Raw genomic sequence first — 144,179 nt, forward strand, 5'->3', positions numbered from 1 at the left:
ACAGAAGCTGCCTATTCTCTATAAGCTAGTCTGAGAAGTCACACAGTGTGACCGCCACCATACTCTGTTGGTCAAAGCAGTCATGAACCCATCCAAATTCAAGAGGCTGGTACTTGGATCCTACCTATCAATGAGGAAAGGGAATGTTAAAGAATTTGTGGACTTTTAAAAAAAATTCCACACCTAGAATGTACAGAAAAGGGAGACAGGACTGAGCATTGGAGGATTCCAATATTTAGAATATTCAAAGAAGCAGCCATCAACGATAACTACATGCATACATATGTACCCAAACACATAGAAAAAATATTCAAAACACACAGTAGTAAAGTCTGAGGATAGATACAATTGAGGAAAAAGGTAAAGGGGAATATTTCACTTATGGTTTTGATAACTTCTGTAGAGCTTGAAGCATTTTGAAAAAAAATGTACTAAGATTTTACTTGAATATTGTTTTTCAAATAAGCGCTCAATAAATTATAAGATCATCATAACATGTTTGTTAACTTAAATATATTTGTTCCTTATTCTGTCACTTGAAGTATGCAATTTTTAAAAACACGGATGTCAACAGTTACAGATAAAATTCAGAATATTTTGCAAGAAAGCTGAATGTTTAGGATTTTTACTGTAAAAAAATAAATTTCAAATATTCTCCACAATTCTGATCCCCAGCATAGGGTGTTCAGACTCAGTGGAGAAGAAAAAGGAGAACAGACAGAGATTACATCACAGTTTTCCCTTTCCATTATCAGCTAAGGTCCGATAATTATATGTACACTCCATTCCTAAAATGAAGAATAGGAAAAATTAAACAATATTTTAAAGGAGTATGAAGAGGGTTATAATTGTAATCTTAGCAAATAAAAATCTTGATATTTTATGGCTTTCCAGCTTTATTTGACTCTTAAAAGAGAATTCTTATTCCCAGATAGATAGAGAGATTTATAGCACTTTGTTCTAAAGAATTGCATTCACCCCAAAGCAAACTGGAATAGGAAACATATGTTTGCTCATAAAACCTATAGCAGCCACTAAAATGTAATCAATGTTTCTCAAAAGGACTGAATATTCATTCACAGTTCACCAAGCCTCTCCCAGGGTAAAGCAGTCAAATTGATCTGTTCCTAAGACCTTTACCACAGGTAGTTTTATCTGAGAAAAAAAAGGAGGAAAAACATTTCTTCACTCCAATTGTCCATTCTTGGGCAATACTTAGCACCAGACTGCTCTGTCTTCTTCCTCAACCATTGACAAATGGTTTGAAAAAGTATTACTGTAATCTGTGAAATCAGAAGACAACAGACCAATGATGCCCTTCCATACAACACCTCTTGAAATTTCTAATCAAAATTTCATATCTGGAGCAGCTTGGATCTGACAAAGAGCCCCAACATGAAATGCCAATGTTTATTCATTCACACCCTCCTAACTTTCAAGGAAGACACTGGCTTTGTCCTCATGCAGTGAAGAGTGTGCTCTTACATTTTCAGTCTTTAACAAAGTTCCACATCAGAGATTAAGGTCCTGGTAGAGAGATTGAGGTCTACAAAAGGAGGAAAACAGAACAGACATAAATGTACATAAAATGGATTGAATGTTGGCTAAAGGGCAGATGAGGGTATGGTCATAAATAAAAACTTTTCATGGTGGCAAAAGGTAACTGGAGAGATATTATTGGATCAGTGTGATAATTCCACTTATTTATTAACTGCTAAGGTGAATTTGGCAATCGAATAGAAAGTAAAATATCTGTTTCTCTAAATATAATTATATTGAAAGAATGGAGAATAAAATTGAAATTCTATTCCCTAAAGAAGAAAACAACATTGAATTGTGTGATAGATATCTTATAAATAAATACAAATTAGCAGGCCTTCATGTTGAAGTGTTAATCTATATGGGTTTTTTAAAATATATTGTACCTCCTCACTATTATAAAGAGGAGCAAGTAGGTAAACTGAAAAGGGAAGGGAAAGTAAAAGTGGAGAGTCCATGAAGTGAAAATGGAAAGAAGAATCTTTTTCCACGAAAACCAGGAAATTATGGATTCAGCACTTAGCTGTCATTGCTTGTGGCCCCCTTGCTCCTCTGACATATCACCCATAGTTGGGTTGTCAGATAAAATACAGGTTACCAGTTACACTTGAATTTCAGGTAAATGAATAATAAAAGTTAGTATAAGTATGTCCCATGCAATATTTCTAGACTATAGTTATACTAACATTTATTTGTTATTTACCTGAAATTCAACTTTAATTGGGTTTCCTTGTTGTTGTTGTTTTCTGGATCCTGCAACACTAACCTATAGACAAGCCTATAGAGATAGGCTTTGGTGAGGATCTTTTCAGTTGTGCATTAGCTTACTGAGGATTTGCCCTTTCTGATACAATCTTTCCATAGAGGTTATCCTGTTGCCAGAAGTTGACAATAAACCATTCAGGGAATGTTTTATTAAAATCTATCACTTTAAGTATAGTCTCTAGGAACTGCATTAGCAGGCCCTTAATATCTTGATAAAAACACAACTGCAATGGGAAGTGTCTAAAATACCTCTTTGGAAAGCAAAAGCTTGAGTGGTATATTGTTAGGCCAAATTTAAATTTTCTGTATCTGAGATATCTTCCAAACAGCATTAGTGTTTATCTTCCCTTTGTGTGATCCAAAATTATCTGGGAGCAATCTAAAAAGAATTCTAAAATGGTAAATAAATGTGTTCTTTGAAGATAAACACTTTTTTAGACATGACCAGTTGCTTAAACACACTATTTATCATTATAATGAAAATCCTAGTCTTTTCCTAACACACAAAGCATAATTGTTTTGGCTTATGAATTTGGCTGTTACAGAGCCCTCCCCCTATCATTTTATACGGTCTTTGAACATTATCCCCCTAAACTTTCATGTATATAGACTAATTAAAATAATATTACATTTCATTTTCCTATTTTTATCAAAAGTGATTATCTTTAACGAACTCTTTAAATTGTTCTGCTTTTGTATCAGTGATTAATGTATTGTGCCCGATTCTTCTTGCCTGTTAATTGTTTTATACAAGTGGATGCTAATATAAGCAATACGGTTTTATTAATGTCCCAATCAAATATATTGAAGCATATATGTGTTAAATACACGAGTGCTAAATAGGTGATCTTTCTTAAAAGAACATTAGGTTTTGAACATTGATCCATATTTATTAATTAATGTCTCTTTCAAAGCTTTTCTGCAGGATGATTAAAAATTGTTTATATTTTATCATATAAAATGGTATATCTATTAAGAGCTAGATTTATTCAAAAAGTATAAGTGAGACTCCACCCCTTGAAAATATAAGCTTGAATATAGAGAAATTTATAATTCAATCCATATTTATTTAAATATATCCACTTTTAATAAGTACTTTACAATAAAGTCTTTCTCTGCCAAGCTATAAAAATAAATTACCTAGAATTAAATAACACAAATTTTTTTTTTTTTTTGAAACATACAAAAAAGAGAAAAAATGCTTGTTAATTGTGATACTTTGGTGCTATCAAGGTGTAGTTTCCATTACCAAGAAATATCTCAAAATTAGATTTGGTTCAAGCATTTGAAACTCAGAGATACCACAACAACTTTTTTAAATTTTTGAAAAAAAGGATTAGCAGAGACAGAGTAAAATGTTGACATCAACATAAATGTGATCATATCAAATAATGTTCAACTCTTTCTTTCCTCAATTTTCTAATATCTGTTACACTGTAATCTTACCATAATGTTTTGCCTGCTTAATCTTCAAGTTGAGTTGTCTGTCATCCATGAGTAAATTAGAACTGACTTTAGACAATCTCTGAAAATGCAGTTATTTGGTTCATTTTTACTCATTTTTATTTAAATATGATATTTTTAACTTGAAAAAATAGGATATGAGGATAGATGGCAGCCTGGTCAAACAATTTTCAATAATCATATGGTACAAATGGTTCATAGCCATAATAAACAAAGAGTAAAAATCAACAGGAAAAAGACAAATCATCTGTGGTAGTTTTAAAACACTGGGTTTAAATACTTTGTTTAAAAGTCTCTCCCATTACTGCCAGTGAGAGATCAGGTATATATACCTTCCCCTAGAATTTGGGCAGCTTTTTGACAGCTTAATCGATAGAGTATGGCAGAGTAATGCTGTGCAAATTCCAAGGCTGCATCATAAAATATAATGCAGCTTCACCAGAACACTGGCTCTTAGCGCTCTGACCCTCTGTGTAACTGTCCACCTGTTCTGAGGACACTCTGCTATGAGGAAGCCAGGTTACAGGGAGAGAACATAAGTAGGTGTTCTGAACATAAGTCAGCAGTTCTAGTCTTTGAGTCATCCCAAACCAGGTGCCAGACATGAGTGAATGAGTTTGTGCGTGTATTAGTATTAATTGTGTGCATTAACACAAGTGTGTTTTAGCTTCTATAACAAATTACCACAAACTTAGTAGCCCCTTCCAAGGGAGCTACTTAATCAGGACCACCAGGATGTAGACAAGATAAAGCTATAATTTTGAAAACATATGCAATTGATTTTAATGGGATTAAAAGCCACTGACCTAATGACGCAAAGTAATTCCTACTTGACAACATTGCTTTTTCCTCATATATACCTAAACTGAACTATTTACTCATATTCATCACAATCTTATACTCATGTAATCAATTACAAGGTTCAGTCAGTATAATCATATCCTGGGATATAATTTCATCTTTACTCTACCTGAAAACTCCACCCCTTTCCATTCTCATTGCCTTCATTCCAGGGCCCCACCCAATATTTTTAGACTATTGTAATAGCCATCTAATCATCTCTAGTTCTCATTTCCTTCTATCCAGACTTCACCAATCACTCAGAGGGATCTTTTTAAAAAACTGAATATCTCTTGTTACTTTTCTGATTAAATCATTTCAGTAGCTTTCCATAAAGTAAATGCCCGTAAACACCAATTCCTTCAGAACCTCTATAGGACACGCCCATCCGATTCATCCTAACCCCACGTTCTCACCCTTCATTTACCTAATTCATCATTCAGGTCTTAACTTAAATGTTACATCCTTTCCTTAACACTCCCCCACACATGCACACATGCCCCTAAATCAGGCCTTCCTGTTATCGTTCATCAGAATCATTGCTCATCCTTTTCATAGCCATCATCACATCTCCAATTATGTGCTTTCTCACATATACTATAAAATCCTAAAGAGCTGGGACCATACCTGCCTTCAGTGTACATGATAAGAATTCAGTATTTCATGAATAAATAAGTGAATAAATTAAAAAATTGATGAGAGGTATTTATTTCCAGTTACCAGATGTTTTGTTTTGTTTTGTTTAAAAACAACTTAAAAATTACAGAATGCCAAGCTAAATATTTTGATTTTACTTTTTAACAAAAAGTATCTCGTGTTCTCTCTGCAGATGCTTAGAAGCTTCAGATGAAAATGTTAATTATTATAAAACATATTTTTATACTGGAATAAAACCACAGTCATACACTCATGGATAGTGTGTTAGTCATGGAGTGGGCAGGAAACAGATGGCACATCCCAGAGGAAAGTTCAATAAAGGGATCTTTACCAAGGTGTGAGTGGGTGTAGGGCAGCGGTCCCCAACCTTTTTGGCACCAGGGACCGGTTTTGTGAAAGACAATTTTTCCACAGACGGAGGGGGGGTTGGGGATCATTCAGGTGGTAATGCAAGTGATGCGGAGTGTCAGATGAAGCTTCCCTCACCTGCCATTCACCTTCTGCTGTGCGGCCCAGTATCGGTCCCTGGCCTGAGAGTTGGGGACCTCTGGTGTAGGGCAACCTCGATGCAGTTATGACTAGTTAACATTAAGCTCACCACCATCACTCTTCCCTCTTTCTCAAATCTCCTACTGGGTTTCAATCAGTGGAATCCTACTGGAAGCCAAAAAGCAAGGAGTTTTGTATCTTAGGTCAATCTCCCAGGACACAGAAGAGGGTGGAGAGAGTGGACGGTGTGTCTCCAGGGGAAATCAAGAATATGCGGCTCAGGGGAAAAAAAGGGCATGCCTCCATGCATAACTCAGGCTTTTTATCAGCTTCAGGTCTTTACCAGAACTATTAGCAAGCATTAGAACACTGGTAAAAAGAGGCTAACACATTTTTTTTCCCCAAATACAACAATAACATAAAGTACTAACTGTAGTAATTCTCAAGGATGGCAATTTCTCTCTGTTAGGCAGACAGCAAAGATGGAAACAGGCATAGGGCAACCATAAATACAAATTTTTATAGGATGGTCTCAATATAAGCCTGTTGTCCCATCTCTATTAATAGTACCTTCTTTAACTCTGAAGTGTCCTAGTCTGAATATCAAATTATACTACTATACTATTACTATCAAAATATATAAAGCAGAAGTCTTAGAAATAAAAATAGGAATGGGCAGAAACAAAATTACAGTAGTAATCTTTGATCGACGTTGTGAACTATCTAAATTAAAACCTAGAGTGTTTAAAAAATGTGAATTAAAAAGGTAAATTCTGATTTGGAACCAAGATGGCGGAGTAGAAGGACGTGCTCTCACTCCCTCTTGCAAGAACACCAGAATCACAACTAGCTGCTGGACAGTCATCGACAGGAAGACACTGGAACTCACCAAAAAAGATACCCCACATCCAAACACAAAGGAGAAGCCACAGTGAGACGGTAGGAGGGGTGCAATCACAGTAATATCAAATCCCATAACTGCTGGGTGGGTGACTCACAGACTGGAGAACACTTATACCACAGAAGTCCACCCACTGGAGTGAAGGTGCTGAGCCCCATGTCAGGCTTCCCAACCTGGGGGTCCGGCAACGGGAGGAGGAATTCCTAGAGAATCAGACTTTGAAGGCTACTGGGATTTGATTGCAGGACTTCAACAGAACTGGGGGAAACAGAGACTCCACTCTTAGAGGGCACACACAAAGTAGTGTGTGCATCGGGACCCAGGGGAAGGAGCAGTGACCTCAGTGAAGCCTGAACCAGACCTACCTGCCACTGTTGGAGGGTCTCCTGCAAAGGTGGGGGGTGGCTGTGGCTCACCATGGGGACAAGGACACTGGCAGCAGAAGTTCTGGGACGTACTCCTTGGCTTGAGCCCTCCTAGAGTCTGCCATTAGCCACACAAAAGAGCCCAGGTAGGCTCCGGTGTTGGGTTGCCTCAGGCGAAACAACCAACAAAGAGGGAACACAGCCCCACCCATCAGCAGTCAAGGGGATTAAAGTTTTACTGAGCCCCGCCCACCAGAGCAACAGTCAGCTCTACCCACCACCAGTCCCTCCTGTCAGGAAACTTGCATAAGCCTCTTAGATAGCCTCATCCACCAGAGGGCAGACAGCAGAAGCAAGAAGAACTACAATCCTGCAGCCTGTGGAACAAAAACCACATTCACAGAAAGACAGACAAGATGAAAAGGCAGACAGCTATGCACCAGACAATGGTAATAGGAACATACATATGGATAATTACCTTAAACAGGAATGGATTAAATGCTCCAACCAAAAGACACAGGCTTGCTGAATGGATACAAAAACAAGACCCATATATATGCTGTCTACAAGAGACCCACTTCAGACCTAGGGACACATTCAGACTGAAAGTGAGGGGATGGAAAAAGATATTCCATGCAAATGGAAATCAAAAGAAAGCTGGAGTAGCAATACACATAACAGATAAAATAGACTTTAAAATAAAGAATGTTACAAGAGACAAGAAAGGACACTACATAATGATCAGGGGATCAATCCAAGAAGAAGATATAACAATTATAAATATATATGCACCCAACATAGGAGCACCACAATACATAAGGCAACTGCTAACAGCTATAAAAGAGGAAATTGACAGTAACACAGTAATAGTGGGGGACTTTAACACCTCACTTACACCAATGGACAGATCATCCAAAATGAAAATAAATAAGGAAACAGAAGCTTTAAATGACACAATAGACCAGAGAGATTTAACTGATATTTATAGGACATTCCATCCAAAAACAGCAGATTACACTTTCTTCTCAAGTGCGCACGGAACATTCTCCAAGACAGATCACATCTTGGGTCACAAATGAAGCCTCAATAAATTTAAGAAAATTGAAATCATATCAAGCATCTTTTCTGACCACAACGATATGAGATTAGAAATCAATTACAGGGAAAAAAATGCAAAAAACACAAACACATGGAGGATAAACAATACGTTACTAAATAACCAAGAGATCACTGAAGAAATCAAAGAGGAAATCAAAAAATACCTAGAGAAAAATGACAATGAAAACACAATGATCCAAAACCTATGGGAAGCAGCAAAAGCAGGTCTAAGAGGGAAGTTTATAGCTATACAAGCCTACCTCAAGAAATAAGAAAAATCTCAAATAAACAATCTAACCTTACACCTGAAGGAACTAGAGAAAGAAGAACAAACAAAACCCAAAGTTATCAGAAGGAAAGAAATCATAAAGATCAGAGCAGAAAAAAATGAAATAGAAACAAAGAAAACAATAGCAAAGATCAATAAAAGTAAAAGCTCGTTCTTTGAGAAGATAAACAAAATTGATAAACTATTACCCAGACTCATCAAGAAAAAGAGGGAGAGGACTCAAATCAATAAAATTAGAAATGAAAAAGGAGGAATAACAGCTGGCACTGCAGAAATACAAAGGATCATGAGAGATTGCTACAAGCAACTATATGCCAATAAAATGGACAACCTCGAAGAAATGGACAAATTCTTAGAAAAGCACAACCTTCTGAGACAGAACCAGGAAGAAATAGAAAATATGAACAGACCAATCACAAGCAGTGAAATTGAAACTGTGATTAAAAATCTTCCAACAAACAGAAGTCCAGGACCAGATGGCTTCACAGGCGAATTCTATCAAACATTTAGAGAAGAGCTAACACCCATGCTTCTCAAACTCTTCCAAAAAATTGTGGAGGAAGGATCACTCCCAAACTCATTCTACGAGGTCACCATCACCCTGATACCAAAACCAGACAAAGATACTACAAAAAAAGAAAATTACAGACCAATATCACTGATGAACATAGATGCAAAAATCCTCAACAAAATACTAGCAAACAGAATCCAACAACACATTAAAAGGATCATGCACCATGATCAAGTGGGATTTATCCCAGGGATGCAAGGATTCTTCAATATATGCAAATCAATCAATGTGATAAACCATATTAACAAATTGAAGAATAAAAACCATATGATCATCTCAATAGATGCAGAAAAAGCTTTTGACAAAATTCAACACCCATTTATGATAAAAACTCTCCAGAAAGTGGGCATAGAGGGAACCTACCTCAACATAATAAAGGCCATATATGACAAACCCACAGCAAACATCATTCTCAATGGTGAAAAACTGAAAGTATTTCCTCTAAGATCAGGAACAAGACAAGGATGTCCACGCTCGCCACTATTATTCAACATAGCTTTGGAAGTCCTAGCCACGGCAATCAGAGAAGAAAAAGAAATAAAAGGAATCCAAATTGGAAAAGAAGAAGTAAAACTGTCACTGTTTGCAGATGACATGATACTATACATAGAGAATCCTAAAGATGCCACCAGAAAACTACGAGAGCTAACCAATGAATTTGGTAAAGTTGCAGGATACAAAATTAATGCACAGAAATCTCTTGCATTCCTATACACTAATGATGATAAATCTGAAAGAGAAATTAAGGAAACACTCCCATTTACCATTGCAACAAAACGAATAAAATACCTAGGAATAAACCTACCAGGGAGACAAAAGACCTGCATGCAGAAAACTGTAAGTCACTGATGAAAGAAATTAAAGATGATACAAACAGATGGAGAGATATACCATGTTCTTGGATTGGAAGAATCAATATTGTGAAAATGACTATACTACCCAAAGCAATCTACAGATTCAGTGCAATCCCTATCAAATTACCAATGGCATTTTTTACGGAACTAGAACAAAAAATCTTAAAATTTGTATGGAGACACAAAAGACCCTGAATAGCCAAAGCAGTCTTGAGAGAAAAAAACGGAGCTGGAGGAATCAGACTCCCTGACTTCAGACTATACTATAAAGCTACAGTAATCAAGACGATATGGTACTGGCACAAAAACAGAAACATAGATCAATGGAACAAGATAGAAAGCCCAGAGATAAACCCACTCACCTATGGTCAACTAATCATGACAAAGGAGGCAAGGATATACAATGGAGAAAAGACAGTCTCTTCAATAAGTGGTGCTGGGAAAACTGGACAGCTACATGTAAAAGAATGAAATTAGAACACTCCCCAACACCATACACAAAATTAAACTCAAAATGGTTTAGAGACCTAAATGTAAGACCAGACACTATAAAACTCTTAGAGGAAAACACAGGAGGAACACTCTTTGACATAAATCACAGCAAGACCTTTTCTGATCCACCTCCTAGAGTAATGGAAATAAAAACAAAAATAAACAAATGGGACCTAATGAAACTTCAAAGCTTTTGTACAGCAAAGGAAACCATAAACAAGATGAAAAGACAACCCTCAGAATGGGAGAAAATCTTTGCAAGCAAAGCAACTGACAAAGGATTAATCTCCAAAATATATAAACAACTCATGCAGCTCAATATTAAAAAAACAAACAACCCAATCCAAAAATGGGCAGAAGACCTAAATAGACATTTCTCCAAAGAAGACATACAGATGGGCAAGAAGCACATGAAAAGCTGCTCAACATCACTAATTATTAGAGAAATGCACATCAAAACTACAATGAGGTATCACCTCACACCAGTTAGAATGGGCGTCATCAGAAAATCTACAAACAACAAGTGCTGGAGAGGGTGTGGAGAAAAGGGAACCCTCTTGCACTGCTGATGGGAATGTAAATTGATACAACCACTATGGAGAACAGTATGGAGGTTCCTTAAAAAAACTAAAAATAGAATTGCCATAGGATCCAGCAATCCCACTACTGGGCATATACCCAGAGAAAACCATAATTCAAAAAGACACATGCACCCCAATGTTCACTGCAGCACTATTTACAATAGCCAGGTCATGGAAGCAACCTAAATGACCATCGACAGATGAATGGATAAAGAAGATGTGGTACATATATACAATGGAATAGTACTCAGCCATTAAAAGGAATGAAATTGGGTCATTTGTTGAGACATGGATAGATCTAGAGACTGTCATACAGAGTGAAGTTAAGTCAGAAAGAGAAAAACAAATATCGTATATTAACACATATATGTGGAACCTAGAAAAGTGGTATAGATGAACCAGTTTGCAGGGCAGAAACTGAGACACAGATGAAGAGAACAAACGGATGGACGCCAAGCGGGGAAAGTGGCAGGGGGGGTGGGGGTGGTGGTGGGATGAATTGGGCGATTGGGATTGACATGTATACACTGATGTGTATAAAATTGATGACTAATAAGAACCTGCTGTATAAAAAAATAAAGTAAAATTCAAAAATTAAATAAATAAATAAATAAAATAAATTTCTCTCAGTAATAAAAAAAAAAGGTAAATTCTTGTTTTAAGTAAATTGCTCTCTATAGAGTTTACCTTCTTATGAGGATCAAAAATAAATCTTATAAAAAGCTACACAAAAGAAACTCAGTATATTGACAACTCAAAACATAAAGAGAATTCAGACTCTGTTCTCTTACCCACAGTGCCATAAACTAGAAACAAATAATAAAACTTAAAATAATAACAATAATAATATTCTCCAAAACTTGGAAATAAGATTATAGTGTCAAAGAAGAAATGAAAATTACAGTTAACTGATCTAAAAACTAACAAAAATAAAAATCCACACAACTTGGCCTATGGAATAAAGTCAAAATAATGTTCAATGGTAAATTTGCTGCTATATAATGTTTTTATTTCCAAAAATAGAATTAAAAAATAAATTAAAATGTAGCTCTAGAAGGTAGAAAAAAGGCAACATTAGCCCAAGGAATGCAAAGGAAAATAAAAAAGTCAAAAATTAGTGAATTTACAAAAAATAATTTATTCAACACATCCAATTCCTGATTCTAATGAAATAAACATGTTGTTGAAAATACACCAATAACAGAAAGAAAATAATGTAAAGAGTTTATTTCAAAATTATAAAAATTGGGCTTCCCTGGTGGCGCAGTGGTTAGGAGTCTGCCTGTCAGTGCAGGGGACACGGGTTCGAGCCCTGGTCTGGGAGGATCCCACATGCCGCGGAGCAGCTGGGTCCGTGAGCCACAACTACTGAGCCTGCGCGTCTGGAGCCTGTGCTCCGCAACAAGAGAGGCCGTGATGGTGAGAGGCCCGCGCACCGCAATGAGGAGTGGTCCCCACTTGCCGCAACTAGAGAAAGCCCTCGCACAGAAACGAAGACCCAACACAGCAATCAATCAATAAATAAATCTTTAAAAAAAAAATTATAAAAATTTTTATTGTTTTAAAATTTATTAAAATATGAAATATAAAAACACATTTGTGGAGCTATGGGTGGATTTTGGGTTTGTTTGCTTGTTTTACTTTTTTGCTTTATATTTTTTGCTTTCACCAAAATAACCTCATTTTACTAGTGGGTTCTTTCAGTTTTTTAGGAAATAGATCTTTCATTGCTTTCTCCTATCTAAGATGAGCTTTTATTAAGTTAGCAAATCTTCCATTCCAAAACATTAAAATCTTACAAAAACAGGAAATATAAGATGCTTTTACTTATAAACACAGATAAGTAATGCTAAATAAAATAAGGGCAACCTAATTTAAACAGTATTATAAGTATTCACCACAATTAAATAGTATTTATGTATAATTATTATTTAATATTAAGTAATAAATTAACATATTATACAAATTTTCAAAAAAACATAATTGTTTGAATAAATATTAATAAGGAGTTTAGTAGAATATAATACCAATTCCTGATTTAAACTACAAATAAAATCTAGGTGAACCAGGGACAGTTCTCACCTATATGATAAACCATTTAATATATTAAGAAATATTATTGGTAAAGAGGAGATAATGTTATCTGCAGATAGTATGACTGTCTTTTGACAAACCTCAAGATAATTTTTGACAAAAACAAAATTTTGTTTTTATGAAAAACAAAGTACATGAAGATGGCTAGTTACAACAATGAATGCTATCCTTCTGTGTGTCTCTTTACAAGTTGTTAGTTAAATAAGCTATGGATTTAATGTTCAGTTTCACCATTCAAGCAAAACACATTACTTGCACAAGGGCAAGCCAAATGTTCCCATTATGCCTTTCATCAATTTAAAGCTTGCTCTCATCTACTGTATTTACATCAAAAGAAGGGTTCTATCTTTCATAATAGTTACCTTTGTTTGGTGCAGAAATGGCTCTCAAATTACTAAGAAAATGACAAACACCAATGATTCTTTAGGAATTGTATATATTTTATTAATTTAGCCCCAATGTCACCTCTCCTCTTAAATTAGATAGAACTGACAAAGCCCCATCAATTCAGGGAGAAATCCAGTGCTCTCCCCAGATGTCAGCAGATGCCCAGGTAATTATCCTTGTCTCTTCTGCCTTGCTCTTCGTTCCTTGCTCTTCTCTCTTCTTTCTTATTACTATCAATAAAAGCATATTTGGCTTTCCCCATCCCCAAATTTCTGTTCATTTCTGATGGTGGAGGATGCAGAAATTCTCCTACAGTCTCTTGCTTCCTCCAGCTTTCTAAATATAACCAAAAAGCGTAACTCTGTTTCTCTAAACAAACAAGCAAAGTTCCTTCCTAAGGAGAATTCTGATGTCTCTTGTTAAGTCAGTTTACCTCATTATAGTGTGTAATTACATATGCATATTTATCAACACCACCAGCTAGTAAGAGGATTTTGCACAGAGGTTAAAAACATGTCAAATTGCTTTGGCCTGAATCCAGAATTCCCCTCTTACCAGCTGTATGACCACAAAGGAACACCTTAAGCTTCAATTTCCTCATCTAGAAATAGAGACCACAGAAGCACCAACTTCACAGGTTATTGTGAAGACTAAATGAGATCGTTATTAGAAAAATTTACTAAAATGCCCCATAGTAAGGCCCAACTTAACATTTTATTAATATTATTTTTACTATTTTGCTGCTTGAGCTTAGTTTTCAGTTAATGGAAACACTATAGTTTTTATAATAATGCCTAATACTGACAAGCGCCTAAGTGTACTTTAAAAATTGATATTTTTTTCTTTTATGATATCAAAAACCAATTGTAAATAATGGAATAAAATACCCCACTCACAATAGCAACAAAAATATTGACTAAGGGTAATTCTAGCAACGAAAGTGAAGGGTCCATGAAGGAAGACTAGATAGGTAAAGAACCAACCTGCCATATTTCTCTATAAGAAGACATTGACTGATGACCAATCATCTAGGTTTTCAAAGTAATTCTGATAAAAATCCAATGTTTCTTTTACTTTTTTAACTTCAGAAAATTATTCTAAATTCCATCTAGAAGAATAAACAGGCTAGTATAGCTAAAAACCCAACAGTATTATCTCTCTATTATCTCTCAATAGAGAACAATTTACTGACCATTAGAAAGTATTTAGGTTTTTTGTGACTCACATTTAGGAAATAAAGATGCCATAGGTAAGAGCATCACCATTCCTTTTTCAGTGAGCAGAGAAGTCCTGAGTGTACTGTTGCAATACTGTTGTGGTTTGTTTGTTTTAGGATGACAATGAAGGGAAGGAAACAGGATATGAGGATTCCAGCAGTGTCCAACACAATTTCTCCACCTACCTCCTTCCCTAGGAGAGTTTTTTCCCTTTTTCACCCTCTTAACAAGGATGTTAAGAGCATGAAAAAAGAAAAAAAAGACTTCTTGCTTGTATGACTGAAGAAATGTATTCTATTCAAATTTCAGCCCTCTTACTTTGACATCAAAAGGCATTTGTGTTTTCTAAAGCAAAAATGAAAAATGATAGGACCAGCTTTTTGCTGTTTTCTCCTACTAGACAGAGAGTTCACTCTTGAGGGCACACATATGTTTTTCTTCCTTCTAAGGATGCCATTTTATTTCTGAATAAACAAGAAGTGAATGTTTTCTGAGCGGAGAAAGACATGGCCTCAGAGCATTCTAATGCTTACCAGGTTGTTTATCTTCTAACTGGAAACGTATTTATTATTTTCTGAGGCTCTACTCAACTTATGGTCTAAGTTTGAGAAAGAGAGGCAGAGGCGTGGGGAGGGGGGGATTAGCTAAGGGAGAAGATGAAACACTTGCCTAAGGGGAAATGAGTGACAACAAGAGGAAAATGTCTTAGGTCACCAGTTCTCAAAAGCCATCTTTTATTTCTACCATATATAAATCATAAAGGAAATGTGTCAAAATTATAAACAATGCGAACAAGTTTTTTTAAGAAAAAACTTGTTCTATTCAGATAGATTATCACAAAGAAAATCTATGTATCATCTACATATGAATATTCATTTGTATACGAATAAATGGAGTTAGAAAAGAAAATTTAACCTTGATTAGTTTTCTGCCTTGGTCCTCATCCTCTTCCTTATCTCTGAATCTTGGATTATTTTAACTAAGCTTCCTTGAAAATTTCCTCTGTTAGAATGTCTGACATAAGTAAGGTTACCTTGGAATAATGTTTTTTTATCCTGTCATCTGGGAAATCTATTTCCTAAACTTCTGTCCTTAAGAACTTTCCCTTCTCTTTCTACACTTTTCTATTCAAGAAATGCAATCATTCCCATTGCCTCAATTATCACACTTACAGAAATGACTCCCAGATATAACAACTCCTGATCCTAGTTCCCTATCTGCAATAACAAACTCAACATTTGTACATATTTTACATCTCAATCATATTTCAGTTTCTTAACTCAAAAAAGTAGATTCATATTTTTCTCCTTTTTTACTCTCAATTTTATAACTAGTTTCCAAATTTCAGTACCTTTTGCATTATGTGTCCTCCTTCCCATTCTTAGTGCCACCACCCTGGTTCACACCTTTTATATTCCCTACTTTAACTGTCAGAACTTGTGTCTTATTTTTCCCTGTTCATATTTATCCATCCCACACACTGTGGTCAGATTATTCTACCCAAAGCATCACTGAGATCGTCTCTGCCAAAAGAAATCCTAAACTTCACTTTAAGGTCCATTTTAAATGTCACTTCTTCCATGGCATTTTCCTTGACATACACACTGTTTGTACTATCTCCCTCCCTTTCATACCCCATAACATTTTGTGTATGTGTGTCTTTATGTCAGTTGTCCTACCCCTATAGCTATTTACGTGAAAAAGCATGTAGAAAAAGAGAAATTAAGAACTTTTCAAAAAACCAATATGACAGAAATGAATATAGGTCTCCCATAATTATAGTTGGCATGCTTTATTTATATAAACTTTCAACAACAGTATTAATTTGATACATTTATTTTTCAACACACTTTGAATTCTGGTTCATTTTTTTTGAATGTTAGGCATCAAGACTGAACTCCATTAATTATTCAAAGACTATGTCATCCAGTAAGATTCTCACCAATCTGGAAAATGACAATTTGGTACAAAACAGCTGTAAGTAGAAAGAGTGAGAGAAGACACAAAACTCAATATTTATATCCTATTACAGTTTTGTGAACTTTGAATTGAATTTCTGAAGAAAAGCAGCTCAGTTTTGCATTATCTGGAAACTGTCCAAAAGGAAACCTCAGCAGCCTGTGATTTCTAAAGGCCACACAAAAGCCCAGCTCTAATGACGAACACTAAACCTCCACTCCTTCTGTTTCTTGGCCTACTGTCACCGATGGCTTTTTAAATGATTACAAAAGTCACAATTGCACAACTCTCAGGGAAAAAAAAAGTACTGCTAAAATCAAGTGTATAGAGCTCATTTATATAGATTAGAAATATCAAAATTCTTTAAAGCCATTTCTCATCCCTGTAAACGTAGCATCACCTAAAAGCTAGCAGTCTAAGAAAACTGTATCATTTTTTTAGCATTTTCATGGTACAAAATTGCTCTCATATGGCTGGCAATCTGAAAGATGGGTTATTTATAAAAGGAACTTCAACTGGAAGTCAGCAAATTTGGAGTCCATAATCACAATAATGAACAGCTTGCTTACCCTTATCCCTCACTTTTTTGTTTTCCTTAAAAAGGAAGAAACATGCTAATTAAAATTAAATATTCAAATTAAACACCTTACATAAGAAATATATAGGTCTGATTGGGGAACAGGAAAGGTTGAGTAGAAGGGAGAGTACTGATAACCAAATCTTTGTGTGCACCATATAAAAGACAGAAAATCAAGCAATGCCAAACCCAATGTCTGCAAGCTACATAATAACCGTGCTATCTCCCTTCACTTTTTTGGAAAGAAACTGGAGTCTTCTTAGTTATTTAAATGCTTACAGGCAAACATTTTATGGCAAAGTAGGTTTTCAGCTAGAAAAATCTAAAATTATTTAGATTTTTTGGAATATGAAAAAATTTGAAGTAATCTAGAATGTACCAGTGCAGAAGCTCTGAAATTCTTTCGTACAGTTTATTCATTTTCCTAGTTTTTTTGAAAATCCCAACTAGTCCCAGGCAAAAATTTGAATTAATTCACCTCACTGATTAATATTTTGTATAATATTTATAATTTATAGAGTGATGAGACTTTGGGTAAATGACCCATAAGATACCATCAGATTTAAGTCCTAGAACATTTACTTAAAGCAATAAAGTTGGAAGAATCTGAACTTCACTCCCAGTAGAATTCTTGCTTAAAAATAAGAAATGCTTCTTCCTCTTTTTCTCTCTCTTATAAAATCCACTCTTAAAGCCACTTTGCTTTGTTAACTTTCATAGCATGTATTCTCACTACAGCCTTCAACACCTGAAAAATTAGTGGAAGAATTTGACTGATTATAGAGGCTGTTTTCCTTGTTCCACGGCTTGTTCTAAAAGGGATACTCAGCAGAACTTGCATTTTTTTCTTTCATTTTGTGCTGTCTGCATGAGTAATTACCTCCCTGATTTCTGAGATGCAATTGAGTAGCTTCCACATTAGAAAAATCCAAAGATTGATAGAGCCATCGCTCCTAAAGGATTAGTTTGCTTCTATAATTCCATGGAGTAGGTCATTCCAATAGCACAATGCTATAAAGTTTAATTTCTCGTGTTTTTAAAAGCCAGATATTGTTACCAATTTCAGGGAAACTGGAAAGGTCCCATGGGTCTTTTAAACAGGTAATGATCTTTAAAATTCCCGAGGGGCTCTCTCCTGCCCTCATGGCATGTGTCATCCCAGAGAATGGTTTTGTGATAACCAAAGTGTAGAGTTCACTTTCTTGAAAAATAAAGCTTATGACAATTAATTTACTCATATGTTAATTACAGTTTCTAAATATCTCTACTGGTACATTCAAAGCAAGCTGAAATCAACTATGCAAACCCCTTAGCAGTATTTGAACTATGAAGAAGCTTATAACCTGGTTCAATGATGAAGAAGTACTTCTTCTAAAACAGGTGTCATTACTGAATGAGTTAGCCTGCCTTAGTCTGCTTGGGCTGCTGTAACAAAATGCCATAGATTAGGTGGCTTAAACAACAGAAATGTATTTTCTCACAGTCTGGAGGCTGGAATTCTGAGATCAGGATACCAGCATGGTCTGGCTCTTGTGAGAATTATTTTCTGGCTTGCAGATAGCTGCCTTCTGACTGTGTCCTCACATGGCGGAGAGAGAGCAATCTCTGGTGTCCCTTCCTCTTTTGTGAAGACACCAATTCTTGCAGATCAGAACTCCACCCTTATGACCTCATTAAGCCTTAGTCACCTCTTGAAAGCCCTATCTTCAGCACAGATGCATGAGGGGTTAGTGCTTCAACATATAAATTTGGAGGGGACACATTCAGTCCATAGCATAGCCCAAAGAAAATAAAGAGCCAATGAATTCTCACACATTTAGATGTTCAAAAACTACATAATTCCAAACTCGTGTTATGTGTGGAATCCATTGCACTTTAGTTCTGCCTTTTTTTTTTTTTCTTTTTTTTTTAACTAATCAGTCTGGTGGTCCCTTACATCAGGCAGGTATCTGGCGTGTATATTACAGAGATTGCAAAAGCCATTACAAATAAAATTATTTGTAGCTAGCCAAAGAAAACAGAATCAAGTTTTGTTTACTCCCCAGTACTTTTCAAGTTAGCTTATTTATTATATTCACAAGCTTATTTAATTTGTCGCAGATGTTCACAGGAAGGTTTTGTAAGCATCCACTGTTAGAATATTTTTTCATAAAATCCATTTTCCAAATGTCTGAATAATGACAAAAGACCTCCTAGCAGAATATTAAGCCAGGAAATTCATCTAAACATCACAAGTGTAATCATAAGTGGTATAAGCTGTAGTTGCTGTCTGATTAATTTTGGCTCAGTATAATGCTGTTGGAATGACTACATTTGACTCAATTTTTTTTCTCTTACATAAAAGTAAACACCAAAGCAGAGAGGGCACAGGAAGAAATGGTGGCCTCATAAACTAAATTCCTAATGAAATCAAAAAGTTTAGATTTCAGGTCACCTTGCAAATATGTCCTGTTTTCTTCTATCAATATTGAAAAATAGACTCATACTTTCCATATATAACAGTAGAGTTTTATTTAAATATTTATTTTCAGTCTATTTATGTAGTCTGGGGTATTTGTTTTTTAAAAATTTTCTGTTATACTATTTATTCTTGGCTTTTAAAATTAGTTCTGCTCCTTAGTCAGTTTAACTGAGAAGCAAGATCTTTGTAAGTTAGCTGCACATTCAGTAAATTGAAATTCAACCTCCCAAGACAAACCACAGATGCTCTACATATTTAGCACAGTGCTTCTAACCAGCTGTACTAATCTGGGCAGTAACACTGCCCTGTGGCTAAACATCTGGACAGAGCTAGAAACCAGAATAATAAATAGTTTTAGAATTCTATCAGACAGATGACTACAGGTGACATCACAAAATGTAAAAGCAAAAAAAGTAAAAATATATATCTGTAGCCAAATATGGTACTATAACTTGAAAGACAGATCATGCAAATTTCACATTACTGCTATCAACAAATTTGACTTAAAACAACATTTTCCGTTTTATAACTAGCTGTCCAATCACATGGACAAAATCTTAAATTTCAGAGATGAGGTTATACAGTTATGAAAATTGCACCACATTTTGAAGAGGTGAAGGTACTAGCTCTCTTACCATTTAGTACTTGTGCCAGGAATAAAGTTAAATTCCCTAGAGAGAATCATGTCAAAAAAATGTTCCCATGCCCTAATCCTGCCCACTGCATTAAGACACCATTGGATTCACCACAAGAATTGTGAGAAAGAGTTGCTTACTTTTGAAGATTCTATCAGGGAGGCATATTTTTCTATCTGTATAGAAATTACTACGGTAGTTGACATTATCTGTTTTCACTTTAACATAGGTGGAAGTTGCAAACACTTGCACCACTTCTTTGGGTACCAGAATTCCAGGATAATCAAACAATTTTAACATCTATGTCCCCAGGGTAGATTTAGGAATTTTGTTGATATGAAGGAAGAATAAAGAATATCTTGTGCCTAATGGCAGATTTCCATTGAAATAGATAGGAAGTCAGAGACTATGGTTACCTGATAAACATATTTCTTCTAGACAGAGATTAATTGGAAAAATCTTCCTCAGTTTCAGATCAGAAACTAGGAACAACCAAGTAGATATAACACTCAAATAATTTGAGCCTAAAATTGACCTAACTAATGCACAGAATTATTGAAAACTTTAGTTTGATTCTGCAGGAAGACCAAACATTCAGAAAACTGTTTTTTTTCCCTCCATGCCAACTCATAACTCACTAATTAAAATCTCTAGGTGATCTGAGAAAAAAATCTTACTAAACATTTGTTTTTAGATTTGTCATTCCATGATTAGGCATAAACATTTATACTTCAGAGTTCTTTTTCATCCTTTCAATGTTATTTCAAATATATATAGAAAGTAACTGAGCATTTTAAAAGCTTTCTTATAGATGTAAACATCCATGGAGGACAATATTGTTCTTTAAGCTATTAGGCCAGAATTTGTTCTCCTACCTTAACTTTACAGAAGATTTTATCTCCTATATATTCATATGAAAAGGGTGTTTTCATAAAAATAAAATTTGAGGGAGGTTTGACATTTTTATTGTCCTCTCCATTGCAGAATAAAGTCAAGTGTGTGCGATTAAGAGCTCACAATATCATTGCAGCTGAAATCTGTATACCAGAAATTTACCATTTGATAAAGAGGGAGGGAAGACTATTAACACCGGTAGTTTCCTGAGCATCATTTTCACAGTAATAAAAAAGTAAATACGTTTCTTAAAATTTGTTCAGAAAGGTATCAAATGAGGAAAAAGTATTTTCTCATTCTAATATTCAGTGTCTTGATTGAAAGACAGCCCAGGATTTGGGAAGTAAAAGAGTCATAAAGAGACTTTCGAGAGATGGAGGAAGAGGCTGAGTTCAGCTCCCCTCATGAACACACATCAAAACTACCATTAATTAATTTGGAATAAGAGAAAGAAGATAAGCAAAAAATTAAAGGAAGGGGGAAAAGCGCAAAAAATAAATTACATTTGTCTTTTATTTTGTGCCTATGTGCAACTTCAGAACAGAAATTCTAGAAATACTAATAGATTATGTTCCAAAAGCCTGTTTATAATGTCATTTATTTATGAGCCTTTAGTGACACTATTGTCAACAGTTGAAAGTGGGCAGAGTTGAAACATTATTTTTCCCCACTGGGTTTACATTTAAGAAAGTATATAAATTTAAACTTAGAAGAGAAGCCTCTGTTTGTGGTCCAGAGGCACGTGCCATGTCTGGGTCTCACTGCAGGAAAATGAGATTGCACCACAGGTCTCTTGGCCCTGGGTTTGAAAGAATGACAGCAGCTCCTGTGCCCTGTCAAACCAGCTGGCCATTTTGAGGGCTCTTCTCCACACCTCCTTGTTCCATGTTCTTTAGAAAACGGAGCTTGCTTTCCGAAGCATATCAATTGTTTCCCCATGATCAAACTTATGATAAATGTTTAGGGACAAAAACCAGTAGCTCCTGGCAAGGTTAATATGCATCTTTCTCCTTGAAGATTTTTTTCTTCTTCACATCACAGATAGGCAGTCAGTTTTGTGTGTTCTTGCCTTAGGAATTTTGACCTGTATAGATGGAGTCAAAGACAGGAGGAGATAAGAGCAAGTGTTCAAGAGTGGGAGCTTTGAGGAAGAAAGCTTTTGTAGTCAAGGAGAATCTCTAAGTTAGGTAAGAGGACTTGTTTGTTACCCCTGGAGTAGCAGTGACCATGTGGATATATGTAGAATAACTAAGAAGATCAGATCCTGGCCACTGGAGTCCCAGGCTCACAGGGTCCCTATGTTCAAAGGATGACAAAATATTTGAAGAGCCTTCAGACTGAAAGGGGCATCTCTAAAGTTACCAGTATAACCCATGACTGTGACTCTTAAAGGCCTCCTATATCTTAGTTCTAGGTGTGACCTTCACTGAACCGTTTATGGAGAGTCTTCATTAGTATTAAGGTTAAATTTGCAAACAATCTTGCAAGAGGGGAACCCCAGAGTCAGATTTAGGTGGGTTTTAAAAAAATAAAGGAAAACGTTATCTCTTGCATACTGAGTTTGTGAGCTAAAAATCTGTAAAGCATTAAAGCAACATTTTCTGTAGAAATTCTGAAGGAAAACAGTATCCTGTGACCTTGGAAATCCAAGCAGAAATGGCAAGAGAAAAAAAGTAAGCTATAGGAATAGAATTAGAAAAAATGCCCTTGGCTAAGACAGAGCAACAGAAAGACCAGAAATTGAAAGAAGAATGACTCTTTTTGAGAAAAGTTTCAGAGAGAGCATTGTTTTGAGAGTAAATTTTTATACCTTAAATACAAATCTAACTATAGTTTCTACATGTGTAAAAGGCAGAAAACCTATTGCATTACATTATTCTCTTCAACAAAGCTGCCCATTGTAAGTGTTATCACGGAAATTGAAAAATAGTCCATATCTAAGAAAATGTTAAGATAGGAAGAGTAAGGTTACTTTTAAAATGAGATGTAGATATTTTAATAGATAATTTTGACAGTAAAGTATTCACTGGCCCTATATGATCAGATGTCTATTGTGTCAGAATTGTGGGAATAAAAATAGAGGGAGATATGGTCCTGTTCTTGGGTATCTCAATCAAAATCTATGAATGAACAACCTGAAAACAATACATCTATCTAAATGACAGCATATGTGGTAGATATTACAAACTAGTGCTCTAGGCATTCAGAGAAAGAGAAAACTGATATGGCAAGCACATCTTCCCAGAAGATAGGGAAAGAATAGAGAAGAAGAAATTCAGGCCGTAGAGAGATCCTGCTAAATGTATATTTTCTATTAGACTGACTTTAACAATGGATAAGTAGTGTCACTATATTCAACATCAAAGTAAAATAAAAATAGTTGAAATAGAATCATTAATAGGATTCATAATACATCATTATTTGCAAAATAAAGAGAGCTAAAAGTAATTATATTACATGTGGTTTTAGGCATCAAATGTACATTAATTAACACAGTAAATATGAAAACTTAAATTTATGAATGCCCATGGAGAGAGAAAATGATCAAGTCTTAGTGTGCTAAATCTCTCCTCCATTTTACTCCCAGTACTTCCTGTCATTCACTAAAACACATGGTGTGACTCCTCATAATATAACAGAAGCAAATAAAAAACATCCCATCACCAGAGATTCTCTCAATCTCTTAAGCTTCTGCTGTGAGAAAAGAGCAATTGAACAGATTTTACTCAGCCCATCATGAGTCTCTTAGGTAAACTTTGAGAGTTTGGTAACATGATAAAAATCCACTCCCCAGTGGGAAGTCTAGTTGACTACACCAGCTAGACATGGAGCTCTAATGATTATTAAGCATGTCTTATAAAAAGGTCCAAAGTCATTGGAAAATTCTTTGTTTTTTTTCTCACTTAAGTGGCACACAAGGAGTAAAAACCTACAAAAGCCATTGAACATAGTTCTTATTAACCAACATTAACTGCCTGCTCTGGGAATTGAGTCCTGGTTCTCAAAAGCAAATAATAAAAAGCAAATTTCATCACACAGGGATTTTTTTTTTGGTTGGGTTCATAAGTGTAGAAAGATTAAACAAAATGGCCTTAAAGGCTACAAACGTCCAACAGAGAAGCCTTGCTTCCTAGGATTCAAATCTATTGCAAGAACTACCTGTTTTTTCAGAGACAGCTTTCTTCTGATCTCTATAAACTGGCAGTTTTCCCTTACTCTCCCATTGCACACCAACCTTTTATTAGAACTCCAATTAGTTTCATTGTTTAACTAAGTGAAGAAAAATCTCCCCTGTCATTGCAGTTAAAACTCAGATAAAGCATTCATGTTATTTTGATAATCGGTATATGTGATTTTTCAGTACTTATATGTAATATATTAAAGAAATTTAGACAACATTATAAGAAGATACATTCTGATGGAATTCCCTGTGGTGTCAGTTCACTGACATGTAATACAATAACAAATATGAGATCTAGTTGGCATTATTAGACCTCAAAAATGGACCGCTAGAATAATTGCTTATACTCTTGCTCCATTATTAACTTAATTATCATGAGAGAGTTAATTGTTAAAGTCAACCAATTATTATGAAATAGTAAAGCGGGCTAACCCATATGATCGTCAACTTGGTTTTCTGTAATTGTCATACTCAGGAAGCAAACCTTTAAGGACCAGACTTCAGCAATCTAGTTCAAGTCTAGAAACTGGATTAATCAAGATATGTGCTGAGATGCAATTTCTTTTCATGTTTCCTTCCTACTTCTTTGTTTTGTTTACCATCTAATTACCAATTCTGATCCTTAACAGAAATTAATAATAAAATTTTAGGCATAAGCAATTAGAAATTTATAAAATAAAAAACAGAGTAACTCTACTGAATACCTTTGGACACAAACCTTCATCTTGTTCACTCTAGCAAGACCTCCTATAAGTTCTAAGTCTCACTACAGAAAAATGCTTCATATTTTCACAGCCATCAAGTTATCCATATTGACCTGAAACTAAATTGCTTTATTACGCTCATAAAAATCCTAACAAAGAAAGCTGTCAGTAGTTATATCAGGGATTTCAAACTCAAATGCCTACTCAGGCCAGAAAGTTAATTAAAATGAGTAAAGTTTTCCAGGGGTAGACCATCATTATACTGGACAAACATGACATCCATCTAAAAGAAGCAGACACCACTCAGCAATAGCTTATTGTTTCCGGAAAGGCACTGAGCCCAGACTAGCTAAATCTTCTGACGTTCCAAGGGAAACCAGTATTGTAGATTTTTATGGGAAAAAAACAAAAAAACAAACAAAAAAAACCTCATGATTTTAAAATTTTGGCATCAATTTAAACATTTTTAAAACACTATTAAAGTCAAAATAAATACATCTGCTGCCTGGATTAGCCCATTTTGGACCTCTAAATTAAATAACAATGCACTTCAGCTGGAAAAAGGTCATATTTGACTCTTAAATGCCATTATAGACTATTATCATTCCTATCCTTTTTCCTTTTAGAAAGCTCTCATATCCTTTTTTATTTTATGTATCTTTTCATCATTTAATTCACAATGAAACATAAGTGATTTAGAGTTAAGAAGGATAATGGTAGGGAATGCTCATATGCACAGTAGTAAGAGTGGTTAAATGCTTTTTCAGCCAAATTATCTTCTATTACTTTAGTTTTTTCCACTCTGACCCTAAAGTAAACCCTTAAGGAAAGTATAGATTCCTACTGTCTCTTGTTAACTGAGCAGAACTAAAACTCAGTGTTCCATCCATACAACTAGGAAGGCAATTCAAAACCACTAGTATATCTCAATAAAACTGGAACCAAACAAACAAAAAACAGAACAAACAAATACATACCCCAGGATATCAGTTGGAAAACTTTTGAATTCTTATCTCTACTATCATTCAGAACCTATATATGGACATTTACAAATCTGATCTACGGATCTAGTGTGTAAGATGCCCAGATATCAATCCAGCTTTCTAAGCAGCCCTTTCTACTGTCTGACAAGACAGTAGGTGGTGGGAGAGCAAGCCCCTTAATTAATGCTCAGGATTTTGATTACAAAAATAATGATATTTTCCTGATAAGAAAGGGTCAAACACAGCAGAAGAATTAATTGTTTTATTATAATGGAAGAATTAATAAATAATTTGGGTCACATTGTGATTTCTCCATTAGACATATGATCAAACTGATTCACTTAAGGAAAAACCTTTTATCTTTGGCTGGGGAGTCATGGGAATCATGGCATTACCAAGAATTAAGAGACACAAGAACTGAAATCGTTCACTAACCAAGAGAAAGAGGTGAATGTGCTGCTGTCAGGTCATTGCCCATTATAATTAAGAGAAAGCATACAACATTCTCTATTTGTACCTGAAAAAATGTAAGAACTTAATGGGAATTATTGATTTATAAGAACAGAAAATTATAGACTAATAGCCTTCATAAACATAGATGCAAAAATTCTTGGCAAATTCTTAACAAATTGAATTCGATACTCCATAAAAAGATTAAAATATCATGACAAAGTATAGTTTACCCCAGGAATGCAAGGTTTGTTTAACATTGGAAAATCAGTGTAATTCACCATATTAACAGTAAAAAAAAGCAAAAAAGAAATGACATCTCAAGAAATACAGAAGATGCATTTGATAAAGCTCAACACTCTTTCTGTTAAGAATTCTCAGTATGCAAAGGACAGAAGAAACCTTCTTCAACATGATAAAAGGCAATCTATTATTATGATTTAATATTTATAATTGATAGTATAATTTAATAATAATGGAAACAACCTAAATGCTCATCCATGGGGTATTGATTGAATAAATATGCTATATTCAAAGAAGCAACTACTCCCATTTGAACGTTAACTGGATGTACTGACTAGCTTTCAAAGGATAGAATAAGGGAAGGGAAAAAGTGACTGTCAAGCACTACCTTAGTCAAGTAATCAAAGTTAACAACACTAGTGATAAGTCAAGTTGGTAACATGTCCCCCTGGTATGATGCGATGAGAGGGGCACCTCATCTCTGTGGTGTTCTTCCCCAAAACCCATAACCTCAGTCTAATCATCAGACAAACCCAACTTGATGGACATTCCACAAAATACCTAACCAGAACATCTTGAAAGTGCCAAGGTCATGAAAAAAGGAAAAACTAAGAGGTCAGATGAGACTAAAGAGACATGATAACTAAATGCAATGTAGAATTTTTCATGGGATCCTGGAACAGAAAAAGGACATTAGTGGAAAATCTAGTAAAATTCTAGTAAAGTCTGGAATTTAGTTAACAGTAATGCACGAATGTTGGTTTCTCGGTTTTGACAAATGTACTACAGTAATATAAGATTTTAACCTTAGGGGAAACTGAATGATGGGTATATGGAAACCCTGAACTATTTTTGCAACTCTTCTATAAATGTAATATTTTTTTCAAAAAAAATTTTTTTTAATTGAGGTAGAAATGAGTGTGTGTAATATAATAACTTTGTGAGAAAAGTAAGAACATAAGTATATTTTTCTTATTTAAAAAAAATGAAAAAGAAACACAGGAAAGATAAACTAGAGGTTGATGACAATAGCTTCCTATAGGAAATGGGTAGGATTAGAATGGATGGGATATGCAGGAGAGCAAGATTTCCTGAATATATCGTTTTCCATAGTTTGATTTTTGAAGCATGTAAATTTCTTACATTTCTAAAATATAAAATTAAAACATTGAATACAAACAGAAAGAGTGATCCTAAAGGTATCCTTGCTGGATCGCTTTGCACTAAATCCTGAAGAAATGGAAGAATTCAGAATGTAGGGTATCTTGCTAAACAACTGAACTGAACTCTTTAAAGGACCCGAAGTCAAGAGGAACAGAGTGAGGCAGTGTGGGGTGGGAGGCAGGGTAGCTGTTCTTAGGGACACTAGAGAGACGTAACCATCAATTACAATGTGTAAACCCTAATTGGATCCTCAATTAAAAGGAAAAAATCAGCTATATGAAACATTTTCAAGAAATGGGAAAATTTAGTATTTAGTGTGGTCTGTAGGGTGTTCTATAAGTAATGGTGATGCTCTTGGGTGTGATCATGGTGTGTTTGTCAGAAGATGTCCCTGTTCTTGGCAGATGCATGCTGAAGTTTTTAGGCATGAGGTATCATGATGGCTGAAATCTACTTCCAAATGATTTGGCAAAAGGGGAATGTATGTCTATTTATAGAGCAAGAGGGATCAGACTTGGCAAGATGATAACAGTTGGTAAAACTAGGTGTGGGATACACTGGTGTTCATTGTACTGTTTTTTCTAACATTCCTGTAGGTTTGCAATTTTTCAAATAAAAATTAGATTTCAAAGAGTCAGCTTACTGTCTTTTACCTTCTTTCCTTCTGATGATCACTCTCCATCAGGCTAGGCACTCTGCAACTTTGTCATCTATTTTATATTCATTTTATCTATAGTTATTGGTCTATTTATATTTTCCATTTCTCTTATCAATTTTGCTAATTTGTATTCTAGGAGATCCTCCATGTCATCAATATTTTCAAATTCTTTAGTACCTCCCACATATTAAAAGTACATATATGGAGTGCTGTATAAGTTAGGGACATCTCACCCAAAGAAGGTTTCAGTTCCTTTCATATTTGTCGTTTTATTGTTTGACTTCTCACACGAAAGCTAACTATAGAGACAACCATGAGCAATATAGGCCAACATATTCAATTCCAGTTAGTATACTATATATGCCCCTTGACTACACCAGTACTAGTTAGCTAGGAAAAAGTACTGGTCATAACCTTTTGATGTCAATACTAGGAAAAGCGGAGTCTAATATCATTAACAATTAAATATACTAATGTATACTTATGATTTTAACCTCTCTTTTTCTTACATGCCTTCCTTTCTCACATATTGGAAAGGACAGGATACAGAGAGCCAAATCCATATACATTGGTCCCAGGTCAGTGATACTGCTGGGATATGCCGGGCAGAAGCAAAGGCTAATCACACAGCAGGGAAAGATTTCCTCAAATGCAAGACGTTTTCCTAAGTACAGCATGGCATTTGGGGAGACTTTTTCTAACCGTGTCTCTTTCTTCTCTTTACATTCATTCTCTATACAGTAAATATTGAAGACTTGCTATCTGAGGTATAAAGAAATTGAAAACAATATTTTTTACTTCTCTGTCTTAAAATATTAAATCCTAAAACCTTGCCAGACGTGTACTTTAATGCCAGCTCATGCTCCCATAAATAATACAAAATAAACACTCACCCAGAATTTTTAACGTCCTTGATATGATTCCCTAAAAATCATCTCAAGATTATTTAAGAATTTAGAGAGCTGAATTGTAATTACAAGTAGACGTTTCTCTTATATTTTAGCTCTTTTTAGTTTTTAATAGAAGAGGATGATGATTTAAAGAGTTCTAAAGGTGTAACTGGGGAACTAAAGTCTCATACTAGGGTTAGTGGCTAAGTGCATGGACATTCTGTGCTAAACTCCTAGCTCTGCTACTTCATAGCCATGTGGTGCTGGGAATGTCACTTTACCTCTTGGCCCTGATTTCCTCATCTCTAGGACAGGGTGAGCAAATACCTATAACATGGGATTATAATAAAAATAAATTGAAAGCTGGAAACAAGGTGGACTAAGCAGAAAACAAACCAATGCTGGATAAATTATAACAAACATATTTTAAAACTTATCTCCCAGGAGAAAAAAAGGAAAAAATGTCAGAAGACAGAAACAAAAGGGAAAATGAAGCCAGAGCAATAATGCCACGCCTGGTTTTGCCATAGCTCTTTTTTCAAAAATATTTTATCTTTATACAATTTTTAAAGGTTACTTTCCATTTACAGTTATTACAAAATATCGACTATATTCCCCATGTTGTACAATACATCCTTGAGCCTATCTTACACCAATAGTTTGTATCTCCCACACCGCCACCCCTGTATTGCCCCTCCCCTTCTCCCCACTGGTAACCACTAGTTTGTTCTCTAGATCTGTGAGTCTGTTTCTTTTTGTTATATTCATTAGTTTGTTGTATTTTTTTAGATTCCACATATAAGTGATATCATACAGTATTTATCTTTCTCTGTCTGACTTATTTCACTTAGCATATTCTGCCATATCTCTTGAGTGGGGAAATGGGGCTATCAAAGTTGGTTATGGCCAAGAGTTCAGATTAAATATAATCTTGAGAAAGGATTGGGGCTATAAGATGCATGAAATTAGAAAGGGCACACCTCAATTACTGAGACCTTTAAATTACTGCATCTTCAGTAAAAAAAAAAAAAAAAAAAAAAAAAGATCTTAGAGGGGGAAAAAAATCTGTCTACCTACTAAGAGAAAACAAAGAAGTTTGTTTCTGTCTAACCTCTAGGTGAGAAAAAAAGTCTCACCCAGAGAATTTGAAAACACAGACTGTGACTTCCAAAGGTTTAGAGTCTAAATATATACTACATGCATGGTATAGTCAAACCTAAGCTGAATAGTTAGAATCAAAATTGCGTAAGGCAAAGTTTAGGAACACAGATTGACACAAGGTACTGACTGATGCTAGCAGCTCTCAGAGCAAATATGAGAGCATATGGGTGAATGATCGTATTAATCCAACAAGGAACATTTACATGCAGAAGGACATGGAAGAGTGGAAATTGAGGGTGTTGGAAAGAAAGGGATTCAGGACTTCAGTTGAAGAAGATGAGAAGTGATGCTGAGAGATAGGAAGTGGTAAGATGGACACAAAAGCTCTGGGCATCACAATGATTTCAAAACAGGTGTAGTGGGAGAAACAGAGTGAGATATCTGAAAGGTTAGGTGATCCCATTGAGAGATTAGCATGCTATATTTAGGATGCTAAAATCTGAGATTCCTATGATGGAGTAGGTTCAGGATAAGGACAAAGGAGTGAATTTCTGAACAGCAAAATTAATAAATATTCTAATGTTAAAGAAGTCAACGTTAGGTTCAGGGTGCCAGCCATTTTCCCCATCCTCCAGGATTCTGGCTGATAGAAATGAGACCAATAGGAATCAAAATCTCAGCTCATTAATAACAGTGTCATGCCCTCCAAATGCCCAGCTCTGTGGCAAAGCTAGATAGAATCATGCTGCTGGCACCTGAGACCAAAGTGAAGGCAGGTCAACCACCTGCCCCAAACAGTCTTTGTGATCAACCTGTCAGGTAGTGTTAAGTCTGCAGAGCAGATTCTGACTTACCTGCCTGGTTTTATTACCAAAGTGAGTCATGAGCAGAATGGAAGGTGGAAGAGAGAGTGGTGACCTTCTGACCTGACTACGCTTACCACGTAGAAAAAGGAAGTAGAGAAGAGACCAATTCCTTTTGTAACAATTCTTGAAGCAGATAAAAACAAGAGAGGGAGGGAAGCGGGTGGGGACAGAAAGGAGGGAAGGGAGAGAAAAGAAAGGAGGGAGAACAATAGAGCATAAGAATGTGAGAGGGAGGGTAGGAGGGAGAGAGGGCAAGCTCCATCTCCCATTTTTGAGGATAGATAAGAGCACCCACCAGAAAAGAAAAAACTTGGTCAGTAAATGTCAAGTTCTTCTCAATTTTACCAACATATTAGGTATTCCTTCTCATTTAGAGAGACACAAGCAAGAGGAGGAGATTCTCTCCATAACCGCCCCAACCCTAATAGAGAGGAGAGCACAAGTCCCCACCAAAAGAAGTTTACAAATCTTCCCAATGAATGAGACAGTGTATAGGTCATCTGCATGTATACCATTGTCATCCATGGTGCAGGTACAGTTACAGCTTAAAGAAATATGGTAAGTCTGTGTATTTGCAGATTTTATCACATGTCTAAGAAATTTTATTTGCCAGGTTATAATACTAGACCATTAATTTCCAAGCCTTTCAGTAGATCATAATCCTAAAGTAAATGGTTTCCTTGGCCTCCTCTATGGCTTTCCTACCTCAGCAATGGTCACGTGAAAAGCCACATGAAGATGATGATACCTAGCTGTTGCTTGTGGTTGGAACCTAAGAATGTCAGTGTTGTTCATACCCACACTTAAATTAATCCATCACATTACCATAAACATATTTTGGAAGTTTCAAGCTATGTAGGTGTACACACACACCATTCTTTTTTCAAATATATTAAATTTTCTAATTGAAATAAAACGGTTATGATTGTTTCTCCACATTACTTATATATTTAAAATGTATAATAAAAGATTCTTATCCCAATGCATCCATTATAGTATCAAAAACTAGGTTTTAAATTCCACTACCTGTTCATACTGAGTCTCCATCTCAGCTACTGTACTATCTGGCAACTATACCAGTTACACAAATCTGCTGTTCAACTGCCTGACCCATTTTTGTGTTGCCTCCAAAGGCTATTGCTTTTTCATTGGCAGGTTCTTTCCTCTTCATCTATTACAAATCTCTAACCTTATCTCCTCAACATGACCCACAGCCTAATGGGATAAAACAGGGAAATTGCATGGGCATTGGATTGGACTCAAAACAAAACAAATGGTTCAAATTCTGGTTCTACCAGCCACTAGAAATATAATCATGTATAAAACATCTAAATATTCTATGTTTTAGTCTCCTTCACTATTAAATGTATACAATAAAACTGCTATCATAGGCTTATATAGAATCAATGAAATAATGTATATAAATATTAAAACAGCAGCAGTGGCTGGCATGAAGTAAACACTGAGTAAATGTTAGCTCACCTTTCAACAAAATGTGGGTACCGTTTTTGAAAAATTGGCAACTCCCGCCACCACATCTGAAAGTCATTCCATGCTAGCCTTGCCACTTATTTTGCTTTTTTGGACAAAAAATATATTTCTTATGCTTCCACTGCAAACTACATTTCCCAGCCTCCATTGCCTGCCAGCTCACAGCTAAATTCAGCCCACAGGAGGCACTGACCAGACATGAGAGGGCAGGAGGGAAGGAGAAGCCAGGGTATAGCTCACCTGCTCTCTCTTCTTCACATAGCATTTCCAGAGCAGCTCCCAGTGGGCAGACTCTCCCTCCATGCCCCAGCTTCCTCTTACAAGGGCTGTGAGGAAGAATCTGCCCATGCCTTCCCTAGCTTCTGGCAGCTTGGTGACAATCGTTGGCATTCTTTAGCTTGTAGAATCATCACTCCAATCTCTGCCTTGATCTTCACATTACGTTCTCACTGTCTTCATGTCTGTGTCCAAATTTTCCGTATTTATAAGGACACTAGATTAGATTAGTCATTAGATTAGGGGACCACACTACTCTAGTATGACTTCAGGTTAATTTAACTAGTTGCATCTGCAATGACCCTATTTCTAAATAAGGTCACATTCTTAGGTACTGGGGGTAATGACTTCAATAATTTTTTGAGGTGGACACAATTCAACCCATAACACAGGCTAAGGTGCACATTGGGAGAACTTAATTTTTTAAAGGCTGCTGCAAAATCTGGACACCTCTTTGAACATAATCTTCATTCTATAAAAATAGAAAATTTGCAAGCATCTTCCTTTCTTTACAGATCATTTCAAAGAGAAAAAGGGATATAATTCAAATGTAATCCAGTCTCTCCTTTATTCATAACCCTAGGTACTAAGTGATTGTGAAGATATCAGTTTATGTTTCACTTATATTATGGTATTGAATGATGTAACTGTATATAATTTATGATGGGTCTTCCAATTAGCTGTGTTCCTTAAAAGTCAGGTCACCCAGAGAGGGTCTGGAGGCATATTAATTAGAATCAAATAAGACAGATTGGCATTACATGTCACCACTATAAAAGGCACAGTAGAATCTGAGAAAGAAAAGATTTGCTATAAGCTGTTACAGAAAGAGGAGACGCCATATCAGGGGAAGAAGACAGGATAGAAATAAACTGAAACTGATGCCCTGCAATCCAAGAAAGAAGCAGAACAAAATATTGCTTAAGACAGCCTAGTAAGTAGAAAGAGATAAAATGTTATTAACACAGAAATAACACTTAAAGCCAAACGGGAATGAGTTGATACAAAAATCTTAAAAGCAAAATTGTTACAAAAAAATAGTTTTAAATTTGTGCTTGCCTTTTGCTTGCAGCAAAGAAAGCGCTGGCATATATGGGAAGGGTAAGGCAGGTTGTCTTCTACCACCCTTTCAAGACTAAGCTGCTATTTATGGTATAGATGCTTCAGAGAAATAATTTTATGGAAAAAGACTGCTTGGGGAGAAGTACAAACTTATTGAGCTCTAACCAAGTTTACCCCCCAAATCTTTGAATTTTGAAAGGAGATACTGGACGTTAGAAATAACCATTTTCAAAGGTTCACAGTAGCCCTAGCTTTGAAAGAAGGGGAGACTTGAATTCACCTTTGGAGCACATGCTTTCTTTGATTTTTAAAAACCACTGTAATATGTATTTCTAGTCAAGGGAATGCAAAACAGAGTTCTTCTTTTGAGATGAAGGAGTTTGCTATGCTCTAAGAAAATAATCTGCTCAGTATGATTATGTGAAATAGTGGGGTTTTTGTGGGAAACAATGCATCTCTAGGTCCAGTATCCTTCTGAGAAATACTTGGAATAATGATCTACAGTGCAATGACTCTATAAATTTTTCCTTGTTAGCATGCGTGTGTGTGTTTGTGTGTCTGTGCATGTGTGTGTGTCTGTGCGTGTGTCCATGCTCTTTGTCAAGAAATTGACATAAAGAGATTAGGAATTAAGACCCTGATGACTACAAAATCTCATGTAATTCTTAAGCTAGAGGACCACCTATAAGAAGAAATAGGTCTTCACTTGATGAAGCACAACTTAACCAGGATGGTTTGTGGTCCAATGAGGCTTATGCCAAGCAAAATAACTCAGATTTTGGGCAATACACTAATGTCAGATTATGCATTCTAATGTGAGTGTATTGTTGGATATTACAGGTAAGGGCAGTTCCTATAGGTAGGGGGTGGATAGTGAGTGACTATCCTGAAATGAAGATCATTTGGGATCAGAAACTGAGAACTTGATCTCAGACTGTAGTTGGGAAAGAGTTCTCCCTCTTTGGAGGCTTTAGATGTGTGCAGAGGGCTGGGACTACTCAGTGCATGGATATACTGAAGTCTTCCCAGAGTGATGGTGAAAGAAATACTTCTCTTTAAGATACACACAGAGCTTAAAGAGTCATACCTAATATTTAATCCAGTTTGCAGTGTCCCTGTATTGGGTACTCTTCTGTTATCCCTAAGTCTTAAGAATATTTGTTAAATGTTACACTCTGGTCTCATATGTGTTTTGGAGAATTAGAAGCAGAACCTATGTCCATGCTTGGGACCAAGTAGTAAAGAGGAGAGCATTCTTAGTCTTCCTCCTACAGGTTGGATACTGACAACAGCATCTTCCCAAGGGACAGTCAGTTTTTCTAGACCTATAGGAAATGATGACCAGCAAAGCTAAAAGGAGGTCCTAGCAGGTGAATACCAGAGTACCAGGTATAGAAAAAACTTTATTGGAAATTAACAGAGGAGCTAATTCACCTGATGTCCAGAAGGAAAAGAATATCTAAGGATGATGGGAGTTTGGGGATCAAGGACTCATTATTACTTGTAAGGTAGTAACTAAGCAAACAGGTATTTCAAGCTATGTCCCCTTAGAAGTTTCTCTACTTTGTATTCTGCTTTCTGAATAGTATTATTTGACTCAACTTTGATAAATAAACTAATGTACACTGTTCTTATAAAAACATGCTTTTAAAAAGTAAAGGTAACAGTACATTCATCTTTCCTTTGCACTTGAGATGAAATCCCTGAGTAATAAAAAAAAAAAAATCTCATTTCTGTTAATAGTTTTCCTTTCCTCTTGTTCCAACTACCCTTACTCCCACACTTAAGACTTTTAACCAGTCCTGGAAAATGGTAGAAAATGCTGATTTTCACCTCCTCTCCCTGCCCACTCTTTGATAAACTGGTTAATGAGTAATGAAATAACCAAAAGGTGAGGAGAAGAAGGAAAAAGAAGAGAGGTTAAGGGGCCTGAGTAATCAACACACCAATTAATCTCCTCTGACTAATCCTTGATTTATAAAAGAACATGAAAAATGTCTCCAAATAATAACATCATTCTATTGATAGTCTCACAAAGGAAAGAGAGAAAAAACATCTTTGCTGAAATTATTGAGGAGGAAATGTGCAGGGAGTATACTTCAGACATGAAGGGTAAAATAGTTTAAATTTCTTTTGGGCATCATCTAGTAGTAACATAAATAGAAATAAATTTGGAAAGGGTGAGTAAAGGGTCATTTTGTCCATGGTTCTGTCTCCTGACAGAATAACACTTGCATTTTCAGCCTCACAATTGGCAAGTTTATCAAAAAAAAAAAAAAAGCTACTTTGCTTGGTAAATACAAGCAGGCCCTACATTCTTTCCAATAAACAGACTCTTGTATAGCCTGTCTAAAGAGATTGTATGATTATTTTTTTTGTAAAAGTAAATGTCATTTTAGGATTAAATAATTACCTCATATTTTTAGAAATTAAGGCATGTCTATGATTTAACAAATAAGTTAATGTAAAGTAGTTGTTCTATCTATGCCCCCATAAAGAAAAGAAAAGGCTAACTAGAAATTTTGTGGGCTGATAAACTTGTGGTATTTCCTAATAAAATAGTTTACCATCTTGGATAGAGAATTTCAGTCTCCCTCAATCACTTGGGCATCCCATGCTTTCCTAAAAGAAAATGCTTTATGTGACTTAAATGCTCCTCCCTGTCTAAGGCTACAGCTAATTAGTGGCAGGGCTAGTTGCCTTCAGTTCCTTGTCCAATGTTTTCTCAGTTGTACAACATTGTTTGTGTTCAACACTGCTCTGTTTTGAACCCCTGGTTCTGAGTACTCCCTGGATTCACACATTTTCCCCAACCTGTCCATTCCTTTGTTTTCTACCTTCTACTCTGGTTCTCCACATCCTCCCAATTTGTTATTACCCATGATGCAGCCTGATAATGCCTTCTCAACAGTAACCTTCAAGAGAATTAGTTAAGGTTATACAAAAAAAAAATACCAGTAACCAATCCTAATTTCTCATTTCTTAAGAAAAAACTATAATGCCCTTTATCATCAATAGGTCCAGCTTTTTAGGAGAAACAATATTATCTTCAGTCCCAAAGGCCAGCAATCCCAGGAAGAAAAATCTTTACTGAAGAAAAACTCAAAATTAACTAAAAAATGAATATAATACAGAGGTGAGACTTTTTTTTTCTTTTTTGTGCCTTTTGTTGGTTTGCATTTTCCTAGATCAAGTGGAGAAATTCAGGTTAAATTATGTGCACCCACTAAGAACTGACCTGATTAGTTCATGTGTTATAGAAAAATTCTTACTTTCGAATAAGTAAAAATTTTTTATGGTTAACTCTGTTTTCTTCATCAGGAGAAAGAAAGAAAGAGAAGGGAGAGGAATGGAGGGAAGAAGGAAAGGAAGAAGGAAGGAAGGAAGGAAAGAAGGGAGGGAGGAAGAAAACTGATAGATGATACCAAATAGAGACCTCAGAATGTACATGGACTTTACTATTAAAAAGTGAGATACTATATATAGCTTTACAAAGAAACCTTATTATTAGACTTTTATTGCATTTTAATTTTTTATATATCCTTATATGTCTGAATAAAAATAAAATAAAAGTATTCAGATAGCAAGATGAGGTATGAGTACAAGCTTCAGGATAAAACAGGTTCCATTTGACTAAAGAGAACTAGATGCTCTGGTTCTTTTATGGCAAACATATTCAATTCCCTCAAACCAATCAGAAATCAAATTATTTCTCTATTAAGAGGAATGGAAGAACAGAAGGGAATGAGAAAACATTTGTCATACAAGCCCTATTCTAATGTTTTCTGGGACCTATTTATCTCTTGCTTATTATGTAGTCAATATAGAGAACACAGTCTCTAAAAGCTGTCCTGCAGCTCTGGGGAAGAGCGAAAAGTTGTATTCCATGGACCTCACAAGGAGAACGGTCTCCCCCTTGGAATCAGGTAGGGTTCCCATGGCTGCTCAACCTTAGAAATTCATGAAGTGCCTACGGTCCAGGAACTACCAAGGTAATTTTGCTCTGGATGGAGCTCAGAGAGGAGCCATTCTTCACATGCTATTGATCACAGATGGAAATATATCTTCCTTAACTGGGTATGCTGCCCTTTAAAGTCTCCCACTTCAATGTAATGGGACAGATTGAATATTTTTCTACGTTAGTGGGTGGAAGTTTTTCCAATGCCACCCAGTTGCTCTTTTCTTACAGAAAGCAAAATACAGATTTTCTTTGGGTGAAACAGACATCAAGAAATAAAAAATAGCTGTCTCACATGCAATGCAAAATGACATCCAAAGAAATCACACATCAGAAATCACACATGGCAGAAGTAAGCTTCCTTTTTGAAATATTTTGGCACCTGACACAAGAGTAAAAGAATTGCACAGACCACCTGAAAAAAAATTATGTTATTAAAAAAAATAAATTAAATAATATATTCCTTACAGACTTGTCCTGAAAATGCAGATTGCGGGCTGCCTGTTCAAACATGATACTTTGGGAAATATGTTTAACAAACTGAGAAACAGTAGTCAGACCTGTAAAACAAATTGTAGCTGGTTTGAGTGCCTCCATAATACAGAATCTGGTTTAGTTACTATAACCTAAGCAAATCAGGTACAAAGGGATTCAGACCATTATGAAAGTTCTGGTTGAAATAGTCAAATTAATTCCCAAAATTTGATAAAGACTCCTAAACAGAGAAAGATTCCTTTAAGTTCTAATTCAAATGTGTTCTAATTCATTATATTAGCTATAAATCCCAATATAGAATTTCAATGGCTAATCATTTTTATCTTAAGAGCCACTAGTTCCTTTTGAAAATTTCTCAATGCTTCTTCCAGAAATAACAGAATTCTTCCCAAAATAAGTTAGAAGGTAACACCTGGAAGCAGATTAAGGGAAAGCATGTGTCTCATTCCGTGAAAAGGTGTGCTTTTATATGTCTGCAAACACTAAATACCACAGAGCTTAAGAACTGAACGTCATATAGTACACCTGTGTGAAATATTAATGAGACAAGTTCCCAACCTGTGTGTAATTCAATGAAAGAGTTACGTAGGCAGGGAAATTGGCTCAGGAACATCTAATATATTGGTTGAAATGTTAGAGGTGATGTTTGAAGTTTGTAGCCTGTCAATGTAAGTAAGAATATGAGCTAGTTCACTTGCTGCAATAGCTTACATTTTTTCTGGATTTTTCTCAGTAGCTGGACAACTAAAATAATTTTAGCACATAAAGTTCTCTAAATTATACACCCAGTGTCCTTGTATGCTTCTTGGTCTTTCTCCTAAGGTGAGAGAACTCTTTGCAAGGAATGCACAAAATTTCCTTCTGATTCTTTGTTTTTATTCTGACTATAGTATGACCAGAGCCTAGGCTTTTAAGTAACCCATTGTTATGTATACTAATGTGACTTTTTAAATTCCATGCTAAAAATTAAAAAATGGGGGTTAATGTGAATTTTAAAATACCACAGCACAGAGGAGAAAACATAATTCTGCCCAGAGAAATTTAGAAGACTTCACTAAAGAGATGACATTTGAGTTCTGAAGCATGCATAGGAATTTTCCAGGTGAGAAAAAAAGGAAAAGATTTTCAAATTTGAGAAATGGCATTTGGTCCTACAAGAGTCTAGTGTAGTCAGGAAATGACAAGCCTTTCCGACCAGCTATGGAATAGCATACACGAGGGGAAATGATGGATAGGGTCAGCATAATTACAAGCCAATATGAATTTATTTTATTTTCCAAATAACAGTTTTATGAAAATCCCTATTTTTAAGGTGATTCTGCATATGCCTAGCTCTGCCTTACTCTGCCTTCCAATCTTGCTCAGAATGGCACAAAACATATGCTGAGGGAGCGTGCCAGCTGAATTGACAAAGAAAATTGATAGAATACACTTTTTGTGTGCAGAGGCGCTATAAGTACCTTAGTTAGAAAGGAATAAGAAGCAAAATTATGAAAATGGAATGAGAAGGTAAAACAAATCTTATATCCACAAAAAGATAGATAACATTATATAGAAAATGTACATAGAAGAAGAAACATCGTTACCTGGAATTAGCATTGGATGGATTAAGTTGAGTTGATTAAACTATGCAGAAATAAGAAGATGGACACAATAGCAGGTACTAAAAAGGGAGGGATAAGAATGTAAATGACAATTTTCTTCTGTGTCTTAGACTGAAATACAAAGGCTATTATTGGCTGTTTTTTCCATTGTTTAGGAGGGCTGATATAAAACCATATATCTGTGGTAGACTCCAAGGATTTTATTCTAAGACTACTTGATCATTCACTCAGTTAGGCCCAGTCGTTCGATCATTTCTCTGCAGATGAGAAATTCCCACCCTACATGAGACATCATGGGAAGCTTTTAAACAAAGGAGTAGTACGGCCAGATTTGTTTCTTAGAAGATAAACACTGGCGACAATTTAAAGAAGGGCCTACGGTGGAGAGAATCACTAGACTCTATGATACACAGAGGATAAATAAAAACTAGCATGATTCAGATAGTAGTTTGTACGAGAAGCAAAATCCTGAATGAGAAACTAATAACTGGTTCTGCTACAAGTTTGACCAGACCCAATGAGAATGGACAAGTGAGCTAGCAACAGCCAATGCAAGCTACTCTGTCTGTTTGAACCACTTCTTCACCACACCTGCCAGGATATGATGGAGTTTATGAAAGGTCCTAGAGGAAGCTGAGTTTGGTCAGGAGATTTAATTGTGCAATTTTGCAGGAAGTGTTTGGAGAGAAAGGAGAGCAAAGCACTGATTTTTATGGAAGGAGAGATGGATTTCAAATTGCTCTTGAAAAATTAGCAATTGTTCTGGAATAAATACTTATAAATGTAATAGAATACAATTCAGAAAATTATCATACCAGGAGAAAAATAAATGGAGTTTGGATGTATTCTTCTGTGGCTAGAGAAAGTATTTGAGGAAATATCACATTGGCTTGGTGACTAGCCTTTCAAATTCTTCCTCAGTTGGTAATGATTAATAATTGTAGCATAATCATGATCATTAAGGACTTCTAAAATCACCTACCTAGACCTATGCCTTATATAACAGGTATGCCTTTAGATATTTCTTGAACATCATAAATTTCAAATCTAGTACTTTTAAATGTCCTAAAAGGAAGCTAGTTATTTAAAGATATCCTGTGATAGATGTTTGGTAAAGGAAAGATCCTTTGGTAACATGAATAATTCCCCCATATTTATAGGTTAGTCACTTTGAATTTTCATGTACTGAATTATGCTTCCTTAAAGGGAGTATATCCTGACTGGCAATGATTTTATGTTACAAAGTGTATATCTTATACTTATTTCAAATTTCAGTGCAAAATGAATGCAAATATTATTCCAATCACCTTTACAGCATAAATATGCCAAAATATCTTAGCCAATGAAAAACTCCCCACTGCTAAATACATGTTTTCATGAAAAACAAATTAGATACATTTTCCTAAGGAAAAAAATTTTAATGTATTCTTTGAATCATGCTCTACATTTTTTTCCAACACAGCTTATGCTGTTCCTTACAAAGTCAATGTTTACCAGTATATTTATATGATTTTCTTTCTTTTGTTTTCCCTCTATTTGGCAGAACATACAGTACTGTATAGGCATGTGTCTGAATATTTAGCCATACTATGCCAGGAGTCCACACAATGCTTAGGACTGTTTAGTTTAACAAAGAATGTGTGGCTTTTGCATGTGCTGGCACATTTGTATGAATGGCTCCAAAAACTCTATTAATGGCAGAACATACTTGTCATTTAAAATTTACAAAAGTGCAGTGAGTTTAAACAAACCACCACCAACTTTATAAATATTTCTTTTTTTAACTTTATGCTTAAAAAAAAAGAAACAAACAGACAAAAAAAAAACAAAAACACCCTTATGAATATTGGAAGCATAGGGCAGTACATCAGAATTTAGGGAAATAAACTTTAGAGACACCTCTTTGTGGTTGCCTTTTTCCCCCTTCTGTCTTTGGATTTTTATGGATAACAAGGAGAATTTCTACTACTGAAGCAGGTGTTTGAATCATTCACTGGTAGAAATAATTTTGTAAATGCCAAGCAAGCTATTTTACCTGTGTGGAGAGGTTTGCTTTGTCATCTATACGAGTGCTTCTCAAATTTTACTGAAACATCTGGGATGTTGTTAAAGACGCAAATTCTGATTTAGTAAGTCTGGTTTTGTGGCCAGAGTTTCTACATTTCTCATCATCTCCCAAGTGATATTATTTTCGCTGGTCTGTGAACTGTACTTTGGAAGCTAGGATATAGATGGGGATCGAAATTTGGGGATCTAGTCTTTATGCTATATTTGATGATGAGTCAATTATCTTTTTTGAATTTTATTTTCACCCAATTTCCTCAGTATTCTTTGCAGATGTGCAAGGATGGAGCATAAAGACAACATAGTAGTATGTATGTACATAAGACATATTCCAAAGGCCTGTATTTGAGTTACAGTTCCTCTATACAGGGTGGTATAGTCTTTGCTCAGTTACGTCAACACTCTGAGCCACAGTTTCTTCTGTAATTTGGGAATATGTCCTAGCCGCTTCATAAGGATGTTGGAAAAACAAGTGAGAGAATATATGTGAAAACTCTAGATACTTTAAAGCACTATAAACCTTTTAGCTTTTGAAGTTATTATTGTAACATCACTGAGTTCTTGAATAACATCAAGAATCAACAATAATTATTATTCTGTGCTCTACATAGAGTTGTGACGTATTTTGTATACTCCTAATCACCATTCTGAGTCTCCAACCTTCCTTTCAAGTTTCAATTTAAAAATTGCCAGTTGGGAGTTGCAACGTTTCTAATGTATATTTAATGAACCCTCCCTATGTACAGGTGTTGTGTAGAAGTAAAAACAAAAAACAAAACATGAATTCTGGAATCACCGCTTTATGTCCTGAGATTTTTTAAAGCAGGCAGATAGATTTTAAGAAAGAACGCACAATGAGAATGAGAAATTTTGTTTCTTTAAAAATATCCATACCTGAGTACCTCCTGCAAATTATTTGTGTACCTTCAGGGGTGCCCAAAGACCTTCATGTTTGAGATGAATTACCTTTCTCCCTTAATGTATTTTCACTGGTAGTATCTATACTACTTTCAACACTCAAGTCCAAAAGTATCACTTTCATGAAGTTTTCCCGATCCATGTTCTACCCAACTTCCCCACCACACAAACACACAGCTAGATGTGAACTTTTCCTCTTTTGAAACCTTATAATAGGAGTTTTTTGAAAGATCTTTTTTTTACAGAACAGGTCTGTGGTATAGATATAAGCTTCATTTTCTAATTCCTCTATTAAATAGTAAACTACATAAGCACGAGATCTGACTGAATATTCTGTGACCCTGAATATTTAGCACATTGCTTTGTACATGTCAGGTACCCATACAGATTTAAGCTTCCATTCTCAATACGTATTTATATATATGTATATATATATATATACCTGCTATTGTATTAACATAACATGCGCATGTAAACTATGTCCAAAATTAAAAAGTGTAAAGGATAATATTATCCAAATAAAAAATAGAAATGCTAATATTTTCATCCCATACCCCAAATGCACTCCCGGAAGTTTGGAACTCTGTCTCAGAGAATATAAAACAGATAGAAATCAACTTTTATGCTGTATGACTGTACAGTTGTCCCTCTGTACCTGTGGGGGATTGCTTCAGGATCGGCCATGGATACCAAAATCCGCAGATGCCTAGGTCCCATAGTCAGCCTTCCTTATCAGTGAATATGGAGGGCTGACTGTATATCTAGTGTCAGTATAATTTATTGAGACACTGTTCTGTGTATGTTCTCTTTGATTTTTCTCCTGAGTTTAGGAGGCAGAAAGAGGAAAAGAATCTGAATCGGAAGCCCTTCTTGTTTTCTGTAAACCTGAAGTTCGTGGAGAAAATGATATTTGATGCTTGGAGGGAGATAGGAGAGAAAGAGGGGAGGGATAGGAAAGGAAGAGAGGGGAGGAGACATCAAGGAGGACAGAGAGAGAGAGAAAGAGAGGCCACATTGGTAGATTCCTGGTGTGGGAAGAATGGGAGAATCAGCTGGTCCCAAGATTACTAAGGAACTGAGTCCCACTCCCAGTCTATGTCAGATAGATGAGTTAGAAGTTTTCAGAAAGAATAACTGAATAGCGAAACCAGTGTTCCCAAACCTGGCAAAGATCCTCCTAACCCTTGGGTGGCATCAAAGCAAAGAACTTTTGGATTTCAAGGGACTACCAAAAATTGGACCTGGGTATATCATCAATTCTGTAACAGTCTGTTAGTTCTGGGCACTACACAGTGCCCCCCAGTTCTCAAGGTTTTGATAGAAAACAGGAGCCCTAATAATGACTGAGATGAAATTTCATCCAGCCAATCCAGGCTGGATGGGATTGTGAAATCAAAACAGAGGTGATTTAAAACAAAGGATGTAATCATTCTTGCATACCTGAGTATATATGTTCTGATATTTATACCTACTTCACTTTCTATCTTGAACATACTACTGCTTCGAATCATTTTTTTTTTTTTTTAATTTTATTTATTTATTTATTTATTTGTTTATTTATGGCTGTGTTTGGTCTTCGTTTCTGTGCGAGGGCTTTCTCTAGTTGTGGCAAGCGGGGGCCACTCTTCATCGCGGTGCGCGGGCCTCTCACTATCGCGGCCTCTCTTGCTGCGGGGCACAGGCTCCAGACGCGCAGGCTCAGTAGCTGTGGCTCACGGGCTTAGTTGCTCCGCGGCATGTGGGATCTTCCCAGACCAGGGCTCGAACCCGTGTCCCCTGCATTAGCAGGCAGATTCTCAACCCCTGCGCCACCAGGGAAGCCCCGAATCATTTTTTTGCTATCTCTTTTGATGATACTTCTTAATTCTCCCATTTCTTATCAGTGGCCTTTAGCATAGTCCTTTATACGTATTATGTTCTGAGTAAAGATGTTTAATGGATGAATTCACTTTTTATAGAGTGTTATCAGTCTTATAAATTATAGGCTTTTATCTGTGATTTTGCTTTTTATAATTAGACATTTAATTGTTTTTGTATCACAACTTTTGTTTGTTGTGTAGACACCCAACAATCAAAGGCAGTGAAACCAAGGAGAGGTGGTAATATCCTCAGCAAAATTTAAAGTAAATTGGATGAAAACTTTAATATCAAAAGTAAAAAATGATGGTGAAGCCAACTCATGGTGACCATAAGTGGCAGGTACTATCACATAAAGGCTAAATGCCAAGTGGTTAAAGCAATTACTATACAAGTAATTACCATGGAAATAGAATCCTGCTTCATAATTACAAGTTTTTTTTTCCTTCTAGAGAAGTTCTGATGTGCTGTCCATGCTACAAAATGTCTTTGCTAATAATAAAATGAAATGTGTCTTTCAGTTTATCATTAAATAAAAGCATCTTTCTAGGTAAGATTAACACTAAAGAAACTAATTACTATTTTAATAGGAAGTGAGGATAGTTACCGTGCACTTTGAAAACTTTGAAAATAGATTATGGAATAATCGTTTTCTATGTAAAGTTTTGGTCATTCACACAGGTAACTCCAATCTAAATCCAGTAATTAAATCCTTCAACACAACATGAATCTGAATCTACTCATTGCATACCCTTTAGTAAATTTCTCAATATGTTTCACTGCTCCCGAATGCACAACACAGTTAAATCTTCCCGTATGGAATCTAGCTCTTCTGCTCCACAGGACAAGAGAATACTATCCTGGAATATCGTTATCTCTGATAAGACATAATTACCTTTTCCTATCTGCTTCTACCAGCCAATAGTCATTCTAATCCTGCTTAGACATTTAATAGAAATGAAATAATGCAAACCACTCCTTGCATATGTCTATTAAAATCTACTTGAGGGCTTCCCTGGTGGTGCAGTGGTTGACAGTCTGCCTGCCAATGCAGAGGACACGGGTTCGAGCCCTGGTCTGGGAAGATCCCACATGCCGCAGAGCAGCTGGGCCCGTGAGCCACAGTTACTGAGCCTGCGCGTCTGGAGCCTGTGCTCCGCAACAAGAGAGGCCGCGATAGTGAGAGGCCCACACGCCGCGATGAAGAGTGGCCCCCGCTTGCCACAACTAGAAAAAGCCCTCGCATAGAAACGAAGACCCAACACAGCCATAAATAAATACATAAAATAAATTTAAAAAAAAAAAAATCTACTTGAGTTTTTGAATACCCAGCAAGCCAGACACATTTTACAAAAATGTCTTATAGGAAAAATATGTAGAAACCACAGATATGGAAAAGATAGATACTAGTTGTCACAAAAAGTAGTGGAAAGAGTACTCACGGATTGCAGAGAAGAGCAGGAACGACTGAAATGGGTATCGTCTCTTCCTTTTTATCACCATCCTTGTGGGGCTGTTAGTTCTGATGCCTTCTCTTCCCCTCCAAAGTTTCCCCCATCTCGTTTACAAAATCTTTACTATTAAAGGGAAAAGAGAGAAGAATGGGATGGTTCTTTCTAAAAAAAGATCTTTATAACTATTGGTTTCCTACATGTTGAGAATATTTGAATTTGTATGAAGTCATTTTTTATAGCAAAGGCCCAAGAAATAAAGAAAACTAAGTCACTCTTAGGATAAGATTAATAGCCCATAATCCTTTTCTATGTCTTACCACGAATTGGGTGATAATTTAATTTCATATTCTAATTCATTAAAAAAGTACATCATTTCCTTTCACAGGAGCTCACTGGGTCACAAAAATGTTTGTTTTTTGAGGTTTTATTAGAAACCCAATATTCAAAGAAATTGTTTACCACATGTATTTCTGAAGGCCATATTTTGTTCAGCCAATTAAATTTTAGGGGGAAAATAACTTCTCATGACTTTGATCACCTTTTTTCTCTGTTGGAACCCAGCACATTTTACCCAAAACACATCTAGAAATCACAATGAGAAAATTCTAACCAAATATGGAAAAAATTGGTCAAGTTAAGGTTAAAGTGGGTCAAAAACAAGCTCCCGAAGGAGTATTCGGCTCAAGCTGATACAGACATTCCATTCATGGATTGCTTGTACTGTATGTACTGCAGGGGTCTAAAGCCTAAAGAAGAGACTTAATTACTCTGTCTCAGTGGAATATGTTAAAACCAGCTCCATTCTGATCCCTGTGGGTAATGGGATTATTTACCTGGCTCATTCCATAGTTAATCTGGTTAACCACCAATTGTTGTCATTGAGAGGGGTAACATATAAATCTGATTCAAAGAATTTAGTTGTCTGAGTTTTGTACATTAGAGGTTCACTTTGTTTGCAGATTTCTGGAGGATTAAAACCTGAATAATCTACAGCTAAGCTTGCATCAAATAATATGACCAAAATCATGTGAATGATACGAAGAGTTAAATGGTTTGGGATGTTAAGTAAAAATCTCTTTTGTTACCTATATTCTACACTAAGAATTAAACTGTGACCCAATATTATTAGCCAGTTATAATGATTAAAACTACATCACTCACTTCATTTGTTGTCTAAAACTCTTATAAATAGCAAGTATATCTCTTTTAGAATATTATACACAATTAACCATATACTTAGAGAAATAGAGTATCTTACTATATTTATTAAAGGAGCTTTGAGTAAGATATAGGACATACAACTTCTAAAGATGGTACATCCTTGAAAGGATGCTTGCAATTTTCTAAGACTTCATATAGAAATAATATTTTTATGTAAAAATAATACAGCATTATTATGATAAATGATCAGCCTAATGATACTTTTTGAGGGCCTAGTAAACAGTACTGTGCATTGATATCTTGGTACTTGTCTTCATGAGTTTTGGGGTTTTTTATTTCAGTTTTATGGAGAAATAACTGACACATATCCCTGTAGAAGTTTAAGACATACAGCATGATTGTTTGATTTATATATATTGTGAAATGATTACCATAATAGGTTCAGCTATTGAGTTAATTTTTGTGAGTAGTATAAGATATGGGTCCAGTTTCACTCTTTTACATATGAATATCCAATTATCTCAGCATCATTTATTGAAAAGACTCTTTTCCCATTGAATATTGTTGACACCCTTGTCAAATATTACTTGACCATATATGCTTGAGTTTATTTTTGGGTTCTCAATTATGTTCCATTGATCTACTTGTCTCTTTATATGCCAATACCATACTGTTTTGATGACTATAGCTTTACAGTATAACTTGAAATCAGGAAGTTTGATACCTCCTGCTGTGTTCTTCTTTCCCAGGGTTACTTTGCCTATTTTTAGGTCTTTTTTAAGAGTGCTTTTTTCTACTTCTGTAAAAAAATGCCATTGGAATCTTATTGGGATTGCATTGAATCTATAGATGGCTTTTGGTAGTAGTGACATTTAAACAATATTAATTCTTCCAATCCATGAACAGGGATTACCTTTCCATTTATTTGTGTTTTCTTCAATTTCGTTCATCAATGTCTTGAATTTTCAGAGGAGAGTTCTTTCACCTCCTTAGTTAAATTTATTCTTAAGTATTTTATTGTTTTTGATACTATTATAAATGGGATTGATTTCTTTATTTCTGTTTCAGAAAATGTGTTGTCAGTGTACAGAAATGCTACTTTTTGTATGTCAATTTTGTATCCTGTTACTTTACTCAATTTATTGATTAGGTCTGACTATTTTTTGCTTGAGTCTTTAGGACTTTTTATATATAAAATTATGTCATCTGCAAATAGAGACAAATTTTACTTCTTCCTTTTTAATTCTGATACCTTTTATTTCTTCTTCTTGCCTGACTGCTTCTTGTACTATATTGAATAGGAATGGTGAAAGTGGGCACACTTGTCTTGTTCCTGATCTTAAAGAACAAGCTTTCAAAAGGGTTTCATCTTCAAGAAATACATGGAAAAGACTCTGGCAAGTACAGGTTTCTGGTAACGGACTGTACTGCTGAACTGAATGAATAAGCATTTTCAGAACTCTAATGAAAAACTGATGAACTCATAAAAGTGCTAACAAAAGATCAAGATGAAAAAAAAAATTAATTACATGGGACTGAGTGAACTGATGAGGATGAGTATAATTTTTGTGACTTTCTGTCTGAATTTAAAAAAAAAAAAAATTCCACAAGGACTCAGAGGCAAAGAATATACAAATCAATTTTCACTGCAAAGTAAAGGAGCTGTTACAGTGGAGGATTACTGGACTGAATGTCAATATTATGACATAGTATGAGTGTGTTTCATGTTTCGCAATTGCAATCATTGTTGCTTTTGTTGTGGTCATCCATGTACAATGCTTGGTGTCAGTCGATTTATCTCTTGTAAAAATAAAATACAGTGTGTGTGTGTGAAAAAAAAAAAAAAAAAGACCAATTGTGTACATATTTGAAACAAATGAAAAAACAGAAAGCCTTAGCATGAAAAATTGTCTCCAAGAAGAATTAGAAGATAATGGAGAAAAAAACAAATGGAAATTTTAGAACTGAAAAGCACAATAACAAAAAAAAAACACAATAACTGACATTAAAAGACCAAGGACTTCCCTAACGGTCCAGTGGTTAAGACTTTGACTTCCAATGTAGGGGGTGAGGGTTCAATCCCTGGTTAGGGAGCTAAGATCCCAAAAAAAAAATAAAATAAAATAAAGAACAAGCTTTCAACCTTTCACCATTGTATGATATTAGCTCTGAGTTCATCATATATGGCTTTTATTATTTTGAAACATGTTCCTCCTTTGCCTAATTTGTTGGGTTTTTATCAAGAGTGAATGTTGAATTTTGTCAGACGATTTTTCTGCTTCTATTGGAATAATCATATGATCCTTTTCTTTCATTCTATTAATGTAATGATTCACACTTATTGATATGCATTTGTTGAACCATCCTTGCATCTCAGGGATAAACCCCACTTGATTACAGTGTCTGATCCTTTTAATGTGCTGCTGAATTTGGTTTGTTAGTATTTTATTGAGAATTTTTGCCTCTATATTCATCAGAGCTATTAGACTGTAGTTTGCTTTTTTTAGTAGTGTCCTCTTCTGGTTTTGGTATTAGGATAATGTTGGCTTTGTACAATGAGTTTGGGAGTGTCCCATCCTCTTTGCGTTTTAGGAGGAGTATGAGAAGAATTCGTGTTAATTCTTCTTTAAATGTGTGGTAAATTCACCAGTGAAGCTAGCTATCTGGCACTGGGCTTCTCTTCATTGAAAGAATTTTGATTACTGATTCAATCTCCTTACTAGAAATTGGTTTTTTCAGATTTTTATTTCTTCCTGATTCAGTCTTGGTAAGTAGCATGATTCTAAGAACTTATCCATTTCTTCTAGGTTGTCCAGGTTGTTGATGTATAGTTTTCCATAGTAGCCTCTTATAATCTTTGAATTTCTGTGGTATCAGTTGTAATGCCTCCTTTTCATTTATAATTTTGTTGGTTTGAGTTCTTTTGTTTTTTTCCCTTGGTTAGTCTAGCTAAGGGTTTGTCAATTTTGTTCATCTTTTCAAACAACTAACATTTTGGTTAATTTTTTCTTTCTTTCTTTTTTTTTTTTGTTCTCTATTTCATTTATTTCTAATTTGATCTTTATTTTTCTTTTATTTTTCTAACTTTGGGCTCAATTTGTTCTTCTTTCTCTAGTTCCTTAAGGTGTAGAGATAGGTTGTTTATTTGGCATTGTTTTTCCTTCTTAAGGTAGGCATTTATTGCTATGAATTAACCTCTTAGAACTGCTTTTACTGAATCCCACAAGTTCTGCTCTGTTGTGTTTCCATTTTCATTTGTCTCAAGCAACTTTTTCATTTCCCCTTTAATTTCTTCTTTGATTCATTGGTTGTTCAGGAGAGTATTGTTTAATTTCTATGTGTTCATGAATTTTCCAGTTTTCCTCTTGTTATTGATTTCCAGTTTCCTGCCATTGTGGTAAGAGAAGATACTTGATATGATTTCAATCTTCTTGAATTTACTAAGACTTGTCTTGGCCTAACATATGGTATATCCTAGAAAATGTTCCATGAGCACTTGAGAAAATGTGTATTCTACTGCTGATGGATAGAATGTTCTGTATATATCTGTTAGCTTCATTTCAGTTATAATGTTCTTCAAAATAACTGTTTCCTTCTTGATTCTCTGTCTGGATGATCTATTCATTGTTGAGAGTGGGGTATTAAAGTCTCCAACTATTATGGTATTACAATTTATTTTTCCTTTTAGCTCGGTTAGTTCTTGCTTTATATATTTAGGTGTTCTGATGTTGGGAGCATAAATATTTACAATTGTTATATCTTCTTGATGTATTGACCCCTTTATAATTATATAATGATTTTTTTCAATTTTTACTTTAAAGTCTATTTTGTCTGATATAAATATAGCTACCTTTGCTTTTTCTTTTTTCTTTTTTTAATTATCATTTGCTTGAAGTGTCTTATCCCATCTCTTCTCTCTCAGTCTATGTGTGTATTTAAGGCTAAAGTGAGTCTTTTGTAGGCAACATATAGTTGGGTCTTTTTCTTTTTTTAATCTATTCTACAAGTCTATGTGTTTTAATTGGATAATTTATGTTTAAAGTAATTATTGATCAGTAAAGGCTTACCATTGCCATTTTGCTAACTGTTTTCTGGTTGTTTTGTAGATCCATTTTTCCATGTTTCTTATCCTGCTGTTGTTTTTTGTGTTGATGTCTTTTGGTATCAGTATGTTTTGACTTCTTTATCATGATCTTTTGTGTAAATACTACAGGATTTTTCCTTGTGGTTACTATAAGGCTTACCTAAAATATCTCAAACCTGTTAACATCATATTTTAAACTGATAAGCACTTAACTTCAACAGAATTTGTAAACTTTACATTTTTACTTCTCTTCTTCCTCATATTTCAGGTTATTGCTGCTAAAATTTACATGTTTTTCATATTGTGTAACTAATAACAGATTATTGTAGTTATGGGTATTTTTACTACATTTTTTTTAAGTTTTAAAGTAACAGTTGTAAGTTATGCACCACCATTATCATAGTGCCATCTAACTATGACTATATGTTTACCATTACCAGTGAGATTTACACTACCTTTTTCTGTTTATGATGTCAATTAGCATTCTTTTACTTCCACTCAAAGAACTCCATTTTGCATTTCTTGTAAACCAGGTCTGAAGGTAATGAACTCCCTCAGCTTTTGTTTGTTTGAAAAAGTCTTTATCTCTCTATTTCTGAGGGACAGCTTTGCCAAGTATTAGAATTCTTGGTTGACAGCGATTTTCTTTCAATATTTTGAATATGTCATCCCATTCTCTCCTGGCCTGAAAAACTTCTATTGAAAAATATGCTGACAGTCTTATGGGGGTGCCCTTTAATGTGACTTTTCCCTTTCCTCTTGCTGCTGTTAAGATTCTTTCTTTGTATTTGACTTTTGACAATTTAATTTTAATGTGTCTCAGTGTAGCCCTATTGGGGTCCTTTGGGCCTTATGGATCTGGATGTCCATTTCTCTCCCCAGGTTCAGGATGTGTAGCCATTATTGCTTTAAATATATTTTCTGTCCCTTTCTCTTTCTCTTATCCTTCTGGAATTCCTATAATGTGAATATTGTTTCTTTTCATTGTGTTCCATAATTCCTGAATGCTTTCTTCACTCTTTTTTTTTTAATTTTTTTCCTCCTATGACTAGGCAATTTTCAATGTGCTATCCTCCAGGTTGCTGGTTCTTCTTTACGCTGTATAGTTGAGTCTATTTTTGAAACTCTCTATTGAATTCTTTAGTTCAGTTATTATATTTGTAACTCAAAAATTTCTGTTTTTTTAAATTGATGGTTGCTGTTTCCTTGTCAAACTTCTCATTTTGTTCATGCATTATTTTCCTAATTTTGATTAGTTATCCATCTGTGTTTTCTTGCAGTTCACTAAACTTCCTTAAGAGAATTATTCTGAATTCTTTTTCTGACAGTTCATTTCTTTAGGATTAGTTATTGGAGACTTACTAGTTTCCTTTGGTGTCATATTTACCTGATTTTTTTATTATCCTTGATTTTTTATATTGGTATCTGTGCATTTGTGTAGTGAGTAATGGGGTTCCTCTTCCAGACTTTACAAGTTTGATTTTGCAGAGACAGCTCTTTACCGGTCAGCTCAGTTTGGGTTTCTGCATGTGTCTGCTGCTGGTAATGTCCTTGGGTAGGTGGAGACTGCTACTATGGTCTATTTAGGGGCGAGGTAACTGTTTAAGCTCTGAAGACAGAAATGGGGCAGTGTGCCACTGGTTGAGAACAATTGCATAGGACTGATGGCTTGGTTCCCTGCCCAAGTGAGGCTGTAGGATGAGCACTGGGGTTACCTGGATTCTCTGGTCAGACTTACTAGATGGTCAGGACTGGGTACTCTATTCAGTAGTAGATGGGGCTATGAATTGGCTTCCCTGTCCTGCCAGACAGAAGGATGGGACCCAGGGCCTGTGCACCGCATTGTTTGGGTGTCTGAATCAGGCTGAGTGTGTACTGAATTCCCTGGTCAGGTGAGGCCACTGGTTTTGCTATGCAGGCAGGGGAAGCCACCGGCTGTCCTCTCAGTTCAAGTGCCACTGTACATAGAGCTGTTGAATGGTCTATGCAATTTCGCATGTTCTCTGGTTAGGTTCCCAGCTTGGAAGGCTGAAGGCTGGCTGTATTGAGCAATGAGCAGCACTATGAATTAGATTCCCTGCCTGGGCACAGTGGGAGAAACAACACCAAAGTCAGTAAAGCTCTTTGTTGTCTTAACTCAAGCTGACCTGCACTCCAAGTTCCCCGAATGAACAGGGCCACTAGCTTTGTTCAGCAAACTATCATCCTTGCACACCCACCTCTCTGCTTGAGTGACACTGGGTCACATAGCCTCCAGGAGTTGCTGCCAGCCCTTCCCATCAGGTGGGGCCAGAGGACACTCTCCACATTGCGTAGGGCTGTGATTAGGCTCCTTGCCCGGCTGGGAGTGGGAGGGGTCACTCCAGGCTGCTCTCAATTTCTCAGACTCTCAGTTTGGGAGGGGCTGGGAACTACCCTCAGCCTTGTCTACAAATTAATTCCCCTGCCTGTGCATAGCACAGGGATGCTCCCCACTTGGTACTGGTTTTGCACTAGGGGCCCTCACCTCTGCCTGCCTTCCTCTTGGCTTGAGCGCTGCTGGGTCACACAGCTTCCAGGAGGTGTCACCAGCATTTTGGGCAGATGGAACTGAAAGACACTCTCCACATGAGGTGGGGCTGTGATTCAGCTTCTTACCTGGGATTGGGCAAACTGAGCTCTAGGTCTGGCAAAATTCCTTGTTAGAGGGTTCAAATTAAGCAGTCAGCATCCTGCTGAGTTTCTTCGTCAGAGTGTGCTCCCAACTTGGTTCTGCAGATGACCAAAGCTGCTGGTTGAGATTACTACTTGGGCACTGCAGGTATGAACTCAGTCTGCCAAGATCCATGTGCTGGTTGTTGTAAGACCCTCCCCTTCTCTGTCACAGTCAGATTCCCAGTGGTTGAGCCCCACAGATTCCCCTGCAGTCCCTGTGGTGTGAGATCAGTGTAGGGGCTACTGCAAAGTGACCTACAATGCTGTGGCAGGAGGGCCCGCCAGGTTCTCTTCTCCACTGGAGGAATAAGAGGCTCAGGGGAAACCTCCCTGTGGTGCTGCACTGGCCTGGGGGAGGGGCAATGTAGTCAGTGTGTAGTCGCTTCTCTTACTTTCCCAGTGCAGTCTGTCTTGGTCTCTGTGATGCAGGGGGTGCTTCAGCCTCACCCTGAAGTTGTAGAATTCTCTTGGCTGTATCTTGTTCTTGAATAGTTGTTAGTTGTTCTTCTTGTGAGGGAGAGAGAAATCAGGAGCAACTTATGTTGCCATCTTTGTGATGTCACTACTTCATGAGATTTTACAAAGGTAAGTAATATTTTAAATACCCAATTATGTGCAAAAGTGGGTGGAAGAAACTACAAATGCCTTTGGAATCCTGAGTAGAGAGATGAAAGGGAAATGGCACAAAGAAGGATTCAAGGAGTAAAATTTAACCTGAGCCTCAAAGATTGGTTAAGATTTGAATAGGTAAAGGAAATTGTGAAGATTACTCTCATTAAAAAGAATTGGCCTTTACGATTCCTATTTACTGTCTAGAAAAAACCAAGATCCTCACTGAGAAGCCCTAAAATTCCAGGAGAGGGTAAGGAAATGACATTCTCTCTACGGGGGAGTTTTTTCTTCCAGAAAGGAATTGTATCTTTTTATACTTTCCTTAGCAAGAAGGGAAGACTAGGTAAGTTTTATTAAAAATAAAGGTAAAAAGACTATATCAAAAGCATAATCAAGCATGGATCAAAAACATATTGACTCTGTTTAAAACAAGTGTTGAACAACAATTTACTTCTAAGAAAAGGTTAAAAATCCAGGCAATAGGTATCATTATATGTGTCAGCCAGCAGCAAAGACAGCAGTACAAAATAACGTTTTTTAAATGCCAGCAAAGATTAAAGATCTCTAAAAGTTATTTTTTAAATGGATCTTCTACTTCCTTCTACAATTTATTTTTATTAATTTTATACAGTTTGGATAAGACTTATGAAGGCCAAGACTTGTTGGAATTATGATACAGATGTTTTAGATGTTCCTGACAAGTCACACATAGTAACTCTCTATAATTTATAGTTCTTTTCTTTTTATGACGCGTATGCTCCATGTGTAGTTTAATGTTTTTGTTTGGAGTCTTAGATGATGCCAAGTTTTATTAGTTAAATATGACATGGCAGTCTCTTTAACCAAAAATGAACACAGAGCCCTCAGTGAGAATGACGTATGACTAAGCATTATAGGCTATTAAAGCAGAGTGTAGGGATTTGAAGGTGTGAATTTTACTATGTTTCTAGTACAATGTAACATCAAAGCTTGGATAAATTATTTCTTCTTTTCTCTAATTTTCTCTCCATTATTGTATACCAACAGCATTAATGATAAATGGTATTTGTCAAACTCTAATAACTGAAAAATACCATGCCTTTTTGAAACAGTCTCCTACATTTAATGCCATGGAATACATGAGAAATACTTTGTACTCTTTGGTAGGCCTTTCAAAAATATCTGACATATTAAAAGAAAAAGACAAAATTGGGCTTCGCTGGTGGCGCAGTGGTTGAGAATCTGCCTGCCAATGCAGGGGACACGGGTTCGAGCCCTGGTCTGGGAGGATCCCACATGCCGCGGAGCGACTGGGCCCGTGAGCCACAATTACTGAGCCTGCGCGTCTGGAGGCTGTGCTCCGCAACAAGAGAGGCCGCGATAGTGAGAGGCCCATGCACTGCGATGAAGAATGGCCCCCACTTGCCGCAACTGGAGAAAGCCCTCACACAGAAACGAAGACCCAACACAGCCATAAATAAATAAATAAATAAATAAAATATTTTAAAAAAATAATAATAAATGAATAAAAATAAATTAAAAATAAAGGAATTCCTTTAAAAAAAAGAAAAAAAAAGAAAAAGACAAAATTGATCTCATATATATGCAATAAAATCTTACTGGAAAGACCCTCTCATCACCCTCATAATAAGTTGATGTTTTCTTGCATTTCTTCTCATGGTACATTTCAAAAGCTCTCATTCCTCTTCTCTCTCCCTCATAAGAACTACTCATTTTGCTTTTTGTAAGTGAATTTATTTGAAGGTTTCAGTTGAGTACTTTACCTAAACCCCACAGATGGATGCCATATAATTGTTGCTGCATTCTTGATTATCATCAAGAAACATTGCCGTGATAACTTGAAATCCTTGACAAATTTAATGGACATTTTATATAGTGCATCTTGACTTGAAAATGTCAAGCAAAAAAAAAAGTCAAAGCAACAGAGTCTATATAAGCTCTCCACTGAATGTGAAGGGCTGCCTAAGACATGTAGCTCTGACTGTCAGGTTTCTAATCACAAAGCTAAATGACTCTGGTGTTATCAAACTTATTTCTTCCAAGTACTCAAGTACTAAAATGACAAATCATAGGGGTGGCTGTTAGCCTGAAGACACTTCTGTTCTATTATTTAAAGTCTGTTTTTTTTTTAATGTCTGAGATTTCTATGTGGAAAAAATAATGAACTTTAAGAAATGTCACTTTTACTAACAGAAATTATGGCTTGAACACCTGAATATGAATATTAAATACAAAAAAGTACATTTAAATAATGTTAAGGTTGTGACACAAACTGACAAAAGCAGCAAAATTCAAAGTTAAGGATGACACTCTACCTTAACTCACCCCGTTATGAGGGGGAAAAGGGCACCAGAGTGTACAGCTGGAAACGCTATCTTGGCCTTCATTCTCCGTTGCCTGATTGTGTCAGATAGTGTTTCACTCTTCATATTATTTAATTGGTTTGTGGCATTTGATTCCCTCTTTTTTGCTTCAGAGAATTTTTGGTGCCCATTTATAAAATGTCACTTGCAAACCTACACATATTGATACTGTACATTTTGGGGTCACTCTTGGGAGTGTTATCATTTGAGTTATCTAGAGAATGTGTTTATGTGTGTGCATGTTCAGAGAGAGGCCTTTATCACACAATGTGAGTACCCTGAGTAAGACAGAAGAATAATAAGCTAACAACTTTGGGGGGTTTACTCTGTGTCAAGCATGGTTTAAACGTTTACAGGTATGAACTCCTTCGATCTGCACACACCCAAAAATCTATAAGAAAGTGACCATTCTCATCATCATCATCACCATTATATGCATTTACAGATGAGGAAACTGAGACATAATGACTCTGGTGAAGATCACATAGCTAATGGCTGCCAAGGTCAAGATTCAAACCGGGACTCTAAGCAGTCAAGTTCTTAATCACCATGGCCAACACATATAAAAGGGACAAGAATATCACAAATACCTCTTCTACAGCAACTAGTACACAGCTATAGCCAATTCAGAATTTCTGGGTCCCATCAAGCAAAGATCTGTTATATATAAAGCACCTACTATATGCAAAGCATTAGAGTATGTGCTTTGGATAAACAGAAGGCAGCAAGAGGAACTAACAATTATAAGGAATCTGCTACAAGCCAGATGCTTCACTGAGGAACATACATATGCTATCTCTCCTAATTGTTTCAAAATCACTCTAATTGTATTATAATCCTGGTTTTAAAGATGAGTAAACTGAGGCTCAAAAAGATTAAATAATTTGGGCAAGTCCTCACACAAATTCTGGTGTTGTTGTGTACTAGCTGTGCATACTTTTTCAAAACACCTAACTTCTATGACTCTTGCTTTTCTTAATACAGAGATAAACAACCCTCATAGGGTTGTTGTAGTTCACTCTCTTGCATTTTCCAAGGGAATCCTACTGCCAATCTATAAATCAACAAATATTTGCTTGAAACCAACAATATGTCAACTAAGTTTTCTTGGGATTGAAACATTTAAGGATAAATTAACATTGGTCACAGGAGAACATATAGGCTTTGCTGGTAAAAAAAAAAAAAAAAAAATGGTGATTAACAGCAGGCAACTATCTCTCTTCCACTTCTATAAATACCCAGCTAATAATAAAGCAAATGTGACATAAAAGCATTGTGACATATATACACTAATATGTGTAAAATAGATAACTAATAAGAACCTGCTGTATAGCACAGGAAACTCTACTTCGCTGTACAACAGAAACTAATACAACATTGTGAAACAACTATACCCCAATTTAAAAAATATCAAAAAAAACCAAAGTTCATATGAATCATCTAGGATCTTGTAAAAGTACAGATTAAGTACATGTGGGGTGGGGCCTGAGATTTAAAATTGCAAATAAATTCCCAGGTGACATAAAAAAAAAAAAAAAGCATTGTGTTATATTACTAAAAAGAATCCTAGAGGGTATCTCAACCAAACTTCTTTTTATTGATGCATAAACTGAGTTCTCCCCACAATTGTACAGCCTGCCTATAGCAGACCTAGGGTTAGAATTAAGGTCCCTGACTCCCAAGTGAATACATTTGCACTTTACCATTCTTTACTTTGTCATCAATTATAGAGTATATCTTTGCTTTAGACATTGTGCACTGTCTTCTGATCATTTTCATCCAAATCTATTGAGACAAAGTTGTCTGACACTGATGACAGTGGTATTAAATGATACTATGGTGATTAAGAAATAAACACTCATCTAATTCAAGATAATTAAAATTATATTTAACTCACCAGGACATCAAGTTTTTATGAAGTGGGATATACAAGGTAAAGATAAAAACTTTTCATATATGGTCAATTCTCACTCCTGCACACTAATGAAGGGAAACAAGGGTGCAGGCAATTAGCATATAAATCAAAAGTCACTAATGATAATTACTCGTGAACTAGTATTTCTGTTTGCTGCCAACTCCAGATCCAGGCTCTACACTTTCCTGCACTGTTCTGGGCCATGATAGAATGATCTGTGCTGACACAAGAGGAGGCTGGAGGCCTCTGTTTCTGTGCCTCTTTTTAGCAATGGCTATCCACCTCCGTATTTCCTCTCCTGCTGGGCAACCAGCCCTCCTCCATGGGTCCAGCTTGTCCCAATCTCCAGTAACTCTATTATTTTTTCATGACGTTTTCTGTCCTGGAAGTGGTAATGTAGATGGCATTATTTTTTACCCATATCCAGGGCACCTCACTGTAAGTGAAATATACATCCTGACTTGTTAAAATTGAGCATGACAACACAACCAAATGTACCTAAAATAAGCAACGTGACTTGTGTCACTTCTCAGCCAGGCTCTATTATGTTCTCATTCCCCTCTGTTATGGTGACAAGCAATGTTGTCAACAGGAGTTGCATCATCATCCTGGGTTCTAAAAGGAAGACAAGGAGAAGAGCTGCAACTCACCCACAATAAACATGTCCAAAATGGACATGCAGCATGATCTGGAAATAAATATTTTTTGGATTCATAATTTGGAGTCATTTATTACCATAGCATAACCTAGATCAGCCGTTGTCAATTTTCAGCATCTATCAAAATCACCTAGTCCCACACCCAGAGTTTCCCATTCTCAGGTAAAACCCGGAATTTGCATTTCTAACAGATGATACTGATGCTGCTAGCCCAGGAACCAGACACTGAGAACCACTGACTTGGTCCATCCTGACTAATACAGGTGTAATGTTTTCATGCCGTTGTTAGTCTCTTGTAGACTTTGTCACCTTTTTTGGCTTCTTTAACCTTACCCATAGCTCTGTACGGACTGATTTGATTAAATTCTCTTCATTTGAAACCATCTAAGTGGAAATTCTCCTTCATGCTAGGACCCTGACTGATAGACCCTGTATAATATTGCACTTGATGTTATCCAAAAATTGTCAATATATGTTATCTCTTATCCACACAACTACCTTGAAAGTTGTTATGGTAAATAAAACTTAGCAAATGAGGAAACTGAGTTTCAGACACAGTGCAACTAATCCCTCCTTGGTGGCTAATTTGTTTCAGATCTTGGATTGAATTTAGATGGCGCCTACTTCATATATTTTTCTGTGATATGTTATAGATAGTGTTGGAATATATCCTATGAGCTTCTTTTTGGTTTTCCTCATATTAGTTTATTGCATTCTTAATTATATTTTACTGCAAAATGACAGGAACTAGCTTCCATTCCCAGAGAGGACAACAACCACATTATAAACTTTCTGAGAGATGCACAAAATAACATATATTCTAGGAACAAAATTTACTTGACCAATAGTGATTCAGCAAAGAATGGAAAACCACTCGCAGGTATAGTTAATGGGATTTAACTATACCTGAATTAGTTTTCAGTCTCTGATCATTACAAACTAGGAAAATGCAGTACATTTCCTAGTGCTTAACACTGAATTATATGTTTCTACTATTAGTATAATAATCCTGGATTCATCTCATCAGGACGATTATTCACATATATAAATACAGTAAATTATGAACTTGGAAAGGAAACCCTGAAATATTTCACTTTTATGGGAGAATACGTAAAGAAGGTATATAAGCTTACTAGATTGCTTAGACTGTATTTTTGTTAAAATTTCAAACACTAGTGATTATTATACAGATATTAAAAGTGAACGTCCATTCTTTCATGTGTTTGTTGGCAATCTGTATATCTTCTTTGGAGAAATGTCTATTTAGGTCTTCTGCCCACTTTTGGATTGGGTTGTTTGTTTTTTTGATATTGAGCTGCATGAGTTGTTTATATATTTTGGAGATTAATCCTTTGTCAGTTGCTTCATTTGCAAATATTTTCTCCCATTCTAAGGGTTGTCTTTTCGTCTTGTTTATGGCTTGCTTTGCTGTGCAAAAGCTTTTAAGTTTCATTAGGTCCCATTTGTTTATTTTTGTTTTTATCTCCATTTCTCTAGGAGCTGGGTCAAAAAGGGTCTTGCTGTGATTTATGTCATAGAGTGTTCTGCCTATGTTTTCCTCTAAGAGTTTTATGGTGTCTGGCCTTACATTGAGGTCTTTAATCCATTTTGAGTTTATTTTTGTGTATGGTGTTAGGGAGTGTTCTAATTTCATTCTTTTACATGTAGCTGTCCAGTTATCCCAGCACCACTTATTGAAGAGGCTGTCTTTCCTCCATTGTATATTCTTGCCTCCTTTATCAAAGATAAGGTGACCATATGTGCGTGGGTTTATCTCTGGGCTTTCTATCCTGTTCCATTGATCTATATTTCTGTTTTTGTGCCAGTACCATACTGTCTTGATTACTGTAGCTTTGTAGTATAGTCTGAAGTCTGGGAGCCTGATTCCTGCAGCTCTGTTTTTCTTTCTCAAGATTGCTTTGGCTATTTGGGGTCTTTTGTGTTTCCATACAAATTGTGAAATTTTTTGTTCTAGAAGTCTCAACATCATTAATCATTAAAGAAATGCAAATCAAAACTACAAGGAGATATCATCTGACACTGGTCAGAATGGCCATCATCAAAAAATCTACAAACAATAAATGCTGGAGAGGGTGTGGAGAAAGGGGAACCCTCATACACTGTTGGCGGGAATGTCAATTGATACAGTCACTATGGAGAACAGTATGAAGGTTCCTTAAAAAACTAAAAATAGAACTACCATACAACCCAGCAATCCCACTACTGGGCATATACCCTGAGAAAACCATAATTCAAGAAGAGTCATGTAGCACACAGTATTCATTGCAGCTCTATTTACAATAGCCAGGACATGGAAGCAACCTAAGTGTCCATCGACAGATGAATGGATAAAGAAGATGTGGCACATATAAACAATGGAATATTACTCAGCCATAAAAAGAAACGAAACTGAGTTATTTGTAGTGAGGTGGATGGACCTAGAGACTGTCATACAGAGTGAAGTAAGTCAGAAAGAGAAAAACAAATACCATATGCTAACACATATATATGGAATCTAAAAAAAAAAAAAAATGGTTATGAAGAACCTAGGGGCAAGACAGGAATAAAGACACAGACCTACTAGAGAATGGACTTGAGGACACGGGGAGAGGGAGGGGTACGCTGGGACAAAGTAAGAGAGTGGTAGTGTATATATGGACATATATACACTACCAAATGTAAAATAGATAGCTAGTGGGAAGCAGTCGCATAGCACAGGGAGATCAGCTCAGTGCTTTGTGACCAGCTAGAAGGGTGGGATAGGGAGGGTGGGAGGGAGGGAGATGCAAGAGGGAAAAGATATGGGGATATATGTATATGTATAACTGATTCACTTTGTTATAAAAAGCAGAAACTAACACAGCACTGTAAAGCAATTATACTCCAATAAAAATGTTAAAAAAAAAAAAAAAGAATGTCCATTGCAATGAAAACCTGGAGATAATCTAAATGCTTGTCAATAATAGAGTAAGTAAATTATGGTACATCCATTCAGTGGATGTGCATACTATAAATTTAAATAAAAGAATAAATTGAATAAGAACATGAAAATTATGCCTCCATTTTTTTCAAATGTATGTGTGTATGGGATATGTGTATGTACACAATTATAGAGTAAATATTTGGATAAAATTCTTGTATATATAGCAAAATGTAAACAATAGTCATCTTAGGTTTGGGTAATTATAGATTATATTCATTTTCTATATTATATTTATATTTTTTCTGAACTTGTAGGTTTCTACATTTACCAATTTTCTGAATTTTTGGCAATAAGCAATATTACCTTTATAATATTTATATAATAGTGTATAAGGAAATATAATAGTGCTATTTTAAAATAAAAAACAATATAAGATAGGCAAATATCATGAGGGGTTAAAAGTGGGAATACAAAATTAATTTGTGGTCCAGAAATTTAGAGAGTAACTTATAATAAGAAAAAACAGTAATAATAATAAATAACTTATGAGGTATATTTTTCATTATGTCATAATTCTCATTGTAGAAATTGCAAATTATATAAAAGCTCAAGAAGAAAATTAAAATTAAAACCATTAATAAAATCTGTTTTATTTTTAGGAGTGTACTTTTAATTAATATTTTAAAATTAGCTTTCCAGATTAAAATATATAATTATAGATTTCAGACTTTTATAGTTGAATAAATGTTCTTTCTGTCAAGGTGAAAAAGAACATGTTGAAAAAGAAAGATACTAACAGTGTAGCTGCTGAGCTGGAATTGGACTAAAATATTACAAGTATAGGGAATTACATCTTCAGATTGCCAGGGAAGAGGTGACTTGGGCGTCCCTTGAGCTTTCTTTTTGGTTATTAACAAACTACCCAATTTTTAAAATGTAAAAGCAAGAGAAATGTGTCAATATGCAAAAATTGTTTTTTATTTAGAATTTGGGTTGACTGTTTTACATAAGGAAGGCCAAAAGCTGCCATCACCCAATCAACCAAGGAAGCAGAGAGGGATCATTCAGAGGGACGAAAGTAAAGCAATGAGTAGAGAACTTCTAAATAAGACTGACTTTTCCTTTATAATATGGTCCCTTCCAGGGTGCTCTAGGAAGCAACTGGCTTGTTCCTACAGAAGGATTATCAGTGGTGGACACAGCTGTGCAGATCTGGCATACAGTGTGTTTTTTTTTCCCCTAGATTTGCCAGCTCTCTAACCTCCCTCACCCTAAAGTTGTTGCTCAGAGTCATCTAATCCTTCTCTTAGAACACATGATCTAAGCTTGGAGCCTGCCTCTCCCACCCTGGCCCCCATGGGGAACCTGCCATTACAGGCAGTAAGAGTGTTTCCTCTTTGCTATTTTCAAACAACATTTGGAAAAAAATGAAGAAAATAAATAGTATCAAAACTTCTATAGTCTCCACTTGTATGAAACCCATGTCTCCTGCTGCCTTTTGAAATTCTGGCCTTTATTATGACTAATACGGGCTAATGAAATGTTGGAGAAAATATCTGCAGCCCATCAAGAAGCAACAATAGCGGCTGCAAGACCCTATAGCATTTACCTAGGTGAGATTAAAGAGTACCACTCAAAACCAACAATGAATACCCAAATAATGTTTAACTACACAAGGACTTAAACTGTGAGGAATTTCATAACTTGCCTATTTGTCTAAAGAAAAATTAATGAAACAAATAGCTGGGTTAAAGCTAGGTTTCTCTATCTTGTAAACCACTATATCTGTTTATTTTTTAAAAATGGTCTGGGTTGATGAATTTTTTTATCAAACTAGTGGGAAATCTTTTTCTTTGACTATCTTATCCATTCATTTACTCATCTGGTCAACAAATATTTCTTGACCATCTGCTATGTGTCAGCAATGTTCTAGGTGCTCAGAATACAACAATGAACAAAAGATACCAAACCCTAAACAAACATATAAAAACCCTTGGCCTCACTGAATTAAAATTCTAGCAGGGGAGACACATGATAAACAAGAGACATAATAAATATGTAAATGATGCGGTATTTTTAAAAGTGATATATGCTCCAGACAAAAATAAAGCAGGATAAGGAGGACCGGAAGTTCTCAGGGGAGTTGCCACTTTAAATAGCTGGTCAGGATAGGACTTAATCCTATCCTATTAGTGAGAAACTGATGTTTGAGCAATGACTTTAAAGAGGTAAGGAAGTTAGCCATGTGTTATTTTGGAGGAAGACCATTTCATTTGGAGAGACTATGAAACAAGAAGGCCAGTGTGACTGGATAAAGGAGAGTAAGGGGGAGAGTGGTAGAAAATGAGATGGAATGAAGATGTATTTAATAGGGAATAACAAAGCTGACTCCATATTAGATCTGTGTCTTTTACTCTAACCTTTGTATTCTATTGCTTTTGCTAAGTGGTGTTGCCTATAGCTGAATGTATACATAAGGGCCCATCTTTGAGAACCCTGTACCTCCCATGGCTGAATGTTAAGCTAAAATACCTTTATTTAGCTCACAGGAAACATCCTGACCCAGCCCCCTGCGATGGCTGCAGGAAAGAAGAAATTAAGACATCTCCTACTAGAGTCCGACTGAAACCAGGAAGTATTTGTAATAACTTATGGTCTTTTTATGAAACCAGGAAGTATTTGCAATAACTTATGGTCTTTTTACTTTACTCCTCACCTCCCCCTCTCTTTGTTTTTTAAAAGAAACTAGCATCCAGACCCTGGTAAAATGGTTCTCTAGGACAGCAGTCCACCACCGTCTCAGCCTCCCAGCTTTCTGAATCAAGTCATTATTCCTGCCCCAACACCTCATCTCCAGATTTACTGGCCTATCATGCAGTGAGCAGAAAGAGCTTGGACTCAGTAACAAAGACACCAAGCTGCACAGGGCCTTGTTGAACATGTGAGGACTTTGGCCTTTTTCTCTGAAATGGGGAGGCGTGTGAGGGTTGTGAAGAGAGGGGTAACTGACTGAACTTCTTGTATACGGGTCCCTTTAGCTGTGAAATCCCTTTGGAGGTGGGAATATGGGTAGAAATATGGAAACCAGTTATGAGACTTTTGTAGTAATTTGAATGACAGATAATAATACTCTTACCATCCAGGTTGAAAGCAGTTTAAGTATTTTTGCTGAAAGAAAAATATTTGTTCTATTTTACAAGTCAGCTTGATAACATGATTGTCAATTAAAAATCCTACAGTCGTGGTCCTCAAAGCAGGGTAAGTTGATGATTTAGGCCAAGTTGTGAACTACACATGCATCTTGGTATTGGGGTTCTGAAATGCCTCTTCTTCCTCCAAATCTCTAATGGTTTATCATGGTGACTTGGTCACCCTATAAGGTCACTATGAATATGCTCAGTACCTGGGAGGGAGGATAGAAACTTACTAATAATGTGAAGCCTATCCGTACACTTGATAATATTTCAAATTGTATAGTCAGAGTCTTCTAAATCAGAAATCTGAGAAAAAGCAATGCAAGCCCATCCACTTTGGTTACAAGGCGGTAAGTAAACAGAACTGCAATCATTAGCTTTGGCTGTTGACATGTTAGTCAAGGAAAGCCAGCCTTGAGATGTCCCGGTAACTGGGCCTAGACACAGGCGGTGCGGAGGGTTCAAACTAAGGTAAAGATGGTACTGCAGCCCAGGATTTCCCAAAGTCTGGTCATCAAACAGAGGAGGCTGGACAAATTAATATGTTTGTTTTTGGTTTGGGTTTTTGTTTTTTTTAATAAAGAGTCCTTGGGAAATGCTATCTTCAAGTTAAGCAGATATATTCCTATCAGAGCTTGTCAGAACCTTTAATATGCTAGCTTTCATCACAAATCTCCAAGAGTGTAATACATTATGCTCAGTTTCCCAGTGTTATTTTGAGACCTGATCCACCATAAAATTTTTTTTCATTCTTCTGTGTATCTTTTGCCATCTGAACACCTAGCACAGTGCTTTGAGTAGAAAATTTTAAAAGTAAATAAATGTATCTTCCTAATTCTCCAAATAACTTACACTTAATGGAGGCTACAAAGTTGCATGGCTTTAACTTAATATATAAAATATCAGAGAAAGATAGCACCCTCAAAAGAAGAGACATAGGGTGCGGCTCTAATTATTCCACTTTCTTTTTCTTTATAGACTCTGGATTGTATAATATACAAAATCATATTCAGTAGTTAGCCCATGAATACTAAATACTGATATATGTGTGTGTGTATGTATATATATATATATATATATATATATATATATACATGTATACATATATACACACACATTCTTAGAATTATGATATACCTTTTAGAAATGTACTCTTAACTTCAAGGCCTACTGTATCTATCATGATTGTTTTAATATGTCCTTTTTCTGAATAATAGGTAATTGAAGCAATTGGCATACTTTTCCTCTGTCAACCGCTATGCTAGGTAAAATAAGTAAGAATTTAACCCAGCATGTACTAAGTCAAAGTCAATGTTTTATCTACTTCTAAGAATGGCCATCATCAAAAAATCTACAAACAATAGATGCTGGAGAGGGTGTGGAGAAAAGGGAACCCTCTAGCACTGTTGGTGGGAATGTAAATTGATACAGCCACTATGGAGAACAGCATGGAGGTTCCTTAAAAAACTAAAAGTAGAACTACCATACAACCCAGCAATCGCACTACTGGGGATATACCCTGAGAAAACCATAACTCAAAAAGGGTCATGTACCACAATGTTCATTACAGCACTATTTACAATAGCCAGAACATGGAAGCAACCTAAGTGTCCATCAACAGATGAATGGATAAAGAAGATGTGGCACATATATACAATGGAATATTAGCCATAAAATGAAACGAAACTGAGTTATTTGTAGTGAGGTAGATGGACCTAGAGTCTGTCATACAGAGTGAAGTAAGTCAGAAAGAGAAAAACAAATACCGTATGCTAACACATATATATGGAATCTTAAAAAAAAAATGGTTCTGAAGAACCTAGGGGCAGAACAGGAATAAAGATGCAGACGTAGAGAATGGACTTGAGGACACGGGGAGGGGGAAGAGTAAGCTGAGACCAAGTGAGAGAGTGGCATGGGCATATATACACTGCCAAATGTAAAATAGATAGCTAGCGGGAAGCAGTTGCATAGCACAGGGAGATCAGCTTGGTGCTTTGTGACCACCTAGAGGGGTGGGATAAGGAGGGTGGGAGGGAGACACAAGAGGGAGGGAATATGGGGATATATGTAGACATATAGCTGATTCACTTTGTTATACAGCAGCAACTAACACAACAATGTAAAGCAATTATACTCCAATAAAAATGTTAAAAAAAATAAAAAGTATAGAATGAAAACAGAATATGAAACAGGCTAGGTATTAACTATTTTTATAACACACTTATAACAAGGGACCTGAAACATATTACCATACCTTTTTAGTCCATTAAATAGTTTTGTTTCAAATAACTGAATAACTATAGATATCATTAAAAATCTTAGAGCCAATCATTTAGAAGCTTCTGTACGCCAGTAATTCTATTCTTCAAGGACACACATATGGGCTTGTCATTGTAACAAATGAATTTATATCTGCGATGGGTGTTAAGTCCTTGTATACATACATACCACAAATGTAGGGTTTTCTTCCTAAATATCCTATCTCCAGTACGAAGACTGAAATAAATACACAGGAAATCTTTTCCTTTATATAAAATAACAGCAAAAGTTTCCCTTTGTATAAATTAAGAGCCAACTTTCTTCCACTTATTATGTCATGCTCATTCTAAAATGAACAGTAAATGAATAGTAAAATACCTTTTACTATGTAATCAGAAACAGATTCTTTGAACAGGTTTAATTTAAAAACAACCACCCAAAATTCTGCCTTCTAAGAAGAAAAAGAGCTCTTGAAAGTTCTGAAACCTTAGCCAGTCACTGGTCAACATACTGGTCACAGGAGGACTCAAAAAAGTATATGTGGCTCTAGACGGGAAGGGTCCTGGAAAACCCTCCTCTGAAAGTCTGCCCCTCCAGTAATGGGGCAAGAGCAGCTTCCTCGAATACACAGGACAGTGCATTTTGGTAGCAAAGGGAGAGGTACTCAATCACATAGGTTTGAACGTGCACAAAGAAAAAGCAATGACTTTTGATACTGAATGACCCTTCTTATTAATACAGCATTCTGTACATTGTGGGCACAGCTTAGGGAATTTAAGAACTTTATGAGTCACCTATAACAATTCCCCAAACTCCTTAAGGTGAAAAATATTTTAATGAAAAGAAAAGAAAATGAAAGCCTTTATTTTCTTTTCTTCTGATTTTGAACAGATGCACTTTGGGAAATGGTGATGTCCTTTTAGTAAATCAGAATGTCAGCTGAGTAAAAAGAAATATAAACTCCTGGACATTCTCTGTAAGTTAAAACAGTATAAGTAAATTTAGTCAAAGTAAATGACATCTAGTGGGGAATACAAGAAAACTATATTTATTTATAAATGCATTCACTTAAATTCTAAACAAGTAATTTACTAAGCTATAATTCTGAGAAATTGTGATGTGATTCTGAAAAAGAATATCAAGAATTTTAAATGGTAAAAAGGTGATGGGTAGATAAAAGAATATAGGTTGATAAAAAGATTAATGTACAGGCTCAGGCATCTTAATGTTACAATCTATGGTTATGAGTAATCATTTGGAAACAAAAACTCCTCTAAGTGGCTCTTGTCCTTTTCCTGCCCTCACAGTACCTAACCAGCTGTAGCTGACATCAGTTTAGGAATAAGCCACATTTCTACAAATCAGAGTCTGTTAAAAGAGATGTACATTGTCAGCCAATCAACTAGATTCTAATGGAGTATTGAAACACATCTCCACTTATTTAGTTCTTCCTTGCTTTCATTGGAGTTTTGTATTTTTCCTTGTATAGATCTTTTTTTTTTTTAATTTATTTATTTATTTTTGGCTGTGTTGGGTCTTCGTTTCTGTGCGAGGGCTTTCTCTAGTTGCAGCAAGCGGGGGCCACTCTTCATCGCGGTGCGCGGGCCTCTCACTGTCGCGGCCTCTCCCGTTGCGGAGCACAGGCTACAGACGCGCAGGCTCAGTAGTTGTGGCTCACGGGCTTAGTTGCTCCGCGGCATGTGGGATCTTCCCAGACCAGGGCTCGAACCCGTGTCCCCTGCATTGGCAGGCAGATTCTTAACCACTGCACCACCAGGGAATCCCCCTTGTATAGATCTTGTACATATTTCATTAGACTTATACCTATGTATTACAATTTGGGGGTTGCCAATGCAAATGTTATTTGTTTTTTATTTCAAATTCTACTAGTTCTTTGCTAGTATATAGGAAAGCAATTGACTTTTGCATATTGATCTTGGATTCTACAACCTTGTATATTGTACCTTTTTAAGAAATAAGTTTTACTGGAGTTCAACCATGCCCACTAATTTATGTATTGTCTGTGACTACTTTTCAGCCACAACAGCAGAGTTGAGTAAACGTGATACAGACTCTATGGCCTGAAAGCCTAAAATATTTGTTACTGACAATAATTGTACTCTTCGTCCATGATTTCAATTGCAGGCATCTCACTCTCCTGACTGCCTCTTGTCTTTTCAGCTTACCTCCCCTAGATTTCTGATTCCAACAATTCTATGACTTTTGGGGACTTTCAATCCATTGATCCAGTACATCATTTTTTACTTTCATTTCTTACCCACCTTATATTCCATGATCCATCATTTTAATCATTCTTTTTCATACTTCTCTTTCTTTTCAACATATTTACTTGGAAAAAATGTCAAGCCTGGATAAATGTAATTCTCCATCTGCTTTGTGCCTGAAACTTTGCAGTTGAATATAAGTGACAAAAAGAAAAAAAAAAACACAGAACCATGTCCACTGGTTTCTCTTTCACTTCATAACCACAGAACTTAAACAGACTTCAAGTTAAAAAAAAAAAAAATTTTATTTCCTTAACCAATTCATTCTTCTTGCTGCCTATTTTCTACTTTCTCCATCTTCCTCCAGCTATTACACTTCCTCCCCTATCTCACAACTAAAGAATGAAAGCAGAAGTAATCAGAAAAGAAATTTCACAAACTCCTACCACATCTACTCACTCGTCCAAATCTGTGTCCTTATACTGTTTTTCTTTTGGTTTCCATAGATAACTGCCCATGTTCCTGACAATTTATCCACTCATTCTCTTCTCTCTAGACTACTCAAGTGCATTATTCCAGAAATTACCTCTTCTTTTTCATACACTGTTATTTTACCCTCACTACTGGATCACCCCCATCAACACACAAACATGCTGTAATTCTTCTCATAGTAAAACAAAACAAAGAACTCTCTTGACTCTGTATTACCTTCCAACTACCTTTCTGCTTCCCTTTACAATAAAACTCCCTAAAAGAGTAGAGTATATTTGATATCCCTACTTCATTTTCTTCTCTTTCTTCTTGAAGGCAATCTAATAAAACTTTTACCCTAAACCTTCCACTGAACCTTCCACCTATTCATGTGAGTGGCCTTGAGAAGAGAGTCTATGCTCAGTATAGCAGCTAAAGTGATCTTTTAAAAACTTTAGATCATATGACTCCTTTCTTCAACTCTCTAATGGTTTTCTATCTCAGTCAGAGTAAAATCATTCTTTACATGATCTGACCACCACTACCTTAGTGATTTCATCTGCTACTATATCACTTTCACTCACTTTGCTCTGTCAACGAGGACCCCTCACTTTTCCTCAAACATACTAATCACGCTCTTATGTCCGGACCTAGTAATATGTTGATCTCTCTGCCTAAAAGTCCTTCTCTCCAATATCAGCATGGCTCACATCCCCATCATCTTCAGGCTTCTGCACAAATAAATGTCTCTGTGACAAAGAGACTTACCCTGACCAACCTATTAAAAAGAAACCTACCCCCCAACAGTTCCTCTCCTCTTTCCCTACTTTAATTATTTGACATATTATACATTTTACTTGTATATCTGTCTCTCTTCACCTGAATGTAAGCTCCATAGGGCTAGGATTTTTCCCAATTATTCACCGTTTTCAGACACTGAAACAGTACATGTCACAAGGCTGGCACTCAGTTAATACATGGAAAATGTATAAAGGAATTAAAGAAGAATAATTAAAGTTTAACAATTAGCATTTTGCCATGGAACTTACTCAGATTACCTAATTATAAACAAATTTAGATGAAAGGAAAACGTACAATCCTGTTTCAGTTTATTTTTTTCTTTTTATATAATATCTTTTTAACAAAGTTCACTTTTATGAAAAAAAAATGGATCTAACCAAAATACAGGATGTGAATGTTTACAGCCTTTTATGTATTTTTCATTGAATTTATATTTTTTATAATTTATTTATAAATTGGTAGAGCAAAAATGGGTAGATGATATGCTTTATAACCTGTAATTATTTAAGTAGAAATGTTTTAAATAAAGTTCCTAGGACTTTAATCTTCTGCTCACTACTGCTTCATAAATTTTGCAAATTCTGATTATTGTGAATATCACACTTTGATGTGTGACACACATGTAATTTCTATTCCTTGGATTTTTTTCCTCACTTACACTATTTTGCAAACAATATCGGCTTGAGTTAAATTAACAGAAGGCAATATGACAAAATTAAATAGCAATTCCTTCTTTCTTTAAATTGCCCAGTTCTTTCCTTTTTGTGTTTTGCACATGTCATATCTTGTTCATGACTACAAACATGGAAATTTTTTAGTTTGGTGCTTATCGTCTCTTTCACATGCACTGTGATGTCTACCCTCTGTGTGTTCCAACCCCCAAACACATACTAGAACAATGTGCTTTCTATCATGTTAAGTTCTGTGGGCCATTCAGTAGTCTGTGTCAAACCTCAGATGTGCTATGGCCTCCTTACTTACTTTAAGTAAAAGTCATATTAAAAACACTGACTTCACATATTAAAAACTGAAGGGACACATTCATATCTTTCTTTTTCTATTACCATGTTCTCATATCATCCACACCAATGTGTTTTCTTCCTCTATAGTACTTTGCTTAATTTCATTATGTTTTTTTCTGTTTCTGTTAATGCCTAACTATGACAATCTATGAAATATCTGTCGATTCCTTATTTTATGCTTATTTACTTATCCTAAAATGAATCAATAATTGGGAGAATATTATCAAATAATTATTTCTAGAGCAATCTATTACTAAATTATTCCATGAAAATAAAATTTTATTAAATTTGCTTCGGAATGTTAACAAAGGTAAAAAAAAAATATTAAAGTAGAAGAAAATCGCTTTTATGTAATGGTTAGTGCTATAGACTGGATGTGTACACCCAAAATTAATATTCTGAAGCCTAATCTCCAATGTGATGGTACTTGGAGGTGGGAACTTTGGGAAGTGATTAGATCTTGAGGGCAGAGCTGTCATGAATGGGATTAGTGCCTTTATAAAAGAGACCCCAGAGAGGTCCCTTGTCGCTTCCCCCACTGAGAACACAAGGAGAAGATGAACCAGGAAGTGAGCCCTTACCAGAAACTGAATCTGCCAGCACCTTGATCTTGGACTTCCAAACTTTCAAAACTATGAGAAATAAAGATCTGTTGTTTATCAGCCACCTAGTCTAAGCCTAGTTTTATAACATCCAGAATAAACTAAGACAGCCTAATTTATAAAAAGATAATCTTCAGTAGGATATAATGAGTGATACCTTGCCAGAATCATTGTGAGAATTAAATGATAGGATGTATAAAAAAGACATCAGGTTGAGTATTAGCTCATCATAGATGCTTCATAAAAGATGAATCTAGTGCAAGATCTTTCCATAATCAGAGTCCACATTAGCCAGGCAGATGTCATGGTTTTGCTCAAAATGTCTAAGAAATTGATGATCTGGGCATGGCTGAGCACTATTTGATAGAGTTTAAAGAACTTAATAGAAAAACTCCAAGAAATTAAACCTCCTCATTAACACCAAGTGTACCATTTTGAAAGTAATTAAAATATAAAGCACAGTAGACTAATCACGATGACAAAACTATTATACTATGGTATAGCTATTTTGTATTATACTATTCTATAACTACACATTGTACTATTTTCAATAATCAAGGTGCTTTTTTAACCAGACAAAATGAAAGCATGCAAGATTTTTTAAAAATGCATACATCAATAAAACTTCTGGGGCTTCCCTGGTGGCGCAGTGGTTGAGAATCTGCCTGCCAACGCAGGGGACACGGGTTCGAGCCCTGGTCTGGGAAGATCCCACATGCCGTGGAGCAACTAGGCCCGTGAGCCACAACTACTGAGCCTGCGCGTCTGGAGCCTGTGCTCTGCAACAAGAGAAGCCGCGATAGTGAGAGGCCCGTGCATCGCGATGAAGAGTGGCCCCTGCTTGCCGCAACTAGAGAAAGCCCTCACACAGAAACAAAGACCCAACACAGCCAAAAATAAATAATAAATAAATAATAAATAAATTTTAAAAAAATAAAAAAATAAAAAAAATAAAACTTCTGAAATCAAACTAGCACTCATCAATCTTGAAATTTTCTTTTAGGAATAAGGAGTCCAAAAATAAACACAAATGAAATATTTGAAGCTTTCAAATTGTCCCTAAATGATCAAAATTACAAATATAGTATTGATGATGAAGAACTATTATACACATAATCTATATTTCCTCTTTCTACTAGATATCAGAAAACAAAGTGTTAAAACTCAGTTTAGAATAATGTGCAAGTCTTTGACATACATTTTTAAATCTTTTGTTAAAATTTACCAATTCTCGGGCTTCCCTGGTGGCGCAGTGGTTGAGAATCTGCCTGCCAATGCAGGGGACACGGGTTCGAGCCCTGGTCTGGGAAGATCCCACATGCCGCGGAGCAACTAGGCCCGTGAGCCACAACTACTGAGCCTGCGCGTCTGGAGCCTGTGCTCCACAGCAGGAGGGGCCGTGATGGTGAGAGGCCCACGCACCGCGATGAAGAGTGGCCCCCGCTTGCCGCAACTGGAGAAAGCCCTCGCACAGAAACGAAGACCCAACACAGCCATAAAATAAAAAGTAAATTAAAAAAAAAAAAAAAATTTACCAATTCTCATTTTCAGGCCACAAAAAGGAATTTAATGATTTACTAATTAAATCATTTGTATAAAATGCTTTATACACTTTAAATTGTTTTGTAAATTTTTGTAGAATTATTTTTAATAAAGATAATATTTATTCAGTATTTTCTATTGTTTTTAAATTCTTAATAAATAACTTAGTTCAAAACTTCAAAATGTATTTAAACAATAATTCTGCTCAATTTTGTTAACTGGAAGTAAAATGAAGCCCTAGAACAATTTTAGAAATAAATAGTTTAAGATATACAGATTTTTTCTTTTTTAAAAATAGTCTATAAACAACTTGGTTCAAAACTTATCAAAGCATTTCTTGGACAACTTCTATCCTCAATAAGAAATTGATCTAAATATGATGAGACCATTTGTGGACTTTCAGGTATGCTTAGTATATCTGTAGGATGAAAGAGTCTCACTGAAAAACAGAATCAACAGAGAAATAAGATGTACTTCATGATGAATCTTAAAAGAGTATCTTCTTAAAAAAAAGAGTATCTTCTAGCAGGAAACTATATATTAGTGGAGAATTTATTGCTAATTCTCATATATACAGAACATGAGAAAAATTGTATTTCTGCGATCTCTCAGTATAAATCATGAATAAACACCAAAGAGTCGTTCATAGTCACTGGAAAGAGAAACAGTTACAAAATTAATCCCACTTTTCTTTATACATTATTTACTTTGCACAACATACAGCACATTCAAAATGGACCAAACACTATTCTAGGGGATTTCCCAATACTACGTTTTTTAATTCTTATAACAACTCCATGAGGTGGGTACTTGTGTTGTCCCCATTTTACAGGGAGGGAACTGAGGCACAAAAAGTTTAAGTAACTTTCCCAAGACCACATGGCTTAACTACTCTGTCATACAGGCTCTCTCATGGCCTCTTTCCATATGTCTACTCTTGTACTTTTATTAAAATAAAGTCTTCTGTCTTTATCAGGTTCTTCCATAATTATGTCATCCACTGCAAATATAATAAAATTCACTCTATCTATTCACTCTATCATCCCCTCTCAAGTAAACACATCACAGAAGTAGATAAGTGGATGACCAATAAGCACATGCAAAGGTGTTCAAAATTATTAGTTATCAATGAAATTAAAATTCAAATGAGGAGACACTATTTCACTCCCACCAGCAAGGCTAAAATCAAAACAGATGACAATATCAAATGTTGCTGGACCACTCATATGAACTGGACCACCCTACTATATAAAACTGGTAGGTGTATAAGATGTTTTCAATTACACTTCAGAAGTATTTGGCAGGTTTTTTTTAGTAAAGTTAAACCTAGGCCAATCTCACAATTTTTCAGTGGTGCTATGCCCAGGTATACTTTCCCAGATACCCTGGCCACTCATAGATAATTGCCTGCTACTGAAAGTGATCCTGCTCCGCCTCTCCCACACTTTGTATTTTCCAAACTGAAGTGTTTTAAAGTAAATTCCAGTTTTCAGATTATTTTGCTGCATATACTTCTGTGAACATTGTTAACAAGTTCCAGTTCCAATCAAGGCTGAGTAAGCACTTCCATTGTTTCTCTGCCACTGACTATAACTAAAAACAGCAGATAGAATGCATGGAGCAGCTACCTGAGGACTCTAAAAAGTAAACGGTAGCTGAAGGAATAAGGGAAGGAAACTAGAAACTGAATGCCATTGAACTGGTAGTGAGTTTAACATAGATTTTTCCACCAGTATCCCATGCTCTGGATTCAGAAGCATCATAAAACCTGAATCTATGTACCAAGTATGAACAGAAAATGTTCCAAGAGAAACTACCTATTTCTGGTCCACACAGTAGGAAAGGAGGCTTCTATGGGTCAGAGACAGTGTGGGGAATCACACGGGGGCTTTCATTTGTTTTTGCGGTTCTCTCTTCCCCTCTCCCCCAGAAAATCCTGTAGCTATAGTGGGGATGATGACAGCAATAGATAAACAGGTGCCTAAAACTCTAAGGGAGGGAATCTTTTTCACTGACCAGAGAAACTCTTCTTTTAAGAGCATGGTAGGGGCGGGGGGAGTCCTGTTATGCTTCTCTCTCTCCCTCCAACTTCTCCACTCCTCTACCATTTTCTCCTCTCTGTCTCCTTACTGCTCAGCACTAGAAACAGGCATAATCATGCCAGAGGCCTGTCAAGGCAAGGAAACTAAAACCCAAGATTGCCAGCTGAGGAAAAGAGAAATGTATTAGGGAAATCACAGAGAGGTGTGAGTTCAAGAAAGTGATTCCATAAAGTTGTGTATGAACTCCTGGACTCACCACTAAGCTGAGCATGCATAGATCTGACTTTGCTAAAACAAACAAAAACAAGTGACGTTCTCCATTAGATTAAATAAGACCTAGAGTTGTAAAACATAATATTAAAATGTCCAAGATACAATCCAAAATAACCTGACATATAAGTACTGAAAATTTTTAACTTCTCACATTTAAGATAACAGATGCCAAACTTAAGATAATTTTTGGAATTATCAGACAAAAAATTTAAATCAGCTATTAAAATCATGCTACAAGAAGAAACATGTGAAAGAACTGTTTACAAAGCAGATCTTTTTCACTGTTGATTTCTACCAAACATTTAAAGAAGAAATGATACCAATTCTAAACAATTTCTCTAGGAAAGTAGAAGAGGGTAGATCATATCCCAACTCATTATCTGTAGCCAGGATTACCCACAAAACAGACCAAAACAGAAGAGGAAAATTAACTACTAGCCAATATTCCTTATGAATATTTACAAACAAAAGTTATCAACAAAATATTAACATAGCAAATCCAGCAATAAATTTAAAAAATAATTCATCATGACCAAGTGGTGTTTATCTCAGGAATGCAAAGTTCATTCAATATTGAAAATCAATTTTTGTAATCCATTATATTAACAGATTAGAGAAGATAAAATATGTGATTATATTAATCAGTGCAGAGAAAAATCTGACACAATACCCATTCATGATTTTTAAAAAAACTCTCAGCAAATGAGGAATAGAATTATACTTCCTTAACCTGATAAAGGAAATTTAAAAACAAAAATAAAACAAAACAGACACACATAGCAAACATTATTTGCAATGGTAAAGAATAATTGCTTTCACTTTAAAATCAAGCATAGGGCAAGAATATCATTCTCATCACTCCTATCCAACATTTTACTGGAAATTCTAGCCAGTGCAGTAAGAAAAAAATAAAGTAAAAAGAATAGTTTAGAAAAGAAGAAATGAAACTGCTCCTATTGGTTGATAACATGATTGTCTATGTAAAAATTCCAAGGAGTAAAAAAATAAATTCCTATAACTACTAAGTAAGTTTAGCAAGTTCATAGGGGGATAAAACGCCAACATTAAGAAAAATGAAAACTTATGCTCACACAAAAACCTGTACCTGAATATTTATGGCAACTCTGTTAATATTATCCCGAGACTAATAAAACAATTCCAATGTCCTTCAATGGATGAGTGAAAAACAAACTGTGGTACAACCATACAATGATGGTATAGCCATAGAGTGAAATACTATTCAGCAATAAAGAGAAATAACATTCAGTTGCACACAAAAACATGGATGAATCTCAAAGTCAGTATGCTGAGTGAAAGAAAGCAGTCTCAAAATGTTATAAACTATATAATATCATTTGTATGACATTCTCTAAAAGGCAAAACCATAAGGATGGAAAACATCAGTGGTTGCCAGAGGTCAGAAAAGGGGGAAGTGTTTGACAACAAATAGGCATCAGAAAGAAGTTTTTGGAGCAATGGAACTATTCTTTACCCTGAATGTTGTGGTGATTACACAAATCTACACAAGCGGAAATTCATAGAACAGTACACCAAAAAACAAGAGTTAATATATGTATGTAAACTTTCAAATAATTTTTTAAAACAAAACATACATCTAACCTATGACCCAGCAATTTTACTCATAGGTATTTACCAAGATAAATGAAAACGTGTGTCCACAAAAGGCTTGTACTTAATTGCCTTATTTATAGTAACCAGAAAGTGGAAGCAGCCCAAATACGCTATAATAGAATGAATAAACAAATTGAGGTGCTTTTATATAATGAAATACTACTCAGAAGTAAAAAGGAACAGCATGAATGAATCTTAAAAATATTATTTTGAATAAGAGGAGTCAGATACAAAATAGAACATATGCAATATGATTCCATTTATAAGTTCAAAAAAGGTACACAAATACACACTCTCTCTCTATATGTATATATCAACCATACCCCACCACCCATACACCCATACACAACATATAGATAGATAGATAGATAGGTAGATAGATAGATAGATAATATATATCTATAGATATATATAGATATATGTTGTTATTGGAAATCAAAACATTGATTGCCTATGGACATGGGGGCAAGAGTCTGGAATTAATTAATTAAAAGAACAGTGAGGAAACTTTCATAAGTGATAGATATGTTCTATATCTTGTTTGGGTTATGGTAACATGTATATATATAATTCTCAAAACTCATCAAGCTGAACATTTTAATATAAAATAAAAGAAAACTAAAGAAAAAAACATATAAATTTTGAAATTAAACTGGGGTACTATAATTGCTTCATTCCCACAATGACTACAAACTTGAAATGGAGCACATGTGGGGAAATGTGGATCAAAAAGTGAGTATTAGACATGAATTCCCTGAAAAGTCATTCATTCTCTAAATGTAGTTTATTAAAATAAACTTAACTTAATTAGTTTCAACATCTTGTGCTAATAAGAGCTGAATCATGTTTTGGACATCTGATAGTACCTTCTAAGTTTTATCTCAGACGAAGTCACTGTATTGGCTCTACAAGGGCAATCCTGTATGGATTCTAAACAAAATATTTCCTTTTTTGCTCTGTCTCCTAAACTTAAGGGTAAAAAAGTTTACATCCTTAGGCATAAGGTTTTAATTTCCTTTATGTTAACCACAGCTTCTCAAGGTACTTTTAATTCCTTGGGTCATAAAGGAAATGAAAAGTATTTGGAAATAATGAATCTTTGTAATGTCAGTGCCTTCAGTAAATGGGCACCTGCTCCATAGTACCACCAACCTGTTTCCTCCCAGTGGTTTTAACTTGCCAACACCACTGTTGTGCCAGTGGAATGAATGCAGACCCTGGCACCCCTAGCAATCACACTGTCTCAATGCCACTGCCCTTGCCCATCAGAAATTCCCCTGAACCACGGAAATTTCCGGTGAGAAAAACATGTGTAGAAGTGAAAAGTCAGAGAAGAGCAAAGATAAGAGTTACAGATAAAATTAATATAGCAAATAAATATGACATATCTATTTGAAAAAAAAAAGTAGTTAAAGTGGTCATGTGTCATGACTTCCCCATTCTGCATTTAAGGCAATTGTCACTAACACCTCATTATATTTGTTCCTGCTAAGCCTAGATAGAACTTCAGAGTCAACCTCATCTCACCGTGTCAGGGAAATACTACCAACTAGTCACAATTAGTATGCAAGAAAAACCCTATTAGCCATCCCATGAAAGTTTTATGTTAACTTTATAAGATGTATTATTGATTGAGGAAAACTATAGAAGGCATTTAAAAAATTGGTCCTCACATATCTGGGTTGCATAAGAAATTACTTTCTGCAAAAACCAGACCACATCCATTTGAAACCTAAGAGTATCATGAAAGGAATTCCCAAATTTCCTTATAATAATGAAAGTACTCCCCATCTTTCACCCCACAACCACACCACAAACCTCACCTACATTCTCCCAGGATTTCTAACCCAGAATTGTTTAAGTCAACACACTAAAACAAAACACAGTGTGGTCTCCAAAGTTCCAAAAAGTAAGTATTAATGAAACTGTTCATTTAAAAGCAAACCTGCTCCTAGAAGTTGCTCCCTATTGCCAATGGAGCCATTCTCACTGTCAATAATGGAAGTGTTCTATATAATCAAAGAGCAATGAGCATCCTTAGGTCTGAAGAGCTTTAAACAGAGACTTCAATATATCCATTAAATCAACATTTAAAATTATAAAAATCTTCTTCTAGTTTTGCAAACAAAATATCCACTATGGCTTATGTATTTAGGTTTCTCAGGAAAATTCAGATTGATATTATCTGTAAATGTACAAATATTCTAATTTCAAGAAAACATGACAGATAACCCATTGGATGTGATATGAGAAAGCAAAGGCTCAATGAAAGATAAACAAATTATAGTTTTAATTTCCAAACCACCACAAATCCATCATGTAGCATTTTCATCTCAAATATGCCAAGAAATTAAAGATTATTTGACTTGCAGCAATTAGACAAAAGCACAACCATTATGGAGGCACTGCTTTTCATGAACGTAGACTAGTTTTAAAGATTTCTTTATTTTGTTTTGTTTTTAAAGCAAAAGCATTATCTGCTCAATTGCCCAGCAAGAAGATTTTACAAATTTCTCTCGTTTCCATAGAAATGCATTGATTAGAACATAATTTCTGTTAATATTTTCTTCTTCTTCAGACTCCTCTCCTTGCTTAAACTAACAGTGCACCTGCCCCTTGCGGTCATTTTCATCTTTTGTTTGGCTCAGTAGGTTACCTAACTGGTGGATTTTATTGAGTTAAATCAAGCTGTCACTTCATCTGCTTGAAGGATGACTCAAATACTACACATAATAATAAAAGAAAAGTAGGATAAAATAATCTTGTCAAGCCAGAAAAACTGATTGCTTGAAGTTGTAGCCTTCAATCAATACACTAATTCCACAATTTATACCTTTTTCAATTGAAGAGGAAAGAAACCCTGATATGGTATTTCTTGGCTCACTGACCAACTTTGACCTTCTATCTATGTGAATGTAGGATTAACAGGGGCTTCTGCTTAGTGAAATCATCTATGAAAATAAGAAAACAAATGTGGGCATTTGTGGCTCCAGGTAACTATTAATTTCAGCAATGCAAGGAGGACACAGTATTTATTTAGTATGTCTACTAAAATGAAGCTTTTACTTAGCTTGAGGTAGATGGTCTTTTGTATTTAGAAATAATTTGAAGCTAGAATTGTGGCACAAAATGTTTTAAGATATGGCATAGTGTAATCCCCTAAGGAATTTTTTTTCTGTTTGATCTGTTCATTAAAAACTTATGCAAAAGAATAGGTAACTAAGCAATATACCACTCTTTCTTTCAAATTGTATACTTATTTGGCTTCTTACAAAATCTGTCATCTATGACAAAATAGAGTTACGCCCTCCTGCTGAGCTAGAGCTATGATTTCTTATAGAGTATAATGAACTATCTTTTCACCTGTTATTATTATTTTAAAATAATCTATCATTTTCAAAAGCTTAGGTTTGTTTGTAAATTGTAATTAATTTGCATACCTTTTAAAATCAATAAAAACACTTCATTTCAAAACTCCAGACTCTCTTTAGCTGTCAGATTTCTGCTTTCCTTTCATAATTCTTCCCCTGCAGGCATCAACCAGGAAATAAAATTCTTTGTTTAAATCCTTTTATATTTCACTAGGCCACCTGCTTACCTTGAACTATGGCATGCAATCAAGCAGGGTCCCCAAAACTAGTACTTTTTCTCCTACCCCATACCTTAGATGTGTGTGAGTGTGTATTTGTGCATACTACAAAGCAACCTATAAACTGGGTCATTAAAATTTTGGTTAAAAACATTTTCAATTACAAAAGTTTTCAAATAGTTTTAGCTTTAAATAAGTCATCTTCTTACATTATCAAGCAGTAATATTTTCATCAAAATGAGAGCTATATTAAATGCATAACACATATATACATATATATTTCTGAAATAAGCTTCTTTAAATGCCGGCTGCTGCGGAAACACAAGAATATCTTTGTCCTTCTGATGTGCTTAATCACATCTTGCTTCCAGCTTCAGCTTCTTAAGCCCTGATTTGAACTTTTGAAAAAACTGGGTGAGACTATTCTGTCATATAAACCAACTGAACAGACTGAGATCATTGAATGAAGTAGAGCACAGATCTTCAAATGCTGCTAGCATTTAAGAGCAGTAAATCAGAGTTTGAGATAGGTAAACAAAAACAACAAGTCTTTTTTTCCTTCAGAGCAAGCATATACTTGCCAAACCCAAAGCGTACCCCTCAAAAGAGACCATGGCCTCTTACTTCTATATCGTTTGGATTTGTTATAAGAGGGAGCAAGAGGGAAAAAGAAGACAAAGAAAAAAGTTAAAAATCTTAAGTGCTTCTCCTCCCTACCAGTCGCCTACACACATACACAAACACACAAATGCACATACACACACACACACCACTTCTTACCTTCAGTAAGAAGTTTAAAAAAATCATCTCCAAAAAGTTTACATTTACACATACAGAAACATATGTTCATTTCTAAATGGTGAAGAAGCACATTCAAACCAGTACCAAAATTATCTAACAAGTAAATTCCAGGATGCAATTAAAGGCCAGGAATGGCTTTCTGTTTGCACAATCCGATGAACTTGACTCACTCTTTATTTCTCTAAGATATTTATGTAGAATTTCATTCAGTTGACTAATCTCTTCTTCATGAAAATATTTGTTCTCCTTTATACTCTTCCACCTTTCCTGTGTCTTTTATTCCCTTTTTATTCTCTTCTTCCTTTCCTCTACTTTGAGCATTTCACAAGGTTTGACCCAGAGACCTGTACTTATATTAATATATATTCTCCTCTCTTTGATAATTCATTTATTCTAAAGGCTTCCATCTTCTGACTGAACTGTGGACAGCAGTCAATCTAGGGTTCAGGCTTTGGTTCCTAAGAGTCATGGAGAGGTCAGGCATTAAGCACAGGGTCAGGCCAAGCAGACAGTCTGGAACCAAGAAGAATACGGAAGTCAGCAGTCAAAAGCCAATTGGAAGATCAAGGCTGAGTGAAATGAAAAGAAAGGAATCATGCCTCAGCCAGATGTCAAGCAAGTAGAGTGGGTTTTAAACTGGGACAGGGAGCAGAGACCAGAAACACACATAGTTTCATATACCAAACACCTTAAAGAGGGAAATCCTGCCTCCTCTACCTTCATGCCAGGCAGAAACCAGTGACCAGTTTTCCCAGAGATTCAACACCAGGATCTGGACATCCTCACTGTTGTCTTTAAGTCATCTGAAACAATGAAAAGATCCCAATAATTCAAATTTTTCTCCTCTATACAAATATCCTCCAAATCGCTATATCTTTTTTTTTTTTTTTTGGCCGCACCATGCAGCATGCAGGATACTTCCCTGACCAGGAATCGAACCCATGCTCCCTGCAGTGGAAGCGCGGCGTCTTAACCACTGGGCCACCAGGGAAGTCCCCCAAATCTCTATATCTTACCTGACCTCTCTACAGTCTCATATTTTCAAAAGCCAGCTCTCCCTGGAGGCTCTGTTGTCACTTCAATTTGGCAGAAGCCAATTATCTTTTCCCTTGTGTTCCCTATTTCTCTCCATTCATTCCTTTATTTAACAACATGTATCAAGTGACTACATTGTAATAGACAGTATTCTGGGAAACAGCAGAGAACAAAAGTGACAAAAATCTCATCCTTTGTGGAGCTTGCATTTTAGGGTTCGAGAGAAACAGACAACAAACAAAATAAATGGGGAAATCATGTAATATGTTCCATTAGAATATGATGCATAAACAAGAGAGTACGGATATAGCATCAAGATGGACAAATATATCAGTAGAACAGAATAGAAAGTCCAGAGCTAGATCCACACATATAGAGGCAACTGATTTTTGACAAAGAGGAGAAAGCAGTTCGGTGGAAAAATAATAGTATTCTCAACAAATGGAGCTGGAATAATTGAATATTCATATGCAAAAAAATGAACATCAATTCATACCTCATGCCATACATAAAAATTAACTCAAAAAGGATCATAGACCTAAGTGTAAGCCCTAGAACTATAAGATCTCTGAAAGAAAATATAGGAAAAAATCTTTGTGATTTTACTTAGGCAAAGATTTCTTAGATACAACACCAAAAATAGGATCCTTAAAAAAGAAATTGGATTTCATCAAAATTTAGTACTTCTGCTTTTCAAAAGGTACTGTTAAAATAATAAAAATACAAGCCACAAAACAGGAGAAGATATTTGCAAATGACATATCTGATAAAAATACTGTATCTAAAATATGTTTTTTAAAAGTTCTCAAAACTCGTCCATGAGAGAATAACCCAATAAGAAAATCGGCAAAGATTTTAAAGATAATTCACCAAAGAAGATACAGAGGTGGCAAATAAGCATATGAAAAGATGCAAATTAAAATCACACTGATATATCACCACAGACATGTTAGAATGACTAAAATGACTGGCCACACCAGGTGTTAGTAAGAATGTGAAGGAACTGGAGCTCTCATATGCTGCTGGTGGGTATGTTAAGCGGTGCAAAAATTTTGGAAAACAGTTTGGCAGTTACTTAAAAAGTAAAATATCCATCTACCATAAGATCTGGCCATTCCACCCCTGGGTACTCCCCCCTCCTCAAAAAATGGAAGCCTGTATCCACGCAAAGACTTGCTCATGAATGTTCAGAGCAGCTTTATTTATCAGTACCGAAAATTGGAAAGAACTTAAATGTTTATCAACAGACAAATGGAAAAACAAACCATGGTATATTCATATAATAGTTGAACCTAGAAATATCTAAAGAATTAAGAAAAATTTTAGATATGTCATGAATGAATAAAATATACGTAGACACTAGTCTATCTCTGCATAGGCATAATGTGAATGATATTTAAGATAAAATTAATAAATAATTTATAAATAATTAATAATAATAATTATTAATAATCAATATTATTTATTATTAATAATTAATAAATTAGTTTATTTACTGTTTTATAACTTCACTTCCAAAGAATTACATTATTGTACAGTATGCTGCTCTCCCATAATTGGAGGAACTGAGTATCAGCCTATTATCACAGGTAAGTGGTTTTTTTTTTTAGAAATTCACGTTCTTTTATTTATTTATTTATTTATTTATGACTGTGTTGAGTCTTCGTTTCTGTGCGAGGGCTTTCTCTAGTTGCAGCAAGTGGGGACCACTCTTCATCGCGGTGTGCGGGCCTCTCACCATCGCGGCCTCTCTTGTTGCGGAGCACAGGCTCCAGACGCGCAGGCTCAGTAATTGTGGCTCACGGTTCCAGTTGCTCCGTGGCATGTGGGATCCTCCCAGACCAGGGCTCGAACCCGTGTACCCTGCATTGGCAGGCAGATTCTCAACCACTGCGCCACCAGGGAAGCCCTGTTTTTTTTTAAGTAACAATTTTTCCAATACTATATTATATTTATGACTGTATCGTATGCCATAAAATTTTTATAATGATTCATTTATTAGTGTATAGTCTAGGATACCATGAAGTAACTGTATTGATTATGCTAGGCTACCATAACGCAATCATATTGTGGCTTCTTCGTTATCAATGCATGAACTGTTATGTCTGCAAATAAATATGGATTTCTTTTTCACATTATATTTTCACTTTTGATGTCTATGTTAGTTATATGTATAATATCTCCAGTGTTTTGTATCATATAAGACAATATTGACACTATCTCTGTAGGTTTTGACAGAGACAATTCATCTTATAAACAGATGATGTAATTTTATGATATTGATAAATACAGTACTGTAAATGTATTTTGTTTGTTATGGTTTTCTTAATAACATTTTCTTTCCTCCTGCTTACTTTATTGTAAGAACGCGGTATATAGTACTTATGCAAAATATGTGTTAGTCGACTATGTTTTTGATAAGGCTTCCAAACAACAGTAGGCTATTAGCAGTTAAGTCTGGGGGGAGTCAAAAATTATACGTGGATTTTCCACTGTGTGGAGGTTGGCACCCCTCATCCCTGTGTTGTTCAAGGGCCAAGTGTAACAAACAGGAGTGCTACGTGACAAGAAGATGGAGAAAGATGGTGACTGAGAATTGACCAACCTAAATATGCAAGCAACTCATACAGCTTTACCAGATTGCAACTGCACAGAGCCACTAAGTTAATTCTATGATCAATTTTAGACCTGTATTAAGTGCTGAAATGTCAGGCATTGTGCTATGTCCTGGATGATACAAAAAATATATAGCAGGAAAGGTCTCTGAAACTGGAAATTGGAGCTTTCAATGGGTGGGGGAAGGAAAGGGTAAAGAGCAAAGAAAAAAACAATACAGAGCTGTCTTAGACCTCAAATTGCTCAAAAAATGTTAAAATAATAAGAAAGAAATAAAGACTAAAGGCAGGTGTGAATCCAAGAGGTAAATGCGCACACAAAATGGCAGATTCAGTGAAAACACATTTCTTTGAACTGGGGAACATGGCAGGGATGTGTTGGAAAGCAAGGCAGAATTCCACTCATTATTCACTCACAAGGCATTTATTAAGCACATAATAGACACTGAGAACTAAGGATATAAATATATAGCTGGGTTCTGTCATGCCATATCAACATACTACCTGTCCTATATTTTCTTCTTTTGTTCTTTAACTCTTTGTAAAAATAGGGGGTTTTTTTTAGCTTTATATCACTGACATGAATTAAAACGAGTAACACTTGCCAGTATACAACATATAAATTCAAATAATGCATACCAGAAAATAAGTTCCTCAATGAAAAGAGTAGAATTATTTATGACCAGCTGCTAATTAGTGACTATTAACCACAATGTCACTTATTTTGGTACAACATTAGATTCTATGTCAATAAGTTTATTTAGTCTTTTAGGTTCACTGTTAATCAGTACTAAGAAATCCCAAGCCCTGTGGGCACATGGGAGAAAAGTTTAAAAACTTTCCTTCCTTCTCTGAATAGTAAAATGCTGAGAATTAATTCCTAATCAAATGGTGTGGCCTTGCTCAGTAAATAAAGAAGCTATGTAAAGTGATCTCCAGAATATTTTCTTCTGAAAATGTTAAATACCTTGGAACTGCCCAAAAAGTGATGGGAGAGGGTTTCTTATCAGTTCACAGCTGTCATTTCATTTGAAAAAACATTACGATTAGCTTTTATCAAGTCTTTCAAAATATTTCCAGTGAATATTCCAGATGGCTGTATACTCATGATGCTAAGATGACCAAAAGTTTTTAACATTTGTTGGTTGGCTGAATGGAAGATAAGTTTTGGGGCCTCAGTGTCCCAGATGTGTGATGTCTGAACACAATAATGAAAATAGCTAACATTTATTTACTGCTAGCTATGCATCAGACACTATTCTCATTCAATATTATTATTATTAATTATGAGAATTATTGTTATTCTCACGATAACCATATAAGGTAAATATTACTATTATGCCCTTTCACAGTTAAGGCAAATTGGTTTCAGAGGGCTGAACTGTTATGCCCAAGATCATACAGCTAGTAAGTTGTAGAGATATGACTTGAACAAAGATCTACTTCTGGACTATCTCTTAAGCCCCAGCACTGCTCTCTAGCTAGAAGCTACAGCTCTTCCCGTCTTCCCAGGGCATCTGATTCAGATTTCAGGCACCTGACCTTGGTTGTGTATCAGACCCTCTTCAGGTACTTGGGCACTCTGGCCCTTAGGAGCATTCCTGGGGAATCTCACCTCTACTAGTTCACTCTGCCCAGAAATCTTAAGTGTAGCCTAAGAGAAGGGAGTGTTGGAAGGAGGTTGCCATCAAAACTAATGGTCTGTAGCAAAGAAAAAAAAAAAAAAAAATCACCATAGCAGCCACCTGTTATGCCTCATTCCACCATGCCCCACTCCCTCTCTACTCCATTTCCCTTCCACTCTTCCTCTTCTCCCAGCTTTCCAAGCCAAGTCTGCATGTCTTTCCAGCCATGTCAACTTCTTCTCCAGATATTGCACTAATTTAAGGAATCTCCAGTCCTGCAGGGTTTTAAGTAATAAGAGGCACTGTGCTATGTCCTGGATGATGAACCTATCAGACTTAGGCAACAATGCCCCAAGAGAAGCTGTCTCTCAACATAAAAGTATTCCACATGTTTACAGATTGAAGAAATATAGCCTTTAATACATTTTCAAAAACTAGTAATCCTTAGTGATAAATCTAAGGATTTATCTAAGGATTGTAGAAAGTAAACAAAAAGAAAACATAAACAAAAAGACATGGGGAAACGATCCAGGAAAGTGTTCTGGGGATGGGATGGTTTTGTACTAGGTAGGGCTGACACGCTGGCATACGTGCTTTAACACATTTTATGTAAGAACATCAATATCTGTTTACTAAGATTTTGTCCCCACAGTTCAGGAATAGTGTCTCTTATGTTTTATTTTGAAGAATAAAAAACCTATAACTTATCAAGATTTGATTTGTTTAGCTGGTGATTCAGCTTACTCTCACCTTGCAATGTTACGATGTCTTAGCTTATATGTGGAGTCAATCCAGATTTAGTTTGAGCAAAAACTCCAATCCACAGCCTGCTCTGCTTAACAACAACTCTGTTCTCATGATTCTAATGAAACTTTCTTTGGGAAACTTTATTCTTGAAGTTGAGGGTATGTATACTCTAACACAAATCTAACATGAAACACAAATTTGAAAGTTAACAATCACAGATAAAATTTTTTTATCTACATAATACATACTTATTAAGAGCCGGAATGCATTTTGCCAGTGTTTAGTTAGTTGAGCTTTTCTGTAACAGTTTCATTGAGATATAATTCACATAGCATACAATTCACCCATTTAAACTATATGATTTAAGGGTTTTCAGTACATTCACACAGATGTACAACCATAACCACAATCAAATGCAAAACATTTTCATCACCTCAAAAAGAAACCCTGTACCTTTTACCTATCACATCCCAATCCTCCCATCTACCTCTGCCCAAACCCTAAGCAAACACTAATCTGCTCCCTGTCTTTGTATATTTGCCTATTCTGGACATGTCATGTAAAATGAATCATATAATATGTGGTCTTTTGTGTCTGGTTTCTTTCACTCAGCATAATGTTTTCAAGGATTATCCATACTGTAGCATGTATTTGTATTATATTTCATTACTTTTTATGGCAAACAATATTCCATTGTGTGCATACACCACATTATGTTTTCCATTCATTGGATGATGGACATTTGGGTTGTTTCTGCCTTTTGAATATGATGAATAATTCTGCCATAAACATTTATGTACAAATTTTTCCATGGACATATGTTCTCATTTCTCTTTGGTATACACCTAATAGTAGAATTGTTGGGTCAAATAGTATCTCTATATTTAACTTTTTGAGAAACTGCCAGACTATTTCCCAAAGTGACTGCACTGTTTTACACTCCCACCAGAAGTGTTATGAGGGTTCTTATTTCTCCACATCCTTGTCAACACTTGTTACTGGCTGACATTTTGATTACAGCAGTCCTAGTGTGTGTGAAGTGCTATCTCAGTGGGGTTTGATTTGCATTTCCCTGATGACTAATGATGTTAAGTACTTTTTCATGTGCATATTGACAATTTGCATATCTTCTTTGAAGAAATGTCTATCCAGATCCTTTTAATTGGGTTTTCTTTTGATTACTGAGTTGTAAGCATTCTTAATACATTCTAGATAAAAGAATCTTATCAGATATATGATTTGCAAACATTTTTCCCCACTACATTGATTTTCTTTTCATTTTCATGATAGTGTTTTTTAATGCACAAACACTTTGAAGAGTAATTATAATTCATCTTTATTTTTTTGTTTTTGCTTGTATTTTAGTTTACTATTAGGTGCATATATGTTTATAATTGTTTTATCTTCCTGACAGATTGACCATTTACTCATTACAAAATGTCCTTCGTTATTTCTAGTCACATTTTTTATGTTGATGTCTATTTTGTTTGATATTAATATAGCCACTCCAATTTTCTTATTGTTCAGTTAGTTTTTGTTGCTGAGAAAGGATTCACTTTGGATAGTGAATACATCAATTTTGGCTTAAAAAGTTAGTCACTATTCATTGCCTATCCTAAACAAAAGGGCCTAGGTCTTTAATGCCTGTTTGGAACTTGTAAAAAATGCTAGTCCTTTGGCCCCCAGGCCCACAAATTTAGAATCTTCAGGAATAGGATATAGATACCCACAATTTTTTAAATTTTTATTTTGGAGCATAGTTGATTAACAATGTTGTGTTAGTTTCAGGTGTACAGCACAGTGATTCAGTTATACATATACATTAGATACCCACATATTAACAGATTCTCTGAACGATTCTTATTTCTAATGGCATTTGGCAGCAACTGTGCTAAAGATTTAATTACATAAATGTCTTTATTCTGAATTTTTTGTTTATTGATTTATACCTTGTGATTTTCTGTTTGAGATCATTTAGTCAACTCCTCCTTCTGGATTATAACTTCCCTTCAAGAACAAGCCTACATTCAGCAATTAAAGAGTATGAATGATTCTTAACCCACAGCAAGTTATACAAGAAATGTTGAACAAGAGATAAACAACATTCTAAGCAGGGGCCTATTAGAAGTGTGACATAGGCTAGCTTGATTGGAGAGCTATAATCAGTTAGATCATAAGATGAGCCTGGCAGGGACAAAATACATTATTGTAGGGATATCCAGGGGCCAGGTCATCCTGTGACAAGCAAAAGAGTTTAGATGATATCCTGAAGTAATGCCTTTTAAAAAGATTACTTCACTGCCACATTTAAGCCTTAAATTCCACAATATTCCATAGAATATAAGACAAGGGCTTGAGTACAGAAGGAACTGAGATACAGAGAGAGGATGGATAATAAGGATGATAAAGGCATAAAATCAACCCAATTTAGATGAAGATAAAAGAAAAGGGAGTTTATAACCATAATTTCATAGTTCCCATAAGTGACTTGGATATAGTGAGTTCATTAACTAAAATTTACAAATAAAATGCTATGGCACCCAAAGATTAGTTACAGCTACACAAGATGAATACCTTCTAGAGATTTGTTGTACGACATAGTGACTATAGTTAACGGCATGGTGTTGTACACTTTAAAACTTGTTTAAGAGGGTAAATCTCATACTATGTGTTCTTACCACCACCAGGAAAAAGCAAGGAGACTCAAGAAATCTTTTGGAGGTGATGGATATGTTTATTATCTTGTTTGTGATGCTGGTATCGGTGTATGTATAGGCCCAAACTCAAAATATATACATTAATATATATACATTAAATATGTACAACTTTTTGCATATTAAATATATTTTAATAAAGTTGAACATTAAAATAAATATTTTTTAATTTCAAAAAAAGAAAGGTTTTGTAAATGTTGAAAATTAAAGTCATTAAAGAGACATGATACCTAACTAATGTGCAATCAATGCCCTTCTTTAAAGGAGATTATTGCAACATTTGCCACAATTTTAATAAGTTCTACTGATTAGATGATAATATTATATTATGTAAAATATTTAAAATGTGTGTGGGTCTACATTTGGACACCTAAGTGAGAAGTTGGAACTAACTTCCCTTGACCAGTTGTTGTACCAATATTTAATTGATTTACTTGTAAGCTTTATTTTAAGAAATACTATGTAAAATTTACCCTTTTCTTATTATGTGTAATAGTTATCTATTGCTGTGAAACAAATTATTCCAAAACTGGGTAGTTTAAGACAATAAGAAATATTTTAATTCTCAGACTTTCTCAAGGTTAAAAATTCAAGAGTAGCTGAGCTGGGTCCTTCTGCCTTCAGTTCCTCATGTTGCAGTCATGATGTTGGCTGGGGCTGTAGTCTTGGACTTGGGCTGGAGAATCCTCTTCCAAAGTAGCTCACTCACATGGCTGATAATCTGATGCTGGTTGATGGTGGGAAACAGTTACTGGGCAGGTGGCCCTCTCCATAGGACTGCTTGATTGTCCTCATGTTTGCTAATCTCCTCCAGAATGAATGATCCAAGAGAGAGAACCAAGTAGAAATTCTAACCTTTCAATGGCCTAGCTTTAGAAGTCACTTGGCATCCCTTCCACTACCATCTACTCATCAGAAACAAATCACTAAGTCTGGCCTTTTTCAACTGAACAAGAGGCATATGGCACTTCATATAGAAGCCTAGTAAACAGACTGATTATTTAGAATTAATTAGTTAGAACATGGGCTCCATCTTTTAAAGGAAGGGGGAAGTCAATGATTTTGTAGACATATTTTAAAACCACCACCTTATGTATTCAGCTTCCAAGTTGAAATCCTTTATTTGAACAATCGAAAATCTGATACTGAGTATAGTTTCATTCCTCAAAGTATTAGTATATTATTCAAATGGCTCTAAGCATACTTATTTGGATTACAGACAAAATGAAATGGAAGATGCAGAAGAAGGTGTTTGCAGGAATCTAAATATAAAGTGACCAGGATTTGCAGATGGTTTGGTGATGAAAATGAAGCAGAAAAAGATCCTTGCAAAATACTCTGCACAAAATCACCAAACCTTACTGGCTCTTGAGGCTTTTCCATCCTGGCCTCTTCCTTGTATAATTTCTCTAATCATTATGCCATATATTTTACAGTTGAATTTTAGTTACATAAACGTTAGTTCATTGTGTATCAGTTAGACTCTGCTAGTGACTGAAAACAAAAACAATTTATTATTTCTCACATTTCCGTGGGGGCTTGGCACTTCTGGTCTGAGATGGTTAAGCTGAAGACTGGCTGGTCTAGTTTGGCTTTACTCAAATGTCTGGGGCTGGGGCAGGGAAGGCTGGAATGTCTGAGCCTCTCTCTACACATTATTTTGGTAGAGAGAAAAGAACATTTGAGCCTCTTCCTCTGGTCTTTCTCCTGGAAGCTAGCCCAAGCTTTTTCACTTGCTGATCTCAGGGTTCTCAGCAATGAGAGAGTAAGCCCCCATATTAGTCAGGATTCTCCAGAGAAACAGAACCAACAGGACATATATAGATTTACATAAAAGGAAATTTATTATAGAAATTGACTCACTAGGTTTTGGAGGGGGAGAAGTCCCACAGTCTGCACTCTGCAAGATGTAAAATTAGAAAAGCTAACAGTGTAAGTCAGTCGGAGTGAAAAGGTCCGAGAAGGGGGGTTGGAGGGAGGGGTTGATGGTGTAATTTCCAATAAGCCTGAGAACCACAACTAGGAGAAGATGGATGTCTCAACTCAAGCAGAGAGAGAGAGAGAGGGAATTTGCACTTCTTCCCCCTTTTTGTTCTATTCGGTCCTTCAAAGGATTGGTTGATACCAACCCACACTGGGGAGGGCCATTTGCTCTCACCAATTCAAATGCTAATCTCTTCAGGACACACCCAGAAATAATATTTTACTAGCTATCTGGGCATCCCTTAGCCCAGTCAAGTTGCACATAAAATTAACCATTACAGGCCCCAGTGTACAAAGACTTTTCAAGCCTCTGCTTGAGTTGTTTGCTAATGTTCCATTGAACAAATCAAGTTACATGAGCAAGCCCGGATATAATCAGTGGAGAAATAAATTTCACTGCTTGAGAGGACCAGCAAAGCCACATTTCAAAAGAATGTACATACAGGAATGAGAAGAGTTTTTAATTATCTACTACACATTGTTTCTGGCTTATATTACAATTTTCTACTTTTGCACATTTTCTCGACTTTTAGCATTCTGACATTCAGTGTTTAGCAATCAACAATGTGCCTGTAACACTACAGTGGCTAGGAATTTAAGACACATTCCCTGACTTGATAACCCGCACAATTTTGCTCTTAGGTTTTTATGAGGATGCATATTTATTATTCCTAGTAGCACCCTTTAATATACATCTCTTCTTTACCATACAACAAGCAGACAGGTGAGCTAGCAATAGGCTTACTTGTTATTTTCCATGAAGTAATCCACACTTCTTGCCTTCATTTACCTACTTGAACTAATTAGTTCATAAGTTTCCTACCTTTGAGGATATAATACTTAACATGTATCTCCATTTTTCACTTTCTTGATGATGTGGTAATACTGGCAAGCACATAGACACACTAGTTATTTAAGTGCTTTGTAGCTTATTAATGAGATTGTACTGGGTTCCATTTAGGATTTTAATTATGTTATTTTTCCCTTTTGCTTCCAGCTTGTTTTGGCTAATAAAATCACCTACAGCTGCTTCAGACTGACCGTTCCTCCTGGGAGGAAAACCATGTAGAATGCTTAGAACAGGTGCTTGGAGCTTGACCAGCTTCATCAGTTTAAATGAGTTTGACCTGTGTCACCTGATGTTGGAGCACCAGCCTACAGATGTGTTCGTAAGAATTGGAAAATTGCCTCTCATATTACAAGGACAATGTTAAAAACTTTTGCTTCCATATAAGAATTTTCTCAGTTGATGTGAGACCACAGTGTAGTAAACTTGGAAATGTTGATAGTATTTAAACTGGCAACTGAGTAGAGGGAAAAGCAACTCTCGGTTTCCTCAGCCCTCATATTACCATAATGTTGGGTATGTTACCATCAACCGAAGAGCCAGGAACAGAATTGTTATTGCCCGTGAAAACTTCCAGTAATGACTTTTTACACCCTTAAAAGAGGCACTGGAGGAACTGGAGATTATCCACAGAAAGATAATTAGGGAAAAAAATTAATGCTGGGGGTTTTCCGAGAAGTTAAGGCTACTTAACCTAGAGGGGAAAATAAGTCTGAGAGATTTCTACATTAATGAACTGAAATTATGAAAAAGGTGTTGAGCAGCTGTTCTCTGACTTTATAGAGCACTGAACTAAAGAAAAAATAATCTTGACAGGCAACAATAGATGTATCAGTTGAAATGTAATTCCAAAAATCTTGACTCTAAGGTTTGTTCATCAGTGAATGGTACCAAATCTGCTTAGGATGTCTCAAAGAATAAAACCAAAAATCGATTTTCTGAGTTTCATGGCTTATAATTCTGCCCCAAGGATGGTGGCCAGTCTCTATTTCTTCATTTATCCATCAATATAGCAATTGTTGAGCCTCTGTTATATGTCAGACACTGTGTATGTGAGCATATAAAGAAGGCTTGGTCCCATTCCTCAGGCTTCTCCCTAGACCTAGGATGTCTCCTGCACCCCAGATCTTTGCTCTGCACCCAGCGATTTCTAATCTCCTTCTGGGTCAAACATTTCTCTGATTTCTTGGCTGGAATATAATTTCAGGAATATGTACCTTCATGGTCAAATGAAAAGTATGCAGAGAATTACCTGCAAGGCTCTGGCCTGTGGGCATGTTAGAGTTTATGTTTCTGTCAAAAAAACACAGAGGAAAATAGGTGGGTTTTGCTTTCTTCCCCTTGAAATACTAATGAATCAGAATAGACTACCTTATATCTTTGGCTGCTCATTTCAATTAATTTAAAACCCTGAGCTTTGGTGATCAAAACTGCTGATTTCTTGCCCAGCAAGGTCATTTGTTTTCTAACTCTGGTCAGCAGACCTGTAGGTATTCCTGGTACTAGCAAGATTGAGTGAGAGAGAAGGAATGAGCTTAGGCACAGCCAAAACCTTTCATTTAGCCTGAATTTCCTAGGCAGAAATACAAACCAAAACATAAGAACATTGATAGTAAATCACTAGGGTTACATTAATGTACAAATCTAAAAACATAGCATTTCTGTTAAAGTAGTAGAACCACCCTCTATTTTTTAATCAATGCACACCAAAGAACTCAAATCAAAGTTATAAATTCAAATAGAGATATTTCAATAATTTTTCCAAGACTTTTGATAAGGAGCCAAATTTTATCAAACTCCTTTACAGACTCTTATCCAAAATTCTAGTGTGACTGATAACTTATTATAGAATATAATATAAAATGCTAGTGAAAACATGTTTTGAAGTGATTGAAGTTTATCCTTTAAAAGAACACTAAAAAGTGGACAAAATGCAAACATTTTGTTCAGGAATATTAATATCTGTCTTCAAAATATTATGCAGAAAATTCTATTTCTGACTTTCAAATAAAAACAATTTCATTTTAATTCAACAACTGTTTATCAAATGCTTACCAACTGACTACAGGAAATCAGTGGATCAATACTATGTGAAATGTAAAGATGATTATAAGGCGCAGTCTTTACCCTCAGATAGCTTACAGTACAACAGAGGAGATAAAAAATTTCCAAATCTATGAAACACTGTACAGATTAGAGTATGATAAAAGCCATATATGAGAACTCAACATTGCAAATGACTAAGACTGGCTTAAGGGAAAAAAAAAAGGTATTGGGAAAGGCAGAATATATTGCTTCACAAATTGCAAATTCCACAAGCATTAGTAAGTCCAGACACAGCTGGATCTAGGCATTCAAACCATGTTGACAGAAATCTGTCTTTGGCTAATTCTTAGCTCCCCTTGATTCAGGATTGGCTTAATTCTCAGGCAGGCCCTCTTATGTGTTAGCAAAATAACCACTAATAGTTCCACACTTATATCCTACCAGATTGTCAAGCACAGAGATAGGCAAGTCTTTTTCCTGAGAGTTCTTTTTTTTTTTAATAGATCTTTATTGGAGTATAATTGCTTCACAATACTCAGTTTCTGTTGTATACCAAAGTGAATCAGCCATATGCATACATATATCCCCATATCCCCTCCCTCTTGAACCTCCCTCTCATCCCCCCATCCCACCCCTCTAGGTCATTGCAAAGCACAGAGCTGATCTCCCTGTGCTATGATGCTGCTTCCCACTAGCTATTTTACATTTGGTAGTGTATATATGTCAATGCTACTCTCACTTCGCCCCAGCTTCCCCCTACCACCCCATGTCCTCAAGTCCATTCTCTATGTCTACATCTTTATTCCTGCTCTGCAACTAGGATCATCAGTACTACCTTTTTTTTTTTTAGATTCCATATATATATGCGTTAGCATACGGTATTTGTTTTTCTCTTTCTGACTTACTTCACTCTGTATGACAGCCTCTAGGTCCATCCACCTCACTACAAATAACTCAATTTCGTTTCTTTTTATGGCTGAGTAATATTCCATTGTATATATGTGCCACATCTTCTTTATCCATTCATCTGTCGATGGGCATTTAGGTTGGTTCCATGTCCTGGCTATTGTAAATAGTGTTGCAATGAACATTGTGGTACATGTCTCTTTTTGAGTTATGGTTTTTTCAGGGTATATGCCCAGTAATGGGATTGCTGGGTCATATGGTAGTTCTATTTTTAGTTTTTTAAGGAACCTCCATACTGTTTTCCATACTGGTTGTATCAATTTACATTCCCATCAGCAGTGCAGGAGGGTTCCCTTTTCACCACACACTTTCCAGCATTTATTGTTTCTAGATTTTTTTGATAATGGCCATTCTGACTGGCATGAGGTGATACCTCATTGTAATTCTGATTTGCATTTCTCTAATAATTAATGATGTTGAGCATCTTTTCATGTGTCTCTTGGCCATCTATACGTCTTCCTTGGTGAAATGTCTATTTAGGTCTTCCACCCATTTTTTAATTGGATTTTTTTTTTTTTATATTGAGCTCCATGAGCTGTTTGTATATTTTGGAGATTAATCCTTTGTCCATTGTTTCATTTGCAAATATTTTCTCCAATTCTGAGGGTTGTCTTTTTGTCTTGTTTATGGTTTCCTTTGCTGTGCAAAAGCTTTTAAGTTTAATTAAGTCCCATTTGTTTATTTTTGTTTTTATTTCCATTACTCTAGGAGGTGGGTCAAAACATATCTTGCTGTGGTTTATGTCAAAGAGTGTTTTTAGTTCTTAGAGTAAACCTGGGCTGGTGCCACTGATTTATTCAGTCATTTAACAAAATATTAAGCACATACTAAGTATTAGGCAGTGTTGCAGCCTTAAGAGTTTGGGTACTGAACAAAGTAGACAAAGCTTCTGCCCTCATGCAGCTCATATTCTAGTGGGGAAAATATACATTAGACAAATATCAAAATAAACATGTAAAATTATTATGATAAGGGCTATAACGAAAAGTAAAGCAGGGCAAGCAATACAAAGTGATTTGCCTACCAAGTTTGTGTTGCCTGTTCATCCCTGAAGCATTTAAGGGGCTGTTGGGGCAGGCCTGGGATCTGTAACCATCTCTGTTATCAAGAGGAATGCCCTTAACACCACCCAAATCATCAGAGAGAAGAATATGGAATAAATAGCTCCCCCAAGAGAAATTAAAGATGTTGTTACTAGAAGAAGGCATAGATTCTCAACTGACAAAACTAACCAGACTCCACTGGGTTATAAGAAAAGTCTACATAAAATCTTCTCAGGGGCATGAGATAGTTCATGTGGACTGGGGATTAATAAAAGTTAGGTGGTCCAGGTTTGAGTGCCATCTGTGAAATGGGCCTGGAAAGATGGCTAGGATTTAGACAACGATTAAGGAATAAGGTAGAGTGACAGTAAAGGGACACGAACAGAAGAGTTTAGTGTTTGCAGAAGTGTGTGTACAGGGGGCAGTGACCATAAGATTGTAAATGAAGATGTGGCTGCATTCAGAAAGGCCTTGAAATGTTCATTCGGTAGGCAAAGAGGATATATTGAGGAGTTTGAGTGGAGAGTAGCATTACTGAGATCTGCTTTAGGGAAGTTAAACTTACAGCAGTGCACAGGATTGGTTCAAAGGGAGAGCTAGAAGAAGCAGAGAGATAGCTTGGAAACTTATTGTAATGGTCCAGATGAGAGTCTGGATTATGATGCTGTCAGGATCAAAGGAAAAAGAGTCGTGTGTGGTTTTGATATTTCAAGCCTGCGTCACATGGGGAACGGTACTGTCATTGTCAGCATACCGAAGGCAGCAGTGAGGACTAAGTTGAAGAAAGGGGTTGAAAGAGAATTGGCATCATAGTGCATTGAGTTACAGGCTCTGTCAGAACCAAAGTATGGTGTTAAAATGACAGTGAAAAATGCAATCTAGGGCTTAGGGGGAGGTTGGGGCTGGTGATGTAGGTTTAGTAATTACCTGAATAAAAAAAACAATTAAAGCCATCTGAATGGGATGAAATCCAAGGTTGCTTCTTCTCAGGCTCCTTTGCAGCCTCTCACCTCCTTGACCTCTAAAGGTTGAAACGCCCAACACTCAGTCTTTGTAACTCTTTGTATGTCTAACCATACTCAGGTGATCTCATTCAAATCTCAAGGTTTGAATATTGTTTTTTTCTTGGGGAGTCCAGACCACTCCCCTGAACACCAGACTCATATAGTCAGCTACCTACTCAACACCTTCCCTTTGGGTATCAAATAGGTCTTTTGAACTTATCTCCAAAATCAAGGTCTTGATTTTCCCAAGACCTCCTCCTCTTACAATCCTTATCTCAGCAAATAGCAACTTCATTTTTCCAGTTGTTCAGACCAAAAATTTTGAATATTCCTCACTCTTCTTTCTTAAGATAGCATACATAACCCATCATCAAATTCTATCACCTATTCTATAGCCTATTCTGGATATTTCATATAAATTGAAATATACAATATGTGATCTTTTGCGTTCAGTTTCTTTCACGTAGTATAATGTTTTCAATGTTTATCCATATTGTAGCATGTATCGGTATTGCATTCCATTTTGTGGCATAATATTCCATTGTACTGATACACCACATTCACCACATTGTCTTTATCCGTTTACCCATTAATGGACATTTGTGTTACTTCCACGTTTTGGATACTGTAAATAGTGATGCTATGAACATCCATGGACAAATTTTGTTGAATACCTGTTTTCAATTCCTTTGCATATACACCTAGGAATGGAGTTGCTGGATCATATGGTAATTCTGCAGTTTTGAGGGACTGCCAAACTGTTTTCCACAGTGGCTGCACAATTTTACATTCCCACCAGCAATATACACAAGGGTATCAATTTATTCACATCCTGACCAACACTTATTTTCCATTGTTGTTGTTGTTGTTGTTGTTGTTGGTTTTTACCATCCCTAGTGGGTGTGGAATGGCAACTTGCTGTGTTTATTGCGTTTCCCTAATGACTAATTATGTTGAGCGTCTTTTCTCAACATTTGTATATCTTCTTTGGAAAAATGTCTACTGAAGTCCTTTGCCCATTTTTTGACTGAGATGTTTGTGTTTCTGTTGTTAAATTGTTAAATTGTAAGGGTTTATTTTTATATTTTGCATTCTAGGACCTTATCAGATATATGATTTATAAGTATTTCTCCCATTCTTTTGATTGTCTTTCTGGTGTCCTTTGATGTGTAAAAAGTTTTAATTTTCGTGAAATCCAATTTATCTACTTTTCTTTTATCACTTGTGCTTTTGGTGTCATATGTAAGAATCCCTTGCTTAATCTAAGGTTCTGAAACTTTAATCCTGTGATTTCTTCTAACAGTTTTATAGTTTTAATTCTCACATTTTAGTTCTTTGATCCATTTGGAGTTGATGCTTGTACATAGTTTCAGGTAGGAGTAATAGACTATATTTTGTAATTACTTATTTACACTGTTTATTTTCTGTGCTTCCCACTAGAATGTAAGCTCCACCAGGACAGGAAAGCACTTTGTTCACTACTCAATTGCTAGCCTGGTTAATAGTAACTTGCACATAGTAGACATATTACTTGTGAAATTAATAAATTAATTGGCCAAAAGTGTTCCAAAGGGAAGGCAGCTAAAATGATCTTATGTCAATATATTACTATCTAAAAGATTACCTCTGACCACGATGCTATGAGACTAGATATCAATTAAAGGAAAAAATCTGTAAAAAATACAAATACATGGAGGCTAAACAACACACTACTAAATAACCAAGAAATCACTGAAGACATCAAAGAGGAAATCAAAAAAACCTAGAAAAAAATGACGATGAAAACACAACAACCCAAAACTTATGGGAGGCAGCAAAAGCAGTTCTAAGAGGGAAATTTATAGCAATACAATCCTATCTTGAGAAACAAGAAAAATCTCAAATAAACGACTTAAACTTACACCTAAAGCAATCAGAGAAAGAAGAACAAAAAAAACCCCAAAGTTAGCAGAAGGAAAGAAATCATAAAGATCCAACCAGAAATAAATGAAAAAGAAATGAAGGAAACAATACCAAAGATCAATAAAACTAAAGGCTGGTTCTTTGAGAAGATAAACAAAATTGATAAACCATTAGCCAGACTCATGAAGAGAAAAAGGGAGAAGACTCAAATCAACAGAATTAGAGATGAAAAAGGAGAAATAACAACTGGCACTGCAGAAATACAAAGGATCATGAGAGATTACTACAAGCAACTATATGCCAATAAAATGGACAACCTCAAAGAAATGGACAAATTCTTAGAAAAGCACAACCTTCTGAGACAGAACCAGGAAGAAATAGAAAATAGGAACAGACGAATAACAAGCTGTGAAATTGAAACTCTGATTAAAAATCTTCCAACAGGGCTTCCCTGGTGGTGCAGTGGTTGAGAATCTGCCTGCCAATGCAGGGGACACGGGTTCGAACCCTGGTCTGCGAAGATCCCACATGCCGCGGAGCAACTGGGCCTGTGAGCCACAGCTACTGAGCCTGCGCGTCTGGAGTCTGTGCACCACAACAAGAGAGGCCACGACAGTGAGAGGCCCGCGCACCGCAATGAAGAGTGGCCCCCGCTTGCTGCAACTAGAGAAAGCCCTCGCACAGAAACGAAGACCCAACACAGCCAAAAATAAAAATAAATAAATTAAAAAAAAAAAAATCTTCCAACAAACAAAAGCCCAGGATCAGATGGCTTCACAGGCGAATTCTATCAAACATTTAGAGAAGAGTTAACACCTATCCTTCTCAAGCTCTTCCAAAATATAGCAGAGGGAGGAACACTCCCAAACGCATTCTACGAGGCCACCATCACCCTGATACCAAAACCAGACAAAGATGTCACAAAAAAGGAAAACTACAGGCCAATATCACTGATGAACATAGATGCAAAAACCCTCAACAAAATGCTAGGACACAGAATCCAACAGCACATTAAAAGGATCATACAGCATGATCAAGTGCGGTTTATCCCAGGAATGCAAGGATTCCTCAATAGATGCAAATCAATCAATGTGAAACACCATATTAACAAGTTGAAGGATAAAAACCATGGGGTAATCTCGATAAAGCTTTTGACAAAATTCAACACTCATTTATGATTAAAAACTCTCCAGAAAGTAGGCACAGAGGGAACTTACCTCAACATAATAAAGGCCATATATAACAAACCTACAGCCAACATTGTTCTCAATGTTGAAAAACTGAAACCATTTCCACTAAGATCAGGAACAAGACAAGGTTGCCCACTCTCACCACTGTTATTCAACATACTTTTGGAAGTTTTAGCCACAGCAATCAGAGAAGAAAAAGAAATAAAAGGAATCCAAATCGGAAAAGAAGAAGTAAAACTGTCACTGTTTGCAGATGACATGACACTATACATAGAGAATCCTAAAGATGCTACCAGAAAACTACTAGAGCTAATCAGTGAATTTGGTAAAGTAGCAGGATACAAAATTAATGCACAGAAATCTCTTGCATTCCTATACACTAATGATGAAAAATCTGAAAGAGAAATTAAGGAAACACTCCCATTTGCCACTGCAAAAAAAGAATAAAATACCTAGGAATAAACCTACCTAAGGAGACAAAAGACCTGTATGCGGAAAACTATAAGGCACTGATGAAAGAAATTAAAGATGATACAAACAGATGGAGAGATATACCATGTTCTTGGATTGGAAGAATCAACATTGTGAAAATGACTATACTACCCAAAGCAACCTACAGACTCAATGCAATCCCTATCAAACTACCAATGGCATTTTTCACAGAACTAGAACAAAAAATTTCACAATTTGTAGGGAAACACAAAAGACCCCGAATAGCCAAAGCAATCTTGAGAAAGAAAAACAGAGCTGGAGGAATCAGGCTCCCGGGATTCAGACTATTCTACAAAGCTACAGTAATCAAGACAGCATGGTACTGGCACAAAAACAGAAATATAGATCAATGGAACAGGATAGGAAGCCCAGAGATAAACCCACGCACATATGGTCACCTTATCTTCGATAAAGGAGGCAAGAATATACAATGGAGAAAAGACAGCCTCTTCAATAAGTGGTGCTGGGAAAACTGGACAGCTACATGTAAAAGAATGAGATTAGAACACTCCCTAACACCGTACACAAAAAATAAACTCAAAATGGATTAAAGACCTAAATGTAAGGCTAGACACTCTAAAACTCTTAGAGGAAAACATAAGCAGAACACTCTATGACATAAATCACAGCAAGATCCTTTTTGGCCCACCTCCTAGAGAAATGGAAATGAAAACAAAAATAAACAAATGGGACCTAATGAAATTTCAAAGCTTTTGCACTTCAAAGGAAACCATAAACAAGACGAAAAGACAACCCTCAGAATGGGAGAAAATATTTGCAAATGAAGCAACTGACAAAGGATTAATCTCCAAAACATACAAGCAACTCATGCAGCTCAATATCAAAAAAACAAACAACCCAATCCAAAAATGGGCAGAAGACCTAAGTAGACATTTCTCCAAAGAAGATATACAGATTGCCAACAAACACATGAAAGAATGCTCAACATCATTAATCATTAGAGAAATGCAAATCAGAACTACGAGATATCATCTCATACTGGTCAGAATGGCCATCATCAAAAAATCTACAAACAATAAATGCTGGAGAGGGTGTGGAGAAAAGGGAACCCTCTTGCACTGTTGGTAGGAATGTAAATTGACACAGCCACTATGGAGAACAGTATGGAGGTTCCTTAAAAAACGAAAAATAGAACTACCATATGACCCAGCAATCCCACTACTGGGCATATATCCTGAGAAAACCATAATTCAAAAAGAGTCATGTACCACAATGTTCATTGCAGCACTATTTACAATAGCCAGGACATGGAAGCACCCTAAGTATCCATCGACAGATGAATGGATAAAGAAGATGTGGCACATATATACAATGGAATATTACTCAGCCATAAAAAGAAACAAAACTGAGTTATTTGTAGTGAGGTAGATGGACCTAGAGTCTGTCATACAGAGTGAAGTAAGTCAGAAAGAGAAAAACAAATACCGTATGCTAACATATATATATGGAATCGAAAAAAAAAACTGGTTCTGAAGAACCTATGGGCAGGACAGAAATAAAGACGCAGTCGTAGAGAATGGACTTGAGGACACGGGGAGGGGGAAGGGTAAGTTGGGACGAAGTGAGAGAGTGACATGTACTAATATATACTACCAAATGTAAAATAGATAGCTAGTGGGAAGCACAGGGAGATCAGCTCAGTGCTTTGTGACCACCTAGAGAGGTGGGATAGGGAGGGTGGGAGGGAGACACAAGAGGGAGGAGATGTGGGGATATATGTATATGTATAGCTGATTCACTTTGTTATAAAGCAGAAACTAACACAACATTGTATAGCAATTATACTCCAATAAAGATGTTAAAAATAAATAAATAAAATAAAATAAAAAATGAAATAAATGTTTATCTCTGCTGAAGAAAAGTTAAACAGATTTTACCAGTCCTTGAACAACCTACTGTAAACACAACAGCTCATTTGATTTTTGTTCTATAATAAACTAGGTCACTTGAAATTTATCATGTTTCTTTTCCTTTCTAATTTGAAAACCTCATACAACATTTGGAGTTTGCTTTTAAAGAGACTTGCATTAAATTACAAACACAAATTACATTTTGATCACCTTGATCACTTGGATCTCAAAGTTCCCCTAGAGGGATCAACTGGTCAATAACTAAATGAAAAGCTGATGTTCAGAGTTATAAAAGACAAATATGTAATTTTTGGAATTTCACCCACTGTAATTTGTTCATTTACCAAGAATGTTTCAGACACTGTGCTAGGTGCTGTTAGTAAAACAAAATTGTAACATAATTCTCAAACTTTTCACCATAGGAAAATGAAACACACACAAAATATTAAGCTATACCCTTAATATTAGACAGAATAAAAATGTACACTACATAAAAACACTACTATTGGACAAGCAAACAAAGTGTCCAAGAGCTGATGGAAAATATTTATTTGTGCCAGCAGTTGCCTGTCAGTCACACTGAGTCTGTTTCCTATGAACATTAAGGGACACTTTCTCTCTGACCTCTCCTCTCCATGTCCTCCAAAATCTCCTTGCATTTTATTCCCTCTAAGCTCCAACAGGTTTCTGAGTCTCTCTTCACTATGCTGTGGTCCATGTAGTTCATCCTCCAGCAAAGTTGAGGGAAAGGGAGCATACTTGCAGATTCTGGGGAAGGAGATGAAGGAAAATTGTCCTTCCCAGTTTAGCCTCCATGAAAATAATATATAACACCAATCCAGTCCTTTCCTGCTGATTTTCCTCACTGCAAACTCTTGTTAGTATGCTATAAAAATATCTTTCTCTTTTGTCTGCATTCCCAAACTAAACATAGAACAAATAAGTAAAATAACTCTATTATCCTAGTTGTGCATGGCTCAGGACCTCAGAAATGGGGTAGATATGTGCTTTCTTCCAAAAGAAGTGAGGAGAGAATTAGAAAACTCTATTTTCCATAACAATATCAACTTTTAGTACTACTATTACAACCCTAATAAATGATAAATCAAGCTGAAGTTATTTAGCCCAAACCAGGACTGACAATCTCCTAGCTCCAGTGTAGAGAGCCATATTAATTGGTTCCAGTCTGTGATGACCCTGCTTGGCTCTTAATAAGATGCATCAGTTGATAAACATTTTAAATATCCCTTGTGGCTAACCTTAGGAACACAGTTGTTGGAAGAAAGTTCTCAAAAGAGTTAACAAGAAACAGAAGATAAAACCAAAATTTTACCAGGGTGAACCAACTTTTTAAATTATTGCTAGAAATTTAAATTGGGTTTACTAAGATACCCATAAAAGATTTCATTTACCCCAACCTAATTTTCTATGGAAAACCTCAAAACAAATTAGTTGGCACTAGGTAATGAACCCCCCGTGTCAGTGAAAAACTATCTAGGCCTCTACTTTCTCTACACAGTGGAAAAATCTAATACATTTGGAAAACAAAGTGAACTCCAACTCATAGTAATAAAACTAATCCCTCTTTAATTATCGAAAGCACTACGTATTCAAAATCCAAATGAATCTTGAAAGTTGATCAATAAAGCAAAAAAAGCTACAACTACACAAATTAACTGAACATCCATTGTTGTCAATCCTCTTTAGAGTTAAGAAAACAAAAGCAGCACACAGGATTTAATAAAACTAGATTACCCCTAGCTATAAAGAATCTGATTCTCTTCTGAACTCAAACCTACTTTATTGAAATTTTGTCAGGTATCTTGCTTTATGTTTAGTCCCATATATGTATATGGAGGTGGGAGGAAAAAAGTACTATTTTTATTTATTGTGAGATGGATCCAGGGGAAAAAAGTTAATAAAATCCTCCATCTTACCAAATACTAATATTAATTCTATCTTCTCTGGTTCAGAATCATCCATTTCTGGTAATTATGAAGACAATTCAAAGTTCACCTCCCTTTCAAGGCACCTCTTTTCCTTCCCAAGATGGCACCTGCGTATGAAGAGAAGCTAGCCACACCTCATGGCATTGAGGAAGGGACATTGTGATCTACTTCCCTTTTGGTTTTCAACCCACTAGCCTGTGGGGAACAAGCAGTCCCTGTCCTCACTGAATTCGGTGCTGAAGTGGCTAGAGTTTTAATTTGTCTATTCTATTCTCTCCTTAGAGAAAGGAATTGTGATTTCTCCCAGGAAACTTGTCCATCTATCTGTTGTATAGGACACCTCTTCTTTTCTCATTGGGGTTACAAATCTCCTGTGGTCTGGCCATAATTCCCATTTAATCCCCTACGTTATCATCTTCCTTCTGCACTCCTCAGCTGGAGACAGGTGGAAATTTTTCAAATCCCTTCCATCACACATGGAAAGGAGACTCATGAGAATTATTTCAGGTCCCTCTTTTCCTAAACATCCCATGCAGCCATTTCTGTGCTATGATGAGAGGTAGTCAAAGAAGCCATATTCAGAATTACAGTTGAGCAATGAACAACTCCAGTGGCACAATTGAGATAGACTATAATTTTACTAGCACCCCCTAAATTTGTGTTGTGCTCACAGGTACATGGTGGCCCATTGTGACAGTCTTCCTCCCAGAGTTCCTAAGAAAAAAGAAGGCATAAAATCTCCTAGCTCTTAGCTTCTATCTCAGTTTATATTGCTTTCATCTCTTCTGTCTTTCTACAACCACCTTCTAGGGCCAAAGCCAAAGACAAGCTTTGAGCCACCTGAGGAATGGCCTTCTTTCTGTGCTTTTATACCCCCAGAACAACAAAAAAAATTTTCTCTGCTACTTGAATAAGAACTTTTCTTACATCATGTCTTATAATCGCCATACATTATACTTTATAATAAGACACTAAGATCTCCAAGTTTTGCTCCTGCTATATAAAGGCAAACTTTTGGATCTTTGAAAGCCATTTTCTTTCTCAACAAAGCTTGGTTTTTAACATTCTTGTCTCTTCAACTTAAAATCACTTTTGAAACTTAAGCCTGAATAATAACTTCTTTATTTTCTCTGAGTAGTCCATGGGCTCTGGGGATGGTGGAATCACAGTGCAAAAAGATTGATGGGATATAAAAAATAAATAAGGTAAATATTTTTTAAATAATATATATTTTTAAAATATCTATTATATTGGACTTTAAACTTCTTAAGGATACTATCCATGACAAACTCATTTTGGTATTACCTTAATTATATATAGTAGGCCCTCAATTAGTGTTTGAGTGAATTAAAGAAACATGTTTTTTCTTAATCAAGTCCAGACTCCAATCTTAATAGAAACTGAATATGGAAAGAAATTGCTTCTTAGTCAAACGCTGCGGAGACTTAGTGTGTACACCGATGAGTATTTGGATAAGAAACTCTAGAGAGAGAGATTGTATGTGAAATCCAAAAAAAGAAAAGACACTCCAGTACCCAAGACATGCTGATTCCAGAGAGAATGAACAACACTGAATAGAACTTAAAAAACAACTACTTGTTCTTCCTCTGATCTTGCTAGATCTCTAAATAGACTAGGTTTTGCAGGAGAAGGACTGTTCTTGAGACATGGCTAACAGGGGTTCTCTTTTATTTTCATCAAACATACCAAGCTTCTTTCTGCTTTAGGAAGTTTGCACTAGTGTTTGTGTAGCTCATTGCTACTCATCCTACAGGTCTTCTCTCAAATGTCACCTCCTCCCATATCCTTCCCTAACCACCTGATTGACACATTATAATTCCTACCCTCCTGCATCCAAACCCCATCACTCTGTCACATCACCTATTTTGATTTTTTTTAAACATGTACTAGTTTTTCATGTACTTGTTTGCTGTGCTTCAACCCTCCTCAACTCCTACACACATCATTTGCTAGCTATGTAACCTTGTTGATTTAATGCTAGTCTTTTCATTTTGTAAAATGTGAATAAAAATAGTATTTGTCTCAAAGGGTAGTTTAGAAGACTTAAATGAGATAATACAATTAGGACAATATCTGGCATACAGTATATTTTAAAAAAAGCTTTTGTTAAATGAAAGAATGAACATATGAGCAAACAAAGAATCTTTGAAACAAAGAACCGTATCTTCCAAAAGATTTAATACATTCTATGTATTAAATATTATATAAAATGTTTGTATCTTAAGCCAATTTATTAATAATATCTCACCTTAGAGTCTAATCTACACAAAATGATGAAGAAGGCAAAATTTGAAGCTATTTCTTTTTCTGCAATTAAACAGGGTCTTCCTCTGCATGTCACAGGGCTTGAGACCCTATCCTTCACCAGTTTCCTCTCCAGCACCCACACCTTTGCTGGCTTCAAATGTTAATGCCTCTGTTAATGACCGTATATGTTATCCTCACAGGGCTTTCTAGGAATCATGAGTTAATGATAAGGTGGCTCACTTGATGGGAATTATGGTACTTGTTTCAAGAGACTCTGTGATAAAGGAAGTTTTAGTAGGTCCAGAGGGCCTTTTGGCTGCCCCTCAACTACAGCACACAGATGCCTGCTCATAAAGTCAGTCCAGATTAAACTGCCTGGGAAACGTGAAAACAATTCACAATAAACTGAAATGTAATGCCTTATCTAAAACTCAACACTAGTGTTATAATATCATCTTAATTCCATATATAAAATGTTCCAAATGCAAATAAATTTTGACCTGAGATAATTTAGAAAATGATTAAAAAGTACAACAGGCTACCAGGTTTGGCACAATTGAGAACAACCTGATGACTTGCTAAAAAGAAATGTTGAGTATTCATAACGGTAGATCAAGAAGGAATTATGGAGAATCATTTAAAAAACAGATTTATAAGCCTGAGTCTATTCAATCATACCAAGATTACAGGGATTTGACTGTTGTCCTAAATTCTAGAATTTTGAAATTCTGGTAAAATAGTGCTTAAAATTGTGATGGAAGAATGTCTTCTTTTGTTAGAAACAATAAAATATAAAGAAAAATTTCTTCTTTCAGTAGTAGGTTCCAAAGGACAAAGCAAAGTTGAATAAGACAAAAGTTCTAAACAAAGGTATAAAGTATAAAACAAAAGATTTTATTCACAAATTATGTTAAATTTAAATTAATTTATTCTAGACGCCAAAATTTTCAGATGCTACCTTTTAAATCCATTGTCTTGTTAAGAGTCTAAATAAAATGTTGCTTAATGTTATTGATGAGATCTTATACCAGAGTATTATTTTAGCTAATCTACTGAACCTCATCTAGGTGATTGGTTTCCTCCTCTTCCCATTCTCACTCAATAATGTAATTTTATTCCTGATGTTAAAAATAATGTCCTCTAGGGGCAAGGGAATTCAATGTGGTGTGAGCAATCAGCATATGCTCCCAGATGAAGAGTCTCTTCTGTGGGGAAAGTGTGCCACTTCCGCTCATCCCCAGCTTTGACTCTCAGTTGCCCTCAAAACCAAAGTCCAGATTAAATTAAAAATAGGAAAATCTGTATATGCTGGTTCCTCTCCTAGTCTGACCAACGTCAAAAATAATGTATTGACCACATTTTTCAACTACAGAATTAAATATATTCCAAAATATTTTGGTAGATCTGGATCTTTAGTAATGCTCTACAGTTTTTGGTATAGTAGTTGGATATAGCCTTTGAGAAAACTTCAGTTATTTAGTAGATATGATTTCAGAGCTTTCATAGGTTTTCATTCTTTGTAATCCTTTTTCTAATATTTCCATTTTTTGTCTACACTTCTTGCAATGTCATCTATTGTTCCTGTCACCCCAAGATCCATTCTTTCTTCTAGAAATATAACTTTATGTTTCCTAGAGAGCCATCTTTTTTTCCCACTCAATTCCTGTGATTCAGCTCATACTAATCTTACTCCTGAATCCAAGCATTAGACACAGGACCCAAGACAGAGCATCACTTTCCACAGGCAACACAAATTGAATTAGGAAAGGGCATGTGATCCAGACATTACAAATGCATGTCCCATTTGTCTGGTCGGAGTGTTTGGGTCAAAGACAGGCACAGCACCCAAGCAAGTCAAGGAAGCTCCAACTGCAGAGCTTTTGTTAAGAGTATTGGAATGGAGATTCTCTTTCCATTGGATTGAGTTTAGTAATAAGGCAGCTTTGAGCTGCTGAGGGCCATCTAACCTTCCTATGGGAAGAGCTACTTGAGTAGGAAGCCAACACAGAGGAAATCATAGCCAAAAGATAAAGAAAGTCTGAATTCTGATGGCATTATTTTGAGCTCCCGTATCTAGCTATGCCTGAAGACCTCCTGCCAAATTTTCAGTTACATTAGTTTATATAAACTAATATTTTTTTCTGCAGTCTGTTCCAACTGGGTTTCATATCACCTGGAACTGAAATACTTCTCTCAATATATTTCTTCATTACTTTTCCAGAATGTCAGAATCTCTTGTCATGATAGTCAAGCAGATAAAAACAAAGATTACTAAATTATTTCAACAGAATGTAGATCAGAAATTTTACCTGTTAATCTAGAGATTACTGAGGAAACAAGCACATTAAACTAGGGTCTCATGGCTCCAGAGGAAGGCTATTACATACAATCTTTCTGGGAAATATATATATTTAATACAACTAAATATATATATTATACTTTAATACAACTAAAGACATTAATACAACTAAATAAGTGGTCATATATGATTAAGCCATGTGCCTGTTCTTCAAAGACAGGCTCTCTGTAAAGCAAACCAAAATAATGCAGCAAGTTTTGAGAATTATAATTTCCAGACTTTAAAAATGCATAGTTGAGTCAACTCAAAATTCAGTTATATTTTCAATTCTCTGTTTATTCATCCATAGAAATATTTGTTGGGTATTAACTCCAGGACAGTCATTTTGCTTCTCGCTGAGTGCACAACATCTACATAGACTAATAAGGACTTATTTTGTCTCTTGACCCTATGGGTTATTTTAGTATTCACTGGTACTTCCTTCACAAGATGGATAAGACAGGGAAAAAAAGAGACGAAAATCTTTTCAGTTAAATGTCATCACTTGTAAATGATTTTACTGGTGGCTGAGTGGAAAAGTACTTTTAAATGAATCAACAATGTGAAATTTGGAGATTATTCGTCATTTCCATTTTCCTCTAATTTCCTTTTCACCTATTCTAATAAATCATTGATAATTGGCCATATTCCATGTGGATAGATTTGTCAGAAAGCCCAGGTTATAATGTTCATTATAAATATTTCAAAAATTGTCATTTCTCAAATATTTTTGTCTACACAGGACTGGAAAGGGGACAACTTTACAAAACTATCTGCATAATTCAAGTGTTCTAATTGTTGGTGCCCAGTGAGGTTTTTGATGATCATAACAGCATAACAAGTTTAACTTTGGGAAATTCAATACGATCAAGCAGTTTGAACATTATATTATGAACCATGGTTCCAGGAATCCAAAATTTGAATCTCCATAACTTTGCCCCCAACCATTTGAAAGAGGGAGTTATTTAGTGCTAATGGTTGCAATCATTATGTTTAAAGGCAAAGGGGAAATACTGTAAACAAAGCAGGAAAATATTTTTGGTGTATAGCATAAACACACAAACAATTATCTTAAAATGTAATCTTCATGTGACTTATTAAAGTAGATTACATTTTAATGTGCATTGCAATTTGCACATTATAGAGAGCACTCTATATGCAGCGTTAACTGTGTGACCAGCCTGACAACCTGCACAACTGAAGATATAAAAAAAGAAAAAACCCTCTGCTATCTTTCTCTAAATGGATGTATTTGGTGTTGATAGTCAGATAGAGTTTTCACCTTTATCCCAGCTTGTTTCTGACCCAGTGGGTTAGTGTTAATCACCACTGTAGGCACCAATAATTTCCCCATATGTGGAATTTGATAAGTTAGAGCACCCACTTCAATTCAAGGAGATTCCAGCTGACTATCCAGTTATCGCTATGGACAGCTTCAAGCACATCCATGGCTGGCCTTGTATTCTTAGCTTTAACAAGCGCTTTGCACTTTTTGTCTTTTATCTCTTAATTGAGACCTGACTGCAAGAAATGCCTATCTCTTCAACTGGGTTGCATTAAGTATTAACTTTAACTGCTTTGGGTACTTGAGGTACAGAAGAGGGGAAAAAAAAAAAGGCTTAAGAAGCCGTGTAGAGTGGAAAACCTTCCCAAATCTCTATTTATAAATCGTGTAAATGCTACAGCATTTTTTAAAAAGTAAATAAATTTGTATCTCTTTTCCAGATTTAGAAAAAAAAGTGTTTATATTACCAACTGGAGGAAAGTTTATGAATCCTCCATCATATTTGGCAGTAATAATAATCCTACAACTCTGGCAAAAAGAGATAATATTTAGGAAAATAATTCAGTAATAACAGATGAGAAATGACTTTGTGTTTCATGTCTCTGGAATGTCTGTGGACTAACTCTTTTCTAAAGGATATGGAAATAGGTTTTTATTTGAGCCTACAGTGTACCAGTCCAAAGATTCAGGATAGCTTGTATGGGTTCCACGTCTTGCAATTTCCTTTTCTAAATATTTCCCATTTCTAAATATTACCCAATTTGTACTATTTTGTGAACTCCTTGAGAGCTCTGTCTGTGCCCTTTGCAGCTTTTCATCCCAGTTTCCTGCCTATAGTAAATATTCAACTAACACTGATTGGCATAAATGACATTCACATGGGGTCTTGCTCAGCATTTGCAAAACCTCCCTGTGACTCCTCTTTGTTTTCCTCTGTAAGAGATGTCTAATTCTGCCAGCACTGTAGCACTTGTGAAAGGTGTTCCTTCAAGAATAATGTAGAAGCAATACTTGGAAAATAAATGCCAAGAACAAAACAATAGCTTTAGATAACAGCACTGAAAAACCAAAACTCTAGAAAAATGGCAATTTACTAGTGGGAGAGGGGCTTGATTGTCACTAGTTGAAATGGCACTGCTCAGTTTTTAAACCAATGCCTAAAAACTCAGAATAAATGCTACATGCTAGTGTTTAGATATCCCTTCAATCAAAATGTCTCCAACTAAATCCAAGTACAGACAAGAAACATCTCCCTAAGAATCAGATGAAAGATAAAGCTCTAAAATAATTTTAAAGCTAGGAAGATTCAAGAAAACATAGAATAACAAATAAGACTGTTAAATTCATAGTAGTTATTATAAAACAAATTAATGTCACTAGTAACAAAAGTAAATTTTCCATACTGTATGTAATTTCAATTAAAAATTCAGTGACGAACCATAAATTGAAGGGTGCATAATGAAAGGCATCTATACTAGCAGATTTTACATTTTGAGATTTTGATATGTAGTAATTAGTACTCAAGCCCGTGATCCAACTAAAAGTGTTGGTTACCAAAGAGTTATCTAGATCTGAGAAGACAATGAAAAAGAAAAGAGAATCATAATTCTAAAGACAAACAGAATATTAAGTCCAAATGGGAAGAAATTCTATCCCCCAGAACTCATGTGGTACCAGAGCACCATGGGATGAGTTAATGTGTCACTCACTCTTTCACTCATTTCACAAATTTCTGAGCACTTTCTAAATGGAAGCACCAGAGTAACAAAACAAACAAGCTTTTCATATTGTCCTCTAGGCCCGGTTGGCAGAGCACACTGCTTATGTTTAAAACTGTGAATCATTAAAATTTGAAATTTGAAAGGGCTTTATAAATAGTGTTTATTGACAGCAAATAACACAATCTATTCATCCCTATACCACCTACAAGGGAATCTGGATTTTCCTTCAAGATCCCTAATTCACTTGTCGGTCAGGTGCATTCATCCTCCTTGTACTCAGGTCAAGTCCCAATCTCTGCAAGAATTACAGTGTAACATCATGACGTTCACTGGTAAAACCATACTTGTTATGAGGAAAAATAATACTAATTATTTTTAATAAGTATTAATTAATAAGGGTTGAATCCTCTGCTTTTCTGTAGTCATGGAGAATATGTGAAAAGAAGAACTTTTTCTTTTATGCTTTTATTTAATTTCAACTTCTATAACTCCCCCTCCCCACTTAAAAGGAAAGACAAAGTACCCTCATTTTATTGTTTTCTTATAGGCTCATAAAATTTTATCTTTGTGTTACTTTTTCAAAGACTCTGTTAAACTTGATACATGAGACTGGTAAGCTGCCACAAACTCTTAAAAACCTTTTCAAAGAATTGCTGCCTAGCGGTGGAAATTGAATGGCAATTTCTAAGAATCAAGCTAATGGCTTAAACTATAGAAAATGTGAAGCCTACTAATAGATAATTTAGGATTTCCCCCTCTCCCCCACCCCACCACTGGTGAGAAAAGAACATGAGCTTGAATAAAATTGCACCAAGATCTTATTAATCTTCTCTCTGTAAAAGCTCAATTTTCCTCAGCAATGGGCTGTGGTACACATACCACATTTAAATATATGCTTAAAATGTTCTTCATATTTTGGAGCTAAAAGTTCTGTACCTTTTGACTATGCAGACACTTGTGTTATTGTCAGTTTCAAGAGTTAAATATTCCAGCAGGAATTTGTTACTACACAGCGGTACATAATGCCTGAAAAGCCCCTGCACCAATATTGCTCTCAAATTGGCAGCAAGTGAACAAGGGACATGAAGGATGCTTCAGCACAGTAACCTATCCTTCCTTCTCTCCTGGGAGCCACTTGGCCAGCTTTCATCCTCATAATTATAATAAATTTGACATTTCATAGATAATATTGATTTCTGTATTTTAGCATTTCACCATAGGTGACAGTCTAGCGTCAAGAATGAAATTTCTATTGATCTCCTGCGCATTAATCTCTCATGTGTATGTGATCATTTTTATAAGACCTTTTACTGCACATAAATCAATATTTCATATTTCCAGCTATGCCAGAGGAGATGTCATATTTGTAAACTGTGAGTTGACACCTGCAATTCCTTCCTGTTCAGCTTCAACTGTGCAGTAACAGTCGATTCAGGGTTGGGAAAGGATCAAGCTCAAGAAACACAGTAGATGAAAGGCATGAATGTAGACTAGAGTAATTAGCTTAATGAACAAAGAAACCAAGTAAGTGAAATAAGGTGAAATAATTTTTCTTCTATAAAAATTGCTTCTGTGGACATAAGTATCTGTAAAATAGTTTAGCTTTCCATGCTTGCTACAGACCTGATGCTAGATTTAAATGTCTATGTTAATAAGGAACATAGAAATACTTTTAAATAATTGCTTAAAAAGAACTAACACATCTTATTGGATAAGAGAGTCACTATAATTTCAAGAATGTTTAACATATAAGTATATATTTTTACCCATGACTCCAATAGGGCGCCAATACTGATGAAATAGTTTTCAGGACTGTCATCTCTTTGCTAATTTAGCAAGCATTTTAGAAAATAAGTAAACCATTTTTATAGTTTAATATTTAATGATTTTCATATTTCAACAATAAGATCTTGGAATTATATATGAATATTCTGATGAATCAAAATATAATAGTATTATGAACAGAATGTGAGGTATTCTTTGTATAAATTTTAATGCAGAGTGAGAACTAGCAGGCATTTTTAGAAGGTAAATTCTTCACTCTGAAGAGATACTACTCTTATAAGCTACTTAGGGATCCACTAAAGTATTCATTTTGCCAATTTCAATGACATGTAAAAAATTAGCGTGCATTTGTATATAATCTTATTGGACGTGTCTATGCTTTATTATTTCAGAAATGTTTCCTACCTATTAAATAATTAGAGCTTATCCATGACACATTTTAAGAGCTTTTGGAATAAACCATTGGACACAAGCTGATCTTTGTGGATGTTTATGTTTCTATCTATAAATTTTCCCTGACTCTTCTTACATTTTTTGATAGAGGTTATTAAATGCCAAAGTCAATTTGAACATGGTCTAATCTAAATGAAAAGGTATTGAGAATAGAATGCTACCTTGTACAGCATTAACATTTATTCTTTACAAAATTGCTCTTCCACATATGTAGAGAAGTTCAGAACTCCAAACTTTGTGCAATAAACATTTTCAGAATCTGACAAAGATGCTTTTAATTCATAAGGTGTTTGCTGGTTTAAAAAGAACTACATTTTCCCAGCTAAAAGTGGACTTGGAAATGTCCACTTTCTAGCAATTTCCTATAGTTACTATTGACACACTATTATTTCAAATTATATGTCGTTTCACTAGAAGGAAATGCTACTCTTGCTTATTTTTTAAAGGCCAATCCTTTTTGCTGATTTCTGAAACATGTTCATGGCCATAAAATATGTCAGCAAATGACTGTTTTAACATGATGACAGACACATTATCGGACTGTGACTGACTAGGGTATGAGTGACTATATTTCGACAGTTGTGTCAGCTTTTGACTGAAGGAGCACAATTAAAAAAAAAAAAAGAAATAGACTGAATAGTAGGGTATTACTGAGCAAAAGTCAGCAGGTGACATGTATCTTTACAAACACTCGAGTTTTCTCAAGTGTTAAAAGAATTAGTAGCGAGCTTTAAGCATTATAAAATTTATTTTGTTTAAGAACAAATTAACATTACAAAGAGCTGGGCAGCAGGACTGTGTGTACTCAAAACTTGAGAACTTTGACTTTTAATGTCCAAGTTCACTGGATCTAATGCTATCATTTTGACTTAGTTAACTTTCATTGTACATTTTGGCATTTTATTTCTCTAATGTGAAAATGTCTAAGCCGGGAAATCCCAAAGCTTAAATAATCACCTACATTCCTTACTAATATCTATTTTTTAAGCAATTTGAATAAAAAATTAGGGGAAAACATTCCTCTAATTTTGTGAGCAAAAACTTTTAGCAATAACAGGATATATGAGGTAATGCTCTCAAAGTTATGGAGGGCATGTTTCAATGGTGTTTTAATTTGCACTTGATAATTTTGCTATTTCTTTGTGTTCCTTTCCCTCCTCACAACTGTCAGTTGCCTTTTCTATTCCAGAATCTGTAGAGATTTCTCCAGGACACAAAATATCATTAATTCTGCTCTCATGCCTCTCTCCTCCATTGCCTGGACATAATATTTACTATTCTTGGTAAGGCTGGGTTGTACATATCCTTGGTTCCTGTGTCTCCCATGGATACTTTTGTCGTCATACTACACTACACTATTATTTTAAGCATTTATATTTCTTTCTTTTCCACAAGTTGAGAAATCCTTCTTTCCTGTCAATATTCTCACTGTCTTGTACATAGTATATGCTTAGTAACCATTAGATAAATAAGCAAACCATTGTGGAATGAATAACAACCGGTGGTGCATTTAAAGTATGTTCCATAAGGAGAGGAGTCATTAATTCAATGATGTGGATTGTACAAAAAATCCACTTCCTTATCTTAATAATACTGTAAATGTAAGCTCCTTAACACCGCTTTTTTTCTTAAATCAAAAGGTACTTAACATCTAGTATGGACTCAGTAAATAACCTGAACAGTGTAATACAAAGAAGTTTTTAACTTTTAGCTCATACATAAACATTTTAATTTTAAGTGCACAAAAATGTTGCCCCGTAGCTTCAATATGTTAAAAATAAGCATACTATTAGTGTTTTAATATGGGAAGAAATAAAGATTCTGATGATTATGTTTGGAGTACATTTCTAGGATCTTTATAATTCTAAAGGAGAAATTTTTTTCTAGATAAGATATCGAAAAGATCTCTTCATTTCATATTAATTACTTAAATGTAGATGTTGACTGAACATTATACATTTTTAGGAAAAATTTGGTTTAATTTTTCAAATTAATTATCCGCTTTTTAAATTTTTTATAAGTCAAAATTTCAAGATCTAACTAAAAAAATTTAAGACCAAAATGTATACAGAAATTATTTAAAGTCATGTAAAATCTCAAATTATGGTGAAATTTAGAAATGTCTATAAAATAATCATAGATTACAGAGTTTTAGGGTTAGAATGATTTTGTTATTTGGAACCAATTAGTTGCCTCTGTATAAATTATATATTTGAAGTAATTGATAACAGACCAAAAGATCCAACTTTTAAAATAAATTTGATGTCTTAGAATTAAGAGATTGGTAATGACAACATGAACACTGAGTGAAAAAATACTTTCTAGAATGAAATTAGGAAGGACGAAATTAATATTATGGTAGATTTCATAATATATAAAAACAATTGAAGTATTTCAATGAAATTCAAGAAGTTGAATGCTGCAGCAATAAAAATTCTCAGGATTAATATTAAATGATAGATTATTGGGAATTTCTTCATTCATACAAAAAGGAGTTTATTAAATATACATAAATTGAAATATATATATTTGCTATACAAATATTTTTACTAAAAGATTCTTATGGGGTAGATTTACCCCAAAATTTACTTATTATTAAGTAATTAATATCAACCATACATAAAAAATTAAATCCAGACTTCCACAGGGTTTTTCAAGTGTTTTAAAATTAAAATCTTGAAGCATGTTAAGATTAAAAAGAATTGATTAAAGAGACAACTATATAAATTAAGGTTTCAATGGATATATTTTTGTTGTTTTTACCAAGAATAATATGGAAATTTTTATAGTGCATAAAAATGGAGAAAAAGGAAATGATTCAGTTGCTTCATTTGCTCATGCAGAGCTAAAATTGTAAGTTAAAGGAAGAACATTTATTTTAATTATAATCAGAGCACAGTACGGAATATTTTTGTTCGTGTCTTACAGAATCTTTTAAGAAATTCTCTCATTGATTCTGGTTTCCCAAAATTTTAAAGTTAAAAAGAAAACCAAAGAACAAGGAGGATTTACCTAGTAAGCGCTGAGCTTAAAATGTAATTACAGTTCTAGAGAGAACATGACAAAGTATGTATTACCATGTAAATCTATGTGCCAAAATATAATTAAAAGGGGCAGTCAAATCTACAGCATAGAAGACTACCAAAAAGAATTACCATATAATAAATAAGACTTCCTTTCTTCAGTTTAGCTTATCTCCTTCCTACTGACGATATTTTCTTAGGAGCATGCAATCTATCAGCCCCCTTATAAAGTTCTTTCTGATAAACTTTTGAGCAAAATTTTCTATGAGGAATTAGGAAAACCTTATCTTCCCATTTTACAGACCTACTTAACAAAATTCCTTATTGTAAGGCCAAAATTATAACCAAGAATGTTTTGTAAAAGGAAAGCATTAAGGAAAAAAATGGTAAAATGCTCAAGTAAATCAGTAAGATTATACAACACAGTGAAAATGGGCAAAAGAATTTTACAGTAAGAGAAAAATAATAAACACATGAGATGTTCGAACTCATTCACAATTAAATAATTAAAATAGGATATAACTTTTGCCCACTAAATAGGTAATTTAAGTTTGTTGATAACTAGGAGGGGGGAAGGGAGAATCCCATATTCTACTGATGAACATATAAATTAGTGTCACCTTTTAAGAGTAATTTGGCAATATCTCTCAAAATTAAAAATGTATATACAAGTAAACTAAGAAAATCTACAGGAATTTGCAGCATATTTATACAAAAATGTACATACACAGGCACACCCACAAGAGTTATAACATTGCAGTTAATTTTGTAAAATCAAACTACCAAAAACAACTGAAATGTCAATCAATAAAAGACTGGATAACTAATATGTGATATATCCATACAATGAAACACTCTTTTTTGTTCTCTTAAGAGTAAATTTTTAAAATGTGCAATGTATTCATGTAAATTTGCATCTATTTAGTGATTCTTTCCTGATAAATTTTAAATTTTGTTTAAGAAAAGCTCTTTTGTTTATAAAAAATTGATAACACTTGGTTAAACTGAGTAAACAAGTCTTTTTTAGGGAGCAGAAATTTGGGATTTGTGGTGAAGGGAAAGGAGGTTTTCAATTTTTACTTTTTTCCTTCTGAATTGTTTTAATTTTCTAAACAGATTCAATTATTACTTTTATAATTTTTAATAAAGTAACTGATTATCTAGAAAAGGTGACTACAGCTCCTTTTCTCCTTTTCTCTTTTAAAATCTGTGTCTAAAAGCTTATTAAAAACTAATAAATATTATACACACATACAGATACACAAAGAATAAATGAAAACCAAAAAGATCATATATGTTGTCAAACGTTTAATTGATAAAAGCATATATATATGTGTGTATATATGTATGTGTGTAATTTCGTATGTGTGGGTAAGCATGCATGTATGTATATTCAGCATGTCTGGATCAACATGCATGGAAGTAATGAAACAGCATCATCACAAAGTTATCTTTTTTCTTATTTAAAAATGCCTGCAATTGGCATGTCCCTCTTTATCCTGGGGCTCAAAATATGTCCACTTCTCTTTTAATATTTAAGTTAATATATTTCCAACCCCCCATTTCTCGAACTCACAATAGCACAGTGAATTAAGAATGCAGGTTTTAGAGGCAACTTCTGCCCCTTAGTAGATATGGGACCTTGGGCAAATTATTTAGTTTCTCTGTGTTTTGGTTTCTCTTCTGTAAGGTGAAGAACTTTTCCCACCTCTAGTTTCTTGTGTTGTAAAGATGACATATATTAATATAAGTAAAGCCCTTGGAAGAATAAATTGCTGTACAACATTAGCTAAGATTAGCATTCTCCCTCCAGATGTTCCCAAAGATTCCCGGCGTTGTTTATTTAGTCCAGTTCAACCAGATCTTTTTATTATCAATGGAAGGTCTGGTCAGTCAGCTAAAGAAACTCATTTTCTCAATTTGGCTACTGTCACCATCCCAGAGTATCACCAACAAATATGGGCAGTCTGGGTAATAGAAAAAAAATGCATTCATTTGATAAATATGTGTAGAGTGCTTTCTATCTGCCAAGAATTCTCCTAAGCAATGAAAATACAGTAGTGAACAAAACCAAACCACTGCCCTGGGGCATTTCTATATATTTTATTGACCAAGACGATATTCAAACCTCCACAATTCAGTAGTTTAAAACTGAAATCACCAAGTAAGTTGACTTTTCCCAAACTATTCTTAATTTTGAATGATGTTGTAATGGGAAGCAACAGAAAGAAGCACTAAACAGTTTTCTGATAGCGTTTCCCCAAAAGAATGCCTTAAATTACTTTAATTTCAATTATGTTTCATGTTACAAAACCAAGAAAAGAATATTACATATATGACTGTGTATATTTGTATATGTATGCATGAGAAAAATATAGGTCAGCAGTATGTGTTAAATGAAATTGTACCTGCAAGCAACATAGTGAAAGGGGTTTCATTTAATTTTTCTTGTATTTAGAATTTAAACTTAAATCCTCTAATTTCCAATTTCCATTCACAAGAAACATCGTGAGAAACAAAAACACTTAAATGCAATCAGGTATCAGTGGATCATTTTAATCAAAGTAAATATTTTGTAATCGATGCTAAAACCTTAAGCCTAAGCACAAATGTATACTATACATATATATGGTTTTCCCCCCAGGAAATGTAAACATATCGTACTCTTTGTCCACAGCAGCTATCCTTGAAAAACTGATTCTACATGCCAGTGATGTAATTTCACAGAATTCAAGGAACAACGCAAACCCACCAGCAAAACTCCAGTCAGGCCAAGTCGTTACATAATTCCATCACCATAGAAAAATGAAGAATGCAAAATGTCAATGCATAGCTCTCCCTAATCAAATTTGCATTCCTTGGAAAGAAAATTTCAGTTCAATAAGAGAGAAAACCCCAAGCAATGGAAAAGGGATGTCTACCTATTTACTAAATTGAAAATTCTCTATGAGCACAACCAGACTGATATTACTCACATGCTTATAGACTCTTGCAATATTTTCCCAAGTGGGATTGCATTTCCCGTTTGAAAAAGAGAGAAACACAAAACTGCATTCATCTGGAAAATAGTATGCTGTGATTCAGTACACCCTACTGCCTCAAATGGAAGTTACTTCAACATGCATTTCTTTATTCTATACATTTCAAAACAAGTGTTTTTCATACTCTACACTCAATATTTTAGGAATTTTTTCTTATGATGAGAAATATTAGCAGCTGAAACCCCAAATCATGCAAAGTTCACTGTTTTTAACTCCAAATTTACATGTCAAATTTACATGTCAATTTACAGGTAACTCCAAATTTACATGCCAAATTTACATGTCAATATAATACCTATTCAAAACATTACTGAACATATCATATGGTAGACATGAGGCTACATATAGCAGTGTACAAAACACATGTGGCCTTACACTCATGTATCTTGAAGTATTATAGGGTGGAAAGTAAATACACTAATAAATATCTAATTACAAATTCTGAGGGACACAATGTAAATAATAAAGAGCCATGAAAGAGGAGGACCTCCTCAGACTATGTGGTCAGGGAAAGTCTCTAGAAGGAAGAGTGTCTGAAAATGAGACGAGAAAGATGAGAAGCTTCATAGCAAATTGGGAGACAAGAGCTTGTGTGAAGGTCTTGCTGAGAGATTATTTGACTTATTCATGGAACTAAAAATCAGTAGTTGAAGCCTGGTGAGAAATGGAGAGAACAATTCCAGGAGAAAATGGAGAGAAGTAGGAACCACTGGATGGAGGTCCTTGAGGCCACTTGTTTTAGCTAGGGAAATAACATTTTCAAATTTATGATATGAAACAATCACACCAGAGAGAGTTCTGAGGAGGCCAAGAGTAGAAGGCTGGAGACCAGTGGAAAAAATACCAGTGTACACAATGCTATAAAAGTCTTGTTTTTTTGTACTGACAACTTTGGACACTGTCTTGGATTGATTTCTATACAACTAGTAGAAATAAAGACTAATTTTCTTTGGAAAACTTGTTCTGAACTGTTGTCAACAATTATCAAAAACCATTGTCTGTCCATATTTCAAGGATGCTATGTGTTTATATGAGTTGTCATGGAACCTTAACTGACATCTGTAACAGTTTCATATGGGAGTTATGTCTCATGTGAATGTTGGGGGTCATGAAAAACCAAGGACATGTGCTCCATCCAAAAGGGGGATCCACTTTTCATCTTTGTTTTGAAGGAATGACAGTTCAGTGTTGACAAATTTCTAATTTTCCAAGATAAACTGGAAATCTGGATTTTGAGATGAAATCTTTCAATGTTTGAGGTTGGCTCAATTTTTTTAAAAAATACACTTATGTTAACTTCCAGACCTTGTCAGCAATTAAACTCTTGACCATTATAAGGCTGTCTGGCTTGTGTGGTGAGGTACAAAATGATGACCTCATAATATAAGAAGAGAAATTTGATTAGGCAACAACATAATGCACAAAGAACCTTTCTAATTCTAAATTACTCTAAGAAATCCTCAACCGTTAATAGTTTGCTCCAAATCCAAAAATATGTCTTTTCTACAAATGAATTCTATGAAAAATTTTGACATTTTCAAAAATGCCCACTGATATTAATCCAACCTCTTGGAACAGACATTAAATGATTTTAGTATACTCAGATAATCATTCATTTATTCATTCCTTTATTCAACAAATACAATGGGTCAACCACTGTGTTTGGCATTGGCACAAATAGGATTCAAGATAAAATTATTGTCCTCATGAGCCTTGCAGTCAGTGGATGGGGGAGGTAAGTCAATAGGTAGCTGCATTATAGTGTATTGAGTGCTTTACAGGGGAGAGTACAGGGTCCTATGGAACTACACAGAAGGAGCACATAACCCACACTTGGAAGTGGGGGATGGGAGAATGGGCCAGCAATGTCCCTTGTAGAAGTCCATAGCAGAAGGATAAGTACGAATTGTCTAGGTATGTGTGAAGAATGAGCGTGTTTAAAGAACCAGTAACTACAAAGAGTATAATGCTTTCAACAAATCATTGAATGGCAAACAGAAATAAGCCAACCATACGAAAGAGGAAAGCAGACCATGAACCATACACAAAGTAATAGCTTCAAACGACATGCCACTTGGTGAACTTTTGGAACAAGTAGCAGCACTAAGATCCTCAAGATAAGTAGCCATGAGAAATGGAGAAGCTCTTTTCAAACCATCACTCTAGGCAAGCACACATTTTAGAGTTAAGAGAGTAGGAAACAGAAGATTCTTCAAAGATTCCCGAAACTGAGCACCAGTTTCTCATGCATGCTGTATAGTAAGGAATACCCACCTTTCCAGTGAAACCTTGCACAAAAAAGCACAGCATCTTCATTGGAAATGGACCAGAATTTACATCAACAAGGAAAGGTCTTTGGGTAATCACCGCCACCCCAAAGATACTCAACCCTACTAAACTGGCATCCATCTTTTACTGAAAATCTGGAGAACTCAAATTTCCCCAGTAGAAACTCCCATAACTACTGTGACTGGTTATACACTGTCATGCAATTTCTGCCTTCAAATGTTCTATGAAATCCTCTTCTCAGCATTTAGGCAGGTAACACTTGATTCCAGAAGAAACAAGTGGCAGAGATAAATAATAAAAAGGTACTCGTCCTTTGCTTATTTCTACTGGGGAGAATGATGTCATAAAGGTAAAGATGCTGTGGGAGCATGGTTAGATATAGAATGATGCAGAGGAGGACCAGGATGCCAACTGCAGAAACGTTCTGGTGAGGTAGGGAGTAAAGGAGTCACTAGCTAGATCCTGGGGAAGACAGCCCAGAAAGGCAATAAGTGAAGAAATGAAGAATAAGTCTAGACGGAGCTGTAACATGCAGTTGCTCTACACACAGTGATTTAGATATCTACCAGGATGTATCGATTAAGAGCCTTTTGATGTATAAAACCCAATTTAAACTAGATTACCAAAAATTATTTATTGGTTCACATAACTAAAAGGTCCAATAAGTATACTGAGCTTCAGACATAGTAGAAGTTCAGAAGTTCAAATGATGTCATTGAAACCAGGTTTTTCTCTTTTCTCTGCTTTTGAGTTTGCTCACTTTAATAACTAGGCACAACATGTTGACTTTTGACAGCTTCGCGCTTGCCCTTGGGATAGCAAGATATTTAATTTGTTTTTCAGTTTTTTGCCTTTATTATAGTACTTTATTTTATATTCTCATTTGACTTCCTTTTTTCCAATATTTTTAATTGTGGTAAAATACATATAACATAAAATTTACCATCTCTACCATTTTTATGTGTACAAGCTCAGGGATGTTAAATATATTCATAATGTTGTGCTATCATCACCACCATCCATCTCCAAAATCCTTTTCATTTTGCAAAACTGAAATACTATACCCATTAAACTGTAACTTCCCTTTCACCCCTTTTCCCCTGCCCCTGGCAACCACCATTCTACTTTCTGTCTCTATGATTTTAAATAATCTAAGTACCTCATATAAGTGGAATCATGCAGTATTTAGCTTTTTGTGACAGGCTTACATTTAGCATAATGTCCTCAATGTTCATTCATGCTGTAGTATATATCAGAATTTTTTTTCCTTTTCAAAGCTAAATAATATTCCATTGATATGTATACCACATTTTGCTTATCCATTCATCGATGGATGAACACTTGGGTTGCTTCCACATTTTACTTATTGTAAAAATGCTGCTGTGAACGTAAGTATACAAACATCACTTCAAGACCTTGCTCTCAATTCTTTTGGGTATATAGCCAGAAGTGGAATTGCTGGATCATATGGTAATTCTATTTTTTATTTTTCGAAGAACTGTCATACTGTTTTACACAGCAGCTGTAGCATCTTACAATTTTACATTCCTACCATCAGTGCACAAGGGTTCCAATTCCTCCACATTCTCACCAACACTTGCTTTCTGTTTATTTGTTTTTGATAGTAGCCATCCTAAAGGGTGTTACTGGTATCTCATTGTTGTTTTGATTTGCATTCCTCTAATGACTAGTGATGTTGAGCATCTTTTCATGTGTTTGTTGGTCATCTGTATATCTTCTTTGGAGAAACATCTATTGAAGTTCTTTGCCCAGTTTTGAGTCAGGTTGGTTGTTTTTGTTGCTGTTATTGTTGTGGTTGAGTTTTAGGAGTTCTATATATATTCTGGATATTAATCCCTTATCAGTATGTGATTTGAAAATATTTTCTCCCATTCTGTGGGTTGCCTTTTTACTTTGTTGATAGTGTCTTTTAATGCACAAAATTATAAAATTTTTGTGAAGCCCTATTTATTTTTTTCTTTTGTTGTCTGTTGTCTATGCCTTTGGTATCACAAGATATTTAATTTTGATAGGAAAAAAACAAGGGATTCTTTCCCAGGATTTTCAAAAAATGAATCATTGTCTCCCTGGCTTTGATTAGTGTCATACATATATCTAGAGCAATCAGTGTGACCAGATCTATATTTAAAATGTACACAGAAATAGGAAGCATTAGAAAGAAAAAACACTAGTTCCGACTAGCTATCTATTTTACATTTGGTATTATATATAAATCCATGCCACTCTCTCACTAGTTGGAAGCAGCCACATAGCACAGGGAGATCAGCTCGGTGCTTTGTGACCACCTAGAGAGGTGGGATAGGGAGGGTGGGAGGGAGACGCAAGAGGGAGGAGATATGGGGATATATGTATATGTATAGCTGATTCACTTTGTTATAAAGCAGAAACTAACATACCATTGTAAAGCAATTATACTCCAATAAAGATGTTAAAAAAATAAATTTAAAAAAAAAGAAAGAAAAAAAGATTTGGTGAAATGTCCTTTATCTGAAAAGTTCTGAAATGATAATGCAAAATACAACCCATATTATTTCACAAATTTACATCAAATCAGGGCTTCAGCCTATTTTTTGTACAAGATCTGTAAACATTTTACTAAAAAGACATCCCAACAATGAAGCCTTCCTCTGCAGCTACAACCTAAATCATACTCCACTATGCTACACTTTAATCAGCTGGTCTGTAGGCATCAAGAGGTACTGAAACAAAACACAAACATTTAAAATAAGTTATATTGAATATTCTTCTAGCACACTATCTTTTCACCTCAAGAATGATGTTGTGGAACCAGACAGTTTCAAAGACCAATTAAAGCACAAATTGAAGTGGGGGAAAGAAATACGTTTTAGTCTATTCAGATGGCTATAACAGGATACCATAGACCGGGTGACTTATATACAACAGAAATTTATTTCTCACAGTTCTAGAGGCTGGGAAGTCTAAGATCAAGATGCTAGGACATTAGGTGTATGGAGAGGCCCACTTTCTAGTACATAGATGGCTGTCTTCTCACTGTGCCCTCACATGACAGAAGGGACAAGGGAGGTCTTTTAATAAGGACACTAATTCCATTCATGAGGGCCTCACTTTATGACCTAATCACCTACCAAAGGCCCCACCTTCAAACACCATCACTGTGGGGATTAGGTTTCAACATGCGAACTTGGGGTGGAAGGAGAGGTGTACAAACATTCAGTATATAGCAAAATCAAACGAAAGAATTATATACTTTTGTTTAGATAAGTGATGACTGAAATAATGCATTAGTAAAATCTATTAACTAATAAAAAGGTATAAAGATAAAAATAGAGTCAATATAGACTTAATAAGTAGAAACTATGGGGTTTGTTGAAAACAGTGTGCATAACATAAGAAAGGAGAAGTTATGAACAACTCTAATTTAAGAGATTAGTTGTTAGTAAAGACTTCTGCATAATTCAGAACTAATAGGGCAAGGGATATCCATTGAAGCTCCAGCCCATTAAATTTAGAGTAAACTAAAAAGAAATTGCACTTGCCCCAGTAAACACTAAATATAAAGAACTTACTAGAAGCTCAAGAAGTGGTAAATCTGAAAACCTGAATGAATCATAAAATATTTTCTTTATTTATGAATTACAGAACCTTTAAATGAAACTGGCATGGATAGAACTTTAAGGACTTCATAGACAGTAATCATATGCCCTCTTAATTTCATGCCCATCGATGTCTGTCATTATTTCACAAGGCAGCATATTCCATTACAGAACAACTCTAAAGGTTAGAAAGTTCTTCTTGCATTTGAACTAAAACTACTGGTTACTTCCATCCTACCTTAGAATGACTCAGGAAAAAAAGAAATTTTAAAGCATTATACTCAGAATTAAAACCCCTGATCTCCATGTGCTCCAACCAATACTAACTAGAACAGAAGTATGGCTTCCTTTTTCAGGATACATATCTTCTATTAATGCTCAAAGATCAAAATCCATTAACTTTATTGACAACTTAGTGTTACTGAAATCTGTGCTGGATACCGATTGCTTTATAGCCAGCATTCAGTTTCAGTTCCTCATATGCTCTCCCCTATACTGCTGAATAGTGCCCCTTTTTCCCACCTCCTATCCCCCTCACCTCCAGATATCCAGCTCCTAATCCCTGGGACCTGTGAGTGTTACCTTATATGACAACAGGAACTTCGCAGATGTTATTAAGAATATTGAGATAGAGAGATTATCCTGGATTATCTAGGTTGACCCTAAATGTTATCATACACATCCTCATAAGAGGGAGGCAGAGGGAGATTTGAAACACAAGGAGAAGAAGGCAGTTTGATGGAAAGAAACAGAAAGAAGAAAAAGGTCATATGATGCCGTGAACCAAAGAACAGGAATATTCTCCAGAAGCTGGAAAAGTCAAGAAAATGGATTTGCCCCTAGAATCCCTAGAAGAGTGGCCCTGTCAACACATTGATTTCAGCCCAGTGAAACCCATGTTAGACTTCCAGCCTCCAGAAATATGAGAGAATAATGTACATTGCTTTAAGCCATCACTCGCTTGAGAATTTGTTACAGCAGCCACAGGAAACTAAGACACCCTCTCTTTGTGAGGAGCACTCACATGAGATTTGGAAGATGGAAGAGAACCCAAACCATTATTATTTTTCCAGCAATAATGTGCAGGCACAGGGAATTTGGAAGTGGCTTCCAGGACTTCTCCTATATCTCCTCCCCTTTCATGCTGAAGGCAACTGAGTCCATTGGCAGTGGGTATCTGCAATTCCCGCAAACTTCTGAGTTCCTGAACCCTAGCAACTGCTTTCATGACTTTCACCACATCCTCAGTTCTTCCAACTGATTTCAAGCTCTTAAGTTTAAACCCTTCCTTTAAAAACGTTTTAGTAAATAAATAAACCCTTCCTGTTTGAAACACCTAGAGTGCTTTCTGTTTTCCTGACCAAAGCTTGGCTAATAACATACCATGTTCTGAATGTCCTGCAATCTACTTAGAATGAATATAAAATATTTTGTTTCCAAAAACTTCACAAGTTCTTATTTCTACAATTAGGAGTCATGGGAAGAGTTAAATATTTTCCAAAGCAATATAAATAAATGTGCATAAAAAGTATAACATTTAATATTTACTTATTCCCCCATTAATTCAACAAATATTTATTGAGCACCAACTCAGTCATAAATGCAATACAGAACATTAAAGACTCAGTGATGAGCAAGCTAGACATGATTCTTCCTCTATCAAGAGGAAAATAAAGGCAAATATACAGGCAATTGAATACAGTATAACATTCTGTGAAAGGGTAAGTACAAGGTGCTACAGAAGTACACAAACATAGCAGGATCAAGGAATGTTTGCATCTAAGCCAAGATAAAAGGCATAATAGGTATTAATAAGGCATTATGTAAATGGAAGAAGAAATAATCCTTCTCTCCTCAACTTGTCACACCTGCCATTTGTCCCTCCTCCTCCATCGATGAATTCCCACATGACTCAAGCCACCTCCCTCTTCTTTCCAACTGCACTTACAGAGTGCAGAAACAGAAAATTATACAAGAAAGATAACATATTATTGAAAGGCAGTGAGTATTGCCTCCAGTTATGAGTCCTTGAGATAAAGGTCTAGAAAACAGGGCAATCATTTAAAGAGAGTTTGGCATAAAGCAGAGGACACTCCAAACGTAGACAATAGGTCTCACAAATGTTTTTTGTCTTGCTGCTGTCGTTGTTATGGTTGTTATTTGATTTTATTATTGGCCAGCACAGGATCTTAAATATTTCTGAAACTGAATGTCTTTATTCAGAATTCTGCAATTTACCAGTCTTATCATTTGGATTGAGTACTTCCCACACCTGTCATTTATCAGGCCTCTCAAAGCATTTACTCATGAATCCTAGTTGTATAAAAGAAAGAGTATGTAGACTAAAGTCAGATAAACCGGTTCAAAGCTGAGTTCAGCACTTACTGCATGTGTAATCGGGGACAAAGTACTTAAATTATCTAGTTTTCCTTTTTTCATCTGTAAAGTGAATATAATAATATCTACCTTGCATAGAAATAATGTCTGTGAAATGCCCAGCTCAGTAGCTGACCTGTCCTTCCTTTCTCCCTACCCTCCCTCCTTCCTTCCCTCCTTTTTCTCTTTCTTTCTTCTGAAATAGTGCAGTAGATAATCATATTGTAATAGTTATGGGCTAGCATCTTAGATATAAATCAAAACATTTTTTCTATCTTGAATATGAGCTATAATCAGCAAGGTCTCCAAACTTTAGATTTGAAACAGTCTGTCATATGAATCAATTAAGTGGGAACACTGGGACCCATACTTTCCTTCTTCTACCCTCAGAGAAGTGTCTTCTCATTTAACATGGCCCTCTTTTTCGAATTATTAGTGGTGACAGGAAAAATATTCTTCCTGGTTATATCTGTAAACCCAATTTTCTATTGCCCATGTCAAGTATTAAGTCAACCTCCAAATAATGATAACATTATATCAAAGTAATGGACAAAATAGTCTATATATGATATAAAATTAAAATGTGAATCAATTTCCAAAGAAAAATATTTTAAGTGATATTAATTCTTTCATCCTTATTGACTACTGGGAATAAAAAAACTGCTCTCAAATCACCTACATTTTCATAATTTGCCTTGTTTTGGAAGTAAATACTTTTCTTTACCACTCACTAGATGATGAGAACCCAGTGGGCAAGAATTAACCCTTTTGCAGTTTTGTAAACTGATAGATTTCCTAACAAAATGTTTTAAACAAAGAGTATGCATGTCAAATGTACTGCAATCAAAAGCCAGAGACAATTGCATGACTCCTAGCATATCACTGAGTGACGTAAAGTTTTGTCAATTGTCCATATATTAATATTTGGACAGTTATTTGGACAATGTGTCCAGGGAAATTTTTTAATGTTTGGGAAATATTAATTTTCTCTAGACAAGGTCTTAAATAACAAAGAAACAAAGTAGGTCCCAGACTCCAGACCCTGCAGCAGTACAGCAATAGGAGGTTTTTGGGTGAAAATTGGAGGGTGCTACGTATTACCTGACAGTCACAGAAAAAATGGGCTTCACCGGGCCCCATTCTTCGTTTGGTGCCCAGGACACTGCAGACGGCATCTATTTGAGCCATAGGAAATTGCCTACATTTGATGGGGCTTTATTTTTGACCCAGAAATACGGCAGTTTCATATGGTTCTGATTAATATTTAATAAAAATGAACTCAACATCTCAAAAAAAAAAAAAAATGGGCTTCAGAAGATGCGCCTTCCTGCCCTTGGACATGGTGTGCAGAGGACAAAGTCTGAGGGCACTGAGCTATATTGTTTCTATGAAGAGTGACATGAAGACCACAAATGGCAAATGATAAAATGAAAACAAATTAGAAACACCACAGCTATTCAGTATTAGGGTAATTTTTCTCCAATCTGAGGCTGGAGAAAATAGCTACCTGTTAGATTTTTCAGAAGCAATTGTTTCTACTCAAGTTACCATGAGGTATTCATTTCCCAAAATCAACTAAAAAGCCAGGATGAACAATCAGCACCCTTTTCTCCACATTAGTACCATTCAATCCTTCAGATTTAGGAAAGGAGGTACATGCACCAGATTTTCAGACAACTGTGACACTTCAGTCTACCAAAAGATACAAAGTATTTTTTAGTATATAGGATCATAGCTTTAGTATTGGCGGGTTTGATTTGTTTTTTGGGGTTTTTTTATGTGACTGTCTCTATTATAGCAAGAATCCCTTCAGAGCTGCAACTTTGATAGAGTAATCTTTGATATATAGTAATGGTACAGTGCCTGGCATATAGAAGATATTCAATATATGTTAGATGGATGGATGGGTAGGAAGATGAATGGGTAAGTAGATTATCATGCAGGAGCTGTGGCAATGACAGGTACTTAGAAATATCCTATAATTAAGAGAAATGACGTATGTTCTTAATTTCCCAGGCACACATTCTTTCCTGAAGCATGAAAATTTCTAGAAGATTTTCCTTATTGGAGAATGGAGAGTTTTCTGATATCCAGACTAACCCACAAACTAGCTTAGAGCCAGAGAATAAATTTAAATACCAGAACCTAAAGCACCAAAATGAAGGAACTAGAATATGGTGAGAGTGTACAGTTTGTGAAAATGAGCTAAAAAATAGCAGAGCAGTTTTACCAAAGTTAAATGCAAGGTAATGCAGTGAAAAATCTAAAGTATAAATAAAAGCGATAAGACCTCAGATCTGGGGCCCCAATGCCCTTCCATTCATCAAGAATCGTCAAGTTCTTCTCCCTCTCATGAGACAAAAATGAGGTATTTAGGTTCAGTAATTGTCTTTATGTGCAGTATACATGGTTTAGGTTTCATTTCTTAAAAGATTTAGTCTCATTTCAGCTTGGAAAAATTCTTCCTAGAAAAATTAGCAGGAAACTGAATATCTCATGTGAAAAGAAAACATATATGAATACATTAGCCACTTAAGTCTGACGAATTGAAATGGGATCAACATTAAACTTTAGCCTTTTTAAAGCACAAAATTATCAAATTTTACTAAAGGAGTAACTGTGTAGGTCTTCACACACATGTTTAAATATTCACTGTCACGTGGTCCCCACCACTAACCATGGTGTATGTGTCACTAACCTGCTTAATCTTGCTAACTAATTACAGTTACATACCAGAGACAATGGAGGAAGGAAAGTATTCTAAAGAGCTAATCAAAATATAAAAGCCACATGTCATTAAAAATGCAAAATTAACACATAAATAGCTATTCTCAGAGTTGGAAAAAAATTGTTCTAAAGATAGTCATTTGCTTCATATTTCAGAGAAACATTGCCCTGACCATAGGAATATCAGTAAAGAGATGTCTGTGAACTGTAAGAGCCAAACCATGCTTCTCTTCCTTAGGTGTTATGAATTGCAGATTAATCTATAAGGTAAGTATTTGAAAGGATTTGTTTCTTGTTCACCCTAAGTGGATTTTTTCTTCCTTGAGAATACTGCTATTTCATCCTGAAACTTTTCCTGGAGATCACTGTTGTTTGGGTTTTCATTTGTTTGTTACAGAGACACATTTTTAAGAATTATTTTCTCTTAATAGTGAACATAATCACTTTTCCTTTCATTTCAATGGTTGAAATATGTGCTCGTGTTGGTAAATGTGGCTCAGGAAAATGACTGACCTTTTCAAACAAAATTTATAATTTTAGAAATGTAAAACTTAACATTCTTTAGTAATCCAATATTAAAATACATTTAGGTTGATCTATAAAATGCTATGATTTCAACTATTCTTTTTTGAGTGTGCAATAGAGAAGCATTAACAATGCGTGTGGTTTAGAAAAATTCATTTATATAGCCGTTTGCCATGTCATGATGTATCTTAAACAAAAGAGGTACAGACAAAGGTATTGATTTTAGGGACTTAACTAAATAAATAGTATGTAAATTGTGTCTTTTTCTATAAAATTAGATCAGGACACACATATTACACTGCCTTTTTCTATAAGAATGACAGCTATTGAATTTGGCAGACATTGGAATTTGGTTAAAGAGTTACAGACCTTTGATCTTTGGATTACAATAAAATGAAACCACTGTAAAAGGACAGTAGTGGGCCAGACAATTTCTCAAGCACGCCACAGCAGCCAGGAGGCGTTATCGCTTAGTGCTGTCAAGAAATTGACTCTGCATTTGGTTCTAGCCCTGTGTCTTCTAGTAGATGATGAGGATGGTGAGTCTATCCTCATTAGAATACACAGTAACACCCTGAGAACACAGTTTGGTGTTTTTCCTCCCTTTTAGTTTCAACCAGCTATTCATGCTGATCTATTATACTTCCAAGTAATGATATTATACCCTGGAGAGTAGTTGGCTCATTTATATTTTTTTTTTTTCTAAGACTCTACATGGGGTTATTTTTAGAGGGAGTGAAGAAAAACACTAAATCTCAGATTCAAATCCATTGGAGTTTTAAGGAAAACCCAGTAAAGGAACTTACGATTAATGTTACTCTAGTTACTTCCTTATCTGTGGGAATTTTTGTTTTGGTTTTGTTTTTCCTTTTTTTTTTACTTTTTCTTTTTTTTTTTTTTTGATAACACTTCCTTAATCAACCTGGCTGCTAATACATTAACTTTCAGAGTCATACACAAGGAAGTCATTCCCTTTAAGTCTTTGCTTTTTAAGCTAAATTCTCCAAGTTACAAATAATGCCATTACACCCTAATGACAACATTTGACCACCAATTTATAAAAGATATTTATTGATAACCTTTTGAATAAAAAGAATGCTTTGTCCCCAAGTTCCCTATTACTTCACATTCTTCTCATATAATTATGACTAATTTTAGCCAAAAGTACCCTAATAAACTGATAATAAACAGTGACTTAGCAAGTTTTCTTAATCTAAAATTATAGATTCATAGCAACAAATAGGCAAGTTAGATCTCTCTTAGGTCTTTTTATCCAGCCCACCAGATCTGTGTTCTTTTTTTTTTTTAAACCTTCTTTGTTATGTCATTCCGCAGACAGAACTCAGGCTGTTTCCTGTCACCCACTGGAGCAAACTGCTCAACAGAAAGCACAGTTGGACAGCCCTTAATTAGTGCTACTTGGGATAGTCAGTGTGTGAGCTTGTGTCAGCATCTCACTTAAACAGGAACAGAGCAGTGAGAATCAGCTGACAGTTTGAAATGCAGGACACCAGGTCTTCCACTTCCACCTACAGTCATACATTGCATGCTGCATGCCTGAGAGTGTTATGAAAAATGTTGGAAATAATGTTCTGTATGTAAATTGAACTCAAATTATTCCATCACTTTTTACAGGGTGTTTATTTCTTTAAGTTAATCCAGGTACATGTTCTCCAATCAAAATCTGATGTGCGAAAGTAAATAAAATCAATCTTGAAATCACTTTTCTGACAATTAATTTTTAAAAATTAACTAGACCTGGCATAATTTTTAATATTAAAAATACAAAGAATAGCACTTAATACTTAAAAGGAGTGATAGAATGCAATTAACTTAAAATCAAGTGAACAATAGCCTTGGAATGTGTATTTCATTTTGCACTGGCGTTAAATGTGCTAAAATGATCACTGATTATTATGATATCAAAACCAAACATGTAACTTAAAAGTCAGAAACCAAATTATCCAGGTAGACTACATAACTGACACATATCATAGCCAAAATCTGGTGGGGGAGATGCCTTATAAACAAACTTTTCATATCCACGAACATAAAGGAAGATTTACATCTTGACACATCTCTTGCGGGATGAAAACCTGAACACGGAACTCTATCACCTACTTGCACCCCTAAAGTTAAGGCGACTAGCTATTCTGATATTTTATTACAATTCCATCTCTATAGCCAAAACCAAACTTCTATACAGAATTTGGCTCAGCTTTGTGACAGTGGGATTTTCTTTGTTATAGAGCAGACACAGTTTAGTCTGGGTGAAAAATGAGATCAATATATTCTAAACCTGTAACTTACTATAAACATAACCTCCCCCCAAACTGTTTTAAATTAGTATTTTTCTAGTGGCTAATAGAGTCCCTTTGGGTTAAATGTAAAGGGAATCTACCATGTATGCTTTCAGAGGGTAAACACTACCTGTTTTCCATTTTCTCTGGAAAGTAGCTATCTCACTTCATATGGCAGACATTTTTAGAAACTGTTTTCGCTTTTTGTTGTTGCAGTTCAGAAGTAGGGTGATGTTTCAGTGCTGGTGGCAGTACAGCCTTCTTTATAAGGATGAATGAAGATGAAAAGCAAGACAAATAGAAGCGAATGAGACACTGCTTTATGTGATTCATGATAGCTTGCCATAAGCCTGTTAGCCTCTGCCTGGCTCTCCTCTCTGAGAAAATAATGGATAGTTACAGTGTGTATAGTGACATTGTCAAACCATCAGGAATTGCTGATTATGGTGCTAAATATTGATCTCTGCTTCACATGTGTCAAAATTCTTTCTTCCCTTAATTAGAACTTCCCTAAGCACCATACAAGAACAAACTGAATATATCAGATCTCCGTGAAAGGGAGTGTGATTCTAGAATATAATTGTGACCTCTTGTCTTCCCTTTTCTCTTGAGTTCTGAGATGACTTCAGCTGTCTCTCCTGCCCTTCCCAGCACATGTGATCATCATGCTCATTTTTCCCAATCTAACCATAGGAAGGTTTTTCCCAGCCTCTGCTTTTCATCATTCTGAACCACTAGGGTAGTAGTCAGATGGCAGTGAGACTTAAAGTGCCAGAAGGTGCCTTTTTCTATTTGTTTGTTTCATGGTACACCGCACCAGGCAATGACCTGTGGCAACAATGTCATACAAAACGGAGACAGGTTCACCCAATCAAAGGGAGGTTTAAAATTAATACAGATCCCTTCATTTCTTCATGCGAGATCTGCGACGGGCAATTTCAGAGTGCCACAGTCTCCCTGATTATCAGCTGCATTCACTTAAAAAATATCTTTAAAAAACTTTTGTTATGGAAACAATCCCCTTTTAGCTCCACATTCCACCATCAACTGAAGCAGGGTAAATCTCCTACTAATTTGATATTACCATTCAATCAGCTTCCACATTCTGTACTCTAGCAGTAATGTAATATAATGAAAGGTTGTGATATATGGTTTCAATTTGCACCGCAAACTGAGCACTTAACTCATTTATCTTAGTTTACCTGTAATATATCGTTATTTTTTAATCATGACACCATGGTGCATTTGCCTTTAGTCTGATGTGCTTGATAAAATCAATATTTCATTAAAAGATTTTCAAAAATTGTTTGTTTCAAACACAGAGCCAGACCAATTTGGCAGCCATTTCTTAGACGCAACATCTTGCCTGAGTCTGCAAGTAAATGTCTCCACTCGCCGCACAAATACCTTGTGTGAAGGACCTTGGTCTGCTGTTACTTCCCTGGTAGACTGGCAAGGTCCTTCCTCGTAACATGTGGTTCAGAGAGGCTATAAATAACAAATTCAATTTTGACCTTTTCATAATAAATCTAGAAGAGGATGATGAAGGAAAGGTTATTTAGCCTCCTCACTTTTTTTAACAATTCAGACAGGAATCTCTGTCCCCATACAGAGAAAGCACCAAGGGTCCTGCATGAATGCAGGTCTCTTCCCACTGCTGCCAAGTCACCTGGCTACACTGCACTACAGGTGATCTGCGTCAGTGGTAATTATCAGGTTAGCAAAGTGCAGAGAACTAAATTTTAAATTGAGCTGAAAGCCTCAGACTGCAATGGAGAGGTGCCAGCATTTCAAACATCCTAGTGCACAATGATGACACCGAATGTTTGTTTTAATGTGGTATAGTTTGCAAGTAGAGCTACTTACGTGAGAAATGCTAATGAAGGGCAACCGTCGACTTTTTCTTCCCTAGCTCAGGGATGTAGGAAGAAAAATGATCTTTGGGCTGCCTGGTTAAAACACACATTACCCACTTTCTGGAAGCTATTCAGCTCACAGAAATAACACTTTTGCCTGTTTTCCCCTCCATGTTACACATAAAATATATGTTTATCACTATAAATCAATATCTAGCTATCTTCACAGGCTACATTTATGCCTTTTGGAGATAAATGCAGAATGTGATAACTGAAGCTACTATAACATCTCTGAATAGATACTTAGCTATTATAGAAATACGAAGAATGTGATGAAATATAAGCTTATATTTATAGATTTAAATAAGTTTGTTCTACAAGATAATAAAAGAAGAAAATGGTCATTGATAAAACTACACATAATTATTGAAATCCTATTCATTCTACTTTAAACTGACAGCAATTTTGCAAATACCAAAAAATTGATGCCTAGAATGAGTACATCGACAACTACATATAGAACTTTCCATCAGAAACAATTATAGGCTGAGATGACAAAGTCGCCTTCTCCTTTGGTAATAATTGGACGGAGCAGGATTTGCAAGGGCAGGTGTACATAATTTTTTATAAGCCAGTAGCATCTAAGGACTCCTAGCTTTTCTTTAATATCATCCCAACTGTGTATCACCCAAAATCTGGAATAAATTAGTCATTCCTCTATAAGAAATATTCATGACAATTCACAGCTGAGGCACATAGGATATGATCAATAAAAAGCCTACTAGTCTTTAGTACTTATGTCCTTCCCATGAATCTTAACCAAAAGAAGTAATAAATAAGTGGCACATATAAATAGTACCTTTAAATAAGCAAGTGAGCCTTCCTCAGCAATAAGCAACATTCTCTGAATATCAAAAATAATAACTGGTTTTGCAGCAGTGCAGCATGGAAACACGAGGGTATAAGATATACTGTACTTTAAGCTCTGTTTGATGAATCTGAGCACAGTTCCTGGGGGATAGATTACTTTAAACCATGCTCTTTTACTTTCTAATCCTGACTTGATTTGATTTGTACTTTAATACAGCTGCCTGGCAATTCAACAGCAAATAGAGACTATTTATGTAATCAGATTGTAAGTAGTGGGACAAGAAGAAACTCTCTAGAACCTTTTTGGAAAATAGTTTGTTGTACTTTTTATTTATTGAACAGCAGGGCTCCGGGCTTTCCAGTGCTCATTATAATTGGTTTTCTGCTTGAACTTTCAAAAACTGTCATGTCAATACTCAAACAGAATTTTTTTTGCTTACTATATGGCTATGGGCTCTATTTTCTCGTGTGCAACTTGACAAAGTTCTTGTAATACCTTGGAGGCAAAGTTCTAGAGTTCCCCTTCCTATTTAAGAAAACTGGGCATCAAAGGTCTTTAGTGCTTTGCACACTTGTGTTATTTTGCAATTAAATGCCTTAGACTAAGATATTGTTTCCTTTTCTGCCTACCCCTGCCTATTCATGTGTCGATATTGCTCTGTGGGAGGAGTCCCTCTGCTTTTGTTTTACCATCCAACAATATGGTCTTTAATTCTATCACCTTGACGCACCCCTACTGGTAAGTAAGCTCATTTTTCCACTGATGTGTTCATAATCACACTTCATATTCTAGTTACCATTTGATAAAAAATTTGCCCTTTCCCTAAAGTTTCATTTCCTGTGTCACTACCAAGAGTACAAATGTGAATTTTATATTCCCCAACCCTTTCCTTCAGAAACCCTAATAATCCACCCAACCACTTATACACAAGAACCTCAAATGAATTTAAGACAAAGTAAAACAAGTGTCTAAATTGGAAATTAATTTTTAAACTCCATCCCTGTAAATAACCTCTTTTGACTAATATAAGTATATTTAGCCCTATCATATTCTATTTTTAAACTAGAGTGAGATCTCTTGTGTAGTGTATGATTATTTATAGTAATTTTCTATGTGGCCAGAACAGAGATAATTGCAAGACAAAGGATTTCTGCTAGAAATTAGTGCTCTATGTTTCATTTTATTTCCTGTTCTTTTTCATTTCCTCCTACTTAAAGCAATCATCTCTTAGGAACTATGTGATGAGTGGATATTTTCTCTTCATGATAAAAATACAGTACTAAAAATAAATAAAAGAAGGCCATTGAATAACATCAAAATTTTGATAACTTTTAAGGTATTAAAATAGCTTTTGCTTCAAGTGGACAATAGAACACATAGACTCTATAGCATTTCAGATAGAAGTTGACCCCTGTTGTTATCAATTATTTGGTGGTCTTCTCTAAAGATTATTTAAGAGAGACATTGTGCTATTAAACTAAAATTGTGCGTTTGATTTGGTTCAATTTCATCCTCATTTTGTTACAGTCGTGGTCAAATGTGTGATTATGAAGCTGAAAGCATTTTTCTCTCAAAACCAACCCAGGTGCTGCATTTTCAAAATCCAAATGTTCACTGACAAAGCAACCATCCACAAACACAAGCATGACTTTAAACCCAATCAACGAAATGCATCTGCAAGGAAAATATGCATCATTGAAATGCTGTAGCTGCTGATCAAATCTGCAGCCATATTCTCAAGAATGATCCTTACGAAACAGAGTGACACAAGCTGCAGGTTACTTTAGAATGCATTTGTGTTCTTTTAACACTTTTGTGGGAAAAAATGGACACCTCTGAGGTTAGGAGAATCCTTATGCAGTATGGAAAATATCGATTCGTTCTAATACCATGCATTCAGAACTTTTCATATTCAGTATCCAAAAAAAGATTTCCAAAACATTGGTGGGAACTAGGCTGTAACTAAGAATAGAAGGGATAGTTCAGCATAATGAAAGTGTGACCAGGAATGAATTTTTTTTTTTAAGAAATTCAAGAAATGGAAAAATTCCTGACAATGCTTACTTGAAACAATAATGGACATGGAGGCTCTTGCTGGACTCTATTATTTATTTCAAATATTTAACTGGAGTGGATTTTTATATTTATACAATCATATCTGTGAGGGTAGTCATGTTTAACCACAGTATGACTTGCAGCTTGATCCTAGAAATATAAGTTTGCCGTGCTATACTACAGGTTAAGGTGACCATTGGAATCAAATAAAAATATGAAATCCATTAAATTCTTAGGGTAAAACTCATTCTCTGGATCTCAAAACATTGCTTGTGTATAGCAGCTTTTTACTTTCATAATTATGTGTCTATGCTGTTCCCTGTGTGAGTGAAAACATAATTTGTTATATGCAAACTGAAAAAAAACTATCATAATATTTTGAAAAAATTATTGAAAGACAGATACACATTTATCATACATATATATACATATAAATATCTATACACATGTATAAACCAACAAATCTGGTTTGCTGATGATTAGTAAAGAATTTATCTTATATTTTCCTTATAGAATACGCTCAGTTCTTTTAAGAACCTGTATGACTGTATTATCTATTCTATTATCTATTTTACTATCAGACAGAGGGGATGAACTAGTGTGTTAGTTTCATCGCACAGAACAACTGGCTGAGATTTGCTCTTCCTGTTCACTAAACTCAGAAGACAGATCTGATTCTGTGTCTTTAGCTCCCAAAACTACATCAAGGCTACTCTTTTAGTCAACTTGGAAATTTATATACTATACACTAACCCTCCTTTAATATCCTCTCTCTCTTTCCTCTGGGCATTTATTGCTGTTCTTTCTAGTTCAGTAACCAGTGAGCAGAAGGTTCATTAAAACTAATTGAATTGGAAACTTGTCTGCCCTGGGAAATATTAACTCTTTGTTGTTATCTGTAGGAAATTCCTTTTGTTATGTTCCTTTGAATTGAATTATTGGATCTTAATGTTACAAAAGCTGTGTTAAAAGGACTTTCCATCTTTTTGATGGTCTAGACAGCAAGTTTCAGGAAAATGTCCTTATGTTGGATGGGATTTTACAAAATAAAGCAGCATTTTATCCAATCATGTAAACAGCAATATTTCACACTGTTCAAAAACTGGAACGATGTTGCCCTGTCAACTCTTGTAGTTCTTCTCGTCACTGCTACACTGACTGGATTTTTTTTTTTTTAAAGAGGTTTCTATTATGGTTCATTCTCACTTGGTGAAACAAATAACACAACTGCAGGTTAGCAAGTCAATGGTAGTGGAATATAGATTGTCAGAGAACATTAATCCCACAATTGCTGCCATTCTATCCATTTGAACAAATGTCAAAATGAAAAGATTATAATTATTCTTAATGATATAGAGAAACTCACTTTGTCATTTGTAATCATTTGGAAATTGTGCTGAAAAACTACATTTGAAATAGGGTTTAGGAGGCTGTGTGTGTTCTGGAATTGTTTAGAGCAGAGAAATATTGACAAAATTGGAAACATTTGATAATACTCACAGTGGTAGATGTTCGCCAGCTTTAAAAATCAATTGAAAATAACAGGCAACCCACTGTTGCTAATAAAAGTAAATATTTATGACTGATTTGACTGTGCTTCAATACCAGTCAATCACTTTCTAAAGGATCTTTGCAATTCATTAACCTCTTTTTACTGGTCTTGTCCCTGTTGGTATTAGCCATTAAAAAAGAATAAGGGAGGGGGTTTTGATTTTTTCTGTTCTCATCATTCATAGCTTATTTGTTCCTTCCCTTCATTCCCACACATTGCTACTAAATTGATTGTCTGTTTAGTCATATGAATGATAAAGTAGCAATGCCAGCAAGATTGAAAGCTTCCATTAATTTCTGAAGAAGGTGAGTTCCTCTGCTTCAACCACAACTGAAAACAAACCTACTTCTCATAGTGTCTTCTATCACTAGTAATTTTTGCTGTGATAGAGTCCACGTAACTCTTAGAGCTCCTTTTTGGACTTCTCCCTGGGCAAACTTTAAGAAAACAGATATTTATTAATATCATCTCAAAATTGCCTATTCTTCTGTGCTTTCAACCTGGCTATAATATTTATGTACAAAAAGCCAACATCTGCAAATTTGTATTTAAACAACATTGAAAACAATGCTTCATATGTATTTACTTTTTAAAGATGCTACAAAATTTCATTCATTCAGTAGTCAGCATACGCAAAGGTAAATCTTTCATGCAGTGAGAGACATCTTCCTTTAT

This window comes from Balaenoptera ricei, chromosome 7 (assembly GCF_028023285.1).
Source record: "Balaenoptera ricei isolate mBalRic1 chromosome 7, mBalRic1.hap2, whole genome shotgun sequence".
NCBI classification, from domain to species: Eukaryota; Metazoa; Chordata; class Mammalia; order Artiodactyla; family Balaenopteridae; genus Balaenoptera; species Balaenoptera ricei.